Below are 112,832 nucleotides of genomic sequence, written 5' to 3' on the forward strand. Positions count from 1 at the left end.
TATTGGAAAAACTAGATCATAAAACACACGTTACCATAAAAAATTGTAAACTTAAAGCCGAAATATTTTTGTAAGAAATGTATAAAATAGGTTTCAAGTAAAGGTTTGGGTAGCACTTCATAAAAACTATCTGTTCTAGTTAACAAGGTCATTTATAAATGACTTATAAATGACTAGTTAAAGTCCTACTCCAATTATTTTTTTAACTATTTTCAAAGCCTTCCCAGTGGTCTTTTAATCATGAATATGCAGTTTTTGCCAAAATCAAAAAATACCTGTATCGTTTTCTAGGACATAGTTTCTGCAGAGCAGCAGGAATTCCGCAGTCTGTGTTGTAGGCGGGACCATTGAGTTGTGTGGGGAGTAGAACTCCGGTGATGCACCATAATTCCCTTGTTTACTCTTTCTCCAGATGGCTCACAGCCCTTCACAACCCAAGGCTAACATTAGTTGTGCCACAAAAATGGCGAGAAACATCATCACGTCAGTTAATTAAGTGGATGTGAGGCAATCAGCTGATCTTAGGGGGAGCAATACACTGCCCCGTAAAACCACGCCATTAACCACGGCAAGCATGTGTGTGTGTGTGGGAATGAGGGTTTAATTAAATATATGTATATATGTACTGTATATATATATTCTTTCCAGATGAACAGAAAAGTCAGTTGTTTCTCTCTCCACTTTCTTCAAACCTTTGCAGCAATTAAACTAATGAGCCATCAATAAACAAGCATGCCTGCATCAGAGCTGTGTTGTGCTCACAGACTAATGGATGACAAGACCAGAGTTCAGCTTTCCTCAAGGACTTTTCTTTCTTTTGCCGTTGACGTCTGCTCAGCAGCTGTAACATTGGTCACACTTGTTTAGTTGTGTATTGATTGATTTAATTACAAGACAGCAGCTTCACCCGTTAAGTCACGAGGATCTAGACTTAGATATAATTCTGGTCATTTAGGAAACACTTTGTTCAAAACAACTTAGAAATGTGGGTTATAACAAGCAAAAACACATTTTAGATTCAGCCCTGTCAGAACCAAGCCCCTTAGCCTCAGCAAATATTTGTTTTTATTTATTTAAGTTATAGCAACCCATAGAAAAAGTCATGTTTTTTTTATAATGAGTGTGAAGCAGCTAGCTTGTGGATACAATTGTTTCCAGAATATTCCAAGTCAAGAAGGAAGCTGGAAGGATAAGCTCCCTGATTGTGGCCCTCCCAGCTTGTTTTCTATGTCAAATATACAATTTATTACAAAGAATTTTTTCGTCTGATCCTCTTTCACAATAATTTGAAGACAGAAATACTTAGAAATACTAATCTTAGCTTACATTTCTTTTCATATATGTTTTCCACCATGAGAAAAATACCACAAGAACGTGTTAAAAACACCAAAATCATGACCTTAATCGGAGTGGGTCTCTAAAGATGTTTTTGTCTGGTCTGTGTAGAGATCTCTGTCAGTGTCAATGTCGTTTAGTGTGTCAGCAGGAAAAACTTTGGAGGGAGAACTGAAACTCAGAAATATGATGAAGGCTGAGAAGAGGAGGGAACATTCCCTGTGGAACATCAGGGAAGAGGCGATGAGAGCTACATTAATGCTTCAGCATCATCGTTTTCAAGTTGTCATTCAAGATCCCAGGAAATAGGTGAATTGGTAGTGAAGATAAAATCTAATGAAATTGATATTTGACGCTTTCTGTTTTCTAATTTACATACACACACCAAGTACAAGAAACATTCCTGTCTACAGAGTGGACAGATAAATTACATGAAGATTTTCCATGTGTGCTGCAGCTCATGGACAGTAAGTGTTTCCGGCAGACTTGTAACACTGATTCCATGTTTCTCTCCTCTTGTGCAGTTTAAAGATGGAGCTCATTTCAAAAAAGCTGCATGTCAGTCTTAAAGACGCAGAAAAAGACCTTGAAGAAACAAAATGTAAATGTAAGTTTTTGACACACATAGTCATCTATCATATTTCCTATTTCACTTTCGGTCACAAAGATATTTTTTATTTTTGGCATGAATCCCATCATGAGAGTGGATTTTTTCCCTGCCTCCTGCAGACTGATACTGTTTATGGTGGGTTTTTCGTTGGTCCAGAGTGGACTATAGGTGTGTATGGATGTTTGTCTGTGTGTGGCCCAGTGATAGCCTTACAGCCTGTCCAGAATGTTTTCAATCCTTTGCCTGATGACAGCTGGCTTCGGCTTCAGCTCCCCTGTGACTCTCTACAGGGTGAAGCACAACCTGGACAGAGTCAAATTTTAATTTTCTCTCTTCACGTTCTTATTTTTTTCATTGGAGAAGATGAAGTTTAAACCAAACACTGTGGGAAACAACACAGAAAAACAAAACTGGTTAAAAAAATTGTTTATGAGTATTTATGCTTTAATAACCAGATTGTTGGGTCGCCTTACTGACAGGTTTGAAGATGGATCATCCGAAAAGTCATTTGGAGACTCCATGTTGTTTACTTTAAATTGTCATGTATCGTCAGTCTTATGTCATGTCCTGGGTTGTGCACTTTTGGTCAATGTCTGTCACCTGTGTTTTCTCATGTTGCACTTCCTGTTGTATTTTGAAACACTAATACTGTGTCTGAATTCCCACCCTAACCCCTAATTACTAAAAAACTATATAGTGTGGCTATATGTAGCCGTGAATTTTAAAAGCAATTCGGACACCATGGTCTCTACTTTTTTTTCTATTTTTTACGACAGATATGACGTCATCGATTTCACAAAGTTAAAATCAAATTAAAATTAGCCTTTTGCGACGATTATTTATGAGTCCGCTGTCTTCTGAAGTTAAAAATGTTGATGGTTTATCAAAAAAATACATTTAAATACATTTTTTGGGGGGGAAAATGTTCCGACGAAATGCATTGTGGTTTATATTTCGACGATCTAGTGAGCATCAATGCACACTGGTTTTTCACAGAGACTTCTGGGAAATTTCCAGGGCATTGGATTTTGAAATTGTAGATTCGGACAGCACTACAAAATGGCAAACGCACTATATACTGCACTCTGTAGGGGTTAGGGTGGGAAGTCGGACATACCCTAACTCTCCTATCAGGCCTAGTGCCCTAGTGTGTTTCCCTACAGGTGTGAGTGTCTAATCTTCCCTGATTGTTTCCATATGTGATTCCCTCCCTCATGTCTTAAATAGTCTGAGTATTCCTTTTTCCTGTGCCATTGTGTTGGTTGTATCCTGTGCCACAGCTAATGCCTTTCTCTGTGATAAAAGCTCTAAAACTCTGCATCTGAGTCCAGCCCTGAGTTCTGTCCTGATAGAAATATGTCCATAATCCTTTTTCTGTTACATTGTTATCAAAATCTTCCTGCAAGTAGATTCAATTCTATAACTTCATTTGATTTCAAACCTTGTTTCTTTCCTTCCATGTGCTCTATACCTTTATTTGAAGTGATAAGAGTTTTATCTAAGTGGGCTTGAAGTCAATGAGGGGAGCCAGTTTAGCTCGTGCTGGTTTGCGGCGCCTTCCGTCCATGAAACCCGGGTTCAACTCCAGGCTGCTCCCTGTTCCCTTCTCTACCTCTGCCGGTTCCAAGCCCGGTTAGAGAAGGTTGCGTCAGGAAGGGCATCCGGCGTAAAACATTGCCAAGTTTACCATGCGACTTGTTCGCTGTGGCAACCCCTGATGGGAGAAGCCGAAAGTGGAAGAAGGGGGCTTGAAGTCAATGAACAAATACTTAAACTTAATCTTCAAGATAAAAATAAAACAGTTATAAAATACCTTTACAAAGACAACAAGATTTAAATGAAAGGCTAAAAAGGTCTACATGACAGGGTTTCAAGCACCCTGCAAGAAATGTTGTTTTTTTTGTATCCATTACAAGTCCTTTTAAATTTTTCCTAATTTCACAGTATTGAAGGTTTAATGCTTCGACTGGTTTGTTTTACTTTCTGTTTTTTTCCATCAATATTATTTTTTCTAGTTAAAAATGTTGACTCAAATTGTTGAACTGTTTTTTTTTTTTTTTTAACTTCTGAGTTTTCAGAAACTAAATCTGTATTTCATTATTCATCTTCCACTTTCGGCTTCTCCCATCAGGGGTCGCCACAGCGAACGAGTCGCATGGTAAATTTGGCAATGTTTTACGCCGGATGCCCTTCCTGACGCAACCTTCTCAAACCGGGCTTGGAACCGGCAGAGGTAGAGAAGGGAACAGGGAGGAGCCTGGAGTCGAACCCGGGTTTCACGGACCGCAAACCAGCACGAGCTAAACTGGCTCCAAATCTGTATTTCATTAAATAAATGTAATTTGAGTGGACGGAGAACACTGAAATTTTATTTAAACCGGTCAGCATTTTCATCAACTCCACCAAACTACTTTAAACTTTATAAAATTACAACAAAACAGTTACTATATTGTCAGTCTTTTTTGTGCATTTTTATTTTAGCGTTGATAGATTTTTACATTTGGCACCCCATAAACTGGAGCTAAACATAACACGGAGCTATCAGGGCATGATGCACTCACAAAGCTGGAGACATCCTGACCTTCCTGCAAACTTCAATGAGAACAACACCTGCATGACATTGCATACAATTAAAAGGTGACTGTGTGTGTAATTAGTTTATAACATTTTTAGTTAAAGTAGGTTCAAAAAAAAGAAACTAGAAGTATTGAAACAAAGTTAATAAAAAGACGGAAAAATGGTTTAAGCATTTCAACAGTTAGATACCGTTTGGATCCTTCTTTTTTATGCCTGTTCTGTACTGAAGACTAACCAAAGGGTCCTTCCAACTCTGAGGTCATGGTCCTCTGACAGAAAGGTGTGGATTTCCAGCTCCAGGTTGACACTGATTGGTATCACAGGAGGTTGGTCATGACTGCGCTCAGACGGGAGCAAAAGGTTGACAAGCTGACATAAGTGCACAGCATCCTCAGTGATGTGGAAGCTGTACCCGTCTGTCTTAGGGGGGAGAAGAAAGCTGAAACGCAGGGCTAAGCTGTTGATCTACCTGTGAGTGAAAGAATGAGGGCATATTCAAAATCCTCTTCCTGTGAAGGGTCACTGGGTTTCACACTCGGTAAGGAGACGAGGACCAAAAAAAACCAAAACAAACACATGTAAATAAATCATGTGTACAGACAAAAGCTGTGTGCTCTTTCCCGCACAAAGTTTTTCTTTTGTACCGGGAACGCAGTAGTGAAACTTTGAGCACTTCATCCATTCTTTAGAGTATGTCCACACACATTTCCCAAGCAGATCAGACTTAAAATAGTGAAGTGGAAATGCAGTTTATTTATAAAAAAGTGCGAGAAACAGGTGTTGATTGCTAATTTCATCCTAGTGAATATCCAGATCTGATGTTTTTTGAAAAAAAAAAAGATCATGCTTTGTCAATATGATGAAGGCTGAGAAGAGGAGGGAACATAGAAAGGAACCCTGTTGAACACCAGGGAAGTGGTGGTGTCATGCGTTCATTCATTCATTTATCATCTGCCGTTTTATCCTTTTCGGGGTCACGGGGCTGCCGGAGCCTATCCCGGCCACCTGTGGGCGAAAGCAGGGGACTCCTTGGACAGTTCGCCAGTCTGTCGCAGGGCCACAATCACACACCCATTCACACTCACACTCACACCTAGAGACAATTTAGAGTTGCCAATTGACCGTTGAAGCATGTTTTTGGACGGTGAGAGGAAGCCGGAGACCCCGGAGAGAACCCACGCATGTATAGGGAGAACATGCAAACTCCACACTGAAAGGTCCCACATTGATGTTCTGTTTCAGGTCCCCCAACCGGGACTTGAACTGGGGTTCTTCTTGCTGTGAGTCAAGAGCGCTAAAGTTCTGAAGACATTGAAAAGGATCTTTAAATTGTTGCAATCAGCTTCTAGTGGACGATGTTTCTGTTTGAAAGATGTCTTGATATAGACCATGTCATGGTGCCTCTGTTAGCCCCGCCCCTCTCTGCTCTGGAGGATTCCCAGCTGTCACCACTCACCTCATTAGCCCTACTGCCTTCTTAAGGAGATCCACAGCCAGTATTCGTCGCCAGTTCGTTGCTCCTCCATGGTGCTTGTCAGGTCACTCATGTTTTTGCCTTTGAATTTTTCTCGTCAAGTAACTTTGTTTTTAAGCCTCGCTTTCAGGATTGTTTCACCACGAGTGTTACCTGGGATTACCTCTGGACCTGTCCATACAAACCACGCTCCCCACGTCTACTGTTCATGCCTGCTCAGCCTTCACAGAAGCCCTCCAGCCACGCCACATCATCAGCTACTCACCTGCTGCCTCAGGCTGAAGATCCTCGTCCTTGGGAGCCATACTGCAAGAAAATAAACCAAATTACTTACCATAAATTTCTCCTGTTTTCCTTCCGGGTTCCAGCATCTGGGTCTTTCTCGAAGCCTCGAAAACCATGACAGACAATCCCCAAACAGTATTTGAACACGTCTGACAGGGGAAGACAAGGATTTCTGCTAAAACAGTTGCCATCAGATTTTGAAACAACACAACACGCTCCTGGGCAACTGGCTCCCTCAGTCTAGGACTTTAACTGTGAAAGGGGTTGGAACAATTAAAACAAAAGTTAAAGCTGATGGCAGTGTTGTTTTGTCTGTAGGCGTTACCTGCCAACTTTTCTATTGGTTTTATCTCCATAGCAACCATTGTAATTTTTCATCACCTGGGGGTAATGAATAGGTCTTTGTCATTTTTAGAAGAATTGGCAAAAGTAAACTTTTGGATTTCAGTGGCAAATCTGATTTTTTTTTTTGGTTGTTTTTTTTGTTTACCATGCCACATTCCTAATATATTCATATTCATTGTTTTGTTCAGCTTGAGCCAATGATTTATGTATTAACTGATAATAATGAGATTGCCACCTTTGCAAGTTTACCATGCTAACACCATGAAAAATCCAACATTTTTTCCCCAAGTAGCTTCCCAATGATGCTCAAGGGATTGGGGTACAATTAATCAAAATAAATAAAAAAAGCTTTTGACAGTTTCTCCTGCTGTGATGTCATCTTTTTTTTTTTTTCCTTGGGCGGTGGCGGGTCATTGGTGACTTTTTAGTATGTTGCTGGAATTAAATTTGGCATCAAAGCTGCAGTAAGAAATAATGGCAGAAACAATTTGGTCCTTGCAGTGCAGGACTACTGCGGGCCACAACAATTATAACCACAAACACTTAAAAATGTGCCATAAATAAGCAAATGCAGAGTTAGAGCCCCTTAAGTAAAAAGGTTTGCTAGTATCAAAATTACTATGATCAAAAGACATTGCTACACTCACAACAAATTTATTCTGAAGAAACCAAAAGTCTCAAAGACAAAAAGCCTCATCTGCCAAGAGAAAATGAAAAAAATTCCAGCCAAAGCTTACCTCCTCATCTGTCAAAGACATGGTGCCGCTGGGCGACAGCGGTGCCAACATAACTGGCATGGTTCCATCTATCGATCGTCTGCTTCCAAATGGAAGTAACAAAATAATACTGCAGCAATGTGCAGAGGAATTTAACTGAATCCAGAAAAAAAAACGTTTTATTAATTGTCCCAACACAAATTTTCATGGCTTTCAGGTAGGTGTCCTGCAGGCAGTTGTGATAGAAATGAGTCAAAGGTCAAAATCTGACTTTTCATAATAAATCTTCCAACACTCCATAAACGTAATTTCAATTTGGCATCCCCCCCCCCCCCCCCCCCCCCCCCGAGGACATTTTTTTTGTAAGGTTTGTTTCCTTTAGTTTGCTCCTCTTTCTTTGTTTTCAGTGGAATTTTCTTTACAAGATGTTTTTCTGTTTTCAGGTTTTTGTCGTTGTCTCACCTGGTTTCATTTGATCATCCCCCTCAGCTGTCTCCAGTAAATCATCCTCGGGGTGTTTCCGTGTCAGGTTTTCAGTTCAGCTTTTAACAGGTCATTTGAGGTTTGCATCCTTTTTGGTTTGTTCCTTGTAGGTTCACAGTTATGTTATATTTATGTTTATAAGTTTTGGAAAACACACCCAATTTCCTGTATTTTGGCTTATATATCCCTGTTTCTAGACATAAATTAATTGTGATGTCACTATATTCCAGACTGTTTTACCCCTTTAAGAGTTTTAGTGTTGACATTCGTTTTACTATCTTAATTCTTCAACCGTTTACACATTTAATGTAATCCCAGCGGATTCTAAAGTGCAGAAAGCAGCTTTGTGTTGATATGCAACAAGTTACAGTAGTGCGTATTTACGTAATTAACATATATTAGCTAATTCTGTCACTTTACTAATAAAGTACAAAATTAAACCAGACAGGGCATGAGAAGAGCAGTGGCAGCAGGACTGCACCGTGTTTGTTTCACACTGTCAGGTTTGCATCTGAGAAGAGATTTTTATAGATTGTTTTTTAAAAGTCCAACTTTGATCATCTTTTGATCTTTTTTCAAAGTGGACTTTTAAGTATGATTATGCAGTTTTTAGCCAAATTAAAACTAGTGTATCATTTTCTAGGACCTAGTTTCTGCAGAGCAGCAGTAGTTCAGCAGAAGTTCGCCTCTGAGTTGGGAGCAGGACTGTTGGAGTAAACCCGACCCTGCTCCCCATAATCCATCTGTTCACATTCTCTCCTGCCCCTCACAACCTCAACCTAACGTTACAGGTGCAACAAAAATGGTGAGCAATATTAGAGCTATCCACCCGTACAGTTTTGAGCCAGATGCCAGCTCAGACAAGGATAACAGACATTAACAAATGTATTTGTATGCAAGTGGATGAATCCGATGTGAGCAGAGCAGAGAGCTTGTGGCCGTCTGATTGTAGTTTTTAAATAACAAATATGAGCTTTTTCCAATGGCATTTTTGTGTCTGCTACTAAATAAAGAAATACTCCAAAAACAAACAGACTGGGTCTTTAAGGTTTCCTTTTTATCTTTCTTTATTGTGAAGAACTTTTCTACCCTGATGACGTTGGAAAGTGCTGTAGAAGTTCATTCATTAATCCCAAGATGATGGCTCCACCCCAAAAAAGAAACCCAAAACAAAAAGTAGTTTATTGGTCTAGTTGAACAATCAGAAGAGACTGGACATCAGCATGGGCGGGACATCATCCAAAACTGCATTAGCATGAGAAGGAGGAGGAGAGGAAGTTAAAGTAACAAGATCCATTTACAATTTATTACAGTTTCTATAAAATGTTTTGGTTCCATTTTGAACATTTTACCACAGGGGGCAATGCCATATTTAAAAAAACATTAACAATAGTTTTATTTAAGGTTAAATGTTTTAAACCCCCCAAAAAAATAAAAAATAATGTGGCATTTGACTTTCACTGAACATTCTGGAGAAAATCCACCAAACTTACTGCCCAACAAGACTTGAATTTCCTCACTAAAATGCAGCTTCCGAAGCCTTCAGATGTTATCGCTTTCTAAGACTAAAAGTCTCACTAGACGGGTGTTTGATTTGACACTAGATATACGATATGTGTGGGATAACAGAAGGGCAGCTGCTGGCGTACTGTAAATAAGCCTGAACTCCTATAATAGAAGTGGTTGACTTTATTAAGTCAGTCCTTGAGGGTATTCTGTTGTTTCATGCCCATCTGCTTCTGCTGGAAAGATTTTATCTTCCTAAGGATGATTTAAGAGCTATGTGTGCTTTACCACAGAGTTAAAACAACAACAAAATAACATTTGGTATATGGGAAACTGCCTTTTAGAAGAAAAACCTCTTCATACTCACACACTTTTCATGCTTTTCTGCAAGAGCAAAGCGGTCCAAACATGGAGAGGTTATCGAACATGTTGTGTGACAACATCAAAATATATTAAAAAAATATTGTTTCCTCTTTTAATCCATCCATCCTTATTCTGGGGTCACTGTTGCCCTGCGCATGGTGTACCCATTTGGCTCCAGCAGTCCAGTCTTTCTCGCTACGAATCAATGAGGACAGTTACTGCAAATTTCTTACTTAAACTCCTGGGCACTGGAGAGAAGAATCTGTCTAATAGTCGAACCTTAGATCCAGGAACAACAGTACAGTTTCCTTCCTGGTTGTGGAACAGTGGACCAGCTCTATACCCTCTATGGCAGTGGTTCTCAAATGGGGGTACGCGTACCCCTGGGGGTACGTGGAGGTACTGCAGGGGGTACGTGACGCTTTTCAAAATATCTATCTAAATCAGTGGGCTCATTCTAATAATAATCTTGAGAAAAATTATTTTGTAAAAAGTTCGATAAAATATAAATATGCGTTCATGCACTGAATTTTATATTCAGTAATTAGTTTCAATATCCTTTGAAATAAAACTGTGCCCCCCCCCCCCCCCCACACACACACACACACCAAGTTAGTTTGACCCACTGACGGCACGCACTCATCAACAACCTGTCGTGACCATAACACTGTAACTATGGAGGCGTGGTTAAAGCGCAGCAGCCATGCTGCTGAAAGTACAGATGGACAAGTGAAAAGGAAAACAAAACAAGAGGCGACGAAGTCCAGAAAGTACAATGAAGATTATGTTTTAATGGGATTTACGTCCACGAGCTCTGACCCACCCCAGGCACTGTGTTTTTTTTGCGGGGAAAAGTTAGCAAACGCTAGCATGAAGCCGGCACACCTCCAGCGGCATCTCACCACAACACATGGATGTCATGTTGGGAAGGCACCAGAGTTCTTCAGGAGAAAACTTTCTGAGTTCAAGTCATCCCAAGCCACAATGCGAAAAGTCTCCACTACATCAGCCAAAGCCCTGGAGGCTTCTTACGCGGTGTCTTTGCTTGTTGCTAAAGCCAAAAAATCCTTCACCGCTGCTGTGGTATTGGCCGAAACTATGCTGGACAAAAAATCAGCGGATACATTAAAAACGGTGCCTCTGTCCAATGACAGCGTTTACCGCAGAATAGATACCATGGGCACAGACATTATCGAACAAGTTGTGGGGAAACTTGGAGACTCATTTTCACTGCAGCTGGATGAATACACAGATGTGAGTGGACATGCGCAACTTGTTGCATTTGTGAGATACATCGACACGGACGACATCTGTGAACACATTCTATTCTGCAAAGAAATGGACGGGCGAACAACCGGAGAGGACATTTTTAATGTCGTTAACATGTTTTTCACCAGAAACGCCATCAGCTGGAAATCCTGCAGCAGCGTCTGCACAGATGCGGCTGCATCAATGACGGGCAGCGCGAAAGGCCGCATAGCACGGATTAAAAAAGAAAATCCCGACATCAAGTGGACGCACTGTGTGATACACAGGGAAGCGCTAGCGTCCAAGAAAATGAGCCCTGTATTGCACGATGTTTTGAACAACAGCATTAAAGTTATAAACTTTATCAGGTCAAGGCCACTCAATGCACGTTTGTTCCGCAGCCTCTGTGAAAATACGGGAGCTGAACACACAGAACTGCTCCTGCATCCTGAAGTACGCTGGCTGTCCCGTGGAAGAGTACTGAGCAGGCTGTTTGAGTTGCGAGCTGAAGTTCACACCTTCCTGACAGAGCACGGATCTCACCATGCCACCATGTTTGAGAACACGGACTGGCTTGCAAAGCTTTGCTATCTGGCAGATATATTCAGGAAACTGAATGAACTGAACATGTCCCTACAGGGCAAGGACACTAGCATCCTGAACCTGAATGACAAGGTGGGTGGTTTCCTGAAGAAAGCAGAGATGTGGAAAAGGGCATGTGATCAGGAGGATTTCACCTGCTTTCCTCAATTGGATGTGATGTGATGTTGGGACATTTGGCTAACTTGATCAGTGGTTTCCACTCCTACTTTCCTGACATGGATGATAAATCTGTGCAGCTGGATTGGTTGAGAAACCCATTTCTCTTGTCTGAAGCAAACAGAAGCAAGCTTCCTGTCACTCATCAGGAAAAGCTGATGGAAGTAGCATCTGACCGTGGCCTGCAGATGAAGTTTGGTGCATCCACTCTCACACAGTTTTGGCTGTGTGTGAGGCAGGAGCACCCTGAGCTGGGACAGAAAGCTTTGGAGCAGCTGCTACGCTTTGCATCCACATATTTATGTGAGGCCTCCTTCTCAGCAATGATTCTTATCAAAACGAAGCAAAGAAACAGACTGTGCCTGGAGAAGAGCTTGATCACTGCAGTTGCCTCCTTGCCACCAAGAATGACAAAGATCCTCAGTGAGGTGCAAGCTCATATTTCTCATTGAAATGTATTGAGTACATGTTTTTCCTGTTCATAAATCACTGCCTGTTACATGATGTTCAATTCAAGTCAAATGTTCAATGCAAAGTGATTCAAATGCAATCTTCTTTTTTTTTATCCTAAAAGAGTTAACGTTAATTATTATTTGTGGGCAAATCTTTATTTATTAAGTTAATTTATTTTGTAAACTAAATATTATTTATTTATAATTAAGTTATAGATTTATTTCTGTGAACAGATTTTTGTGATTCATGTATATTTTTTATTTTATTTATTATTAGCAGCATTTTGCACATTTGAGTTTTGACTGGTTTTATGCCTTCTGGTGGTCAACGTCTTCTGTTTTTCGTTTTTGTTTGTACATGCAATGTTTGCCATATGAATGTTTTTGTCAGGTTCACTGTTGTTTGGCTTGAATAAATCTGACTTTACAGCACTGTACCTCTTTTTTCTTCCAAAAATGTTTTGCCCGTGTCAGGGGGTACTTGACTAAAAATATATTTCTAAGGGGGTACACCACTGAAGAAAGTTTGAGAACCACTGCTCTAGGGTCCTGGAAGATTCATTGTCCATACTTGTAATGTGGTTTTGGAGACCGGAGCAGGTGCTTGGTTTTCATAGCCGGCAGTAAGTCAGACCTGTTGGACTTCTGCAGGGCTGTCCTTTATCACTGATTCTGTTCATGTCTTTATAGCCAGAATCTCTAGGCATGGCCAAGGGCCAGAGGGGGTCTGGTTTGGGGACCATAGGAATTTCTCTCTGCTCTTTGCAGAGGATGTTGTCCTGTTGGCTTCATCGAGCCAGGACCCCCAGGATGCATTGAGGCGGTTTGCAGCTGAGTGTGAAGTGGCTGAGATAAAGGCCAAATCTGAGGCCATGGTTCTTGATCGGAGAAAAAGGTAGTTTGCCCTTTCTGGGTGGGTGAAGTGCTGCTGCCTCCGGTGGAAGAGTCCAAGCATCTTGGGGTCTTGATCACAAGTGAGGGAAGATCACAACGTGCAATTGACAGGCGGATTGATGCGGCGTCGGCTGTTATGTGGTCGCTGTGCCGGTCCATTGTGGTGATTAGAAAGCTGAGCCAGAAAGCAAACCTCTAAATTTACCAGCTTATATTTATTCCAATACACACCTCTGTTCATGAGCGCTTGGTCACGACCGAAAGAATAAGGTCCTGAATACAAGTGGCCGACATGATCCTCCATAGGGTGTGGACCAGTTAAGGTGGCTCGGGCAGTTGGTCCTGATGCCTCCTGGATGCCTCCCTGCGGTGTGCCAGGCATGTCCCAGCGGGCTGAGGCCCCGGGGAAGACTAAGGACATGCTGGAGAGAATACACGTCTTGGCCAAATCATGTCAACAGGAAATAACACAAATAGTTATATTATTCATAAGTACTAAGCACTGTGGTTTTGATCACAGAGACAAACAAATCTGCTCCTTTTGTTGGCTTTTCAGGCTCTGAAGGTCAAGAAGCCACAGGTTGTTCCCACAGGTAAACAACAACTTATAACTTATATTTTAGTCAATCACAATCAAGCAATTGTGCTCACAGTTCTTAGGTATTATTGATTTTATTACAGGAGTTTACAGCCCGGTAGTAATTTGAACACGGGCCACATTTGGCCCACAGGCTGGACTTTGGACTTTTACAATCATAAAGAATACCATGTCAGTATCAAAAGTTCTAATTCTGTTGATTTAGAGGTCCACATGAACATCAACAGATTGGAGCTACATCATCAAAGTAGAAGTTATTGATTAGATCAGACCGTGGAACAAGTGAACAAAACAATGAAGCTCCGAAAACCGATCTTCGGCCGTTTTATGCACTACATTTCCCATGATGCATTGGGTTGTGAGAGTGACAGCGCAAAAGGAGATCTGTTGTTAAACGTCTTGAAACTAACGAACACACAAACTGTTTTTAAATCTTCTAACTTAACTTTTATTGCATCTTTTAGAAAAAAACAGCTGCAGTTTCCAGCTTTTTCTGTAACAATTATCTCAAAAATGCATGTGAGATTGTGCAGGGGCTGTAGATCAATACAGACTATGAGTTTCTCCTTTTTTTTAAATTTTTGGATGCTGGTGTGCCGCGGGATTTTTTTTAAGGTTAAAGTGTGCCGTGGCTCAGAAAAGGTTGAAAAACACTGGATTAGATTGTAGATCGGAAGAACAACAAACCCAACATGCAGAAAAAGACATTCAAAACTGAACGCATCCTAATGAAATACCGTGAAATACTTTATAACCAACAAATAACAAGTCATTTATTAAAGTGACATTTTTTGGAATTATCTAGAAAAATGTTGCTTTTCAATTGCATAGATGCATAGACATCGATGCTATTTTTATAGCAAGACTGTTTCTAAAGCCTGATGTGTATTTCTGTAGGAACAAAAAGATCCTAGAAAATGCAGACAGAGACTCTGCGTAACATTTATGTTTATGAGCCCACCATCATTCTTCACCAGTGGAGTGCAGCGGAGCAGCAAGGTCAAGTTTGTTACTCCCCAACAAAATTATTCATTTCATTAAAGGTCACATGGACAAACCAGAAGGCTGCTGGAAAATTGTTTTTAGATAGAAAGGATGAAAAAAATAAAAAAGCACCTTTTCTGGTTGGTTGAGATGCACGTAGCTATGAAGGAATGGAAGATGTGAAATTTTGAAACAAGAGCTGGAACTGCAAAATGAAGGCATACAAGTCGGGCAAGTAAAAAATAAAGGAACAGGTGAGTGACTTTAAACAGATAAAGACTCTTTCACCTCTTAACATCCAGGTGGAACAAATGTGAAGGAAACTGATAACTGAGCCAAACTTGTCGACAAGGGGTTCATATGCAGTCAGTGTGTAATGCTACGGTTACACCAGGCTCAGAAACGCAGGTTTGAGCAACTACTTTCAAAGAAAAGTCTATGTAAACGATGTAAACGTAAATGTGCATTTTGGGCACGTTCATGTGTCGCTACGCAGGTTTTTAAGTCAGTATTGGGGCTATACGTTCAAAATGCACCGCCACTGAACATGCGATAAAAGTTAAACCAGTTAAACTTTGACCAATCAGGGACTCGGATTTGGTACTGATGGATGAGTAGCGTCCTTTTTAAAACATGGAAGGATCAGTTGTTTGAATGTTGATCATTAAGGAGAAATTATTAATTGTGGTTTGTGCGTGGTTGGAATTATTTGACATCAAATCTTTAAAATAAATCGGTACGCCTCTACTGTCTTCAAATTAAATATTGTAATCACATAGACTTATATTTTGATCAACAGTTTGATCTTGAATGTGTCAAAACGTTACTGAGCGCACATGATTATTGCTGTAATAAAAGCTTTTTATTTGATGTATTATTTTGTTGAAAAACAATTTTTCCCCAGATGAAAACTGGTTTAGCTCTCAACACTGCTTTTGTTGAAAACTATTTCTTCTCAGCCAGAACTCTGTGTGTCCACTTTTGATTTCCACAACTGTCTGTTTTTTTAGTCTAATCTGATTTTACATCTCTGTCCGCTGGCTATGCCGGCACACCTGTCCTAAACATGACTGAGCATCCATTTGTGTCTCCGCTGTGTCATGTGTCCGTCTTCATCCTCTGGGCACCATTGCACATCTGCCTCGCTGTCGCTCTGCCTCCCTGTGAAGTCTGGGAGACTCACCTCAGCTGCGGACACGGACACCTGCCATCCAGAATCCTGCATGGCTCGGTTCTCCCTCCAGAAACATAACCATGTGGTACAAACAAGCTGAGCACACAATCAAGGCTGCAGCTCCTATTAGACAAACACCTGGTCATAACACTTTGAATACACAACAAAGGCATCCAGATGTTTTTGTTTTTTTTGTTGTGGCTTTCTGGAATTCAGATTGGTGATTCTAAATGGATATCAGAGGCAATACTGTAAAAGTGTCAGTGGTTATTGATTTCTGTGTGACATTACAATAAACCTCTGATTGGTCCAGGATACATCCAAAAAGGGATGAGCTGCTGCTCCTGCTTTGCACTTCTAAGACGGGTGTACAACTTGGATGAAAATACTGCTAATATAACGTCAATTCTCATAAGAACTCAAAATAAGGAAGTCACTTGTTATGCTACGTACGCACCAGTCATGTGTGGTACATTCAAGATCGTGCTAAACGTAGGTTCTTCAAAGCCCTTTTAGGATGTGGTCTTCACACAGGTGTGTCCCTGTCAAACATAAAAATACCTTTCAAATTATATTTCTTTTCTTCTTTTGAAAAAGGACTGCACTCTCAAAGACAGGATGCCTTTACATGCACAAAACACTTGTTTTTCTTACATATGCAATTTCAACAAATTTGAATGTATTTGATTTTTTAAATTGTGAATTTGTAGATTCATGAAAACCACCTTAATATTCCAGTTGCTCTTTTTTGTTTTTAGATCAAGATTTTTTTCGTGTATATTTCCCCGAATTTCACAACAATGCTGGAAGCATGTAAGAATTAGGTTTGAATATATAATTATGCATTTTTTATGTGTTCTTTTGGTTCTGTGGAATTATACATATACTTTTATGCAGATGCTTTTTATATATTCAACATGTGGTTTTCAACTAAGCTGATGGTCAATAATCACTCCAAAAAACCTTTTTTTAAAACACATTTAATTTCTATCCTATTAAAAGGAAGTCTTATGATGCCATTTGCTTTATCTGTACAAAAAATAAAATATTTGTTGAGACCAGAGAAGAATGGTCTGACTCAAATGAGAGACAGATATTCATGTCTCACTGTGAGTGTCATGGATACTCCTTAAGTCCCTCAAAGCCTTGTTTTTGTGTCACTGAAGTTTTGAAGATGTTTGAAAAAATCTAAAAAAAAGTCTCATTTCTCTTTCAGTTCCTTCAGTTTTCATGGGGTCTCAGACTTGCCTGCATGCTGTTTTGCAGCGTTTCAGCTTTGGTCTCTGTGAGCCAGAAAGGGCAGTGTCTCACTGGGACAGGACAGACTGTGACATACTTTTAGAAGTTTGTCAAAAAGCTTCTGTAGATTTAAATATATATTTTTTTTATTTGAAAAATCTTCCAATATTTATGCTCAGAGCGTCTCAAACCAATCTTAATGTGAGTCAGACAGTTTTCCACTAATCCTGAATGACTTTGTGAGGGGCCGCTGATCTGCATAAGGAAACAGTGAATGATTGATGACCAAAGCAAAAACAATATTTCACTCAACACGAATAACAAATTCAAATAAATACTCAAGTCATGCCAGTTAATATTTCATAAAAGAACAGTGTGTTGCAGTTTTGGGTTCGCAATGTGCGTAAATTATTACAGCAAAGTGTCTCAACAAAAGATGAAGACATTTGGGAAGACAAGCAATGCAAGCGTTTGTCACAGGCTCCTCTATACTAAATTTTAAAAAATGAATATTTTGCCTGGTCTTATGGTTTATGGCTTTAGTTGATCATAATTTCCTGTAAAAACTAAAATAAAAAAACATTTACGGTAAAAAGTAATCAGGTGACAGTGTTGGCTCACTTTAGGCCTCCACAGATGCTTTTAAATTAGATCAGTTTGGTCTGTGAGTTTTTTCTTGAGTTAAAGCTCATCTGAGCACCTGAAACGAGGTTCACTGCAGAAGGATGATGCAGAGAGTAGAAGTAAAGATCAACAAGTGATTCCAATAAAAAAAGAAGAAAAAGTTTGTAAAAGTTGTGAACTTCAGGTGTTGATGTTTCTGTAATATGATGGACGACCTGTCAACTGTTTTCTTCTTTTTGTTTATTTTAAAGCTCATTGCAAGAATTACCCCACACATGCAGTTGTTTTAGAACATACCGTATTAGATCTGTCCGGACCACTCTCATGACTGCAATGTGAAAGTGAACCAAAACAAATACCGGTTGTGATGCTTATGTTGCGTTTCACACCAAACGTGATTCGTGTGTCACATTGTAGCATTGCCACACCCAGTGGGGGAAAAAAAAATCTAAATGGCAATTAAAAAATTGATATGAACAAAGTCCACATCGGTTTGAAAAATGATTGCTCTAACACAAATAGAAGGGATTTTTTTGTTTATACAAAAACCATTAATAAGTCTGTGTTGGATTATGTAAATTCTGAAGGAAGTTGGGCAAAGTCACCAGCAAGGAAAGAAAAGAGAAACGTTTGGGGCGGCGACAGCTGTCAGAGGAAGATATAAGTAGGAAAGGCTGAGTGAGGCTATAAGGGACCCCAGGAAGAAATGAGTAAGGGTTAATGGCAGACGAAGTATGCATTATCACCTTTTAACGCACGCCGTAGAAGCCTGAACCATCCGAAGCGGAGGACGGTTGCTTACGCGAAGTGCGTTAAAAAGTGATAATGCACACTTCCAAGGCCATTAAACCGATTATACCATGGTCACTTACAAAAGAAATAAATATTAACCAGTTTTTAGTCCTTAATTATTGTTTTTGGCTACGTTCACACTGCAGGCTGAAACGACCCAATTCCGAATTTTTTGCCCCTAAGCGGCCCAATTCCGATCTTTTCATGACAGTCTGAATGACACAGATCCGATCTTTTCAATTGCGACCCAGGCCCCGTGGGTTTGCCGGCCTGATTCCGAATTGTAGCCGTTCTTTTCAATTGCGACCGCCGTCTGACCGGCCAGGCGACTTGATTCCGAACTGTACGTCATCGACACGCAACAAACGTCATCATTTTGCGTTAAAGTAGGCAGGAACGAGAACGTAAACATCAACCATGGTGGACGATGCTGCTGAGATCAGTCAGTGGAAGGGAAGCGAGATCCCCGATTGGATTAATATTTGGGCTGATCGCTCTTTTCAGGCCAAACTCAGGGGCTCTGATCGCAACTGGGCGGTTTTTGAAAAAAATTCCAGCTAAATGGCAGAGCGTGGTGTTGAACCTTTACCGCGATAACTTTTTTTTCTTTATCCCCTTTGACCGTGCTCAAGCGCGGGGGACCCGAGGCGATCCTCCTCCTCCTCCCTGTTCTGATCCTTAGATTCTCCAGAACGGGTTAATAAAGAGTCCATAGCATTTATTTTGGGGGAAACCTTCTTTTATTACCGTCCTCCGTAACACACAACATGAATGCGCGCACACACTGCCCCCCCCCCCCCCCCCTATTCTCTATCGCGGCACGCGCTTGCACACACGCGGGCGAGCGGCTCCAACACATACACATTTCCATTCCACAACAGTGTGTACAGACGATCCCTCCATTGCCTTCTTAAAATGAGAAGATTGTAATTGTGCTGCTCCTTCGTGAAAATAAATTTAATATTACAAAAAGAGCTCCGCTTTTGACAACACTGTTGTTGACATCCATTGTTAACGTTGGCTCCGCAAACAAGTGACGTCGTTCACCGTTGAGTATTCTTCTGGCTTCTGCGCATGCGGGTCTCGTTTGGGTCGTGTCACGGTCACACTGGAGATCACAAAAGTTCGGATTTACTTGGAAATGTGAACGGTCTAGCAAACAATTCGGATTTTTTCAAAAAATCCGAATTGAGCATTAAGCCCTGCAGTGTGAACGTAGCCTTTGTTTCCCGATTTGGATCGCTATGTGGTGCGACGCCTTGTCATGGTAACGTGACGTGGCGCCGCACCACCGCTGCAGTCAAGATTCGGCGATATAAAGCGATATATACTGTATATATGCTGATCGTCCTGAAGGGTTGAATAAAGCATCAGTTCAGAGAGAAGGTTCACCTCTTACCGCTTGTTTTTGTCCAGATGATGAAGCCAAAGGTTGTTTTATAGAAGCCGGCGCAGTGATACGGAAGATTTAAGATAGGTGACCGGAACTTCTTTTTGGGGGGTGCGGTTTTTACTGTGCGCTATCACTTTTTAATGCACACCCAGCAGCCAATCAGAATCGAGAACTCACCTGGACCATGGTATAAAAAAAGCCATTTGCCATTTGCTGTAGGAGCTGCAGCTAAATGATGGCCGACTTCAGCAGTACTTTCGTCTCTCTGTGACCCAGTTTGATCACTTGCTGTCCCACATTAGTTAGATAAGTTACAAATAAAAAACAAGAATAAAATTAGAAAAACCTTTTACTATTGTCTCCATACAAATAAGAAAAAAAAAATCGCTAGCTTGGGAGGACAACAATCAGATTCTCCTCCATGTTGGTTTTGGACTCTACACGCTGATTGCGTCGTCAACATGTCCCGGGAAAAAGCTGAGTCCCTGATTGGTTGACACAACACATCTTCTTCGCCAATGTTTTTCAATTCTGGAAGTGCGGCAATGCCAAAATTGCATTGCAATGCTCAAAATAGGGTTCTGCCAAACCGCCACGTGACTCAGAATGTGCCGCAGGTTCTGTAATCACGTCTGTCGTGCCCCTGATGCGCGAATCGTGTTCAATGTGAGCACAAGTTTAAACATTCCCTTTTCCTTCAAGCCAAATACACCAAACTCTCCAAACCTAAAAGCAACCCTCAGTACCGACAAAGCATTTTTAAATACCAACGCATATCAAGCATTATCTGTAGCTCTTCATTAACAGAGTTGGATACCTTCTACTGGATAATCCAGCATTTTTAAAGTTCAAATCATGCAAATTAGCAAGCTTTTTTTTCGATGAGTCATCAGATTCACTGCACATAAATGTGGTTTTGCACCAGGTTAGGATTTTAAAGTGTTTGTGCCAAGTTTACATTACCTGAACTAGTTATGTATATACTGAAAGAAGGTCACAGTGCTAAAGTGGTCACTATGGTAACCAGCTCTAAATTCACTTCAGTCTTATACAGCATAAAGATACACTGCATGTTATTGTGTCAATGTGGACCAGCATTTCTGCCAAATATCTACATTTTGGGGAAATCCTGAAGGTCAAATACAGTTCAAGCTCCTGTAGTCAAAGCAGACCCAATAAAAGCGACTCATTAAGATGCGTCTGACATCTGGCCATTCTTTATTACAAGACAGTCTCTCGGGGGCATGTTTAAAGCTGTGATATTAGCCCTGTTAGCCCGAGTAAGTGAGCTAAGAATTATTCATCATTAAGAAAAAGCATCACATGAAGGATTACTGTCATCTGCATGTGTGGAAAAGGCTCTGTTGTCTGAGGGGACCATTTTCTAATTAAAACACTTTGATGTTTTTCCTATTTTTTTGGGGGGGGGTTCAAAGAAGCAAAAAATGCTCACAATGTCAAGAATAAAATAATGCTTGAACATGATGAGGGGAGCAGGGTACAGCAAGAATGTTGAGAAGCTAGATTTCAATAGCGGGGGAATGTGGCCACTGGGCTGCATTTGTTTTCCACAGTAAATTTCAACATTTGTGTAACTGTTGTGTTTACTCCTCAGGAGCTGGAATGAGAAGCAATTCATGAAATTTGAAGTTCAATGGGAAAAGCTCTTTTGAATAGATGACTTTTCAACACATTTCTCATTTGTCTTTGTTCATTTCTTTATCATTTATGTCCCTTCACTCGTTGGGCCTCTTCACTGCATTATCTCTCCTTTAGAGACCCACTTCGATCATCTTTTGATCTATTTCAAAAGTGTTCCCAGTGGTCCTTTTAAAGATGATTTTGCCATTTTTAGCCAAATTCAATAAGCCTGCGTCGTTTTCCAGGACACAGTTTCTGCAGAGTGGCAATAGTTCATTAGACATTTTCCTCTGGGTTGAGGGCAGGCCTGTTGACACGGCGCAACCCCGCCCCCCTTCCCGCCCCTTTTACTGAGAGCTCATAGCAGGGACCATGTCTACATCACAAATAAACTCTTTTTCAATTCAAACTGCATTTTTATGTCTGATCCTGATTAGTTGAATAAAGAAATACTCAGGAATTTAAATGTAAGGAAACATTTAAAACAAAACAATTAGTTGCAGCAAAAAAAGATAAATAAAATATATTTTTTTAATGAATTTGTATATATTTTAAATAAAATGTGTATATATATGTACGGTATATATCCTCCCTCGTCAGAGAAATGCAAAAAGAACATGTCAAAAACACAATTTTTATCTAGGTGGTTCTTTAGAAACAGTACCAGTTTTTACATTTCAACAGCGGTTCCTTTTGTTCCTGAGTTTTCATCTCCCTGCTCTGTGTTGAAGTGGATTTAAACATATGCGCTCATTGACATTACAATCAATCTTTTCTTAGAAAATGTTTCATCATTTCTAAGAATCCAATTTAATTCAAAGCAGTTTCATCCTGATTCTATTTTTTTAGCTATAAAACGGCTTTTCTTTTTGTATTGTTAATGCATGACCAGTAGAGTTATTCATAACCTTCCCTCTTTGCTCACTTTAAACTCCTAGTTATGTATAAACTTTTCATTTTCAAAAATGGTTTTAGAATGGAAATGTCACAAATGAATCAATATTTAATGGAACTGTTAAATTAGAAATCAAATTAAATGAAATTGTGAGTTTGTGAAATCCTTAATTTAACAGATATTTTCAGCACCAGTTGCAACAGTATGTCCAGATAGAGTGCTCCTTTAGAATATATAGTTAGAATTTTATTGTTGCCTTGGTGTGTTCCTATTTATAAAATATCTATATAAAAATGAAACTGAAGGCATTCAATTCTTTTCCCCTTTGATTCCAATCTTTATCTTTTCTTCATTTATGTTTACATACATCAGAGCGCTCTAATCTACTCTTCCCCTCCAGCTTGCCTAAAGCTTTGTATTCCTCCTCCGACCCAGAAAAACCACCAACCTCCAGCTCATCCTCTTTTTCAACACCTGTTTCCCATTTATACTATTTGAGTTTGATGGACTCAATTTAACCCTTGTGCTATCTTAGATGACCCCACCCTTACTTTGACGTGTTCTCCCTACCATGACAAAGGTGGATAAAGGTGGAAAGATTTCATGTAATCCATGGACACCAGTGGAGATCACAAATCATTGAAGAAAAAAGGTTCAGCGCACTGTCTAGTGGGTCTAGATCAGTGTTTTTCAACCTTTTTTGAGCCACGGCACACTTTAACCTTGACAAAAATCCCGCGGCACACCAGCATCCCAAAAAAAAAAAAAAAAAGCAGAAACTCATAGTCTGTTTTGATCTACAGCCCCCCCCCCCCCCCCGGCAATCTGACGTGCATTTTTGTGATAATTGTGGCAGAAAAAGCAGGAAGTTGCAGATGTTTTTCTAAAAGATGTAATAAAAGTTAAGTTACATACAAACTGTATATTCGTTGTGTTTTCAAGACGCTGTCACTTTAAGCCAATGCATCATGGGAGATGTAGTGTGAAAACTGCGAGAAAACGGCAGAAAGACTCGCGTCTCTGAGCTTCATGGTTTTGTTCACTTGTTCCACGGTCTGATACCGGATTCTGTGGAAAGTTACACCGCTAAAGACGAGCTTTAGCTGGTGTTTTTGTCGGAACTGACTGAGTTATGAGCTAAATTGGAACAAGGAAGTGGAGACTTTAACCACTTCTGATTGGTCAGACTGATGACATGTGATTAAGCCTTCAAGAATGATTGGTGGTGTCGTGGAGACAGTAAAAGCTGCGGGACTTTTCCTTACACAGTTATAGCTGCAGCTATTTCGCGTTACCGTCATTCTTATCAAAATGTCTTTAATAGAATCAAATAAACACAACGAAAAAAGTATTTTATGATCGTTTATATTCCTAACTACTCAGTGTTTTATCAGGACCTGTTTGGATGAACAAAGAGCTGATTTCCTGGAGATGGTTAATGTTTTTAGATCAGTTAATGAGGGCAATTTTCCACGGCACACTTGACCATCTCCCACGGCACACTAGTGTGCCGCGGCACACTGGTTGAAAAACACTGGTCTAGATGACCCAACTCCCAATGGTAAAATGCCTAGGATAACACAAGGGTTAAGGCAATGGTGTTCCAGAATCCCTCACCTCAAAGTAGGAAAACAGTCCCTCATTTACCTGCATCAGAGAATTAGCCAGCATGTAGGAGGTGTTGCTTTAAAGAGAGGCAGTTTGCTTCCGTCCTAGTTACAGTTTGTCTCAGCATGACACCATTTGACCTTATGATGACCCCTCTGGAACATTTTTCATTGTGAAAAGTTCACTTGGTGGTTCAGGGATGACCTCACAGCTCTTTTTAAAAGAATGGCCTGTACCATTTTTTTCTTGAAGGTCATTGGCAGCTCCGTTCTTTGTTTTAATACCCAAATAAAATCAAAGCAGCAAAGAGCTAAAACTTTTAAAAAAGGAAGTCTCACTTTCTGAGAACCATATCTGCTGCAGTTTCATCCAAACAGAGAGAGAACTTTTTTATTCAATAAAGATGGAATTACTTTTTTCTGCAGTGCAGCTGCTTGTTAAGTCAGTTTTCAAGTTTAAAATATCTTATTTTTAATCTTAAAGATCTGAGATGCCATTGTGGGCAAAATGTTCAACTGCATTACTTGGGTCAACACTGATCATGTATTACTTCATCCATCTATCTTCCATTCTGTAGGGCTGCATATCTTTCACATGATTTAACATGGATGGTGTAGGATGTATTTCATAAGAGAGTAAGAATGCATTCATATAAGAATTTTTGTACTTTATGTGAACAAGGATTGATATTTTTGACCCCTCCCCTATTGTCTGCATCCAGCTGCAGACACACCACTTTAGCTCACATTATACCATGGTCCGGTTGAATACTCGATTCTGATTGGCTGCTGGGTGTGCATTAAAACCTATAACCGCACGGTGAAAAAAGAAGTTCCGGTCACCTAGCTTAAATGTTTTGTATCACTCCGGCTTCTTTAAAACAACCTTTTGCTTCATCATTTGGACAGAAACAAGCGGTAAGAGGTGAAGTTTCTCTCTGAACTGATGCTTTATTCAACCCATCTGGACGATCAGCTAATATATATCGCCGAATATTGACTGCAGCGGTGGTGCTGCGCGACCTTGGAAGTTTGCGTTATTACGTTATAAGTTGCGTTATAAGCAACCTTCCACGGCGTGCGTTAAAAAGTAATAACGCACACTTCGTCGGCCATTAACCCTTACTTATTGCACATCTGATGAACAAGTTAGACTCAGAGCCTGCATTTACAGCAGGGTTCAAACATATTGACAGTTGATCCACACAGGGGGACGTCCTAAGGGGCACAGTTAGACACTTAAGAGAAAAAAAAGGAGACGTTTGTATCACACGAGGCCATTCCGTTCTATCAGAGAGACGTTGGTTTAGTCCAGCATGCTGATAGTAAACTACTGACCTAAATGTTTATAATTATTGCTAGTCTTATAACTTGTTTTTTCTTAATTTTGCTAAACTCAATGAAATAAAAGATGCATCTCAATACGTGGTCCACCAGACAATACAAAAATATTCAACTAAGTTTGCGGGAATACGATATGATTTAGATATTTGGTATTTTAACTGTAAATGAAAATGTTTTGGATGAAGAGATTTTGAAAATATGACTGATTAATTTAATGTGAAACAGGAACTGAGCATGAAATAGTCCACAGTATTTAGTGGTTAGGTCCTGGGCTGGAAACATTTTGCATATTTGTGAAGACCTCAGACAAAGTGAAGCGACCCTAGAGCCCTGACGTTGATGGTGGTCTGAAATATCTGAAATGCGGATAAACAAATTTCAATGAATTTAAAGGCAGAAATTGGATCGTGATCGGCTGTGAAGAAAGTCAGGATGTTAGCTATTGGCTCAGAGCGAGAAAAATATATATTTCAATTTATTTTTTACAAAACATCCAAGTTTTCATGTTCAGAACACAGTGGATTCATAAGCAGTCATTGTAAAATGTTCATATTTATTAGGTTTTACTTTGGGAAATTGGCGACGTTAAATTTGCCATTTAGAAAAAACAGTGAGCAGGGTGTCTGAATTGTTTTAAAAATGCAAGGCACTACATAGCTCCGTACCATATTGTTTTTTTAGTAGTTAGTGAGGCAATTCGGACATGGCATAGAAAAACTGAAACATGACAAAACCACTGAGAGACATGATCTGACCCTGAAGAACTATAAAACGAACCACTTAAAAAGGCTGATGACGATAAATTAATTAATTAGGACAATTAACAGAAATGAAGACTGTTGAACCTAAACATGGTGTGACTGAATGGCAAACAACTAAAGGCTGTACAGAATCAAGACTGACAGACCAAAATAAACTGCGCACAAGAAAAAAGACACGCATGTGTATATATATATATATATATATATATATATATATATATATATATATATATATATATATATATATATATATATATATATATATATATATATATATATATATATATATATATATAATAAGTCAAATGATAATTTGTCAAAACTCAAATATGATTATAATATAAGTCAAATATATAAGTCAAAAGTAAAGGAATTCTGCTTTAAGTCCAAACAATTAAATGCAGAATGTAGAGTATAATAAATACATAACCATCAAAATAAAGAATCTAAATGTCACAGAAAAGATATGAGATAAATGCTATGTATACTTTGAGGGGGAAAAGGGCAGTTAAAATTATATGGTCTTTGTTTTCTCCTATTGTGTCACCTTTTTCTTTTTTAACATGCAAATAATAATAATAAGAATAATAGTAATTATAATAATAATACTATATTTTTTACTGTTCTTCCACGAATATTTTATACGCAAGATCGTGTGTGACTGTGTGTGGTTTAGGGTGTGTGTGTGGGGGGGGGGGGGGTTGTACTGCCCTCTTGCGTGATTTAAATTACAAAACCATCAAGTCAAAGTTTGTGTTCTTATATGAATAAACTGTTGCGTCTCTTCTGTTGACAGAGAGACTGGAAGCCTGCTGCGTCCTTCTGCGTGTCTTAATGCGGGTTTTCATCACGCAGCCTTTTCCGGGGTTAAAGTAAGGACGGGGTTAAAATTTTCAAAAGGTGCGCAAAACCACCGCGCGTCTGTACCAGAGGTCTCTCCGCCGTCGTGAGCATTTGAACCCGGTAGCGCGCTTCCAGAGGAGCTGATAATTGTGTTTCCATCAGCAGGAAGCAGCAGTGCTGTCCTTGCTCTGGGGATGAGGATGATGGGATGGTTTTTGGAGGAAGCCATTAAGCCCTCACAGTCCTGCGTTGGTGGATTCCACCTGTTTGGAATGGTTCTAATGCGCATAAGGCTGTTTTCGGCCTCTCCTCTCCTGGAAATGCCTTCCACACTTCCTTGTCCACGCCGCCTACGGAATATGTGAGAAATTCAACGCTTGTAGTTTAAAAATCAACCGGCTTGAATGATGAAAATCCTTTGAGATGAAAAGTGGCACTTTTGGGAATCATCTTATGGTCGCGCGTGGCTTTTGGCTCATCTCGCGCCCGAACTGCCTGTTGTCCGCGTCCGAGGAGAAACGCGCAACTTTAACGCGAGCTGGAGCCGTAGAGGGAGCGGGGGGAGCACTCGGGCCAAAGGCGGGGGGGCAGCAGGGGGACCGACGGAGCGGCTGGACAGGAGAATCGGCGCAGCTGTGGAGCGGGGAAGCTGATGAGGACGATGGTGGTGAATGGACCGGCACACCGAGCTGGCACCGAGCGCTCGCCGCTGCGTCTCCTGCTGTGCGCCCTCGTGCTGCTCCCGCCATGCGCCTTCTCGCACCCGCAGCCGTGCCAGGTGCTGAAGCGAATCGGCCACACGGTGCGGGTGGGGGCTCTGCACGTCCAGCCCCGCTTGCTGTCCACAACTGAGGACTGGGGCGCCCTGGCGCAGGAGTTGGGCAAGCAGGTGAAAACAAGCGCCGGAGCGTCTGGATATGGAAACCTCAGGACTAAAGTCCCCGCAAACACTCAGAGGAGTGCAAATAAGAGCAAAAGCCAGGCGCGACAGCGGGACTCGTCCAAGGAGGAGCGCGTTTTCGCACCCAGAGACTCGGTTCTGCTGGCGGTGGAGGCTCTGAACCGGGCCGGGTTGCTTCCTTTCAACCTGTCCCTGGAGCTGGTCATGGCTGTGGGCTCTGCGCTCGGGGAGCTCCCCGCGTTCTCCTACTCCTCTCTGGGCATTCCCGAGGACGAAGACCCACTGTCGTTTCTGGAGAGCGTGTGTCACACGGTGGTCGTGCAGGGAGTTTCTGCCATGATCGCCTTTCCGCGGAACCGGGAGGAGCTCATTAAGTTGGAATTCGTTTCGCTGTCGCTCCAGGTGCCGGTAGTCAGCCTTGTGCAGAGGGAGTTCACGCGCCACAGTAAGGTAAACAAATGTAGGGGGGAGAAACAAACACACTCAGAACTCAATCTGTCTGCAAAAATGCGTCATGCGTTAAACCATCTACGGAAGGAGAAACACTTCAGTTAAATATCTCTGATTTTTGTTTTGCTTGTGAGGCCAATTTTTATAAATGCATCATGATAATTCATGATCCGCGGATGGAGGGGACTTTTCTCCTCCAGTCTTCGGGGTGTATAGGTAACGTGCTCTGTTCCACTTTAGATCTCACTCTGGATGCTCTGTCCTCCTTTGTGCAACTGACTGTCATGAGTCTGGATTAAAATTTTCTGCAAACCGTCACTGTTCAAACATAAAACAAGCTGTTGCTTCCCAAAAGAACAGAATGCTCTGTCCGTGGTGCTGAAAGCTAAGGCGTTCAGGTTTTAAATTTCATGTTCAGTATAAAACTTGACTGGTGCTAAATAACGTGCATAGCTCTGCACTCGTACATAAATGATCTATTTCTAAAGAGGGTCCATTAAATAGAATATCCATTATGTCATGTTGTCTTGCATGATCTTGTACTACATCCAGGGTTTAATGTTTGATGTAGACACGAGACAAGGCCATATATGGGAAACAGAAAAGTCTGTTTCCTGAAAATATAAAAGCCTCAGCCTGCATTACTCAATTTTTGTAATCATGTCATTGAGGTTGACCCTGTTGCATAATTGTATCTAGATTTAAGGGCCAAACTCTTCAAAAATAAGTCATTTGATTTAGTTTTTGACTCTACATTGGGCATAAATACAAATTCATATATACTAGAGTTCTGTGTTTTCAGCTAAAGAATCCAACTGTATTTGGTTCTGTTTTGATGTGATTATAGATCTGGGAGGAGGAGTCTGTGTTCCTCTTGCATAATGTCAGCAATCATGTGCTCCAGTTCCAACCCTGTATCCATTTTAGGACCCCAAACAGTTACAGGAAAACAGAGAATGAAAGCCTATGGCCTACTGCAAGAGTCAAATTTTTCATGAAATGTTGCATTTAAACTTACACTGTAAAAACAATGGACAACTCAACCCCTACCCCCTCGCGTGTTACCAAACAGGAAGTACCCGCTGGTTTCAAGAAACCAAATTCAAATTGACTTGAACTGAGAAATACATAGTTATAACGCAGTCATTTTGTTTGTCAGAATGGCCATTTTTGTTCTGATACTTTCTTCTTAACACCTTCTTTCTTTATCGCAAGTTATTCAATGTGTTAACTGACCAATCAGATGCCTGAGTAAATGCATATGGGTCTGACGTCGAACGTCTGAGACATTTGATTGACAGATTTTGGGTAGTCAATGGCAGTAGACTTCATTCATGCCATTTGAAAATAAGAAAATTATGATAAATTATAGGAGGCCCGAGCTTGCTTCCTTTCCATTCCTCAGCGGCGCTCTGTCTGGGAGCGGAGCGAGCAAATGCTGCCGACCTGTCCAGGGTCTATCCCTCCTTCACCCAAGAGTAGCCGGGTCATGCTCCATCAATTCTGCAGCCCCAGCGGGTTAAGAAAATGGATGCAAACTGCAAACATCTCTATGTCGAGATGCCTCAAAAACCACCTTCTCCAATGCAAAAAGGTTTTTTGATAAATGCGAGCTTTTTTTTTAAATTGACGTGTTTCCATTAAGCGAATTCCTTATTGCATTTCCAATTTGCGCAATTTCATGGTCAGAGGGATTTGACCTAATTTCGCAAGCAGGTGTAACAAGGTAACGTCACACCTCGATTCGTCCAATTTTTTTTACAATCTGTGGTTTTGGACATGAAACTCAAAAACATTTATTTGGTTTTTTGTTATACTTGTGTTTTTAACCCTTTTACTACCCAACTAAAGCAAAATCAACAAAAATCTGTCTTTTTTTTTCAACTGCCTAATGCCTTGGGGGAGTGATTCACAGAACTATTGTTTAGTAAAAATATGTGTTCTAACGTTTGGTTGAGCAGGCAGTTAAAGGGTTAAGTTTTAAAAGCAACAGTGGTTCTTAACAAATAAAAATGCAACTGAGGACGGTGAGTATCTGGACATAAAAGGACAAACATGAGGTAATCATTTAAACACCACTCTTAAGGATCCACAGCAGAGTTCAATAAGGAAGGTGGTGTAAAGTATTTTTTTTTACAATGAAAGTATGCCGTATAAAGCAGAACACAACATTTAGGAAATAACAAAAAGTTATTTTTGACTCTGAGACAGTAAAGAGAGCAATATTTGGCTTTTGTTCTTGGGTTTGAGCAACATTTTAGTGAACATCAAATTTATGTTTCAGTTAAAATGATCCAACAAACAACTGCCAAACTAAAGCTTTACGAACAATTCCAACTCTGAGTCATTTCAAACACAATCATCCTCCTTTGTACCAACAAAAATTCAGCTCTGACATAGTTTATAATGACATTTATTTTACACTTGTTTTTTTTTTTTACTATGCAAGATAGAGACGTTATGGTTGGTCCCTTTTCAGGTCACGTAAGATTAAACATTGGTTCAAAATGACAGGGAAAAAAAATCCATCAAAAGATAAAGTCAGATCAGTTTGCAGCTGATCTGACTTCTTCATGTTCTTCATGTTCTTCAGCCTCTTCATGTCAAACGCAAAATGACTTAAAGTCAACATATGCTAACACGCGTCAGAACATCACCTGGAATAAATACTTTCAAAAAAAAGATTACAACTGACATGAAGAACAACAAGGATGTCCTGTAGAAGAAAAAAACATTGCAACCACACAAAAGACTTCTCCTTTTCTTTATATTAGTTTATTACCAGTACACAGTAAAAAGAAATCCTATTTTTTCGGAGGCATGTGCTGGTTACCTTCGCCCAGCCGTGCATAAGCACTGCTATCCCATTACTTTTTTCTCCATTTTGGTGCATTATTGTTGTGTGTTTATAAAAATAAAAACACAAACAAAACAATCTTGACTTGGCAGATCTTTTGTCCGATGGTTAAATCCAGAGGCAACCAAAAGATTTAAACTTGACGCAAACAACAGGAAAATGTTTTTACTTAATTTACCATGTGATGGATTCTATTGACTACTATTATGCTCAGCTGTATTCTTAGAGCAGGAAGTCATATTGGCATTTTGCAGGAATAATAAAAGGAATCCTGGATCCTATTGACATGTGTTAAAAGTTTCTCTTTCATGAATTTTAGGATTTTATTTATCTATATTTAATCTAGTTAGCATCATTAGAAAACGTTTTGTAACCCTTGTGCTATCCTAGGCACTTTAACATTGGGAGTTGGGTCATCTAGACCCACTAAACAGTGCGTTCAAACTTTTTTCTTCAATGATTTGTGATCTTCACTGGTGTCCATGGATTACATGAAATCTTTCCACCTTTATCCACCTTTGTCATGGTAGGGAGAACACGTCAATGTAAGGGTGGGGTCATCTAAGATAGCACAAGGGTTAAAGATCAAAGGCTGAATGACTTATTTTACATTCAGAGCCACAAACTACATTCTAAAGTAAAGGGAAGTCTGTTTAGCCTCCTTCAGTTTGGGCTTTTCTTAGCAGTTTCGATAAAAACATCCTGGTTTCTTTGGGGTCGTGGTCCTGTTGAATTTTTAAATCTGATCCTAAAATTTGCTATTCCAACCACTTGAAGCTTGAGTGTTGAGGTTTGATGCTGTTGGATTTCTGAGCTTTTACAGTTTGACAGAAGGACTCTTGTCTTGAAGGTGGTTAGCAGTTCATCAGCAGATTGGCAAGCAAGATGAACTGGCTAACCCTTGTTAAGGGAGTGAGGTCATCTAGACCAGTGTTTTTCAACCTTTTCTGAGCCACGGCACACTTTAACCTTGACAAAAATCCCGCGGCACACCAGCATCCAAAAAAAAAAAAAAAAGCAGAAATTCATGGTCTGTATTGATCGACAGTCCCCCCCACCCCCCCCCCCTCCCGCCCGCAATCTCACGTGCATTTTTGTGATAATTGTGGCCGGAAAAGCAGGAGGTTACGGCTGTTTTTTCTAAGAGATGAAATGAAAGTTAAATTAAGAAACTGTTTGTTTGTTGTGCTTTCAAGACGTTTCACAATTCTGCAACTCGTGCGCTGGGACACTGGCCCTTTAAGCCAATGCATCACGGGAGATGTAGTGTGAAAACTGCCGAAAAATTGCAGAAAGACTCGCGTCTCTGAGCTTCATTGTTTTGTTCACGTGTTCCACGGTCTGACACCGGACTCTGTGGAAAGCTACACCGCTAAAGACGAGCTTTAGCTGGTACTTTTGTTAGAACTGAGCGACTTTATCAGCAGAATTAAGAACAAGGAAGTGAAGACTTTAAGCACTTCTGATTGGTCAGACTGATGACATGTGATTAAGCCTTCAAGAATGATTGGCGGAGACAGTTAAAGGGGCGGGACTTTTCCGCAAACTGTCATATCTGCAGGTAAATCGCGGTACAGTCATTCTTATCAAAATGTCTTAAATAGAATTAAATAAACACAAAGAAAAAGTAATTTTAAGATCTTTTATATTCCTAACTACTCAGTGTTTTATCAGGGCCTGTTTGGATGAACACAGAGCTGATTTCCTGGAGATAAAAAATGTTCTTAGACCAGTTAATGAGGGCAATTTCCCACGGCACACATGACCATCTCCCACGGCACACTAGTGTGCCGCAGCACACTGGTTGAAAAACACTGATCTAGACATAATATATAAATACATTTATATATATAAGTCAGTGCGCTGAACTTTTTCTTCAATGATTTGTGATCTTCACTGGTGTCCATGGATTACATGAAATCTTTCCACCTTTATCCACCTTTGTCATGGTAGGGAGAACACGTCAAGGGTCATCTTGACCCCATATGATAGCACAAGGGTTAAAAAATCATCTCAACTTAAAATATTTTTTTTTCTTTTGGTTTAACATTTTAAAAACGTATTTTTTGTGCATTTAACCTCCTAACACTGGAGCTTTAGTTTTGGCAACTCTTCATCCATTTATGCAATTTACACAATTCCAGCAGATTCTGTGGAAGACAAAAGCAGCTTTGTGCTGATACATTGGTGAAAAGTCATTCAAAGCAAGACAGTTTACATGAACGCCAAATATTTGATCTCTATCTGATTTCTCAGATTTTTTATGTGACTATGAAAACAGAATACTATGTAATCTAATTAAAGCTATCATGTAAACAGGATAGGACATCTCCATTTCCAAGGGAATTGTCATTTCTTCTGCTTTATTTCACAATCAAAGCAGATTCTAAATTAACAAAGCTGATGCTCAGTCAGCTCCTCCACATTGGAAAGAATACACCCTGCAGCAGTTTTGTTGATGAAAGGAAGTTTGAAAGTTACGTCATAATGAGAGTAACCTATGTTTTTTGCAAAAACCAAAAACCTACGCAACACAAAGACCAGGATTTATAATTATTATATTCCTAGTCAATGTGTAGACATATGATTATTACAGTTTACTGATTTAAAAACTCTGACCATCTTTGATATTTGTAAAGGCATTCCCAGTGGTCTATTAATTATAATTATGCTGTTCTAAGCCCCACTCCCACAAAAAACAGTATTTTTCTAGGACAGTTTCTAGGATAGTTGTGGGTGTGACCATTGGCGTGGAGCAATATCCCCCTTCCCCTACCTGTTACTGGTTCCATGCTTACAGCCTTTCACACCCCCCAACCTAAAATACTGATGCAATAAAAATGGTAAGCAATATTGGCGCTATCCAAAGACATAATGACGAAGTCATCTTCAAATGGATGCTTCATAGTGGAGTGGAGCGGGGAAGCTTGTGGCCCTCCCAGCGTATTTTTGACATCACAGATCTGCTTTTTCTTAAATGGCAATTCTTTGTCTGCTCCTGATTCACATCAATTTCAAAAAAAAAAATATTCAGAAACTATTTTTAAGCCTAATTTTCTTTACATTTGTCCTCCATCATCATCAGAAAATTGCTATTACAACATGCTAAAAATGCCATAAACACAATTTGCATCGGAGTGGGTCTTTAAAAGATTTATGTCATGTCCTCATAACAGATGTTGTCAGAACACTTTCATATGCAATGAAAACACAGGATTGGCAACTTTGTTGTATTATTGTTCTAGATTCACTGTAGACTGAACGTCTGCAGGTTAGGAGTAGCTGAATCCCCAAAATGCAGAACACCCAGATGACAGCGAAGAACAAAGGTTTATTGAGTTTCTTACAGAAAGGGACACAGGCAGAAGACTAGGCTGGCAGGGATGTGACCAGATTCTCCACAAAGAAGCGTGGCTCCCAGCAGCTTTAAGGCGGCAGGACACTGCTGGGCAACAGGCTGGGGCAACAAAGTCTATTAGGGGTGGTTGGTTTCAGAATGAGCAGAGAAAGGCATCCTCCTTCGACAGTTCTCACCTTCCAGTTCACAGGCTTGGATAAAGCTCACAAGTTAAATATAGAACCAGAGTTTTCTCACCGGTTAGGGAGAAGAACAGACGGGGGGCAAACAGGGGCAATTCCAGGGCAGATCAGGGTCAAATCAGGAACAGGCACGTAGATCGGGATTCGAGCAATCAGGCTGGATGGAGAGCTGCACAGAGATGACTTTCTCGGAGAGAACTGTTGGTGAGAAGAGTACTATAGGACGGTGATGAGGGCGTTGCTGATGAAGAGCAGACTCTGAGAGGGGCTAAATCCTGACACTGAAGGTTTAACCCAATAATATCAGAGCTTTAGCTCCAGTGTTGACATTCTTTTGACTAACGAACTCTTTAACCATTTACACAATTGACATAATTCCAGCAGATTCTCCACTTCGGAATCATGCTGGAAATATGTTAATTGGTTAAACAGTTGAATGGTTACAATAGTTGAAAGTATGCAAACACACCTAAAGCTCTAATGTTAACACACGCCCTCCACGTGTTCTGTTCTTCTGTTCTGCACAGGAAACCTATCATCTAAAAACGTTGTTACAGTCAGGCAGAAAAATTACAAAACTCAGAAAATAATTGTTTACATCCAATACAGCTGTTTTGAACTAGTGCAAAAGTGATGCTGGTATACATTAGTTTATATAAACATTAAATAGCCTTAAAATTAATCATAAGGGCCAACGGGGAACACTGAAGCACCAATCCCAAACAGATAGACTGGTTGGATTACACACCTGTCGGATGTGAGAAAATGGCTGGATGCATAGAAGGTTTAGCGGACACTAGAAGTAACCCCATCGAGGATGCAGAGTGCTTATGAGCCTTTTCAGAAAATCGCTTTGCTGCTGTATGACTCAGTCTGGTTTCTTTAGAAAATCCCACCTGAAGTCTGACTGCAGCTTCTTCAAAAATGTCAAACCATGTTTAGAGCTTCAAGGGAATCTCTTGACTTTTTATTCTCTGAAATGATTCGAGTTTTGCCCAATTTAGTTCCAGTTTGGTTCAAATTAAGGTCAGACAAATAAAAAAAATAAAAAACAAGAATTAATCATTCATAGTGAAATATTGAAAAGGATTCTGTTTGCACCTGAAATATCAATAAACCAAAGGCTGGACTAATGCATTGGTGTAAGTGAGCCTCAGTTCTGCTCCTCAGTGCACTGAAAAGGCCACAATGATTGGGGAAATGAGAACAGAAACCTCCTTGGAGAATCTTGAAAATGAGCTATCATTGCACCTCAAGAGACTAACCTTTGGTGAATTCAAACCCAGAGCGCAGGTGGTTTCCAATGAGAAACAAGTCTGTGGTGCCAACGCTGGCTGCTGTCATTATTGGATCTGAGTGCAGCAAATGAATACAGACAGCAAAGCCTACAAAACCAGAAACTTAACAAGACTGACACAAACGGACAAGAACAGAAACACCCACAAATATAAAAAAAAAAAAAAAAAAGCGGACCCAACTAATAACATAGAAAGCTCCAGGAATCTCCACGATGTGTTCATTTCTCATTGGCTCTCAAACAAATTTCTGTCAGTTAAAGACCCAGCCTCCAACATCTGGGTCATAAACACTTTGTTTGCTGAGAATAAACACACGCTGAAGACGATAATGCAAAACTGGTAAATGCAGAGGCGAAGAAATGATATGACAGGGGTGTTTTCTTTCATGTCTTGATGAGTAGCTCATTTGAAGAGTAAGATGTTGGTTTAGTTATGGCTGCTGCTTCTCAGCAGACAGTTTCAGAATGAATGACTGCTCTGCCTGCGGGGCCTTCATGCAGCGTCTAAGTATCTATTCAATAATAACACTGGCAGTGGCAAAAAGAGGTCAGTAATATGAGAGGATGAGGGCCTGTGGTAACTCTATGAAGTTCTGCCAAAAGTGGAACAGATATAACGACAGGATGAAAACGGATTTTTTGCTTTCTTGATGCACCTCTTATACATTTGAAAACAAAATTTTACACATTTTTCTAAATTAAAGTCCTTTGTACATTTAGCTTTTATTCCAGTCTACATTAGTATTGTATTTACTGCAAAAATGGCACACTAAGTGAATGGTCTTTTTCTTTATTAACTATGCTCACAATAATTCTAGAAGTTGTTTAACACGCTACACGTTAGCCACATTAGAAGCGTTTGCTGCCTTAGTGTTTTAACAATACCTGTAACTCACAACCTTGTTTGAAATGCTTAAAAAGACCGACTATAACCACTATGACAAACATTACTGTGACTATGCTGACTTCCAACTATGTTAGTAACATGTAGAAAAAGAAAAAAACTCTCCAACACTGCTACACAATAGTTGACACTAACAATACCTGCAATAGGGCTGGGCGATATGGCCTAAAAATAAAATCTCTGATTTTATTTTTTTAAATTCGATTTCCGATTTTTTTCCCCGATTTTTTTTTTTTCTTCCCCCCTGCTGCCGTTTTTTTGCTTTTATGTAATCAAACCCAAGACAAATGTAACCGCCATTTCTGGGATGAATAAAAAATAAATGAACACTCTTGGAATCAAAGTTAAGTATAGGATTTTTCTTCTTCTCACTGCCTTTTGGACTTGTGTTGTTTATATCATTTTGTCTTGTCTGGTGTTATATAATTTTTGTCTTATTTTGTTATTCTACACTTGTTTTGACTTGTCCAAAATAAAAAGGTTACTTACTTAAAGTCCCAGCTGTGTTTTAAGGTTTTAAATGAATTAATAATTTAATAAAACCCTCCACGGAGAAGATGATGAAGCTGCAGTTGCACAGTTACACATTAGCCAAATTGACACATTGCGTATTAATAATATGAGTAAATCCCAACCTTGTTTCCAATGCTTTGAAAAAGGAATTATTTTGCTAAAACAAAAGTTACTGTGTCAGTTTCCCCTGACTGAAACTCCACACAGGAACTCAAACATACACACACACACACATCATGTACTCAGGGACCAAGCTAATGCTGGTTGGGTGGGTGCACACATTCAACCATTATAACATCTGAGCAAGTTCCCTGACAATGATGACACACACTGACATAAACTCTGTTAACTCCTTTATTATTTTGGGTGGTTTGTTTGGGTGCATTATGTGTATCTATTTTAGTAGGTTTTGCTGACTTGTGTCTTACCTTTTTCAGTTTCACTTCCTGGGTCAAAGGACACAACCTCTGGGTTTGGTAGGCTTTTGTAGGACCTTACCAAAATTCAACCATTAACCTCAACTGGAACCACCTGGCCCAGGGGAGGGGCAATGTCTTATAAAAGAGTGTGAATTTTGGTTCATGAGTGATGAGAGAAGAGTCTGTGTTTCAGAGCATGTGCTGACATTTCAACTGTTTACCTAATGTAAAAATAAAAACAGGCAATTTTTTCATTCACAAAAACCTAAAGATGGGAATAGAAGCCCCATGAAGCTTTCCTTGGGGTTCATGTAATTTTGCCGAAAAAATGAACCACCCATTCAGGGCTTTGAAACCACACAGAACAGCGGCATCTGGTGGCGGACTGGTCGTATATCATATGCTTCAACTTAGCTCCTTGTAACACTTCAATGTGGAAATGGTGATGACAAAACATAAAACAAAACATTGTTGTTAATGATGATTTAAAAAAAAAAAACAACGTAAAACAACACAACATGTGACGTTTTCTGCGAGAAGTGCTTGACACAGCAAAATACACATCACATGAAGAAAATAAAAGCAAAGCAAAAGAAAATTGTAAGATGGTGGTCTTGAACCCCAGACCTCTGAATACAGATCCCAAATTACTTTTCCACTGAGCCATCTCTGCTGATAATAGTTACTACACAACGTTCATAGTGAATTGTTTTATTAGGAGAAATCGAGTTGAAACGACCCTGAGCCACAGTATGTTTTTTTTTTACCAGGAACCATGGTTAAGTTCAATGAACTGACGCTGATTCCAATACAGGGGAAACAATAGAACTGGTCGGGAAACGTTCGGGATTATTTTAGTGTTTCTAGAGAATAGCGCGCCCAACTGTTCAAAACACAAGTGACATCTGAACCGTGGTTCGACCAAACAATACATTTGGCTTTTCAAATGTCATCAACCACGTGATCTGCGCTAGTTGTGCCGAACCACTCTGCTTCATGAAGGTGAAACACGCGCCTAAGTGTCCATGTCAAACGGGCCATCCCTACAAAAACCTCTTGAGTGGTTTTTTATTATTTTTTTGCCTTGAAACTTAGGGTCTCCCTCCGGACTGGGGCCTGACAGCTACCTACCATGTTGGGAACATGTAAAAAAAAAATTTTGAATAAAATAAAAAATTTGACACCGCTGCATGTTAGCCACATTAGTAATAGCTATAACCCCCATTTTGTTTGCAACAAGTAAAAAAGATCCTTGTATTTTGACAGAGTGCTATGTACCCCTCAAAATCCTTTCAACATTATTAAGCACAACCAGAATTAATCCATACAAAGGCTTTCCAGATTATAAGGTTTTGAATTGCACCTTGTAGTACAGAAAGTACGTAAAAATACAACAATATCACAAAAAAACCCACAAAATAATCTGAAAAAAGGAGCTACAATGCCTCAAAGTACGTGTTCAAACACAAAACAATGAAGCATGAGCAGAGCTGATTACTTCCAGTCCATCGAAAGCAGCGGATCGTCAAAGTTCTGCATGAGGGAAGTGCGACCAACTCCTTACAAATTATTTCCTACATACTTGCATGAGGAACAAAGAGATTGTTGCAGATTTATGGAGATTACAGTGCAGAGGAGCCGGGGTTGAGGATAAATCCTGCAGTGCTCCTGGGAGATGAGAGGAGGTGAGAGTCTCATGCCCTGTGGACTGCATTACAATTTTCCTTCACGATACAGGATTTCAAAACCTAAGGTAAAATATGTGATAATGCATTTTGTTAGTACTCCTATCCATCCACCTAAAAGGCGAAAATGAAGAATGTCTTTTTGCATACTTGGGCAGAGGGATTAATTGAAGGCATTTAATTAAGCAATAGATTAATTTAATGGACTTTTTGTGCAACGCTTGGGTAAAAGTTTTAGAGTCAATAAGGATGAGTTTCTCTAGGACTTTTCTTTTTTCTTGGGTTTTTGGAAACAAACAACGGCATGACTTGTTAATCGGCTGGATGACCTGCACAGTTTGTGCGGTAAAGTTTACTGAAGCAGATCAGCCGGCTCATCCTCTAACCCAGATCATTTGATCTAAATTATTACAGAAAAGACTGTGCCAGCTCTGAAAACGATCTGCTCTGATCTTGTGGTTTGCTGAAATCATTTGGATGCATCACACAGAGGTTGGATTTTAATAATATAGTCTGCAAATCAATTTAATGTGCTTCCCTGTTTTTGTTTGTTTTTTCTAGAAAATCAACCACTAAACCTTCAGAGTTTGAACTAATTGCTAAAAGTCCTTCAGGATTGCATGTGTTGTTGATATTCATTACAATCCACAGCAGAATTTTATGTGAACAAGGAAAACTTAATAACAAAACAAAACCACATGTAAGACCACATTTAAGGTTTACGATTTATTGCGATTTTTGCTGTCTTTTGCGATAAGCATATTGGATAGCTAAATATTGCGATAACGATAAATTTGTGGTATATTGTGCCTAGTTATTGGCCTAGTTTGCAGTTATCTTTGTAAGTCTGCTGAGAACATAACATCTTCTGCTCAAGAGCATTTTAATAAATGAAACTGTAATTAAAATATACTACACAGTTCAGATGTCACAAGCTGAAGTAGCTCTGCTACTAACAGAAAGCATGTCAGTTTTCATAAACTGACTGCAGATGCATAATGCATTACATTGTTCTAAACAAAACTCTCCCATTATGATTTGAGTATGTTTTGTTCTATTGACTCTGGTATGATGGACAGAACTTTTTCCAAAAGATGCTTGTTGAGACTTTAAAATTGAATTTAATTCAATGGATGCTGCTATAAAACTATGCATTATGACCACTATTAGTGTTTGAGTTTTTAGTCCAGAAGGTACATGTGTCAAACTTGTAGCTCCAAGGACCACACTCCTGCTTGTTTTCTTTTTGTCCTATTTAGAACAGGATTAGGAGTGTTCCAGCATAAATAAGCCCCTATGACAGGACTTAGAAAAGAAGCAGAACAGAGAAACTTACAATCCCACTCCCATCATTTTTTGATGTATTGTAAACATGTTCTTAGTGGTGTTTTAATTATTTTTAGCCAAAATTTTAAACAAACCTGCATAATTTTCTAGGAAAAAGTTGCAGAGCTGCAGTAGATCATTAGAAATTCGCCTCTGAGTTGTGGGCGGGACTGTTGGTTTGGACTACCCCCATTTGTGAGAGCTCTCTGTTTACATTCTCCCACTAGCTTATGGTCCTTCATACCCTCAACCTAACATAACCGGTGCAACAAAAATGGCGAGCAATATTGGAGCTGTCCAGCTGTACAGTTTTGAGACAGATGGGGAAAACGAAGAGGGATCCATTCATCTGCAAGATGCATCAGGATGAAGAAGAGCACGGTGCCTGTGGCTCATATTTCTACGTAACAAATACAATCTTTTTCAAAGAAAATTTTTGTCTGCTCCTGATTCACAATTTTAACAAAGAAATACTCAGAAATTCGATTTTGAGCCTAATCCTCTTAATGCATGTCCTCCATCATAAGAGAAATGCCACAAGAACATGCTAAAAACTCCAACTTGAGTTTGATTTTAAAAAGTATCAAAACCACATGGAAAGTACAGGAGTAAAGTGAATTTATTCTGCATATCTTTTTATGCCATTTCATGCATTCATGAATTGTATTCATAGTCTTATTGGTTGCAGTCGTGTCTCCCTTGTTGTCACAGATGTGATGGAGCCTGCAGAGTCTGTTCTTTGGTGGTCTCAATATGCTCTCAATAGATTTAGGATCTCCTCATCCTGATGGAGCTCCTCTTCATTTCACATATGGCTGGGAGAAGATACAGTTTTCGTAGTTCTACCATCTAACGATTGGTCTTCATTAGCTGGGTAACAAATCAAAGCAAAGAGAATACTAAAAGATGGTTGTAAAGCAAAACTGCAAGGCTGGTTCAGAAAGCTGCTCCTCTGTCTTAGGCTACGTTCACAACCCAGGCTGAAACGACCCAATTCCGATTTTTTTGCCCCTATGCGACCTGTATCTGATCTTTTCATGACAGTCTGAACGACACAGATCCGATCTTTATAAATCGGACCCAGGCCACCTGGGTATGTGGTCCTGAATCTGATACGTATCCGATCTTTTCAAATGCGACTGCCGTCTGACCGGCCAGGCCACATGAATCTGACCCGTACGTCATTGATACGCTACAAAAGTCATAAATCTGCAATGAAGTAGGCGGGAACGAGAACATAAACATCAACCATGGTGGACGATGCTGCTGAGACCAGTCAGTGGAAGGGAAGTGAGGTCTCCGATTGGATTAATATTTGGGGTGGTAGCTCTATTAAAGCCAAACTCCAGGGCTCTTATCGCAACCGGGCGTCTTTTGAAAACATTTCCAGTGAAATGGGCGAGCGTGGTGTTGAACCTTTCCTGCGATTACTTTTTTTCCCCCCTTTCCGACCGTGGTCAGAAGCGCGGGGGGCAGAGGGCGGATCGTTCTCCGGGGTTCACTTCCCTGTTCTGACCCTTAGATTCTCCAGAATGGGTTAACAAAGAGTCTATAGCAATTATTCTGGGGGAAGCCTTATTTTATTATCGTTCTCCTTCCTCCCTCCCTAACACACAACATGAATGCGCAATGCCCCCCCCTTTCTCCACCTCGCTGCACGCGCTCTTCTGCTCTCTCTTACACACATGCGTGAGAATTAGGCTGTTGTTGTTGTTGTTTTTTTAAGCTTGGTCAAAGTAGCATTTGTTTTAGCGGTATCAATCTGTATTTTACAAGTTGGAAACAGGATTGGAAGTTACAGGTATTGTCAATAAGCTAATGGGGCTAGCATGTAGTTGTCTCGGACTGTGTTTTTATTTTACGTGTTGATAACAAAGTTGGGAGATACCATTGTCATGTAGTCTCATAGTTCGATGTGCCTTATTTACATTTAAAAATTGACAATTCATTGATGCTGAACCTTGTTACAAAGATCAAAAATGTATAGATAAAATGATAGTGTATAAATCCAAAAACAAAGCAAAGACGAGCTCTAATAATACAACATAAAAATAGTACGTTAACTAAAAAACACGCAAACCTCCTCTAATCTATATACAGTACAAAGCATCACAAGTATGAACCAAAATCCTTTTAATGTTTGTTTCAAACGATTCAAAGCTAATAACCTTTTTGAACCCATCACGTTTAATTTAGAATTAAAACTATACTAATGGCAGGTCAGTTTCATTCTTGCGTCATTGTGAACAGCCTGTGTAATTGACAAACTCATAGTGTGATCACAGAAACCACTAACGGTTAAGAAAGAAAATCTGCATGATAGTTTCAGAGACAATGAGAGTAAACATATTTCTCTTTTAAAATATAAAAAAAATACATTCAACAAGAAAATAAGTTTTTTTTTTCAAACTGGTCCTTCTTTCTGTCCAAAGACAACACGACTGAATGCAGCATAGAAATTCACAAGTGGGATTTTTTTTTGTTTGTTTGTTTTTTTACTTTAATTTTAATGGAGTTTTATAATAAAGGCTTTCTAAAGGGTTTTCTTGGAGCAAAGCCACCAAACGTAGCAGAATAAGTAAAATATCTATTTAGGCTGGAACATGACCAGCAGCAGTTTTTCAGCATACAAAAAATGAGTCAAATTAGCCAGGAGATGTAATCCCACCCGTGTGATCATTTGAGACATTTTTCCTCTGAGGGTGGCGGAGCCCATTTACAACAGATGTCAAGAGTCCCATTCCCCACGTTCAGGGCAATTTCTAAGCACACTCACAGCCAAATGCAGAATCTGTTGCATTTGATCTTGTTCATTCCGTCTCTTATTGAAGTGCAGCAACATGGAATTTACCCAGACAAGCAAGCAAAAGATGAAACATTTGCTTTGTATTTATGAATTCTTTCAATCTGGCTTTGGCGTGAAGAGTGGGGGATCACAGGCTTCACTCGATACGAAATTAAAACCCAGATGATTTGTAACTTTATGAATCATCAATGACTGTGGGAATTCACTTTGATCTCAGGGTGGTCTCCAAAAATACAGTTTCTGGGTGTGTTTTCTCATTGGCCAGAGAATAGAAAAGTAGCATGAATATAACTCTTAAGATGTAAGTAATGATATTCATGGGAGCAGGAAAGAGGAGCTGAAATCCATTATATCTAGCAGACAGCTTTTTTTCAGTTGGAACAAATTGAAGTCTAAAATTGAAAGTAATTTTTCTCTTGAATTTACCAACCTTTTGCTACTTTTTCTTCCCTCTTCTGTCTTTCCCCTTGTGTCGTCTTCTACATATCACCTTCTGGTGCTACATCTTATGATTCTTTTTCACTGTCTGTCCTACCAAAATGCCATTACACCCTCAATGTACCTCGATCCAAACCTTAACCTCAAATGTTGTGTCATCCCACCATTCCTCTGTGAAATACAACTGATTCTTTGTCTCTATCATGTCTTGTCCATCATTATTTATTAATTATTTTTGTTTCATGTTATATTTCTCTCACTCTCCTTCCATCCCATCTTCCCCTTTGGCTCCGCAGAATCCTCTTCATTTCCAAATGGCGATGCAGACAGTAGAGGCTCCGCCCTCGCATCTCCTCTACCGCCTGCTGATGATGAATGGCTGGTGGGACATCAGTATTCTCCTGTGCCAGGAGTGGAACATCAGCGACTTCCTCTTCCTCATCAAGAATAACAGTCGCTTCCACCTGGGCACACTTGTCAACTTGACCGGCATGGCTCTGTCGGCGTCTTCATTCCCATCCTCGGTGGGAGCTTCAGCAGAAGCATCCTCCCCTCCTTATTTTTCCTCTGCTGCTTCATCTGCTTCATCCAGCACCTCGTCCAAAGCCGACCACCAGCAAGTGCTCATGCGGCAGCTGGAGGCCCTGAGGGAACCCTCGTCCATTAAAGGGGTAGTGATGTTTGGGTGTGACATCCGTGAGGTGAGGCGTTTGTGGGCGTTGGCCACTCGGATGACCCTTCCAGAGTTTCAGTGGATCTTGGGGGACAGCCAGAATGTGGCAGAACTGAGGACAGAGGGGTTACCTTTGGGGCTTTTGGCCCACGGGGTGATGGGATCACCTTCACTGGATCACTATGTTCGGGACTCTTTGGAGCTGGTGGCTCGTGCGGTGGGCAGTGCAGCCCTGGTGAACCCCGCCATGGCGCTCATTCCGGGAACTACCAACTGCATGGATGCACAACAGCTTAACGGCAGCTCAGGGGAATTCTTGGCAAGGTAGGAAATGATTATTCCAACTATGAAACCTGGTTTAGTAACAATGCAGTATTGCATGCAACAATTCCTTTTCTCCTTGATTTGGTTCAACCTTGACTTTTGGGTCACGGTTTTGTTTCAGTACAATACATGATTTGTGTATTACAAAACATTAGGAAAATCAAGTAACGCTGCAGAAAAACCAACATTTGTGTCTGACACTTTCAACATAAACACACTGGTATGCAGTACATACAGTCACCTTTAAACTGAGAATCATGGGATCCCTGGTACTCAATCATTATCATTATTGCAGGACTGCAGCAATGTTGAGATATGATGATCTAATGTGACAACATATAGTTTGTAACAAAAACAGGACAGCAAAGAACTCTTACTCAAGTTCCAGTCAAGTTTGATATATTTAAAAAGATTCTTCTTTAGATTCTGGTCCAAATTTTTGGTCATCGTTTTAAGTATGATGTTTCTTGAGTTTCCCTAATTTGTTCCTAAAGAGAATTTTAACACATTCTTGATGTTTTTAATCTAAAAATGGCTATCTATTCAAAAAAACCTAAGCCAAGTTCACAAAATGGCGGTTGACCTGTATGGGTGCTGTGGGTACTTACTTGGGTTGCCCGAATTCGTTGAGGGTCAGAGACAAGACCAGTTGCCTCTTATACCTTGGTCACATCTTCCTGTACTGGGAATTGACCTGTACGGGGCATTCTTGGTTGTCCAAATCCATGGAGGGTTGTAGTGAGTACGGACCACATTCCAAGGGGAGCGCAGGTGTGTATTGCAGTTCACTTGTGAATCGTACGTCCCCCTCAAGTGACGTCATGAAAATGGAATGTACGATTGTCATGCATGTGGTAAATGTATCATGCAGTATTTGTTTGGGTAATATAAGTTACGCACATTTATAACATACAGGTGATGTGTTGTTTAAGTGTTCACTAAGACCCGCCACATGCTCGAAGTAAAAATGTACATGAACATGTTTACCCTGCAGGCTCATCACGCAGACTACAACTTTGATATTTCCTGTGGGCCACCTGTCCGTCCCTTTTCCAGGTTTGCCCTAGAGACAACCATGACTAACGCTTATCTACTCTTATTGGTAAATACTGAACTTATTCTGAGTCTTGTGTAAGTTTGTCCATCCAAACACACACACACACTCCTTGGATTCTTCGGGAACCACTATGTGAAACCTTGCAGATCTCCTGCATGTTGGCATAGAAGAAAGAAAACAGATGTACACAGAAATTATTAAGGAGGTTTCACAGCATCTGCAACATGAAGGGTCCTATGGTTTTGTTGATACGTACAGAAATGGAATAAAATCTATTCGTTGGAGTTAACAAGACTTTTTCTAATGGTCTGAAGCTTTTTGTGTCACGGTTTTAGTTTCTTTGCTTTTGTGTTCTGGTTCTCTTTTGTTTCTGTCATGTTTTGAGTTCAGTTTCCTGTTTTATTTTGTAAGGTTTCCTGTTTTGTTGTTGTTTCGAGTTTTACTTTTGGTCCCCGTCTTCCCTCATTGTTTCCCCCTGTGTCTCGTCTGTTCTGTATGCATTTAAGTCCTGTCTTTCCCTTCCTCCTGGGCTGATCCTTACTATGCTGCTCCCCTGGCTCTGTGTAGCTTTGATGTTTCCCCCTTTTGAGTGTTGCGAGTTTCGAGTTTTTCTAGCCTGCTCAGCAGTGATTTTGGTTTTTAGTTTTTGTTATTAAAGATCTTGTTTCCCTGGAACCTCCTGCCTCCTCGTCTCTGCACCTGGGTACTCCCCCCAACCCCCACCGTAACATTTTGGGGCTCTCTAGACTTCTGTGTTGTCAATGTAAATTCCCTTTTAATGTTGGTGGTTGAAGATCAGGCAGACATGAACAACAAGCTGCCAAAATCAAAAAGGTTTGAGACATGTGAGCAGTGCTTGTTGCATCAAGGGATTACAAAAATTGGAAAGCTAAGCACTTTTTTCTGTTATCAGGCTAAAACACCTGACAGACTGAAAATTTTTAACATGATTTTAATAATGTTTTTAATCATTTCTTTCATAATTTTTGTATTATGGTAATCATTTTTGAACATTGTTAGGGTGAGTAGACTTTTTACTAAAACACTACGTGTTACTTTTAGTGACTGTATGATCACTCTTGAGAGTTTAAATTTCAAAATAAAAGACCTTCAACTCAGATTAGTGTGTAATACTCAGAAAATGAAGTTAATCTTAAAATGTTTTCATGAATTAAAAACAAAAACATTTTTACTATTTAAAGCCGGAAATTATACAATTAGAAAATGCATGCTCATTGGTTATTTATAATACATAATTCTCCAATCTGTAATTTTCAAAGGATGATATTGTTTATTGAAAGAACTCTACAGAATATTGATGCATACTTTTATTAGAAAGGCCTCTTTTAAATGTGTTCACCAAAACACTCAATCCATTTAAAACAGGATGGATAAAAACTAACCATTTAGAATGTTTTTTATGTGTTCCACCACATCTACACTTGTCAGTTTTGTCTTTTATTTTAAAGATGAGAAATTTTATTTTGTAAAAAATAAAATTAAAATAGCACTCATTTGCATGAGCAGATTGGATGCACTGACTGCGCATCAGATTCCTGGATTGTATAAAGAAAGTGTGGTGACAGTTCATCCTCTGAGTGTTTTACACATGAGCGGCTGCTCTTTGTAAAGCAGTTTTAATTCTATATGAACCCCGTCAATGACCCTGAGAACCCAGAGGATTTACCTGAAGAGGTTTAGTTTGCTGCTGGGGAAAACCTGCTCTAATCTCCCAGCTTTTGCACACAAGAGATTTGGAAAGTCAGAAATGCGCTTGGCTTAGAAGAATCTATGTTTACTGGACACCAATAAAACAACGTGCTTGGATCAACCAATGAGGAAAAAAAAATACAAATCTGTTTGTCCTAGAATTTATATCTTTTTTATACTTTTACTACATTTAAACTAAACCACAGTCTATTTTTATGTCTCTCCAGGCAGTTTTTTTTTATTAGGGACAAACTTAAAAAAAAGGTCTGCAAGTCATGCTTTTGATATTGTAAAACAAAAATAATAATTTGTTGTAAAGACTTGTTGGTCAGATAAACAGAATTGTTTTAACACCTATTGTTTTAATCCTGTTACGCCAACTAGAAGAATTGACAAAATTTATTTGGAATCAACATGTTTTTCCAATCCTTTAGTGAAATCCACCAAAAAGATGACAATATCATTTTTTCAGTGTGATTTAGTTAGTGTCATTTATGATATGCTGGGTGATTTGATACCTTTTTACTCACAGCAATGTTAGATTAAAATGCAAACATGAGTGTTCAAGAAAAAAAACACTTTATGCAATCTCAATTTGTTTTTATTTTTATTTGGTTTCCTTTAGCTGTCTCATAATCACAAAGGAGGGTAACTGTATCTTAATCTTTAGTGTCCTGTCCATTACATTTATTCTGGATTTTTTTTAGATTCCGCATGCTTGTCGTCCACGTAGGAGCAGGTGCTTTGTGAATGAGTTAACCTGGAGCTATGAATTGTCATCAGTGGTGTTGAAGCCAGAGAGCAGGAGACAGATGAGCGACTGAGGCAGCACTTGTTGCCAGCTTGAACGCTGAAGCCCTCTGGGAATCCGCTGCATGATTATTGTTATGGACTCATAGTTGGAACAGGCTTGCTGTTGTTTCGCTAAGCCATTTTATTAAACTGATGAATGTGAGGACTCCACAGAAAGACTGAACACTGTCTCCGAAATGACAGCTGCAGAGGAAATTCTATAAAAGGCAGTGGCATGGGGTAATTGATTAATAACCACAAGTTAATTAAAGATAATGGATGATGAAGACGGGGTTGTTTGACACATGAAAAAAAAAGAAGGGAACCGAAATAAATGGCTTACGGGAAAAAGGGATGGAGACACTCCTTTCGCTTGTAATGTGCAAACCACTTAGAAAGAATATCCATCTCTATCACCTTAATTGATCAAATCGCTGTAGACAGAGATTCCATCATCTAAAAGATGGACCTGACCGGCATAGTGTCGTGCTCTTGTTTACAGAGGGTTTCCAGGCTTTAGTTAATCATTCTGTCATCACCCTGTCTGTGCAGCTGCAAGATGGCACAAACAAATCCTGGAATGCTAAAGGTGATTTTTCAAAATATGCTTCAAGCTTTAGGGAAATAAACTAACCTCAGGACACAGATTAGCAACATCTAAAAGAAAAAGTACCATAAATATAACATTTAAAAGTTCAACTTAAAAAAGAAAAATCAAAAAACAAATGCATTTGTTAATGAGACAAGCAGATCTTGCTAGAAGTCTGAAATACACTAAAATTGAGAATAAAAATAGTTACAACGCAAGTGTTGAAAAGTCAGACTGTGAAATAAAATTTATACTTGTGCGTCCAAAAACAAGATCTAAAACTTAACGAAATGCTAAACTGTTTAATTTAAGTTAAACAAATTAAAATTCACGTAAAAACAAAACATCTTAGATAGGTCTTATAAAATAAACGTGAATCAAAATGGGCAGAAAACATATGGTTTAAAGACCTGCTCCAATGAAAATGGTGTTTATTGTGTTTTAAACATGTTATTGAGGTTTTTTCCTGATGATGGAGGACATTTATTTTCATCATTTATATTTATCGTTGTGAAGAAGGAGTAAACACAAAAGTGCTGTTTGAAAAAGAGCGTATTTGTGATGAGATACTGGGTAAGAAACAAGCTACCCACTTCGAGCTCTCAGCAATGAGGAGAGGAAGGGGGGCGGGGTTGCTATGCTCTTACTGTTCTGCACAGAAAATCCACTGGGCGTGTGACCAGCTCCATTCTGATGCATCCATTTGTCAGTAACGAGTGACGGAAAAGGGGGACAGGGTTGCTGTATGCCAAGAATTCTGCCCCCAACTCAGAAGTGAATTTTCTAATAAACTACTCCACTCTGCAGAAACTATGTCCTAAAAAAATTACAGGTTTTTTATTTTGATGCTTTGTCGTTGATGTTTTGGTTCTAAGAAGTGCCAAATCCTGTGTGTTTACTGAACTATAAATATAAATCTTTGTTCTATAGGCTTTATCACTATTTGTTTCCTTGAGGAAAAAAAATTAGGCCTCAAAAAAAAAAGGGGACCAGTCACATCATCTCTTGTTTTACCACACATGCTGAGCTCCAGGCCTCGGGGGCTGCTGTCCTGCTTGTTTTCCAATTGACCTTGTTCTTGTTTGTGGTTTTTCTTTCACAAAACTGCACCTGAATCAGGTAATTACTAGCAGGATATCTGAAAAACTAGCAGGTTGAAAGGCTTCTGGGCCTGGAGTTGAACACTTCTACCAATAGGCCAGAAGGAAAGTGCCAATAGCTAGTTATAGCTAACTAACAGTGTCAAAAGAAATAAAGGGACTAGCAGATTCAGAAAAAGATTTTTAAAAAAGGAAATGTTAGACCAAGAAATACAAAAGTATTCCCATTATCAAAGTGGGGTGAGAAATAAAAAAGGTCAGAGAGAGGACCAACTATATTTAGCTAAATCACAGTTGGTTATTGTGTCAAACATTTCCCTTTTTCTGTTCAGTTCTTTATTTGGTCAAGTTAGTCTCAGGCTAAGATTACACCGACCATGATTTGAGGAGTCCAGTTTCAATGTACAGAAACACGCTTTGAGCGTAAAGCATGGCGTTCCGGCATCAGCGCTTTTTGGACGGTATGATGTTTTAAGAGTTCAAACATCTGAACTTTGTGGAAGAATTTGCGTCGCGTCAACCAATCAGGAACTCAGATTTGGCCCCTGGAGTGTTGATGACAAGATCAGCGAGTGGAGTCCTAAATCAACATGGTGGAGAATCTGATTGTTCTCTTCCTGAACTTTATTATATATTTCTTATTCGAATGGAGACATTAAAGAAAATATAATTTTATTCTTATTTTTTCCTTCCTCAGACTAATGCAGGACAGCAAGCTGTCAAGCTGAGTCACAGAGAGAGGGAAATGCAGCTGAAAGCAGCTGTCATTCTGACGCAGCTCCTGCATCTAAATGACGTACTGGGAGAGTCTCTGAACATCCGAACGTCTCAGACATGGAGACATGATTTATAGAACAGAACTCTTCAAAATAAATAAACCTGATCCCTCCACATCATCTGTGTCTTCCATGCATCGTAAGTGAGATATAGTCAGTGCTTCTATTTAGTGATCAGGCTAAAAAGTGTTGATGTGTTGGCTGCACAGCTGCAGCAAAGTGAATGAGCCAGAGAGTTTTACTGTGTATGCCGTATAGACTCATCACAAAGGCATTATATAAAGTACATTCTGTTTCACACACTGTACATTTTCAGAATGAAACACATTAAAAGAAATGTCTCAGATCTGTCTTCAAGGGAAAATCTCAGTGAATGAACTGTCAGGAGAAAATATCAAAACTCTATGATGTTAGAAAAACCATTATTCCTACAGGATACAAGGGTGATGCTGGAGAGACTGTGAACAGAATAAACTCATGTAAGGAAGCACTTAGCTATTAATTTATTAATACTTTATTAACAGAAAACGTTCATTCTTTACATGTGTGTGTAAAAAAATCTGATGTTGATTTATTAAAAAAAAAGATCTGATTTATAGAAAAAAAAGGCAATTCTTAATTGTAAATACTGGGTCTTAGCTTAGTCAGTTCAGTTTATATACCAGGCAAATCTTACATCCATGGCACCAAATTTGCCATGGATTTAACATGGCATCCCATATTTCAGAAAAGCATATTTGCCATGAGAAAAATCTGAAATGGCGCCCATTTTTAAAAATGGTGACCATACACTTAATTGCTACATACATATTTGGTTTCTGTTTGTCTCAGTCTCGAAAACATGGCCTGTTCATGGGAAATGGCATTAGTTATATATAGGGATGGGTACCGCGCCCCGGTAATGAACGAGTCCCTCCCGGGGCAACATTTTTTAATACCGCAGTATCTGTAAGATCAGTGCTGTCGGTACTGGAGAATTCGCATTTCTTTGTGTCCCACAAGATATAAACCAGAGCTGTGACGGGGTGGGGTTTTTGATCAACACCCCCCAACACGCCGCGTCACGCACCTAAGAACGCACGCAGCTTGTAATGGAAATGAATAAATGAATACAATGGAAATTCCTCCAGAAGCCCTTGAAGTTTAAACACAGGACTCGCAGAAAAAGGAAGTTATTAGCAAAGATGAATGTGTTTATTATAGTTCAAATCACGCACCATATGCAGAACTTTCACACAAAAAAAAGAGGAACGTTCGGCTTTGTGAAATCTAACTGCATACTCCACCATGTTGCCCTGTGAAACTGTATTTTATTTTAGAGTGAAGAGTTTATTTAATTTGTTTTATATTTACATCATGACAGCAATATGTCAAAACATTGCTGTCTATTTTTCTTTAAATAACTTCTTTTTTCATGTATTTTACTTCTCAAGTTGAAAAAATGTATAAAGTAAAATGTTTTGTTAAAAAAACAATGTTGTTCCATAATGAGGAAAAAAAACACTTTACGTTCTTAATTTGGTATTTATTTATTTATTGTCCTCAAAAAGTATTGATAAGAGTATCATTAAAATACCGGATCGATAATCAGTACCAATAAGTATAGTAGTACCGTTAAAACCTTAACGATACCCATCCCTACTCGTACATCGCCTTACCTCCTTCTTAGACGATCTAAAGCGCTTTGCAGTCACAGTTCCATTCACCCATTCAAAAACTGATGGCGGCTCTGCTGCCAAACACTGGCACCAACCTATAACCACCAGGAACAATGTGGGATTCAGTATCTTGTATAAGGGCACTTCGACACAGGGGTGCGCAGAGTGGGAACCAGACCTGCACTCTTCCAATCAGAGGTTAACCTCTCTCTGCACCCAGTGCACAAATTGATGTCTTTTTACTTGATATGTCCTACAGAATACTCTTATATACAGTATAGAGTTTTGCAATCTTGGATTTTGTCATGGCAAATGTTATTTTCTGAAACAGGAGTCCAGCAGCTACAATTGAGCCAAATGCGATGCTTGTTTCACAAAATGCACAATTATTTCAATAACCAGTTCCACTAAGACTAGTGAGGAGCATGAGGCATTGCTGTCATTGTGACAGATGGTGGAAATGCCCACAGTTGACACAATCGAATTTGGTTGTTTGTGGCTATATCTTTATCATTGTCTTTATTTTTAGGGTAATAATTATCAAAGTAATGAAAATAGTGTTTATTTTCATTCAATTGTTAGCAATATCAAAGGGGAACTTTATGAATAGCATTAAAATCAGACCAAACAGGAAAAGCACTCATCTAAAGAACAATGTCTCTAATTTATTGTGAGTAGTGTGATTCAAATATCAATAAAATAGAAATATCAGCATGTGAGACCATGAACCAGTAAATTATCACGATTTCAAATATTGACATCGATTCACTTAAATTTCATTTATTTATCAATACCTTAGGTCTCAGTCGTCTTTCCAATGGCGTTCCAAAGCTCTGAACCAAGAAAGATCAAGCAGGGATCAGAGTCTGAATTGTTCATCCCAGATTGTTCCCCGTTTTTTGTTTTTTTTTCTCTCTTTACCACTGGGTTCCATTTACTGAGCACTCAGAGCTGTGCTTTTTGTCATTCAGTCATGTGGTCCTGTGGGAAAACTCTTTCAAGCCACGTCACTTAGTATTATGTTCAGCAACTGAACCTAAGGGGACATTTGAACATTTTGTACCTAGGTCACACAGCACTGATGAGCTTCTGTGGGAGCGGAGTGCTGGGGCCCAGAGTAATTTCTTGCAGGGTTTTGGATTGCAAGCTTTTAGAGTTTATACATGGATGCAAAAGAAGAATGAAAAAAATGAAATTCTATTTTATTGTTGTGTTGGCAGCACTTTGGGTAGCACATGTACCCAAGGTTGGATGATAAAGATGCAAAAGCAGATGTTTGAAGTCAGCCGGGGTCATTGTAAATGTGCAGCCTTATCTTGAGTGGCAGTTGGAAGGGTGAGCAGGCTGGCAGCTTCCGAATTGTAGAGTCTGAGCTGCGAGAAGCGGGCAGCCTGTGGTTGGCCGGGATATTTAGGGGATCAGACGGCGGTGAGGAACAGGTTGGAGGAATGACTCTGGAGCTGTGGGGCGGTGGAAGCAAGGCAGGGAGGATTGGCTGGCAAAAATTTGGGTTATTTTAGAACATAACCCTCGTAATAAATGACAAGAACACGATTGTGTGGTTGTAGTACCTTCATTGTCAACAAACTAATTAATAAAAAGGGGAATTGTCAAGACAAGTAGCTTCTCATTAAGCCCAGATGTTTCTGTTTTTGAGATGACTAAAATAATAGTTCCTTTCAATTAATGATTTCATTAAAATATAATGAATTTCTAACATTTCTCTACCAAAATCAATTCTGTTTGGTTCTGAAAAACAAAGTTCACAAAATCAACTGATCCTAGGCAAAAACTTACGTTGATAGAATAGTTCATTCTTATCGTAAAAGCTTCTTTTTTGGGGACAAAAAAACACACAATCTGCTTTAGAGGTGAAACCAAAGATTGCAGTTCATGAATAGATTTGACATTCTGTATGAAGTGAGCTGCACGGTAGTATAGTGGTTAGGTATCCAACCTCAAAACGAAAAGGCCCTGGTAGAAAAAAGCCCAGCTTCTGTGTGGAGTTTGCATGTTCTCTTTTTGCACATGTTTTTTTTTTCCAGAAACTTTGCCTTATTCCCACAGTCCAAAGGCCCACTTCACAGTTTAATTGGTGTGTCTAAATTCTCCCTAAGCGTAAATGTGTGCAACTGTTTGTGTGACCTGTCCAGGTTTTTACCCCCTACAGTCGCCCAACAGTAGCTGGGATAGGCTCCAGCAGCTTTGCGATTCCAAAAGGAATTAACCGGGTTGACAAATGGATGAATGAATCCTGTAAGGAGAGATTTATTCAAATCAAATCACCAACATTTTTAATTTGGTGCTTCTGGCTGTACAATAAAAAATTAACAGATTAGTAAATCCAATTGACCTAAGGGCTGTTTCATCAAGCACTACTGTGCGAACAAAAAGTAAAATCTGTCACAAAGAAACTTGTCGGTTGTACAGATTTTGGATAGTTGATGCAGACACCATCAAAAGGAATTTTGCATTGCTCCAATAGGCCCTGTAATGTATACCAAGAGACTTGCCTTGTAACTAAAACCCAATTTTTGCATGGTTGATCCTTTTTGGAAAATTGTAACTATAGAAGTGGGAGTAAATTTTTCTGCAATGATTCTTTTCTCTTAATGTAGGGTCTCTGTGACGTCTTCATGAATCGGGCCAGGAGTTTTTTTGGATCTTTTTTCACGTTCACACTTATCTCCTGCCTTTTTTTTTTCCATTCAGGCTTATTATTAATTTACAATTAGCCAAAGAAATATGTCCCGTTTTCTCATTCAGATCAACCTCAATGACTCTGGAAAATTGGACTTCAACTTTCCTGTCAATAGGATTATAATTTTGGAATTAAATGAGTAGATCTGGAAGGTAATTTCAAAGTCCATACATTCTTAAAGAAAAACAAATGACCCTCTTTATGGAAAACCGTTATGGGATGTGGGTCACTTGCCTGTAACCTGGTGACTGTCTATCCTTAACCCTTTTGCTATCCTAGGCACTTTAACGTTGGGAGTTGGGTCATCTAGACCCACTAGACAGTGCTCTGAACCTTTTTTCTTCAATGATTTGTGATCTTCACTGGTGTCCATGGATTACATGAAATCTTTCCACCTTTATCCACCTTTGTCATGGTAGGGAGAACACGTCAATGTAAGGGTGGGGTCATCTAAGATAGCACAAGGGTTATGTCTTGTTGTCCAAATGATTAAATATTGTGATGTTCTACATACTTGGTAACATTTTCACTATTATCTGGTAAAAATTATTCATCTATTGTAAGAATGGTGTTTTACCACCAACATCATGCTGTTTACAGTGAATTTAAGACACTAATCTTAGGGATTACTTGAGAATCTCTTTTGATTTCCCAAAAAATAGGGACTGACATTCTACTTCCACCCATCAGAACGCCAGGATTCAGAAAATAATGTGCAGGTTTTATTAACAGTCTTAACACAAGTGAGAGAGGTCGAGTCAGAAAAAGTAGATGTTGTAGGATTTAAATGCAAGAGACTAAAGGTCTAGACTACACAAAAACTTTATTCATTTGAAAAATAAGCTTTCATCCACAGCAGGTGAGGCTAAGAAATCAATTTGACTGGAAAACGGCCTGAGCGGCCAGAAACAAAAAACGTAGATGATGAGGCAAGATGGTTAAATTAGTGTTTTTGAACCTATTTTGAGCCGAGGTACACTTTTTCCTTAACAAAAATCCTGCAGCACACCAGCAACCAGAAATAAAGAAAAAGAGAAATTCTATAGTCTGTATTGATGTGCAGCCTCTCAATGATCTTACTTACATTTTTTGTAATAATTGAGGCACAAAAAAATTAAATTTGCAGCTGTTTTTCCTTAAAGTTTCGACATTTTTTAAAAACAATTTTGAACTAAATTAGTTGAAAATTGGGTAGTTGTTTTCCCTCCAGTTAATTAAAAAGCAATTTCTTGAAAACCTCAGAAAAACCAAATGAAATGGCATTCTTTCTAAACTATAATTTATTTTTAAATATTTATTTTATGTTTGCGCAAGAGCAACTGTAATTTTTGAACAAATATCCTAATAATCATAGTATGTTTGATAAATTTTAAACAAGAAAGACCAATTTTATCTTCATGTTTATAAGTTAGGTTCTAACCACATAAAAAAGTGAACATGCTGAAGTTTTATTAGTTTTTCTTTTGTCAAAATCAAACCAGTAACTTTAACAAAATAAGTTTTATTTATTTTTGGGTCATTAAATGGTTTCATTTTAGTTAAATATGTCTGTTGGCCATTTCATCATAATGCTGGGTTTTTTATGTTGTCATTACTAATATTTAAACTTAACTTCAAGTTTAAAAAAGTGACAGAAGTCTGAAATAACATTTGTCCTTTAATCCAGACATTATTTTCATCAAGAAACCTAACAGACTGTTAGTGCAGATGTTTGCGTAAGAGATGCAATCATGTTAGCCCAATGCATCATGGGAGTTGTAGTGAAAGTGGTGCTGATGCCGGAGAGACTTTCATCTCTGAGCTTCATCATTTGATTCATTTTTTACACGGTTCGACACTGGATCCAGTTACAATCCGTCCACCCCTGGCCACAGATCGCCCCCCCCTTGCTCCGTGCCCCTCATTTAAATCATTTGCAGTTTGCATCAAACTCGCGCCTCCGCCTTTGTTTTAACACGCGTCAAAGTCGCTGCTGGACACTACCCCAGAAATGGGTTTATAAATCTGATCCTGGCCCCTGGAATCAAGCAAGACACCCTTCAATCCTTGGAAAGACAGACTTAGATGAACAATTTCTAAACAGAAAAGCTGACTGAGAAGAGGGCAAAAAAAGAGCATCCTAGACTGCCCTAGTATAACAGAGAAGCAGGCAGGAAGAGGAGCATCCTGAAGAACACCTATGAGCAGACAGAAGCCTGTGGGCTGCAGCGGGATGTTGGAGCAGACAATGGGCTGCTCTCGCAGAACATCTTCTGCTGAGTCAAAAGTCTTTACAAGCCTGTCTTAGGATTGGAGTCAGCTGAGGACACAACTGACTGAAGCAGAAAAGCTTCATATAATTATTAAGCTATCAATATAACGGAAGTTGGCAAATCAAGCTGAAACATGAGGAAGCAAAAAAAGTGACAGGGGATCTTCCTCTGAGTAACTGAACACATAGACCTGAAAACACCCTGAGGTGTAAACAGTAACAGAGGAAGCTGTGACGATTGGAAACATGACAGGGACGATGAAGAAACACAGGACCAAATAAAATAGTAAACGTCCCGTTATATCAATAAACAACAAAGATGAATGAAAATAGTCTATTATATTAGCATTAGAACGTTGAAAATGCCAAAAAAGTGATCCTCCTCCTCAGACGGAAGCGTCACACAAACGTAGAGATCTTGTTTTTGGTGGAGGAAGAAGGATTAAAGTGGAAAGCTGCAGGGACACCGATGGCTTCATCGGGCTGGAGGGATCCTGCAAACCAACCATCAATAGATAAAACTTTAATAAATTGTAAATCAAACAAATGAGCTTCCAGATATTTGGAACGTTCAAGCTCATTTAGCTTACCTGTTCAATTAAGTTTAGTCGGTCTGCTCTGTTGCTGCGCGGCGTTCACCTGCTGCTCTGCATGCTCACTTCCACTTAATATCGGAAATTTACGAGTTTTTTTTCTCATAAATTTACGACTTAAAATCTTGTAAATTTACCAGTTTTTTCTCATAAATTTACCAGTTTTTATCTCCTAAATTTACGAGATAAAAACTCGTAATTTTACTTTTTTTTTTTGTTTTTGGTGGCCCTAATCCTCCATCGTAGTTCAACCCTTTGAATGTGTTTGAGTGATAAAACATCAGAGGAGCAGCTTGACCAAGAGAAAAAAAATGAGCACATGGTTTGATCAACCTTTTAAAATGTCAATTTTATGATGATTCATGATGCACAGGAAAAAAGCTAACCAAAAAGCCCCCCACAGTAAAAAACAAAACAAAAACCCACAGCTTGCACCGGTGCAATTCCAGATACCTCTCAACCGACGTGTCTGATCCCTGAGTGTCACAGTTTTCCCTCCATCAGTAGAAACCAACTGTGTGATTTGATGAGGGCTTTAACATTTATGCTAATCATTGTTTAAGGAAGGCAATAAAAAGCAACAAAAAGATCTGGTTAAAATAAAATTTTAGAGGAATTTTAGTATTTAAAATCTGAAAAAGAAAAGTACTTGCATTCATTTTGGAAATGCAGAAATACAATTAAACTAAAATGCTGTTACACAATAAAAACCTGAGAAACATTCAAGGCAAACTTTTCCCAACTAGAAGACAGACCTTTTAAATGCATTGACAAGAGACCTGGTGTGCCATTTCCATGACCTGCAAAGACAGAAAAGCATCTGACGAGTTCCTCCAATGAGGTATGTCATCCTATAGCTCAGTCATAAAATCAAATTTGGCAGGGCAAATATTTGTCACAGGAAACTTAAATGTTGCTTCTTTTCATGTTACGTTCCTAAAACAACAAAGATCACTTGTTTTTCTTCAGAATAAAAATGAAAACATGTCTTCCATTCATTTTAGTTAAGTAGTGATACCAGCAAGGATTTAAGCTCAGTGCTGTATGATTTTTGGGAAACTAAAATCTTTTTGTGGTGGCAGATGAGACCAGAACTGCAGGTGATTCACCCAGACAGCTCGAAATACCATCAAAACACTCATTTAAATGATTTTCCTTTTTTATGGGGTAGAAGTGAATCATGCCACATTGTGCAAATAATAAACTCTGTATTGAATTATTTTTAAATAGTGCTTCTCTATGTAGAAAAAGGTTTTAAAGCTCCCATAATCCAGACATCTATGGAAAGATCTTTTTTTTCCTGCTCAGTTGTTGAGATATTGTTCAAACTCCTCAATCTGTGTAGAAAGAGTTTTACCTGATTGATTTAAAATTCAAGATTTAAATTATTGCACACGAGGGGGGTCTGATTCACAAAATGTTTGCAGATGCAGTCCTGTGCAAACCTGATAAGAAGTGCAAAAACATGGATGCACCAAGGTTTACATCTGCCAAACGGGCAAAATAGTTCACGCAATGCATTTAGCACATTGTCTTCTCTGGAAACACTGCTCCAAAGGGTGCAGCTATGCTAGTAGCAGACAGGAAAGACTATAAAGGAAAACTTAAAGTTGTTTTCTTTTTCTTTAATATTACTTTATCCGAGACAGATTTTGTAGAAAAAAATGAGTTTTCAAAAAGCTGAAGCTTTCATCAAGCTCGTAGTGCTTGTTTTTCCTTCACTTTATGAGGCTTTAGTTACCCCAAAAACTTTTAGCGGGTGGCCCAGACAAGTGTGCACTTTTTTAGTTTGTGGTCCCCCTCCAAAAAACAAATGACAGAGTATTAGGGCAATACGGTGGCCGACAGGGCTCACACTACATACAAAAGAATCGACAAAACGGCATTACCTGAAGCACAATGAAATTACGCGCAACACAACGACATAAACTGCAGCAACAGCATAAACCGCAGCACAACGGAAATGAGGACTTTTTTTCCTACCGGCGGGAAAAAAAAGTCTGTTTCAAACTATTCGGTACGACTGAGTTTTAGGGCCACCAAAAAAAAAGATTTTAAACTGTAAATTTACGTTAGAAAAAAATCGTAACTTTACAACATTAAAGTGGAGGTGAGCAAACAGAGGAGCAAGTGAACACCGCACAGCAGCAGAGCAGACCGACCAAACATAGTTGAACATGTGATCTGAATGTTTATTGAAAACGTTCCAAATGTTTGGAAGCTCATTTGTTTGATTTATGATTTATCAATGTTTTATTTATTGATGGGTGGTTTGCAGGATCTCTGCAGACCAATGAAGCCGTCTGTATCCCTGCACGCAGCTGTCCACTTCAATCCTTTCTTCCTCCATTAAAGATAAGATCTCTATGTCTGTGTGATGCCTCTGTCTGAGGAAGCGCACTTTCTTTTTTTTTAGGTATTTTCAATGTTCTAATGCTAATATAACAGACTATTTTCATTCATCTTTATTGTTTTATGTTGAAACGGGATGTTTCATCTGGAGGAGGGGGGCGTAAGTATCACTGTTTACTTCCGCATTGATGTCCGGATGACAGGTTCATGACGTAAGGTGACAAATGAACTTCAGGGTGTGTGAATGAAAAGGAAAGTAAAGGCTGCAGCAGTCCTCTACACCCAAACGTGTCTCTGAGACCCTATTTTTACATATAAAACACCGCAGGGGCACGGATTGCTACATCAACGGGCTGCAGAGATCCTGCTCACCACCCGTCACTAAATAACACTTTAATAAATTGTAAATCAAACAAATGAGCTTCCAAAAATTTAAAACGTTATCAATGAACATTCAGCTCACCTTTTCAACAAATTTAGTCGGTCTGCTCTGCTGCTGTGCGGTCTTCACTTGCAGCACTTTTTTTTCTTGTAAATTTACGACTGAAAATCTCGTAATTTTACTTTTACTATTTTTTATTTTTGGTGGCCCTAAAACTCCGTCGTAGTCATCCAAACATGAGTTACTGTAAAGGAATATTTGTACCCACCAACTAACCTTCTAATCTGCATAAAACAATGACCACTATTCCAACAAATGTAGTTATTTTAACTTTTATTGACACTACTTTAAAATCATTAGCAGTTATCATCCTCTTTTTTCTGGCTAATATATGCACAGGTCAAAATAAAGTATGATGTTCAGCTTTAAAAAAGAAACACATCTGCTGCTTTAAGACATAAAAACATGGATATAATTGTAATTTTCTTGAACAAACAGATTTTCATATTCTGGGCTCAAAAAAGAATTACCCTTTCAAGGTTTTTAATGAGGGCTTTCTTCATTCATTATTCACTGTTGTTGTTGTTGTTGTTGTTTTTTCAAAAGAGACAAAAAGAATAGCTTTATTCCAGTCTGACAATCAATCAGAATGAATAAAAAAATATAAAAAACATTTAACTTTTGACTTGTATACATTTTTAAGCGAGCTTCAGTTCAGATCTAGTTTACGTGTTCATTCAGAATATTAACACATAGTTTCATAAAGGCTGGATGGACAGCATAACACCTAATGAGCCTGATGTTACTGAGGCCATAAAGCCTCTATAAAAGTTTCAAAAAAGAGCTGTCAGTCTCTAACATGGCTGTGGTCATATGGACAAACGTCATGGGAATAAACGCCTGATCAGAATAAAATGTGTCATGTATACACACCGTTCAGAATAATCTGCCTCGATCAGACTCATTCAGATCAAAATTTCCTTCCCATCGAGATAGGTGGGTTATGCCGATTGTATTTTCCGATTGTGGTGCGTGTAAAATGTTCATTCCGATTGGAGGTTACTACTGCTCTGGCTTTTACGACATGCATAGACGGTGCGGCGCTCCAGAGGAGGCTGTGGAGCACAAACAGGACCTGCTACGCTAGAGTGAAAAATGTCCCTAAGCAGAGCAGCTGGACTCGTAGATTTAACAACCAAAGATTTCAACTAACGGGTGATTTCTTCTGAGTTCGAACAGTTCTAATCTTTTTTTCCTCTCTTTTTTGTATGATCTAATTGAAATATAACGTAACAAAAAAATGGGTCTTGCACAAAGACTTGTGTTGGGGGTAACTGATAACCAAGTAACGGATTACTGTAATTTTATTACTTTTGTCAGTACCAAATGTTTTTCACTTTTTTTACTTCGATCAGTGGCATAGACCGCATGTATTGTAACTTAATTCTGTGTCATTTTCACACTGTTGTCTGAATTCTAATGACACCAGGTATTCTCTTGAACCACGTTCATACTTTGCATGAGGTCATTGCTTTAAAAATAAAGTTAAAGACAAGGGGATCTTGTTTGTGTAAACTGTTTTCCCTTGACAATTTGTACACAAGAGTAAAAAAGTAAAGTAAAGTAAAGTAATAAGTAGTGAATTACTTTTTCAAATAGGTAATGAATAAAGTAATTCAATTACAATTCCGATCTAATAACTAAGTAAAGTAATTAATTACTTTTTAGAAGTGATTTACCCAACTCTGAAAACTGCAATATCCGAAATGACAGGGGGCTTTATAGTTCAGAGTGCCTTATGGATTCATTCTGTTTGTGTTTACTAATGTGGATGGAATTTTGAGAAGCACACTGTGCTCTGTCTAAATGATTGGTTGTATTTACTCTACCCTACAAATGTGGCAGTGTTGGACTGTGTTTCTTTTATGTGTTACTAACAAGGCTGGGAGTTAGCGTAGGCAATGTAACATCAGTTTTAATGGTAGCTGTCTGTTTTTTCATGTTGTGAACAAGGTTGGTTAATGTGTAGCATTGTTGAACTTTGTTTTTTTATATGTTACTAACTGAGGTTTGATTTAGCAGTGTCAGCCTGTTTTTTTTCTTACATGTTCCAAACACAGTTGGAGGTTATAGGTATTGTATATACGCTAACCCAGCTAATACTTCTAACATGGCTAATATGTAGCGTGTTCCAAACAATTTCTAGAGTTACTGAGAACACAGTTAATAAAGTCTGACTGACAGACTTATCTCGGACTCTTTGGTCTCACTTAATGCGCCTCATCTATGACAAAAGTTTAAAAATAGACTTGTCTAAAGTAAGAACTCTGTCTCCCCCTCTGGTCACCGGCGGAAAACTGTCTCCAGAGTTCAAACCACACTACAGTTCCCAGCAACCCCAGCGCACACTTTTTGGATGGTGCACACCTGACTCATTCATTCATCAACCACAGCATATATATGAGCAATGGACTCTTCTGTCTCCTGACCCTGTTTACCTTCCACCTGCCCCGGCTCTCGCCTGGATCATGATTAACCCTGTAACTTCTCTGATTCTCTCATGCTCGCCTGCCTGACTGACCCTGATTTAGCTTTGTAGACTTTTAACTGAGCTAATAAACCTGCTGCATTTGGATCTGCTGTCTGGCTGTTCATATGACAAGACTATTCAAGTGCAGGAAATATGGTAAATTGTGTTCATTCATGAAAATATGAATCTAAATTGAATACATTTAAAGTGACACCTAGCCTAAATATTGTTGTTTCCAAAATCCTGTTTGTCATTTCAATAATACCTCTTCTCTCTGCTTCTGTTCTCTCATAAATGCACAAAGTAGCATTCCAGCATTGTCAGTTAGTAGAACACAAATTGAGATTCTTGCTTTTCAGAGCGGCAAAAATCAGTAGATTCAGCCTGAAATGCTCCCAAATGAGGAGTATAAGGGAAGTCATTCAGGATCAACAGCAGCTGCAAAAGAGTCCTTCAAAAATTTCTCGCAATTTTAAGCTTTTGTTTCACGGCCGCCTCCAGTCTCCTTCATGCATGACAGAAAATTTCCTCCTTGCTAAACCCTGCCGTCACTCTTCTAACTTTCTCCAATTTTCAGCAATTAAAGGCTCTAAAACCTTGCAGATGTTCTGTTAAACACATTAAGCATAGTCATCTGTGACCTTTGGCGAAAACATGACATTTTGTCTCCACCCTGGGACACTCCGCTGTCGCTGTTCAAAAAGCGTGTGGCTCCAGTAGATTGGAGGCAGGAAAAAGAGGCTCTGCAGGTAGCTTCACATCTACAAGCCGAAGTGAGGACACTGACCTTCAAGCAAAGTAGCTGAGTTGTCAAGTTGTCTTAAAGCTTGTTAAAGATGTAAGAGAGTTGCCGTGATGCTGGAGAGGAAAACTCTTCGAGGAGGTAACACGATGGAGATACTTTAGAAAAGGTCACATCAACTACATCATCACCTCCTGAGGGCATGCCGAGATGCTTCAACCTCCACAACCTGAGTGCCTGCATTCTATAGTGCATCCAAACACATTTTGGGTGGCGGGGGGGGGGGGGAGAGGAAGAAAATCTATCTATTTTCATGGCTGTGGCTGCAAGTGTAAGTTTTGCTCTGGTTTTTGACACTTTTAGAGGGAGGTCTGTGAGGCCACCACCTCACCATGATTGATTTTACAGTATTGAAGGTGGACTTTCAAAAAACAAATTGTGAAAAGTTTGGGTAAACGCATTGCTCTACAAAAAAATAAAACACACATTTTTAATGATTAAATCCTTCAAAAACCTTAAAATTGTTTTTCCTGCTCCTTCAGCTTGTGTTCATAGAAAATGTGATGGAAACTTGATAAGTGTACCTAAAATAAGGAAAATGTTCTCATACTCATAAAATTTCCCATCAATTTTATTTTGTTGATGCACAAACTACCGTAAATTCCGGACTACAAAGCGCACCCAATTACAAGCCGCACCCACCCATTTTTACGTGTTGAACTACTTTTAAACATACACAAGCCGCATCAGAGTACAAGCCGCGCATATGTTAGGCGATATTGTCATCCTGACAGATCACGGTCAGCACCCCAGAGTGAGTGCAGTTCATTAGCACGTTGTGGGTGTAGCCAGCTGTGCCTCAGGCTCATGTATTTGAGTGTATCGACATCTGTCAAACAGCATGGATCTGTATTCTGTTCACAAGTTCCTCAGTTATGGTGTTTTTATTTCATTCTTTTTTTTTTTTTTTACTTATTGACAATCTAGGTATCATACATAAAATTACAAACAGTAACCATATAATCAACATTACATCACTCAGTTATGATGAGGAAATTTACATCCGCGATTCCACATTTCCCATGAGTCTTAGGGGCTAAAGGCGGGGCCAACGCCCGGCTCGCCACACTGTTGTATGTGTTTAAGAATGAGCAAGTATCAGCAGTGCATGGAGGGGTGAACGGGTACAGCTCTCCTTCTGCTTGTGTCGCGGCAGCGTTATGGGAGTAACAGGACTGGTTAAAAAACACACCGGTAAAATACAGCAGCGGCGACTGAAAAGCGCGCGCCTCAGCGCGATACGCGCGCCTCAGTGCGGCGCGTGCGTCAGAATTCAAAGCCTCTGCGCTCCGCTCCCGCCCCGCGCGCTCCTTGTCTCCCCTTCCTATCTACTCCGACACCTCTGGCCAGGGCGGCTTCAAGGAGGAGCACTTCGTCCCCATTGCGCCGGTGGACCGAGCAAATCGTGTCTGTCCAAAGCAATCGGACTTAATACTGTACGTTTTGTGTATGAGGGGCGGATGCGTTGTTACGTGTGGGAGCCATCAGACTGTCATCGGCCCCGCAGCTCTATAAGAGCAGCAGGAGGAGAAGATGTCTCCAACTCACACGGAGGCTGTGAGCTTATCAAAGCAAAATTCCGCTTTTACGGTTTCCTTAGAAACCGTAAATGGAGTGTAAATTCACTCCATGCGCTGTTCTCTCCGTCACGCAGCAAACCGGTTTTTCCAAACCCGTTGGTGATGGTGGATTTTTTCACGCTGCTTTTAACGATTGCTTTTAACTTGAAAGCTTCATCATATTGTAGCGGCGATCACGTGCACGTTGGGTCTAATGGCCCCAAAGGATTCTGGGATGCGGCCGGGCATGCGTGTTTCGTTTTGTTGAACCATGACTGAAGTGTCTAAGACCTAAAGTCAAGTCCATGCTGTTTGGCTGCCAAGAGGTGTGTTGAAAAGAAATGCCTTGTGCTTGGAGTTGGATAGAGAGTTCAAACTATTCACTGAGTTCGAAAGTACGTACACGGCGGCCGCCAATTAAATCCATAAATTAGCCGCGTCACTGAATAAGCCGCAAGGCTGTGAGCGCAGGAAAAAAGTAGCGGCTTGTAGTCCGGAAATTACGGTACTTAATAGAACATGTACATTCTGTGTTCTAAGGATTTCTAACTGCTGCTAAAATAATGAACAACAAAGTCATGATGGTAAAAAAAGTGTGTGTAAAATTACATTTTTTTTCTTTCTTTTTTTTTTGGTTTGGATCATTTTTTAAAAGAGTTAGTCTATAAATTTGTGTGGATTGTTTGGTTAATTTCATGACCTTGTATGACCTTGTTTACTTTAGTATTGCATGTTTAAAAGCAGATTGTTTGCCAGGAAACATCACTTTGTAACAATACAGTTGTTCCCTCCTTTTTTGTGGGATTTATGTTGTAAAATGACCCACAATGGGTGTAGTTGTTATCTTTATTTTTACAATATAGATGTTTTAGGGCTGTTAAATTCATCACTACACACTTTATACACTTTGAACACAGACAGACATTAACATTTTCACATTTGTCTGTCTCAAAGTTCAAATCTTCAAAGAAAAATAATCCCAGTATCAGAAAGAAACCAAAAAGTCTTATTTGTGGGCTGAAAACATTTTGTACCATTGTGTACCATTGTACGATTGTGATGTCATCGATCGAAAAGGACTTGCTTCCGGTTCCAACGAAATGAAGTCAAATCAGTCGTCATTTGGAGTTGAAAATAGCCAGTAAGAGTAATTGATCCAAGTTGGTCTGAGTCAACATTTCTATGGCAACTACACTCACCAATCAGGAGTGAGCTTGTCGGAAGGTCACACCCCTTCCACTGGAAAACGGGCATGAGAGAATCTGGATCGGTTGGAACTTTTAATGTGAGACCACATACTTTTATTAAGTCATCTGATTGATCCGTTTATAACTTCTACCATGGAAAAAAAATTGGATTAGCAACAACGTGTTAAAAGAAACAGTATCAGAGCAAAAATGGTTATTCTGACATATTCAATAACTGAGTAACAGCTGTTTATTACTCTCAATGAGTTATATCGCTAGAGGAGACACGCCCGTTTGAGAAGCCTGGCCAACGGTGGCGGAGCGCGACGCCATCTTGGTGAGGTCGACGGTGCCCACGTGACAATGCTTTCTATAGCCTTTAGTGGCATCTAGGTAGCTTTTATATAATTTATATATGTTTAGAATTTATATATATATATATATATATATATATATATATATATATATATATATATATATATATATATATATATATATATATATATATATATATATATATAAATATGTCCAAGATGCATGAGTACATCAAGCTCAAGGCCCCAACTGACAGTGTGCTCAGTGAATGTCTCAGGCAATGGAGAGCAGAGGATACAGTGCTGGAGGACAGATCCTCATGGGAGGACAAACCCCTGCATGGGATATACCACCAGACCATAACTGAAATGGCTGATATCAAGAAGTCCTACCAATGGCTAGAAAGGGCTGGCCTACAGGACAGCACTGAAGCACTCATCCTGGCTGCTCAGGAACAAGCGCTGAGCACCAGAGCGATAGAGACTCTTTTCAGGGCAGCAGTGTCACAATTGTAGGATATGTCATTTTATTTTTTATGAAAAAGTTAATGGGGGGGGGTTAATGGCCAATTGTTGCTTTTTTACATGTAATCAGCTGGTTCTATTATCATTTTACTGAGGACAGTGGACTTCTGCTATTGGATGTTTTTTTAACCATTCAGTCCAGGCATGCTGCTGCAGCATTTTCTTTGACTTTCATTCACTGACAAAGGACAAGGCATGCTGGTGGTTCCTTTCATTTGAATAATAACAGCCATTCATCTGTTTCAGTGTGCTTGTGAACTTCTCATCCTTACCCCACTCTAATTGGTTAACTTTGGATCTACAGATAGTCTGTGTTTGAACTGTGTAGAATCGCACCAGGGACCGCTTACAAGCAAACTGAGATGAGCTGTCAAAATCTGAGCTGTCAAATCTGACAAAATCACAGACCTATTACAGGAAAAGTGTCACTTTACTTTTGTATTCTGGTTCTCTTTTGTTTCTGTCATGTTTTGAGATCAGTTCCTGTTTTATTTTGTAAGGTTTCCTGTTTTGTTGTTGTCTCGAGTTTAGCTTTTGGTCCCGATCTGTCCTGAGTGTTTCCACCTGTGTCTCGTCTGTTCTGTATGTTTTAAGTCCTGTCCTTCCCTTCCTCCTGTGCTGCTCCATAGGTTAATGTTCCCCTGTTCCCAGTGTGTCTTATATTTTGAGTTTCAAGCTTGCCTGCCTGCTGCAGTGGTTTAGTTTTGTTTTTTGGACTCTTGTCATTAAAGCCCCTGTTTCCCTGAAACCTGCCATCTGTCCCTCCTCCTGTCCTCTTTAGATAACTTTAAGACTTGTTAATTAAAACACATGAGACGGATGTTTGAGTGAAGAGATCTATCCTTGTTACAAACACAGCACTGACAAACGGCCGGTTTGTGGAATGGTAGTGTAAACAAGATCATGAGAATAAAATAACCGGACAGAAAATCGTAGATTTTTCATAAATGGAAAATAAAGAAAAGAAAATAGGAGCCGGGGCGGAGAGGAGGTAGTCGCCCCCCCAGCAAAAAGTTTGTTCCCCAATTTTTTAGTCAATATCATTATTGACAAGAAATAATCAACAAAATCTTTTAAAGCACTTAAAAAAAAATCAACATTTTGAAATGAAATCTTGCTTTACCCCTGTGTTTTGTGTGTGACGTGGATTCTGGGCTTTAACTTTACTCTTGTCAATTGTCTTCAACTCCCCCATCTCTGCCACTGCATTGAGGAGGTCTTTGAAAACACTTTCCAGACTGTAAAAATGTACTTTTTGGAGTAAATTCTGATTTTCAAGTGAAGCGTAAGTCAGAGGCATTACAGAAATAGTGCTTTAATAAGTAGGAATTTCACTAACAGCTCATATAGTATCTTGCCAACCTAGAGTGTAAATGCTAGAAATTCTTCCTTTTAATCTGACATAAAGTTTCAAAAAACATTTTTTAAAAAGATGTAATATTTTTTTTACAGCAGTTAAATGAAGGTCAACATAAATATAAAGGAGTTTAATTTGTTAAAAATGAATTATTTAAAAATGGCATCTGTTTGATCTTTTTTTCTGTTTGCTCCCGTCTCCCATCTGATTTGCTTGTTTTTTGTCCCGACAGATTTCTGGCCAACACAACATTTGAAGGCCAGAGTGGTTTTATATCCAGAGAGAGTCAGGCCCAGATTCTCATCTCAGAGGCTCATCACTACATCTGGTCTCTCCAGCTGGACCCCCTTGGCCAACCAACCTGGACCCGCTTGGGACGTTGGCGAAGAGGGAGAGTCCTGATGGACCAGGGGGGCTGGCAAAGTCACCCTGGGTCGAGAATCGGAGGAGACTGGCGGCGGTATGCAAAGTTGCACATGCGGGTGGTGACGCTGGTGGAGCATCCGTTTGTGTTCACCCGCGAGGTGGATGGGGACGGATTGTGCCCAGCGGGGCAGTTGTGCCTGGACCCGCTAACCAATGAATCCTCAGTTTTAGAAGGCCTTTTCCAGAACCTCGGACGACGGAATGGATCTGTCCCCACGCACTTGAAGAAATGCTGTTATGGATACTGTATAGACCTGCTGGAGAAACTGGGAGAGGACATGGGCTTCACTTTCGACCTCTACATTGTGGGCGATGGGAAATACGGAGGATTCAAAAATGGTCGCTGGACGGGTTTGGTTGGCGATCTGCTAAGTGGTGCCGCCCATCTCGCAGTGACGTCCTTTAGCATCAATTCAGCCAGGAGCCAAGTCATTGACTTCACCTCCCCCTTCTTCTCCACCAGCCTGGGAATTCTGGTCAGTCATGCTGCCTTCAGTCTTATTTTCTTTCCCTTCTCAGTTTTGTCACTCGTTGGCCTGGTCCCCTTTGATGTTTTTCACTGACCTCCCCTCAGCTCGCTCTGCTTGGTATGCTGCTGGTCACTATCAATATGTCAGAGTTTTATTACTGCAAGCTTTGGCTTATTGGACTCTAATGCAATCTCCAATGTGTGGCCGGTCCAGCAGGTGTGCAGCCTTGTAAGTTGACTTTGTCATTCCAGTTGCTGTAGTTTGTACCCCCAGCTAAAGGAGGCAGTGAAGGTAGTCGTCACTCACCCCTTTTTCTTTGAAGAAAAGTCCCACAAGTATATTCTGCTTGTTCTTATACCAACTCTTTGTCTGTGAAGCTCTCACCGAATGTGGAGTGTCTACTTTGAATGCTAAGTCCCCGTACAGACGCAGTCATAGGTCCTGCGGTGCATTTTGCACTTCAGGCACGATGCGGTCTGGCAGCAGGACATTTTAGGCATTCCACCACAATGTTTCCAAAGTTCAAAAACCTGAACTTTGGCAATCATTTTGCATGAACCAATCAGGAACTTAGCTTTGATGACATCCAAAAACAACATAGAGGAGAACCTTATCATCGCCATTTGTTCTCCTGAACTTTATGATATTTTTTTTCTCATTTGCATCAATAATAAAAGCATCCTCAATTTTTTTCTTTTATTTTAATTTTTTATTTCCTTGAATTAATGCAGGACAGCAAGTTGTGGGTCACAGAGAGACAGAGTGCTGCTGAAAGCGTCTGTGATTCTGATGCAGTTCCTGCAACAGATGGTGAACTTCATCGTACTGGAAGAGTCTCTGAAAGGTCTCATAAAGACATGATAACTTTTGTAGAGTTCTCCAAAATAAATAAACCTGACCTCTCAACCTCATTTGAATCGTCCATCCATTGACTGGATGAAATATACTGATATACAGTCAATGCTTCCCTGTAGCGATGAGGCTAAAAACATTTGACTGTAGCTCCTCCCACACGGCTCTAGATTGTCACATTTACTAACACAATTATGGATAAGCATCCAGCTGTGTATTTGATGTGCGTCAAAAGAGAGGCAGAAGATGCTCATTTGACACACAAATTGCAATTGGTGTAAATGTAGCATACTACATCCCAAAGTCGTGTTTGGAGGTGATTTCCTCCTGGTCTTTCACACTCAGTATTATATTTGTCGTGTTTCCAACCCTGCGTGTCCTTCAGGTTCGTACCCGCGACACGGCTGCACCCATCGGCGCGTTCATGTGGCCCCTCCACTGGTCCATGTGGCTGGGCATTTTCGTGTCCCTCCACGTCACCGCCATCTTCCTCACCCTGTACGAGTGGCACAGCCCCTTTGGGATGACCCCGCGCGGGCGCAACCGCAACAGAGTCTTCTCTTTTTCCTCGGCGCTCAACGTGTGCTACGCCATCCTCTTTGGACGAACCGTCGCCATCAAGCCCCCAAAGTGCTGGACCGGCCGCCTGCTGATGAACCTCTGGGCCATCTTCTGTCTGTTCTGTTTGTCCACGTACACTGCTAACCTGGCGGCTGTCATGGTCGGGGAGAAAACCTATGAGCAACTGTCAGGAATACACGACCCAAAGGTAAATAAAAGCACTCTTGTTTCCTCATTTGCAACATGGCCCCCCATCTCACATGTTTGCTTGTGCTTTTGTGCAGAGATTGAATAATTACTCACCACTGTAAGGCTAATTGGGGTCAGGTTGGTAATTATTCTTGTCGATACTCTGAATTCAAAGAATGCCCGAGTAATGGGTTGTGACTGAAGAGGAAGTGCAGAGTTGAAGGCTGGAGCGCTGCCCTTCACAATCTATGAGTTGAAGTTCTATAGAGCAAGGCAGTAAAGGGTCAGTCAAAGCGTTTACGTGTGAGAGGGTGAAAGACCTTATACAGAGATGAGAAAAAAATGATGTATGCAATCATTGTGGCAAATGACACAATATGTATGTGTAGATTTAAATCAAAGAGACAATTAAGAACTCAAAATGACATCATTATGGCAGTTTTTCCCATGACCGCACCTCTTTTGCAGTTGCACCATCCCTCTCAGGGATTTCGCTTTGCCACAGTGAGAGAAAGCAGTGCAGAAGACTATGTCAAGAAGAGTTTCCCTGAAATGCACGAGTACATGAGAAGATATAACGTTCCAGCAACTCCGGACGGCATCCACAACCTTAAGTAAGACAACAAACAGGTCACACACACTCTGTTGATAACACAGAAATGTTCATTTCAGGCCATTAAAACTTGTTTTAGAATAACTCGGTTTCTGTAATCGATTCTAGAAATGTGATTTTCTATTTTATTTTAAAAATGTCAATTGGACTTTACAAAAAGGAATACTACTGGTTCAAGTGAAGCTGCTTTTCTCAGAAAAAGGGAGAAAAATATTTATACTTATGGCTGTCACTCTCCTCCACTACCCAGTCTGTTTGCATGCAGCTCCTACCTTCCTCTTTACTCTACCACCGCTGTCACCCAAAGCTGCTTCAGCATTCAGCCAGCATCCTGGAGAAGCAGCGCAGAAAGTAGTGAGAAAAGCCACCTGGAAGGCTCCAGCGAAGCAAAACAAGAAAAAAAAAGGGAACAAGTTTTATTCATTTTTTCACCTTTTTGTTGTTTTTAGTTGGTTAGAAAAACAAATTGATTGTTGAGATCAAGGTCACCTTAAGAAAGGTTATTATCTTTGAGAATTCTATACAAGGAATAAAATACTCTGTTTTTTTATGTTTTTAACAGCTTCCTGTGGCATTTTTCTGATGATGGAGGACATACATAAAAAATATCAAACTATTTCTTTATTTAAATTATTTAAACTATTTCATTATTTAAATCGTTGTGAATCAGGAGCAGACAAAAGATTGCAGTTTGAAAAAGATCGTATTTGTGATGTTGCCACAATATGATTATTATTAACAGATGAATGCATCGAAAAGTAATTACCAGCAGCAGCTGTTTTTCAAATTTCTGTTGATCCGTCTTGCACATAAAGTCTAAAATATACTTGGACACACAACAAACTTCCACATGTAACCGCTTAGAAATATTTGAAACTCTCACAGATGGTTGATAGATTGGATGTTTGTGAGGTTTGTAAAGAAGCAGTGATGCATGACAACAAAAAATAATGTTTTAAGGAAGTATTGTATTGGAAGTGAAAGTTGATTAACCCACGTCTAAATTATTGCATATTAGCCAAAATCCTACATCCTTTGGTCTCTACTTTTCTTTCCTGGTTGGTCATTAGCAACAGTCACAGTGCATTTTTTATAGTTCACATAGATTAGATTTTACAATGACAAAGTCCTGCATATTGTTGCTGACTCAGCCTTAGACTCTTTGGTTCATCAAAGAACACATCTTGTTGTAATAGTTAAAAAGTTTTTTATCTTTAGGTCAATTAATGTTGATTTTATATTTTTCAAAGGTTGAATAATTTCCATCCCTTGAATTAACTGAATGCAGAGTTTAAAAAAAGCCAAATTGCAGATAACAATTATAGAATATAGCTTTGAGCCCTGCAAACAATACCTGTGTTTCCCATGAAAGCATGCAATTAACAGAATAATGGCACAGACCCGCGTTTTCAAATGCGCTTGAGTTGATTTAACGAAGATTTTGCTTAGGTAACCATAAACCCAAACCAAATTTTGATGGAGCAACAAAAGCTGTATTTTAGATTAACATGAATGCTAGTGTGCCACTTTTATTTTGAAAAGCTTCAAAAGAAAAGTGCTTCTCTTTTTGATGGGTTTATTGACAAATGTTCAATTCAAACCATTTTGTTGAGATGGGTGGAGCAAACCTGAAAGGCTTTACTGTTAGTTTTTAGAATCGTTAAGAATTTTGTTTTTTTTCTTGTTAATAAAGTTGCATAGACAGACTAGATTCTTGGCCTACATTTGGCTGTCCAATGTGTTGCATTCATGATCCTCACCTGTAAACCTTACCTGCAGCCGCTCAGTTTGCATGGAGAAAAAAGAATGAGTCATAAATGGAATCTTTGATATGAGTGTCCCAGAAAAGGAGGTTATTTAAACACAGAGTCATGACTTCTCACAGATAAATCCAGTCAAATGTTTGTTTTTTTTCCCATCTACTTTGACGAATAATTATTGATTGATTGTGGAAATTAGGCAGTCATCAATTATACATTAAATGACCACAATTTACATGAGACAAAGGCTTAAAACTACAGTCTGTTCAACCTGTAGAAATGAAAGGTGTGACTCTGTGAGGTCCAGACTCTGGAACGCCGTCCTTGATCAAAAGCAAAACACACAATCAAGCTGGCAAAAAAGTCTTTGCAGCGTTCATATTCCAGTAGGTTTTAACTTTCAACAAAAGCCTTTTAGAATTGATTTGCAAAAGCCACACTGAGAGTGTTGTGACTTAATATCTTCCCTTTATACAAGTGACTTGTAAGGAATACAAATAAATTGGTGAAGCGTGTTGACAGGCAGTGCTTTTAGAGGCGCCTCGCCAACCAAAGAATTAGAGGAATCCAGACAAGGCCAAATGGAAAGAGATGTACGGTTCAAATGAGGTGGCGGCTGGGAGAAAACAGTTGAATCATTTACATGTCATTTCTAAAGATGAGTTGCTTTTTCCGTAAAGTCAAAAAGCAGCGATCAGCATTGTATAGCGCGCAGGCATTACCAGTCCTCACCCTCGCTGGGCCCCATCACCTCCTACTGACCCGCCCTCACTGGCTGAGCGGCTGCTCCACTCTTCCCTTCGGTCCTTGCTAGCCTGATTTGAGCTGCATGTGAAAAATGCTTTAAAAAAAAAAGACATTTTTTTTTTTTTCAAATGGCGTTTTTTCTGGTGGTTTTATCTTCATAGCAACCTTTTTTCTTTTTCTTTTTGAACATTATTTCTTGGGGGAGGGTCATTCACCAAGCCCAAAATTCATTTTCATCGGGTACTAGCTGTGTATACATTTTGGTGAGTTTTTGAGTTTGTGGTAAAAAATTCACTAAAAGGTGGAGCAAGAAGGAAGTATTGCAGAAAGAATTTTGTCTTTGCTGCCAGTGACAGATATAAAAGATTAAAAATAAGCTTAGCTAATTGTCTGCTTTTTTCTCAGCTCTTATTGCTATTGGATCATTATGTGGTATTTAATCATTTTGAATGTATTGGAACACACACATGATTGTTGTTGACATCACAAAGCGAACATTTATCAATTACTGACATAACCATACACCTCTTAATCAGCAACAGATTGATATTATATGCTTTTATTTGGCAATTACAGGGCAGACCCACAGAAACTGGACGCCTTCATCATGGACAAAGCCCTGCTGGACTATGAGGTCTCCATAGATGCAGACTGCAAAACTCTGACAGTTGGGAAACCCTTTGCAATTGAAGGTAGGCCTGCTGGATTCATCTAATTTAATGCAAAGCCGTTTATGAAAAAAAACACAACAGAACTTTTCTCAAGGTGAGTTCAAGGGATCGCAAGACAAAAGATCAAAACAGTGTCAAATATATTTCAGCTGTTTTGCCAAAGACATATATATATATATATATATATATATATATATATATATATATATACACACTTCCTTTTTTTCAAAGAACTTTCTCAAAGGAAAATATTTCAAAATTTCATGGTGTGATGAAACACCAACTCCACCCTGAGTCTTAACTGTGAGCTTTAAGCCAGATTTCTATTTAATTTATACGGAGCACTGGAAATGCCACAAAAAAAAAAAATTCAATAAATTTGTCTGCACAAATTATTATTTTTTGGCCACAAATTAGCATTTTATTGCACACAAATTTGTACCTTGTGCGCACAAAATGCTAAATTAAGAAAAAAATTTAATATTATTTTTCTGTCATGTTCTGGGGTCCATAACTTTACCCCTTTTGACATGAAAAAAAGTCTAAATGAAAGATAGATATATTACATATACATATTTTCTTGCCATCCCAAAATTTTCAGTTTTAGAAATACTTATCGACAAGTTGTTCAACATATTTATTGTAGCTTAAATGTAGTTCTACTTGTATGTGAAGTAGAACTACATTCAAGTTGGCATCAGTCTGTGCACAAACTGCTTTTGAATTGTAACTACATAGCCTCTCTGCCTGAATGGTGATGGGCGCCTCAGCACAGCCCTAAATTTGACACTATCAATCACTCAACATTTGCTCTGCAGTTAATCTTTGGGCTTTCAAAAGCTTACATTCGCCACTGTCCACAGTTAATCTCTTGTCCATTTAGCAAACCTCTTCCTCCCACTGTGAGAATGTTCCCTTGGCGGTTGCTTCCATTACAGGCCACCACAGTCCTGGATTCCAGTGCTGTTTGTTAATTACTTAATGCACTCTTAAGCCTCCAGGATGTAATACAAATCAATCGGTGTAGGCAAGGTACTTTTGTAATTGGCTATTCCAGAATTTGTCACATTTTTCTGGCACGTTTGGTCATCTGGAGGTGTTTTACATTTCTTAAAAACAAAAAAAAATCAAAATTGCAAGGACGTTTAGCAGACAGGCTGTTTTCTATCAATCACGCTCTGTTTTGTGTTCACTTACAGGTTACGGCATTGGCCTCCCTCAGAACTCCCCGCTCACCTCCAACTTCTCAGAGTTGGTCAGTCAGTACAAGTCAGACGGCTTCATGGACATGCTGCATGACAAATGGTACAAGGTTGTGCCCTGTGGGAAGCGGAGCTTTGCTGTGACGGAGGTGGGTGGTGGCGTCAAGAAACTGCAGAAAATCGGATTGCTTTTTGTTTGCAGAAATGAGCTGTCATTCCAGTCAACCCCGGAAAATACCGGATTTTACCTTTGATTTTCTTTAAACTGAGGATTGGGATTTGAAAACTGCTTCCTGGTGAAACTCTTTCCTTGAACTCCTCAACCATTTTGTAGAAAAATTGCTGTTTTCTGATACTGAGTCTGCCTTCTGACCCCCACACTGCGAAACAAGCAGTGTCCCTGTAACTGCAGTCCTAGCAATCTGAGTCCTATTGTCTGTGCTGTTCTGCTGTTACCTAGCAATTGGCTTTTCTGGTCGCCATCACTGATTTGTTATTTCAGAGCCTTGAAAAATGGCATCTTGCTCAGAATAAACAGAAAAAGTGCTGGTTGTTCTTTATTGCATTTTATTTTACATTTGTGTTAACATCGTCAGATTTTTAAGGAGTTTTTTTTTAAACTTAATCTAAAGTTTATGAACTTTATATGTACAGCAGACATGGATTTTGCTGCAGTTATGTTCAGAAAATAAGATCATTTTATCTTAAACAAATATACTAAACAATATTAATATTGGGAAACATTTAAACCTCTTTGTGAACATTCTTGAGCTTTTCTCTCAGGTCCACCTACACCAGTAGAGGAAGACAATCCATAATTTCATCCTCTGTATATCTCTTAACATTAATTATAACCTCAGTATTTCTGTCGATAGCAGGTTATACTGCACGAGGTGGTTCATCTCTCTGGCAGAAGTTTTAAGAGAATCAATACCAATAAAGACACATTGAACTATCTAGCAATAAAATTGCCTCGTGTAACATTATGTAGAACTAAATTGTCATTGAATGGATTAAAATTATGAGTTTAACAAGCTTTGCAAAGGTTATGTGTTTAAGAGAAACTTAAGTTCTGCTTTTTATTGAGCTCTTTGACAATGATGCTAAAGTGCATGGTGTCCACAAAGTCTTCCTGTGCATGTAACTAATGCAGTTCTCCCACTTCAGAATTTTAGCTTTTTTATATTACTGCAGGATGTTATGTCATGTTTCTGCTTATAGTCCAATCACTTAGATGCTTAGGTTTTGTGAACTATTCCAAATTTAGCAAAATACGCATTCCTAAAAGAAACGTCATGGCTGCAGAAAGAACAAATATTTTACTTTAATGAATTTATTGGCTAATAAAGAAAACTAGGACATAATAATCTCATTTATTTTATTTTGCAGTTCTAAAGGAACTTCTTTTTTATTATATAGGGCTTCTCGTTTGAAGAGAATCCCATTTGCAGCTTAAATTTAAGTGTGTTTTTTATTATTGGGAACATTTTGATTTTGATAAATGTCTTCCCATTTTTCCCCCTCTTTAAAGAATTTGTTATTTTCTGAGTTTTTTCAAATAGAAATGCAACTTTTTGTGTTGAATCTAAATGAACCATGTCTTACATTTAATTTAAAAAAAAAGCTATGAGGTGATTAACAAGAAAAGAAGAAGCACAGAGGAACAGAATTTGCTCCATTTTTTCACTTCTACCTGGTTCAACCTTTGCAGGTGCAAACTGACAGATCCGGTATTTGTATTTAATGTTTCTGTCAAGACATTTTTTTTCCAACACTAACATCTGGAAGAACCAAATTATCCAACATGCAGATGTCGATACCCATCAGTCACCTCAGGGCCTCTGACAGATGACCAAAAAAGGCATTGATTGCATTATTATTATGGAAACTGGAAAGGGACTGAAAACATTCAACAGCAAAGAAAGCTGTTAGTTCAGTGTTACAATGTCGGAAGCTTTAACAATTGGCAAATGAATGGATTTGAGTCAGTTTTTGCTTAAAACCAGAATCAAAACATCTCTGCAGTAGTTGTCAGCAACCGAAAAGGTTGTTGAGTCCATGCCTCAGGCTAAACCAGCTGACATGTGCCATGTGACTGTTGTTCTGTCGTTTCATTTTAATGTAACCCTCCTCTCATATTCTGCTTCGTCTGTCCCGATCTCACTCTGTCATCGCAGACGCTCCAGATGGGCATAAAGCATTTCTCTGGTCTGTTCGTGATGCTATGTGTGGGTGTGGCCTTATCTCTTCTGACCACATTAGCGGAACACATCGTGTACAAGCTGGTGATCCCGAGGGTTAAGGAGCCTCGTTCTAAATACTGGTTGCACACAAGTCAGGTGAGGATTGGAAAAAATACCTTTTGACCAGAATAATTAAGTGAATTGTGAATAACATTATAAAAGATAACCTGGAGATGCATTTTACTGATAATCTAGCACAACATTTGAAACCTAATGTTAATGTATTCAGTCTGTTACAATTTCTTTACACAATGGAACTAGATGTATTTTTAAAAATTAGCGTTTTACTTGTTTTGTTGCAATTGGAAAATGACTCTTTCCCTAACTCTATTGTATGGTAGCAGATGTTTCTGTGTTTTGTTTGTCTCCTTCCTTGTCACTCATTGTTGCAGTTTTTAGTTTAAGAACTGATGGGTATTATAACAGATGTTCCAGTGTTGTCTGTCATTTTTCTGTCCTCTCAGACCCCAACAGATCAAAGTCAGTGGTCTCTTTGATTGAGTGTGGTTCTGCTGGAAGTTTCTTCCTTTAAATCAATGGTTCCAATTACTTGATGTCACGCCCCCCCTTTAAAAAAAGCTGTTCCTACACAAACCCCTGGATAAAATTGTGACAAATTATGAAAACTTGACTTTACTGAAACGATATGCGCATAAATAGAGATTTTTGCCAGATTTGTCAGGAACTTAGTCCAAGTCGCCCTACTTTAAAAGATAAGAGGTTTCTGTTGTTCTTCTTTTCTCCTCCTGTTACCTGTACAGGAGGGGTAACAATAACCCTGAGAACAGTGTGGAACTGGCCAATGACCTGAAGAGAGCTGGGACAAAAGTAACAATGATTAGTGTAGCAACAGACAACTTTGTCATGCATTCAAACCCTGAAATGCTCCAAAAGTCCCCCTGATTAATCCAGAACATGTCCAGACCCAAAAATGGAATGGAATTATTTGGTATAAAGATGATTCACTGAGCCAGTTTAGCTCGTGCTGGTTTGCGGCGCCTTCCGTCCGTGAAACCCGGGTTCGACTCCGGGCTGCTCCCTGTTCCCTTCTCTACCTCTGCCGGTTCCAAGCCCGGTTTGAGAAGGTTGCGTCAGGAAGGGCATCCGGCGTAAAACATTGCCAAATTTACCATGCGACTCGTTCGCTGTGGCGACCCCTGATGGGAGAAGCCGAAAGTGGAAGAAGACTGTTGGGAGATGAAAGAATGCTGAGTTACACCCCATGATACCATACACACTGCGAATCATAAGGGGGGGGCATTATGCTTTGTGGCTGCTATCTTGCAAAATAGTGAGAGTATTTAAGAGACATGGTTGGCTGGATCTTCCACATCACTCAAGCAGCAAAGAAAAGGTTACGTAAAAAGCATGTCAGGATTCTGGAATGGTCTAGTCAGTCTCTGAATCTCAAGCCAATACAGAATCTGTTGAAAGTTTGTGTTGGCCAGCAACAGTACCAAAATAGTTTAGCTCTTGAGAAGATCTGCATGGAAGAATGGACCAAAATGGACCAAAACAGCAGCTAAAGATTTACAATAGAACAAGAAATGTTGGATCTGTCATTGCCAACCAGGGTTACATTAGCATTAGGATAAACTTGTGTTATTATCCAAATATAATTTTTCTGCACCATTAACAAATAAAATCTTTAAAAAAAAATTCGTACAGTGGGATAAACTGAATTATTATTTTTACATTCTGTGACATTATTAAAGTTTACTGTACCCATGATGAACATTACAGACCTTTCTCATCTTTTTAAGGGAAATACTTGCAGAATTGGTGACTGACATGCACTTCTTCCCCTCACTGTATTCCCTAGTCTGCACTCAACATTTAGTTCTGTTTCAGGCGCTTAAAGTTAAAATTCTAAAAGCAACAAATTCAAAACTGCACATTGGCACTATAATGTACTTTAGAGCACATTTAGCACAGCAGCAGTAGAATCTGCAGTGACCAGAGCAGAGATCTGATTCAGTCAGGCAGCATAACACCTCCCAGTTATAAATATGAGATCCCCCTTTTTCATTTTCTTTTAAAATCTTTAAAAATCCCAGACGGAGGTGCATGCTGTCACATTTTCTGACCATGATTCGTTGTTTTAGGACACATACCTTGATAAAAATAATGGATTAGAAATCCTCAAAAAATGTTATCGCATTAATTTCCATTGGAACATTTTAAATGAAAATAGATTTTCTAGACTTACTGCGTCTGCATCTTCCACTTAATGCTCACCCCTTACACTCCTCCGTAAACGGGGGTTTGCACCCCACAGTTTGAAAAGACTGCTTTAAAGGGAAACCCCCCTTGTTGCAAATTGCTTGCTCAAAATATTAGATTACAGGAAATCTTTGATGTGATCCGTTGATCACTTATAGTCTGCCATTAAAATACAGTTAAGATTTCCTTGGAATGATGATTAATGAAGTGAATATAACCTCATTTAAACAATCTGTACTAAATGCATAAGAAAAATTGTAATTAACTCTGCTTGGTTTGGCTTTTTTTTCTTGTCTTCTGCTTTGAGGGGTTGAGAGATCATTGATTGTAAATTGGTGGTGTAAGAAAAAACCTGAATGGAATTTGTATCTTCAAAAATTACATTTTCATGTTGGAATAACTCTAAAAGGAAAACCGAATTGTAGTTTTGTTGATTGGGTGCCATCTAAAGGCTAATGTTGTTTTCTTAGCCATAGCTAAAGCTGCTAAATCCTAGTGAGCTAACATTGTTGTAAGCTCACTGCTAACCTTTAAACAACTATTATTATCCACGTTGGAATTGTTGGTAGCAGTGAAAATCACTGTTGTTTATACTGAAACTTAAATGATCAGATTACTTCAGAGAATGTTGGTCTTTGAAATGTTTAAGTTTCCAGCAAAGCTTAAAAAACTTAAAATTAGCATTTTTTATAGCAGTGTTGATTTTTCTGTTGCTGTTAACCACAAACAGCAATGACAAAAAGTGAATAAATCCTTATATGTTACCAACTGCAAAACAAATATGCTGCTTGTTTTCCAGAGATTACACCGAGCCCTCAACTCCGTCTTCGCTGATGACAAACTACCAACAGTTTCCAAGCCTGAAAAAAGGTAATGTGTTTATTACAGACTTAATTAGGCTGGGTTAAGCTTCACTCTGATTTTTTTTAAAAATACACAGCAAAAAGAAAGACTGTTTTTGTAAAGTCACAATTACTGTTGTCGTCTTACAATCCTATGCTTTGAAAATGGCGTCCTGAAGCTCACGGAAAAAACAAGAATACTGATTTTAATGAAGAGAGATGTCATGCTGAACTTTGGAATGTAGTTTTAAATCAAATATGGGGCGTATAATCTGACATTCATGCACTCAAAAAATGCACTGGAGCAATTTTGAGAAGAAGCCAGTTTGGCAAACTCGAAAGCCCCATTGGCCAATTTCTGAATTGAGAAAATGTGACATCAATTAACATCGGAATGGCAGTTAAGAGAACGCTGTTTAATAAGAAATTAAATAGAGTGTTCATTCTGTTGGAAGGCAATTATCTGTGAGGGGAAATTGATGAAATAATGTCATGCTGACATCACACAGTATTGTTAGGAACAGTGAATGGGAGATGCAGTACGTCCAGAAGACTTCTTCTAGTTTCTTTTTAAACGTCGCCAGAATGACCCCACGTCCAGATTTATGGCATCAATCTTTACGGCTACACTGAAGCGTGACACTTAGCCACTTTTCTCGACGACCAGCTCTTTATCTTACACATTCTGCGACCTATAATATTAAGTGGGCGAAGCAATTCAGTTAAACGCATAAAATACAGTTTTCTACTTACATCTAATGCAGCCAACTCTGGGATACTGAGGTGAGGCCTTTAAAAATCGGAATAAATACACGCAATGATTATGGAGACCAGTTTATGTGAGGAATGTCAGTGGTAATGAGGACAGACTGCCTGCTCCTGGATAATTACACACATTCAATCAGTCTCCTTTGCATCATTCCCGCATGCTGTCCAGGAGTCAGAAATGATCACCACTGTATCGTCAGTGTGTTGCAGAAACTTGACTTGCTGTTTCCAACGTCTACTTAGCAGGCACTGCGCTGACATTCCATCATCTTCACATTCGGCATACTAGATCTCCTCCTGGCCTTTATGGATCCGTGTCACTAAGAAAGCACGCAATAAGCCAGAGGATATCAGTATCAACCCCCCACTCTTACAGTACATTACAGTCGACATTCACCCAAATGAGGTACATGGATTAACATTAAACTGGCTGTGATTACTACTCAAGACAGAACCCTTAGTGTTTTACTTCCTAACATTAACAGGGATATGGACAAAAGTTAAAAGTCAAAAGTCTGGGGAATTCAGATCAGCGTGTGTGATCCCATTAAATTTTCTTTTGTTGCCAATTAAAATAGTCTGATCTGATTGTGTTCAACCAAACTGCAACAAAACTCATGTCAAACCGCACGCCTTTTCTGCTCTGCTTATAACAGCTGTGATAAGAGTCACTTTCATATTAGGACTACTGGATTTTCTGCAGTATAGGGGTTAAAAAATGCACCGTCAATGAATGGTCTATTCTCAAACTTATGTCATCAGTAGGGTGCGCTGAACTATGACTGCGCTAACCGCGCTAACTCCCGGCCTTAATAGTAACACATAAAAAAACATGGTCTGACACCCCTTCACGTTAGCTGCGTTAAGATATTAACAGTAACACTTAACTTTGTATGCAGCTTGTAGAAACAGACTGGTACCCGTCAAATAACCATTACTGTGACGACGCTTACTCCCAAACTTATCAGTGACACGGAACATTAAAACACAGTCCAACACCGCTACACGTGGAGCTTTTTGTGGAGAAGGATGGACTCAAAAAGTAAGGCCAAACATGGTTTTCAATTATTGTTTTTTACATGGGTGTAAGTGGAAAAAAATGTAAGAATTTGAAAACTAAATTTTAGGCCTAAAAGAATTACCGTAAATTCCGGACTACAAAGCGCACCCGATTACAAGCCGCACCCACCCATATTCTCGTGTTTGACTGCTTTTATACATACACAAGCCGCATCAGAGTACAAGCCGCGTCAGAGTACAAGCCGCGCATGTGATAGCCGAAATTGTCATCCTGACAGATCACGCCCAGCATCCCAGAGTGAGTGCAGTTCATTAGCACATTGTGGGTGGTGCCACCTTTGCCTCTGGGTCACGTATTTGAGTGTATCGACATCTGACAAACAGCATGGACCTATATTCTGTTCACAAGTCCCTCAGTTATGGTGTTTTTATTTCATTTTTTTTTTTTACTTATTGACAATCTAGGTATCTAACATAAAATTACAAACAGTAACCATATAATCAACATTACATCCCTCAGTTATAATGAGGAAATTTACATCCGCGATTCCACATTTCCCATGAGTCTTAGGGGCTAAAGGCGGGGCCAACGCCCGGCTCGCCATTCTGTTGTACGTGTTTAAGAATTAGTAGTAGCAGCAGTGCATGGAGGGGTGAACGGGAAAAGCTCTCCTTCCGCTTGTGTCGCGGCAGCGTTATGGGAGTAACAGGACTGGTTAGAAAACACAACGGTAAAATACAGCAGCGGCGACTGAAAAGCGCGCGCCTCGGCGCGATACGCGCGCCTCAGTGCGGCGCGTGCGTCAGAATTCAGAAGCCTCTGCACTCCGCGGACGCCTCTGCGCTCCCGCCCCGCGCGCTCCTTGTCTCCCCTTCCTATCTACTCCGACACCTCTGGCCAGCGCGGCTTCAAGGAGGAGCACTTCGTCCCCGTTGCGCCGGTGGATGGAGCAAATCGTTTCTGTGCAGAGCAATCGGACTTAAAACTGTACGTTTTGTGTATGAGGGGCGGGTGCGTTGTTACGTGTGGGAGCCATCAGACTGCCATCGGCCCCGCAGCTCAATCAGCAGGAGAAGATGTCTCCAGCTCACACGGAGGCTGTGAGTTTTTCAAAGCAAAATTCCGCTTTTACGGTTTCCTTAGAAACCGTAAATGGAGTGTACATTCACTCCATGCGCTGTTCTCTCCGTCACGCAGCAAACCGGCTTTTCCAAACCCGTTGGTGACGGTGGACTTTTTTACGCTGCTTTTAACGATTGCTTTTAACTTGAAAGCTTCATCATAATGTAGCGGCGATCACGTGCACGTTGGGTCTAATGGCCCCAAAGGATTCTGGGATGCGGCCGGGCATGCGTGTTTCGTTTTGTTTAACCATGACTGAAGTGTCTAAGACCTGAAGTCAAGTCCATGCTGTTTGGCTGCCAAGAGGTGTGTTGAAAAAAATGCCTCGTGCTTGGTGTTAGATAGAGAATTCAAACTATTCACTGAGTTCGAAAATACGTACATGGCGGCCGCCAATTAAATCCATAAAATAGCCGTGTCACTGAAAAAGCCGCAGGGCTGTAAGCGCAGGAAAAAAGTAGCGGCTTGTAGTCCGGAAATTACGGTATTTGTATGATCGTTTTCACAGACAACATTTAATAACACTGATTAAAGCACCAGAATTTGAAGTTGGAAAAATACCAGAAATAGTAACTGAGGGTTAAAATGAAATGTGTGCTGAACACATCTGTATACTTTACTTTGTTCAGAGTAAATATGAATAATTTATACATAAGATCATTCTATCCATGTCTTATATTATATTAAAGAAAAATTCTCTGTAGGACAAAGATGTTCTTGTGTGTATCTAATATGCTGTTACCTGCTGTTGGATGAATGGTGAAATATTCCGTTCTTCTATTGTAAATCTGACTCCAGAGGAGTCAGTGCCTCACCAACCATCAACCTCACCGCACGTCACTGGTATTTACAATAAAACCCAACCTTGTTTACAGCAGAAACAAAGTGCCGTTGTTTTTACAAAAAAACCTAAGGCATTAAAGTGTGCCTTATACTGCAGAACATACGGTAAATGCATGGAAGAAAGAAGAAAATAAATGTATACTTATCGCAGGTGAAGCTTACCTGCATTTCTAAAAACTAATTAATGTGAACATTCATGTGGGGAATGGAACTCAGACACTAAATGAGTCACTTGAGAAAGGATTCAGGTCTCCCAGAGGTTTAAACACACAAACCGACATGGACAGAAAGAGTGTCACTAAACACAACAGGAAGGAGCAAGCAGTGGATTCAAACAATCAGTTTCTTACTTTAAATAAAAGAAAAAGTTATTTCTCAATCTATGGTGATAAAACCAACCAATCTGCCTAAGAACAAAAAATCCATGATGGTTAGAAATCCTGTTCAAGGTCTGCTTTGCTTCGTTAGAGGACAGCCTCTCCGTCCACCATGCTGTCAGTCGGTCGATAATGACATCTGCACTGACAGATGGGTTGGGAAATAATTGCCTTTATCAGTGAAATATTGCCAAGTCCATTATGTGAATCTAGTTTTTAAAAAAAGGCTTTAAGTTAATGTGAATAGACGGACAATAAAACTTTTTTGTGATTGTTAACACGAGACAGTGAAGTCATTTATTATTATTCTTGGAATCAGTCAAAGTAAGGTTAATTTCCACATTAGACTTGTTTAAAATAAGACATAAATAAGGAATTCTGGTGTAAATGGAAAAGTTTTAGTTTGTAAACTCCATATTGGTTATAATGACTTGTATTGGCACCGGAACACTTAGTCATCTGATTGTTTTGCAATTCCTTCACACAGCTATGAGGTGCCGTGTAGGACATTATTCAGAATTAGCATTCACATACACATGTGAAATCTCTCACACACACTAGTGAAATGCTTGTATACATACAACTGAAAATGTATTCATTCACATACACATGTGAAATCTCTCACATACACATGTGAAATGCTCTCACACACACTACTGAAATCCTCTCACACACACTACTGAAATCCTCTCACACACACTACTGAAATCCTCTCACACACACTACTGAAATCCTCTCACACACACTACTGAAAATGCTCTCACATACACATGTGAAAATCCTCTCACATACACATGTGAAAATCCTCTCACATACACATGTGAAAATCCTCTCACATACACATGTGAAAATCCTCTCACATACACATGTGAAAATCCTCTCACATACACATGTGAAAATCCTCTCACATACACATGTAAAAATGCTCTCACATACACTATCCAAAATGCTCTCACACACACTACTGAAATTTTCGACAGAAACGGAAGGCATTTCAGTAGAAACGGAAGTTGGCTGATTATCGCAAGATAATCATTCGTCTGAATCATTCGAAAATGGCAGCCGGTTGCGCAAGGAAAACCACCGAAACGTGTAAGTATATTAAAAAATATCCAGTATCTGTTGTAAAATATATTTGTAAATACTTAGGATGATGTGTTTAATATGTTATATTCCTCAATCAACAACCTAGATTGTTTTGAAGCTCATCAATTTCAGTAATGCTAAAGCTAACGCTAACGCGAATTAGCGCCGAAGGCTAAAAACAAACGCTAGATATTACATCAAAAAGCAGTGACTTCTAACCGTAGTCACAAGTTATTAACACATGTTTTAAATGTGTTCATATATGTAGGGACAGACGAGGATGAGGAAAATCCGATCCATTTGCGGATGGAGAAAGATAGCCTGTTTGTTTTCAAGCTAGCTCGTGCCAGATGGGTAGAGACATATGATCAGATTTGACTTCATTTTAATAAACGGTTAATCGTTGTCGTACTGGGTTAAAGGTTTATGTTAAAGACCCAGAAGAGAGAGGGGGAAAGGGCTAGAAGGGAGGAACAGCGACAGGAGAGTCTGTTAAGTTTACTTGAGTTGAAATTATTGTTCTAAAATGTAATGCAGCCATTGTTTTTCCAATTTGTTTAATAAATCTATGAACAAAAATGAATAATTTACATGTATTATTTAAATCTGAGCTATTTTTAACAATCTTAAAAGGATTTTCATATAAATATCAGATGTACATATTTAGAATTTCGTTTTATATGTTAATATTTATTTTTATACATGTTAACAATAATCCTGGTCTTCTAGAGTCATGTGTGTCACAGTTGGAGCTGAAAGGAAAGCAAATATTTGTCCTTGCAGACAGACGTGACTCTGCTCGTCCTGCATGTTCCTGGTGTTGTCCTGCTGTGGCTCAACATCTGTGGCTAAGCAGTCGCCTTTGCTGATGCACAAAATGTGCAGAATTGAGCTGCAGGCAATGATTTTCATTGCAAAGGTTGGTTTTACTTTCAGTGCCCCCAGAAATATTGCTCTCCTCCTCATCTTTATCATGCCAAATGCTCTCTTCACAACAGAGCGTGTTCTGGAGTGGTTCTGGTTGTAACTGCCTCAATGGCATTCCTCATGGGTTCCCTGTAGGGTGTCAGCAGCATGATGGGATGTGCAATGCAGGGATACCCACCATCACCCAAAAGGATCCTTCAGGTGGGTTTGTTTGATTTACATAAATTGGGCTTTTACGTAGAACCTGTGAATCATGGATTGATCCTGGATTCTCAACAAAAATATCTATAAATTTGGCATTAGAGTCACATACAGCATGCATTTTAATGGAATAAAAAAGCTTCCTGTTAAAATAACAAGCTGCATTTTCTTTTAGGGCCTTTATTCTTATGTGGCAGCCATCAATGCTCCTTGTGACCCTTTGGAAGGAGAAAGACCAAGCGAGTTGCTAAAATCCAGAGGCGACTTATGGTAGTTCATTCCCACTGGGAAGCTGGGTGACCCTGCTCATCAGCTGGAGGATGCGGTCTGCCGTCCTGTGGACAACATCGCTCACGGTGGACCGTGTCATGTCAAAGACTCTGGCTACCACACTGTAAGATGTGCCACATGCCAGCCAGAAAAGAAACACCAGGACGTCAGTCTCCTGTGACCCCCCAGAGTGTGAGGAACCCGAAGCTGATGCTTCAGGACCATCGACCCAGATGCTCGATGGTCCTGCGGGTCAACCGAAAATCCAGTCTTGTGTCGGACTGACCGTCAGCGTAAAGGGCCAGGACAGACACCTTTGTGTTGGTAAAGCAGTAGAGACGTGGAAGACCCTGGAAAATGCAACATTAATTATTTCATTGAGGAAATTAAATCACATTTTTTTAATGTTTCTATTTATTTTGATGTCTTACATTTTAGATTATGAAGTATTTATTAATTCTGGAAAATCTCGTGGTTTTTATTTGGCTGGGTTTTTGGATTTTCATTTAAACTTTTAAAAATGAAATTTTTTGTTTTTTTTTTGTTTAAAACAAGTGATATGGTTTGACTCTGAATAAAAAATTCTAAACTTTGAACTCACAAGTGTTTCATGTAATTGGACTACACAACTCACTTGAAAAAGAATGTTAAACTCTTACCCAGCAGACTGTGTAACCTTGAGCATGATTAGTAACAAAGTTTAAGTTAAAGTTTAGGTTAAACTAAAAAAAAAGCTTTAAGTTTAACTCACAAGTTATTCTGTCTGGTCAGGGCATCCAGAGGAAATCTTCTGAGATGTCTGCTTCTCCTTGCCGTCCTGTGATGCTGCATATCTGCTCGTTTTCAGTTTGATCTCACGAAAAACGGTTGAATTATTGCCAGGAACACGGACAGATTCATTTTCAAAGCCATTTTCAGTAAGGTGTAAGAAAACTACAGAAAAAAATGCCTCCTTGCAAGAGCCCGTTAATCGTTCAGTGGCACAAAAACAAAATAAATATTGGCATGAAAAAATAACTTGGGGGTTTATTTATGAACAAATACATTAAATCAACACCAAAGTGTTTGTAATTTAATTATTTATAAATCAGTCACGTTTTCCATGATCAGAACACAGCAGATTCATAAATAGTCTCTGTAAAATGTTCATATTAATTATGTTTTTACTCTGACAAATAAGTGTCATTCTCTGCGTTAAATAGGAGTAGTTCGCCTCCAGACCAGGTGGTGGCAGTAATGCGCCACTTTGTTTCCGTGTCAAGCGCGTTATGAACAACACCCAAAAGAAAAAAGTACTGAGCACGGGTGTCTGAATTGCTTTTAAATTCAGAGAACTATATAGAACTATATAGTTCTGCACTATATAGGGTTTTAGTAGTTAGGGATCAGGGCAGGAATTCGGACACAGGTTCATTTCCACTGAAATGCCTTCAGTCGAGCAACTTCGTTTCTAACAATAAAGTAAAAAAAAAAAAACGTTGTTTCTACTGAAATGCCTTCCGTTTTTATTGAAATTTTCACATGTGTATGTGAGAGGATTTTGGATAGTGTGTGTGAGAGCATTTTCACATGTGTATGTGAGAGCATTTTCAGTAGTGTGTGTGAGAGCATTTTCAGTAGTGTGTGTGAGAGCATTTTCAGTAGTGTGTGTGAGAGCATTTTCAGTAGTGTGTGTGAGAGCATTTTCACATGTGTATGTGAGAGTATTTTCAGTAGTGTGTGTGAGAGCATTTTCAGTAGTGTGTGTGAGAGCATTTTCAGTTGTGTGTGTGAGAGCATTTTCAGTAGTGTGTGTGAGAGCATTTCACATGTGTATGTGAGAGATTTCACATGTGTATGTGAGAGATTTCACATGTGTATGTGAATGAATACATTTTCAGTTGTATGTATACAAGCATTTCAAGAGTGTGTGTGAGAGATTTCACATGTGTATGTGAATGCTAATTCTGAATAATGTCCTACACGGCACCTCATATACAGCTGATGGTTTCCGTTCGCTAACGGAAAACCAAGAAACTTCTGTCACCAGTGAATAAACGTTTGTAGTTTTGAGCATAACAAACTTTGATCTAGTTAGTTCAGGGGTCGGCAACCTGAGACTCCGGAGCCGCATGTGGCTCTTTCATCCTTGTTCTGCGGTTCTCTATGGTTTTGTAAAATAACTATCGTGTTCTAAGATTGTTGTGGTGCCTTTAACACCCTCTGGTAGAAGGGGGCGTGTCTGCAGCTGTGAACGCCGACCAAAGTCCGTTATGGGATGGAAAGTTCTTCTAAAAAGACAAGTCAGTGGGGATCTGGTAGGGGGCATATGTGCGCCCAAAAGAAAGTTTTTTTTTTTTCCCAGGCTACAACTACGACGGAGTTTTAGGGCCACCAAAAAAAAAAAAAAAAAAAAATTACGAGAATTTATCTTGTAAATTTAGGAGATAAAAAGTCGTAAATTTACGAGTTTTTATCTCAGAAATTTACGACTTAAAAAAAAGTCATAGATTAACAAGGAGAAAACACCGAAGTTGTCCGTTTATCGGAGCATCGCTTGAAGATGAAATATGTGGAGCCTTCTGTGAGGCTTTATTTCCGTATTATTATGGGTTTAAAACAAAGAGATTCTGAACCTTTTGATGACTCAAAATCAGATTATTGTTAGTGTAGTCGGCGTTCCGGGGTTCAGTGTCAGTAAAGCTGAGTTTCATATGTAAAATAAGGAGCTCAGAGACACGTTTGGGTGTAGTGGACTGCTGCAGCCTTTATTCTCCTTTTCATTCACATAACCTGAAGTTCATTTGTTACCTTACGTCATGAACCTGTCATCCGAAGACCAATGGGGAAGTAAACAGTGTTACATACGCCCACTCCTCCAGATGAAGCGTCCCGTTTCAGCATAAAACAATAAAGAGGAAATAAAATAGTCTGTTATATTAGCATTAGAACGTTGAAAATGCCAAAAAAGTACTCCTCCTCAGACGGAAGCGTCACACAGACGTAGAGATACTGTCTTTGGTGGAGGAAGAAAGGATTCAAGTGGACAGCTGCCTGCAGGGATACTGACGGCTTCATCAGGCTGCAGAGATCCTGCAAACCACCCATCAATAATAATATCATAAATAAATAAATAATAAATGATAAATCATAAATCAAACAAATGAGCTTCCAGACATTTGCAACGTTATCAATAAACATTCAGATCACCTGTTCAACTAAGTTTAGTCGGTCTGCTCTGCTGCTGCGCGGCGTTCACTTGCTTCTCTGCATGCTTACCTCCACTTTAATCTCGTAAATTTACGAGTATTTTCTCATAAATTTACGACTTAAAATCTTGTAAATTTACGAGTTTTTATCTCCTAAATTTACGAAATAAAAACTCGTAAATTTCCTTTTTTTTTTTTTTTTTTTTGGTAGCCCTAATACTCCGTCGTATACAACCACCCATTTCCGCGTAAAATTAATTAAATTTGAGTTAGGGCTGTCTGTGTAGAACACGCTTGGGGAGGAGGGGGGGGGGGGGGGTGTGTTTGCAGCTCCAAGTTGTTTTCCCCCACGTGTAGAGGATGTGAACAGGTAAAAAGGTGCAGGCAGGGCTTGGACTCTGCACCAAAGACATAAAAGTCTTTTCAAGGTTGTGGACAATGGACAAAAGATCAAAGTAAACATCACGCTTATAAAGAAAAAAAAAAATTAAATAATCATTTATTTTTTTGGCATCACGGGATCGCTCACCGTGATGTCATCGTCTTCCGGGGGATGAAAGTCTAAAATTTCATTTTGTGCACTTTTGTGCATATTTTTGACTCTTCAAAGGCGCAGAAATCTTTCTAAACTGAACACAATCTGGTCCTTGCAGTCAGTGACTGCTGCTGCAGGCCATAATTAATAAGAAAGAAATATGTAAAAAAAAGGTTATCAAACATAAGGACAACAAGTTTGGCAAAAACAAAAACTGTAAATTCCTAAGGTATGCGTCCACAGCTAAATTAGGTTCATACAACTAATTTAGCATCATCTAAAAGGAAAAACACAGAACAACATGTTTTATTTAATTGGTATTTTAAGTCAGGCATGACACATCATGATATTTAGTGACTTTTTGGACAAAACCGATGAGCGCCTGCATTATAGAAGCGTATCGCATCTAATTGAGAAACAAAAAAACCCCGGATGATCTTTGTTCTAATTTCTTCATTTCTAAGAAAAAAAAATTCTTTAATGTACAAAACAGACACAGATCAAGTCTACAATATGACACAAACACTTCTTGCTTTACAACTTTTAAACTGCAGTTTATTCTAACCTTCTGAAGTTTAGTGGTTAGTGCCCGGCCTTGTTTGGACTGATTTGCTTTTGTAGTTCTTAGACAAGAACTACTTTTTGCCTTTAATAAAACAAACAAAACAAAAAAAAACCTTTTTTTTTAAATTAAATGAGATACACTTCCATAGATTGACATTTTTTCTAGTAACTTGGTGACAATTTTAAATCATGTATTGTTTTGTTTTTGCTCCTGCTAACATTTGTTTTCTGTCCAAATTGCAAAACTCCTGAATCAAAACTGATATACGATTTAAATGATAAAAAAATAAAAAAGTAAACTTCAAACTTTTTTAAATAGACAAATCTAAGTAAATGAAAATCAAGAAACTAAATGCTGGAAGTCTTTTTTTAACAGTTTTAGCTTCAGTGTTGACATTCTTTCACTACCGTAAACCTTTAATTGTTTAAGCCATAAACATAATTCCAGCTGATTCCAAAGCAGAGAAAAGCAGCCATGTGCTGATATAAATCTAGTGAAGTCTTTACGCAAACAATGTAAATCATATGATTCTATAAAGGACAAAAAAACGATAATGCGTCACCTATCAGTACAAAGTCCATGTGAAAACTCACATTTCTCCGTGTCAGAATCAGCTGATTCACATTGATCGCATAAACGGTGGAGAAGTTATAGTATATCAAAGAGTGTGTGGTTATGAGTCACTGGCGACATCTCCAGTATTCAAGGGCTACGCCATTTAGGAAAATAATCTTAGTGACCACAACTGCTGTGATGGATTCTAGTGTTATGGGATAAAATGTGGGATAAAATCTAAATATTGTAAGAGCAAAATAAATTATGGCAACAATACACACTCTTTTATTAAATTAAGTTTTTTTTTAAATGTATTAGTCTCAATTTTCATTTTACCCTATGAGGAATTACCTGCTTCAGTGATGCCATTACAGATTCAGTGAGAAACATATTTTCCTCTTCCGTTTGTCTGGATAAGAAAATATGCATGTTTAGTATTCGACTGCCCCTGTGGCATCTTCCTATCTAAAACCATCTTCCTCTCAAAAAATAACTGATAACAAACACTTCTGGAAATCTCTTCTAAAATGGTTGAAAAATGGGGGAGCGGCGCAAAGCCTTTGGCCTTCACGGATCTGATAAATCTTATCTTTCTCTCAGAATACACTCTCTGTTTTAGCGCGGCTGCACTCTAAGCACGGACGCCTCTTGTCAAAAGGTGCTTGTATCATTTTAAGATGATTTTCTTTTGATGTTCTTACATTCGGATGTGTCTTCGCTTGGCTTTAAGTCTCTTTTGATGTCAGAGAAATCTAATTAGAGTCTTCCTGTCACTTTTATCACCATCAAATGCAGCTCAGCTTTGGAGATTTTCAGGAGTAAAGCCTTAATTCCACCTGATGTTCCGGTACAGATTTCAGAGAACAATGCTTTTGTTTGCAAGTCACCTAATAACAATATTAAATTCCTCAACTAATTAACAAAAAATGATCTGCTGACTTATGATTACTCACAAATCTTAGGTTTTATAACCAAAAAAACCTTCAAAAAGAATAAATTGGTTTATTTTTTATTTTGTTGAGCCACGTTTTCTATTCCATCTTTCAGATGACTCAAAAGCTTTGTTACAATTTTATTTGGTCAAAGATTTCAAGCACGTGTTTGAATATTATCATCTATGCTGCTAAGTTAAGATAATTTTTTCCAACACATTGACAGACACGTCCACTCAGTATTTTCACTGCCGTATATGTACAAATTAGAGAATGAATGATGCCAGAAATGCACAGTAAAATAGAGAGACCTCTGGGTAATCTGTCTCCCTTTTTATTATGTCTCCTACATTTTTGTGAAAACTGGACATTTATTAAATACTTCAAAGATGTTCCAACTTTGCTGGAAAAATCAATGTCGGTTCTGGTGATCAACAGTCTACAGGCATCGCAGGTTGATTCTCTGTCACTCCTTTTCAGTAAAAGATATTAAAGAGATGATTGAAGCACTCACACACACAGTTGAGGTCTGGTCTGTTCCTACTGAAATAGCCGTGGGCCTCAGGGGAAAAGATGCTGCGTCCATTGTTTGATATGTTTTTCCAGATTTTCGATTTAGATCCTACATGATCCATACTAGAAGGTGATCCCATGAGCACGGATGCTCACCGACAACAGCCTGGAAACGGACATGGAGAGGGAATGGCCACACCCCCTATACGCATCACACAACGTACATAGGACCAATAACAGCATGTCTTTGTGCAGCTTAATTTACAAATCCCTTTCACATGGCAATGTCCAGTCATTTGTACTGATAGAGAGGATTTTAAGCTTTCAAACTGTTTTGATAATCAGAATCTATGTTCTCTCCGGGGTCTCGGCTTCCTCCCACCGTCCAAAAACATGCTTCATAGGTCAATTGGTACTTCTAAATTATCCCTAGGTGTGAGTGTGAGAGTGAATGGGTGTGGGATTGTGGCCCTGCGACAGACTGGCGACCTGCCCAGGGTGTACCCAGCCTTTGCCCACAAGTGGCTGGGATAGGCTCCGGCAGCCCCATGACCACCAAAGGGAAAAACGGTAAAGAAAAAAAAATGAATAAAAGAATCCATGTATAGAGATAAAATACTTTTTTTAGAGATCAAATTTATTGCTCCTTAAGAGATGGAGGATCAAATGATCTGAAAACTCTTTGCAATTTTTCATGTATGGCTAGTCTGAGATAAGATTTTCGGAAGAAGTTACTATTTCTGGTGAGGGTACAGATACAGGTAGAGAGTTTAATGAAAACGCTTATCAGTCTTTATGTTTTTTGTAGCTCCTTAAATTTCATTTTTTCTGCTAGCAATTTAAAGAGTTAACAAATATTTCAATTTCAAGACTAAAGTTTTTCAATATTTTAAAGTTATATTCAGTTTTAAATCCCGTAAGCTTTTAAACTAAATGTAAATCTTGATTCCATTTCTTTTGTTTCAGAAATTCATTTCCACTGCTAATCACAGTCCTGATAGTGACCATTTCATATGGCGTCCCTCAGGGTTCAATTTTCTGACTTCTGATTTTTTATGCTTTAACAATATTGTTGGAAGTCTTTCGACCACAGTAACTCTTCAGCTGTTTTCGTAATTGACGTCCGTCGTCAGCAGATTCTGAAGCGCAGAAAAGCAATTTTGGCCATGTATGCAAAACCATCTAATTCTGTCACGGAGAATAGCGGGTTTACAGGTATGCAACACAAGTGTTGTGAATCAGCTTATTTAGGTTGATCAAAAAACTGTTGAAGAGTTACGGTAGGCCAAAGAGCGTGTGCTAATTAGGTTTTGACAGCGACATTACCAAAGTTAAGGGTTTAACAAGCCAAATCTAAGGCCAACTAGCAAATACCAACTAATGCAGTTTCTTCAATGGCTACTTGGGCTGGGATTTCAAAGGGAGCAATTTCCCATTGACTCCCATGATAAAGAGCCTTCCCATCCATTCATCCATCCATCCATCTTCCTCCGCTTATCTGGAACCGGGTCGCGGGGGCAGCACTCTAAGGAAAGATGCCCAGACTTCTCTCGGCCACTTCCTCCAGCTCATCTGGGGGGACTCCGAGGCGTTCCCAGGCCAGCCGAGAGACGTAGACTCTCCAGTGTGTCCTGGGTCTTCCCTGGGGCCTCTGCCCAGTGGGACATGCCCGTTACACTTCCCCAGGGAGGCGCCCAGGAGGCATCCGGACAGGATGCCCGAGCCACCTCAACTGGCTCTTTTCGATGTGGAGAAGAAGCGGTTCTACTCCGAGCTCTCCGCGGGTGACCGAGCTTCTCACCCTATCTCTAAGGGAGCACCCAGCCACCCTACGTAGGAAGCTCATTTCAGCCGCTTGTATTCGGGACCTCGTTCTTTCGGTCATAGCCCAGAGCTCAGGACCATAGTTGAGTACTGGAACGAAAATTAGTAAATTGAGACCTTTGCTTTTCGACTCAGCTCTCTCTTCACCACAACGGACCGATACAGCTACTGCATAACTACGGACGCCGCTCCAATCCGCCTGTCAATCTCACGCTCCGGTCTTCCCTAACTTGTGAACAAGACCCCAAGATATTTAAAGTCCTCCACCTGGGGCAGGGACACTCCACCCACCGAGAGATGGCAAACTACCTTTCTCCGGTCAAGGACCATGCCCTCAGATTTAGCGGTGCTGAACCTCTTCCCAACCGCTTCACACTCGGCCACAAACCGCCCCAATGCACGCTGGATGTCCCGGCTTAAGGAAGCCAATACGACAACATCATCTAGTGGCGACAGTGGCTCAGGTGGTTGAGCGGGTCGTCCAATGACCGAAGGGTTGCCGGTTTGATCCCCGCTCCCACCAGCCAAAAATGTTGTTGTGTCCTTGGGCAAGACACTTCATCCTCCTTGCCTCCAGTGTGGCTCCACTGGTGTGTGAATGTGCATGAATGGTCCCGGTGATGGTCAGAGGTGCCGTAGGCGCGAAATGGCAGCCACACCTCTGTCAGTCTGCCCCAGGGCAGCTGTGGCTACAGCTGTAGCTTACCGTCACCAAGTATGAATGAGGAGTGAATGAATAATGGACACACTGTAAGCGCTTTGAGTGTCTTGAAAAGCGCAGATAAATCCAATCTATTATTATTATTATTATCTGCAAAGAGCAGAGAGGAAATCCTGTGGTCCCCAAACCAGACCCGCTCCGGCTTCTGGCTGGGCCTAGAAATTCTGTTCATAAAAACTATGAACAGAACCGGTGGTAAAGGGCAGCCCTGCCAGAGTCCAACATGCACCGGGAACAGCTCTGACTTACTGCCAGCTATGTGCACAAAACTCTTGCTACGGTCATACAAACACCCGACAGCCCTCAGTAAGGCTCCCCGCACCCCATACTACCAGAGCACCCTCCACAGGGTACCATGGGGGATGCGGTCGAACGCTTTCTTCAAATCCACAAAACACATATGGACTGGATGGGCGAACTCCCACAATCCCTCCAGCACCCTAGACAGGGTGTAGAGCTGGCCCACTGTTCCACGACCAGGACGGAACTGTGAGCCTTCCCTCACACCAGAAATAAATGTATGCACAACCTGTGTACTTACGTTTTTCCTTTTAATATTGTTTTATTTTCTATTCATGGTACTTGTAAGTTGCTGTTTAAAATTTTAGCTGTTGTGATTTGGTTGGATCTACACATTATCCTAAGCATGTTGTTAGGATTGACAGGTGATTGAACCAAAAAAACTCTTTATTATCATGACTTTTTCTGGTCCAACAGCCAATTTGTAGAATATTGGTTAGGTGGACCGGGTTATCTCCTGTCAATATGGCCGAACCATTTAACCCTTGTGCTATCCTAGGCACTTTACCATTGGGAGTTGGGTCATATAGACCCCACTAGACAGTGTGCTGAACCTTTTTTCTTCAATGATTTGTGATCTTCACTATGGTGTCCATGGATTACAGGAAATCTTTCCACCTTTATCCACCTTTGTCATGGTAAGAAGAACACTTCAAAGTAAGAGTGGGGTCATAGGATAGCACAAGGGTTAAGGCATCATTTTAATCCTAAACTGAAAAAAATTACTACCGGTAATACGTCAAAATAAATTACGTCAAATATTATTGGTTCTGTGATAAAACTCCCCAAATAAATTTTCAGTGCAGCTGATTTAAATTGGTCTAAAGAGGGTTGGACTTCCATGCTGGAATTTATATCGAAATATATAAAAAAATTCATTCATTTTCTAATTCGTTTTTCCCTTTCGGGGTCACGGGGCTGCCGGAGCCTATCCCAGACACTTTTGGGCCTAGGCAGGGGACATCCTGTACATTGTATATTCTTTAATGTTTTCTCTACTCAAGGTGATGCTAATTGAAGTGGAGTCCTGGTTTTAATGGTACTTACGGTGTGAAAGGGCTGATTCTCAATTTGATTTAAAAAGCTTCCGCTCGAAAAAAAACCCACAAATGTCTTTCATTTGCAAAACTGACAAAACTAAAATTGTTTTAAACGGTCTATTCATAACAACTTTTTCCCTTTAAAAAATCAAAATATAATTTAAAGGCATCACAAGAGACTTCCTTTAAATCCCGGATGGCAGCTTGACACAAGTCCATTCAAATATAGCCGATGCAGACTTATTTTGTTTTGGTATCTAATAGAAAAGATGTAAATTAAACAAAATGATCAATAAGCTGGTCACAAAGGTCCAGTGTGAGTCTTGGCGTTCTCTGCTCGAGCAGACACTTTAATGTACCACACAGGAGAACCAGACCCATTTCTCCGAGGCTGTTTGCTTTAGAATTCATATTTGCCCTCCGTGCTCCGTGGTGCTGCCGTGTTGCAGTACATGAATCATAATACCGAGTGATAAAGGAGCCGAACAAAAGGAAGTGGAAATGTAAAATGGACCCGATCATCAGTTTGTGTCCTCAATACTCCCCGGAGCAACAAAAGAAAAGAGCAGACGGAAAGGAAGGCAGGATTTTTTTAAGAGAAGTGACGAGATGTAGAAATGAACATAACATCGCAAACGAAGGTAGTTTTTCTTTTTACACTTAACCTTAAGAATGAAACCGAAACAAGAATTGTTTTAGGGAGTTTATTGCTTTGGTAGTTAAATATTGTTCTTTAGAGGCATAAAAATAAAGGATACATTCAGAACTTTACTTTTACAAGTAAATAAAAGAGCAGATTTAGATACATTTTGTAGAATATAAACAGCTGTTTTCAATAAATTGTCTCTGTTGTGTGCTTCTTTGCAAATCAAATCAAATCAAACTTGAGTTCAATCAAACTGGAGTTACAACTAAAATGTAAAAGGAATCATATAAAAATTAAAGTCTGCGGCTGTTCCACAATAATGAAGCGCTTGTTTGCCGTCATTTTAAACAGCCACATTTGTGGGCCTCAAACACGTTGACAAGGATTAGATAATACAAGTTTATAGAAACAAACATTGTGTTTCCTGAAACAAATAGAAGGGGAAGAACCTCAGAGAGCCTTAAGAGCTGAGCTCCTTCTTCTGCTGGTTCTACTGCTCTGGGATTTCATTTCTCAGCCAGGGTTTGTCATAGATCAGCCGTTCTGAAGGTTGTTGCTGAGAAACTGCAGATCTGTAAATGACAACATACGACAGTGAAGAATAGAAAAAGTTGTCTTGACGTGAGGTTATGCTGAGCTCAGCTGATTGCTTGGGGATGGTTTCAGAACTCACTTCTCCAAGACGCTGACCTTTGTGTGTAACACTCACCACTTAAAGCTTTTAGTCACATGCACCCGTGCAGGTCTGCTGTGGGGCTTTGGGTTGTTCGGGCCCATGGAAGGTTGTAAACAGGAGCGGCTGCATCTTAAAGGGTTTTGTGGCCACCTTAAGGGACGTCATGAAAATGGAACATATGTATTGTGAAGTATTTGTTAGGATAATGTAAGTTAGGGGGGGTCGTAAAGAATACTACCAACGTATTCCCTGCGTGTCGTAAAAGGCGACTAAAAGGGACGGAGCGAGAGGACTGGGAATCCTCTCCCCTGTAACTACATTCCTAATTACGGACAGGGCAGAGTTGGGAAGGGGAGATTACCTCCCCAAACCCTTAAGATTGGGTCGTTGAATGTGCGGGGGTGTAGTACAGACGGAAGCAAAAGAGATCTGATTGGAAGGATGTTTCGAAGGAGGGGAATGAGCGTGTTAGCACTGAGTGAGACAAAGATGAAAGGGAAGGGTGAGTGTGTGTTTGGAAGTGTGAGTGGGAGAATGTCTGGTGTAGAGAGCGGGAGAGCAAGAGAAGGTGTGGCTTTGCTGGTGAGCTGTGAGGTGAAACGATGTGTGGTTGAATGGAAGGAGGTTTCACCAAGACTAATATGGGTGAAAGCGAAATTTCGGAAGGAGCTGTGGGTGTTCGTGAGTGCATATGGTCCTGGCAGTGAGAGGAATGAAGAGGAGAGAGTGACCTTCTGGAATGACTTGGATGAGTGCTTGCAAGGATTTGGAGCAAATGTGAATGTAGTGCTGATGGGAGATCTGAATGCTAGAGTGGGTGATGAGAAAATTGAGGGTGTTGTTGGCGTGCATGGTGTTCCTGGAAAGGATGATAATGGTGAGAGACTGATAGGAATGTGCACTGAAAGAGAGATGGTGATTGGGAATACATGGTTCAGAAAGAAAGAGATCCATAAGTATACGTGGGTGAGGCAGAGTGGTGGAAGAGTGATTGACAAAGCACTGATGGATTATGTGGTGGTTTCAAAGGTTGCATGTAGTAGATTGCTGGATGTAAGTGTGAGGAGGGGAGAGTGTGGAGGTATGTCTGATCACTTTTTGGTGGAAGGAAGGTTGCGTGTGGGTATGCCATGGGTGAGATCGAGAAAAAGTGGGGAGGCAAGAAAAGTTCTGAGAGTGAGTGTTTTGAAGAACAGAGAGAAAATGTGTGAGTATCAGAAGGAATTAGGTGGCAAGTGGAATATGGTGAAGGAGCAAATGGTTGTTGGAGTGGAGGAAGAATGGCAACAGTTCAAAAGTGCAGTGGTTGGAAGTGCAGAGGAAGTGTGTGGTGTGAGACGTGTTGGGGGTGGTCTAAGAAAGGGAAGTGAATGGTGGTGCGAGGATGTAAGGTTGGCTGTAGTTGAGAAGAGATGTGCGTACGAAGTATGGCTGCAGAGAAAGGACAGGGAGTCATATGAGTGTTATAAGGAGAAGAAAAGGGATGCTAAGAGAGCTGTGCGTGAGGCAAGAGCGGCTGCGGACGAAAGGTGGGGCAGACAGTTGACTGATAATTTTCGAGAGAACAAGAAAATGTTTTGGAAGGAGGTGAAGAGGGTGCGAAAGGGAGTGTCGGGGAGGGAGGAGAAAGTGAAAACAGAGGATGGAAGGATGTTGAATGAGGGGAATGCAGTAAGAAAAAGATGGGCAGAGTATTTCGAGAGGCTGCTGAATGTGGAGGAAGATCGGGATGCTGTGATTGGGATGGATGGAAGGGAAAGTAGACTGAATGTATTAGAAGAGTTGAATGAAGCGTTGATTACAGGAGGGGAAGTTGTGCAAGCTGTGGGAAAGTTGAAAGTAGGAAAGGCTGCAGGTGTGGATGGGTGTGCTGTGGAATGCCTGAAGTGTGGTGGAGCGATCGTGATTGAGTGGTTAGTGAGATTGTTGAATGTGTGTTTTGCAAATGGGCAGGTGCCGCTTGATTGGATGAGTGCGTGTGTGGTTCCCCTGTACAAGGGTAAGGGTGATAAGTATGAATGTGGTAGTTTTAGGGGTATTAGTCTGTTGAGTGTTGTAGGCAAAGTATATGGGAGAGTGCTGATTAATAGGGTAGTGGAGGGAACTGAGTGTATGATTGGTGAAGAGCAGTGTGGTTTCAGGAGAGGTAGAGGGTGTGTGGATCAGGTGTTTGTTGTGAGACAGGTGTGTGAAAAGTTTTTGGCTAAGGGGAGAGAGGTGTTTTGGGCATTCATGGATTTAGAGAAGGCGTATGATAGGATTGATAGAGAGGCGTTGTGGGTGGTATTGAGTATGTATGGTATTGATGGTAGATTGTTGGAAGGTGTGAAGAGTTTTTATAGACACAGTAGAGCATGTGTGAGAGTGGGAAATAGCATGAGTGAGTGGTTGCCTGTGAGGGTTGGTCTGCGTCAGGGATGCGTGATGTCTCCGTGGTTGTTTAACGTGTATATGGATGGTGTGGTAAAAGAGGTGAATGAAAGGGTGTCGGGTACGGGTGTGAGCATGATAAATACTGACGGCAGCGAATGGAGTGTGAATCAGCTGCTGTTTGCAGATGATACTGCACTAGTGGCTGACTCAGAAGAGAACTTGGGACGTCTGGTTGAGGAGTTTGGAAGGGTGTGCGACAGAAGGAAGTTGAGAGTGAATGTGGAAAAGAGTAAGGTGATGAGGTGTACGAGGTTAAAAGGTGAACGTAGATTGAATGTGGCATTAAATGGGGAGTTGTTGGAAGAGGTAGAGTGTTTTCAGTATTTGGGGTCGTGTGTCTGTGTGGATGGTGGAATAGGGGGAGAGGTAGAGTTTAGAATTAATGAAGTACGAAAGATATGGGGGGGAATGAAGAGAGTGTTTGAATGTAGGTCACTGGGAAAGGATGCAAAAAGGAGATTGTATGAGGGTGTGGTGGTGCCTGCAGCGTTATATGGGGCTGAAACATGGAGTCTGAAAGTGGCGGAAAAGAGGAAGCTGAATGTAGTTGAGATGAGATGTTTGAGGAGTATGTGTGGTGTGACGCGTATGGATCGTGTGAGAAATGAAGTTATCCGAGAGAGAACTGGTGTGATGCGAGAGTTGGCTTATAGAGCAGAGCAAAAGGCACTGGGATGGTTTGGACATGTTGAAAGAATGGAAAGGGAGCGATTGGTGAAAAAGGTATATGAATCTGATGTGAGTGGAGTGAGAATGAGAGGAAGACCGCGAATGGGATGGACAGAGGGTGTAAGAAGAGCGTTGAATGCAAGAGGGATGACTGTGGTGCAGGGGAGAGAGGCTGCTCAGGACAGGGATGGGTGGAGAGAGTTTGTGTATGGATGAATGGATGGGTGTGGTGGAGGTCTGGTCTTGGGATGAAGCGGCAAGGGGAAACCAGCCTTGGCTGAGGCCCTGCAGTGGAGGTGCCCACACTGGGCTGTGCAGCTGACCCTGGTGCAGTGTGGTGTGGCTTAGACCAGATCTCAGACCAGTCGCACGCACATACGCACACACGCACTCACGCACTGAAGGAGGAGGGTTTGGGGAAGAGACAGAGGGAGCTAAAATTGTGTGCCTTGTCTAGGCTACCCCACCTTGGTGGGACACAGCCTTGGTAAATAATAATAATAATAAAGTTAGATACACTTATGATGTACGGGTGATGCTGTTGTACAATGCTCTAAACTTGTTGTCGGTGAAGAGGGCACCCCCGGGTCCTCACCAACCGAGTGCAAATGCTGCCCGTGCGGGACGTGCACGTGATACGTATGTGCCCGTAAGACACTCACACAAACTACACTCTAATTGAATCGGTTAGCTCAAAAAGGGCCCAAGTCCACAATTTTTCAAAACAGAGATATTATTTGTTCTATGGTCTTCAAGGGAAAAGCTATCTGATTATGTGCAAAAAAGTCCCAAGTCCATTGTAATGTATTGACTATGCTTGACATTTAAAATGCATTAAGTGCCAAATTCCTGGACTTGTGCCTCTCTTGCATGGGTTTTACTTTATCCCATAGATGGCAGCACTAGTTATCCAATATGGCAGTGTCCTTGTTTACTTCAAGAAGGGCCCAAGTCCACAGACTTTAGTTTGCTAGTCCTCTGAAATTATAAAAGTGAGGTTCTTCATATTATAGCATTTGTAAGCTATGAACTGATGCTAAATCTGGGTAAAATTTTAATCATTTGGTGTAGCCTCCCTTTAAGCTATGCAATTAAATCATTTCCTGGAAACTAACAGATTCAATTGTCTGATGTTCTCATTTCTGACAACTAGGCTGTGTGCACTTGAACAGCACTAATGGGCTCCTTGAACAGTTTGTTTGGGGGGGGGGGCTTTACCCCTTACTTACCCTTGTGTGTTGTATAAGTGCTTACTACGACGTGTCACTCACAGCATGCCTGTAGAAAAAATGTGCATGAACATGTTCGCTCTACGGGCTCATTGGTCCACGACTTTGATGCTTCGTGCGGACCACCTTTGTGCCCCGTACAGGTTTGCCCATTTTTCACCTGCAGACAGCCCCGTATCCACCCCTGAGGGCAGTCGTGACTGTCTAAGCCAGGCCCAGGCCCAATTCAAGGGGTGTCTGTAATAAAAAAACAAAACAAACACTGGTGCAGCTTCACCAATAAATATACTGTAGTGGCTTGACTGGGTGGACCTTGTGAAAACCAAATAAAGACCAAATAAAAGCAGTGTGGCCAATTAATATCCTTAATTTCCTCCCCTCCTTTTCAATTTAGCTTCTATTGATTTTATTTTAGATAGTTTTGCATTTTTTCTGTCATTTAAGCTTTTTTAACAGGAAAGAAAAATGTCAAAACCAACCCCAACGTGAGGTCGATTTCACTCTTTAAGTTTTTATTCATATTTATATTTTTTAAAAGAAGTACAAGATGAAAGTGTAAAAATGTGAAGTTTTTTTATTTTTTTTGCAAATTTGCCAAAGTATGACAAGAGTTGACATAATAAACACTAAAGATTGAAACGTATTCTTTTAGAGTGTATGTTATAAATGCAGTTAAAAGTTAATATTTATTTGCATGTAGGAACATTTTACTGCATTTAATCCACAGAATCATGTTCACACACATCTCTATTATTTTAGTTCAGGTATAAATTTGCAAACTAACAACACAGTTTAATATCCATTTAATTCCATTAAACATCAGAGTTATTAGGGAAACGTCATTTTTGTGTCTGCATGGATGGTGCAGTCTGAGGGTTAGACATGGTCTCAGACTTTTTCAGAGGATTTACCTGCAACTTGCGCAGTAAGATAATACAAGATTGTTGTTGGCATTTTAGAAGTTCCTCTTGACATTTCCGATTTCCTCTGGCTTCTCCCCAGGTGCAACGAGGGAAACAACCAGTCGTGGAATCCCACAGAGTCCGCCCACTGCAACAGGCGGCGTTTTCTTCCACAGGACATCCAGAAGGACATGGAATGTCCATCTTCCCAGGATCTTCCGCCTCCACCTCCCCCGTCTCCGCTCCCCCACCCTAACACCCTTTCTCTGCTGGAGAAGCCCCCCCCCATAGTGACCACCACCAATGGTCGCTCTGACCTGCTCGGGCGAGGGGTGAGTCCTAGTTTGGGCTCGGTTCAGGTCGGATCGGTGCACGGGTTGATACAATGTCGGGGTTTAGGAGGGGACTCTAGTTCAGGTCCAGGTGTGGGCCGGAACTCGCTGGTTCAGGAACTATCGGAGCTGGAAGGTCAAATCACTGCCATAAAGCAGCAGCTGCAGTCGGCCATGCGAAGGAAGAGGGAGTTGGAACAGTACCAGTCAGAAAACCAGCAACCGGACCAGACTGCACCGGGTCAGCTTCCAACGCAGGCCTTCAGCCAGCCCCACCAGCAGACTAACAAACACAAAAACACCCTCCCAGACTTCTGAAGCTCTCCTCCTCTGTTTTGTCCAGAGAACCCTTCTTAGACTAAAGGATTAGTTTCCTAAAACCTCCAGGTTCTGGATACCGATCCTCGATTCTGGAGCTGGAACATACGCAGGTTTCTTGTAACAAGATCCTTTTTTTTTTAGGCTCAGGAGTTCCCCGGAATGCTGGAACAAAAGGTTCTCGCTTGGACATTTTCTGACTTTTGAAAGGTGAAGCATGATTGTATGAGAATCGCAAGTCGGGGGGGGTCAAAGAGGGACCCAGAGCCAAATCTGTTCTTAGAGTTCCCTGTGTCGTTCCACCCAGTCCTGATCCATTTCATGTCTCCACCGCCTCCCTGAAACTTTCCGTTTCTGCTTCCATACAATCTCTGGTGCTTTTTTCTTTAAGTCTCATCTCTGTCTCCATGGTGATGAGCTTAATCATAGGTGTGATGATGGTGTTGAAGTTGAGTTTGTTGAGGCTTGCGGAGAACTTCCGACCTGTGCTTGAACCCGGCCAGGCAAGTGTGGATGTGAGTGAAACCTCTCCCAGACGCTGGCGATTGCTTCATATTACCACCGCTGACCCCATGCTTCTGCCCCCAACCCCCCAGCGCTTCTGACCATTTCTGTCTGATAAGTCTCCTTGATGGGGCTGATGCTGCAAGATTTTAATGAAAAAGATGGTGTACAAAGAGCTTTCCCCCCAGAGATACCTGGATGAAGAAGAGCCGCTTTACATCCGCCACCGGATTACATACGCCAACTTCTGAGTCACCGTAAAATGTTCAGTGATGCACCCCCACTTCACACAAGAGTCTACTTTGCAATCAGGAGAGGGGTCGGCAGGCGAAACAGAGTTCAGACAAAACAGAAATAGAAGGAATATTCAAACACAGACCATTGGTCTTCCTCCAACACAAAAGAATCGGAACACACCAGTGCACTTTTTTTGTGATGATCTTTTCTGGTTTGGTTGTTCTGTTAATAAACATGTACCTCTCTTCTTTGCACCTCTTTTTTGTTGTTTTTTTAAAGTCTAGAACATAGTTCTCCACGTATCTTTGAAGGATTTTCAGCACAGCATGTATCGCACCATACGACACACCGCATTAAAAGGCGCACCACCAATGGATTGTCTGTTATCTAAAATTACATCGAAAAGACACTGAACAGTAAGGTGCATTAAGCCAGACAAAAGAGTCAGAGGAGTCCATCAGTCAGACTCTATTAACTAACAATAACATGTTATCCACTGTAGAAGTGGTAGCCACATTAAGTGTTAGCTGCATTAGCATATTACAATAGCTGTAACTAAACCTTCTTTGTAACACATGAAATAAAAACCAAAAAAAACAGACTGACACAAAACAAATACACCTGTGACTATGCTGACTTTCAGCCATGTTAGTAACACATTAAAAAAAACCGCAATCCATCACTGCTAACTGTTAGCAGCGTTAGCGTATGTTAGCATACTCAGAATACCAGTGACTCCGACCTTTAATGCAACACGTAAAAAGAAAAAGACTTTTCTTTAAAACAAACATGAGTTTCAATGTTAACGCCATCTGAGGTCTGACTGGGCGTCAGGCGCGCTTTGACATTTTCAGTGACTCGATCAAAAATCCAATATGGCCTCTCAATGCAAGGCTTTTTGTCCTGAACTTCCATCCACTTTCTAAACCGACTGAGACTGCCGGTGTAGGCACCATAACCATCCGGCCTGCAATTACCGTTCGGGGTCCTTTCAACTGAGGATAACGTCACACTACGGTAGCCCCACTTGGAAAAACTACGTAGCGTGGAGATCTGCTTGGGCTCTATATATTTTCATTTCACGTTTCCTTTTGTAATATAAAGTTTTTTTCCCTCATAAGTTGTGTCTGACATTATTCTTTGTGATGTTTAGAGAGAGTTCTTGCCACATCCCACTTTGTAAAAAGATCTATGGTTGTTAGAATAAACCAGCTGCTCCACACAAGTGAACCGTGTCTCTGAGCAGAGCAGCTGGAGTCTCGTACCTTTGTGTTTGCAGGCAGGGAAGGTGCTTTGTTACAGTGTGCGGTCCAGAGAAGGGTTCTGAATGCTGTCCGTTCGGCTGCAAATACACTTAATAATAATCATAACAATAAAAAATAAATAATAAAAGCTCATTTAGAAGATAATCTCGCTCCATGTTGGAGTTTAGAACAGACTACATAATATCTTCTTCCATGGTAGTACAGTAAACCCTTGTTTTTCGCGGGGGATACGTTCCAAAAAGAACCCGTGATAGGCAAAATCCGTGAAGTAGAAACCTCTATTTTTTTTTTTACAATAATAATCCTATTAAACAAATAAAAGTACTTAAGAAACGTTTTTTTCAACAAATAACTTCTGTACTGTCAAATAATAATTTGAATCATCAATATGAAGGCTTCAAATCGCGGAGATTAGCCCCGCCCACCGCCACCCGAGTATTGGACTAAACGGGAGAAAATTTAAAAAACAATTATGAAAAAACCACAAAGTACAATTGGACAAATAGTGACTAAGGTGTAGTTCACTGCTCTACAGACTGAGCCGCTGCATCCTGACTCCGCTCTGCAGTGTTTTCTTCTATTGAAGCCCGCAGTGCAGCTGTGTTTGTTCAGGACAAGAACATAGTGATTGACAGTTGTTGTCGCTCTTTTTTCTATGGGTTTTAGAGAAACTCCAAATTGCAAGATGGTTTGCACGTACGTAATGTACATATTAAACTGCAACGTTATTGACGCACAGGAAGAAGCGGAGTGACTTTTCAGCCAATCAAAATGCAGAACACAATGCACGATGCAAATCCGTGAAGTATCGAAACCGTGAAAAGTAAACCGCGTTATAGCGAGGGATCACTGTATCCTAATTTGTCCAGACCAATCACTATCTGATACCTCATCGGACCAACGGACAGCCAATCACAAAATGTGACATCAGCACTAGTCCCAGGACTAGACCCAGGTTGCAGGCCGAATGGTTATGGTACCTACACCGGGTTGCCGAAGGCTGTCCCAGTATTGCTGGGTGAAGGCTGGCAGAGGGAGAGGTTTGGCTGTGCCGTCATAGCGGCCGTGATCACCCCAGCTGATCCTCCAGTTTTATTTTGATTTTTCCCTCTAGAGCAGGGGTGGGCAATTCCAGGCCTCGAGGGCCGGTGTGTCTGCATGATTTCCAGATACTCTTGCCCTACTCATGGCTGATTACCTGGTTCAGGTGTGTCCAGCCAATCAGAACATGCCAGAGCAGGGTATGCTGGAAAACATGCAGGACTGCGGCCCTCAGTGCCCACCTCTGCTCTAGAGCAAGGGGTTCTCAGAGTATGGCCCAGGGGTCAATAGCGGCCCTGCGGGAAGATTTTTTTGTGGCTGTCAATAAAAGAGAGCCAGAGCAGGTTCCTTTGAGGAAAAATGTTGCGTTGGCGAGGAGAAAAGGCGCTTTCAAGCTAAGTGGACAAATGGTTACTTTGTCGTACCTCAAGAGCTGGATAAAGTCATGTGCCTTATTTGTAAGCATGTAAATGCAATGCTCAAAGAATTCAATAAAAATCGTCACTATGTTACAAATGATAAAAACTATGACAAATATACCGAAACAATAAGCTCCAACAACTACAACGAGGCTATGCTGCACACCAGATGTTTACAACAATGGCTAAATCCAGTGAAGCTGTGACAGAAGCTAACTACGTTGTGGTTTTGGAAATGGCCCGGCGTAGCAACTCTTTAAGTGACGGGGAGTTTGTAAAAACAATGTACCGTATGCTGAAAGTAGCTGACATTATTTGTTCAGAGCAAAAGAAAAAGTTTGCAGAAATAAGTCTGTCAAAAGATGCATTTACAAGACGAGTAGAAGATCTGCGGGCAGCAACCCCCGACCACAACTGGGAAAACATCTGGAGGACCTGGTTAATTGTACAAATGACATTTGGTCATTAAAGTTATTAAAAACAGCTTTTTCTGTTTATCCATTTTTCCATTTATCCGTTTTGGCCCCCACTCTAATGTTGAGTTCCTAATTTGGCCCTCCGCTACAAAAAGTTTGAGAACTCCTGCTCTAGGGTTAATACTCAGACTGGGCCACGGTCAGACTCAGGTAACGTTTGAAACATCCGTCAAGAACTCGCTCAACAATGTTTCCCATGATGTGGCCACAAATAAAGGCCAGAAAACGTTGGCGCTTGCTCTGCGGCCGGGGACTAAGGCGTCAAGCAGTAATTTTGGGTATTACGATAACAACCAAACATTTTGACAGAGTGCCGTGCGCCTCTCAAAACTGCTTTGACTTCAGTAATCACAATCAGAGGTAATCTATATATGAAGCACTCCAGAATATTAACCGCACTGTTGTTCTTGGAAAATAATTTGAATTTTTAAGTGCGCCTTATAGTGCAAAAAATATGGTATCGACTGACCGGTTTTGGCAGATCAGAACCCTGAAGAAGTAAATAGACCTTTATTTCAAAAAAAAAATGTCTTCAATTCTGTCTTGCAAGGAACAATTTTATCAAGAAAAAGTTTTTAATAGTATAAAAAAATGTTAGTTTGAGAAAACATGTCTAGGTGACTAGAATATTTTTCTTAAAATACAAATTCTGGGTAAGACAATTTTTCGTAGCCCATGGGCAGATTTTTCTGCTTATTTAGAGAAAATCTGCCCATGGGGTAAGAAAATCTTATTTTTCTTTTTAGGGGCCTGTTTTGCAGTATAGATAAGAGTATGTTATAGTAAAAGAGCAGTTCAGGTAAAACTAGGACTAAAATCTAAAAATCTGCCTTAAGGCTCATGCTCTGCTTTTCTACATCGGTTATTAAAAATCCTCTGCAATTATTTATCTGCACAGATCTCATTAGATTGTTATGAAACAGCCTGCAGTCATGGAAACTCGCGCTGCTCAAAAACAAATATTTAGCAAGCACTCTTCCTGACCCACAAAAGGGACAGTTTGCACAGGAAAGAACAGTCTGTGAAGATGGTTTTTGAACATGTTCTGCACAACAGCACACACACACACACACTCACACACACACACTGCTCCTATCTGTTTAGCCAGTGGATCTGCAGGGTAAGCGCAGGCTGTCACAGCTGAAATGAATACCTGACGGAGCAAAAGAGAAAGTGCACAGCCTGAGCCGTCAGCTTTCTTTGTATCCTCGCGCATGTTTGCCTTGCTTAAGCGGCGGCATAAACATCACTGAAGTCGATACAGCAGAAACGGGATGAAGCAACGCGCAGGAATTCAATACCAAGTTGCTTTTAGCAGATCCCTGCACATTCTAATCACTTTCCCGGGGTGCACGTGTGGCGTGAGGGAGGAATGGCTGCAATATAAGATATGACCCTCTGTGAATAATGACTCATTAAGTCGAAAAAACGCTTACATGGCGGGTTTTGATTGAATTCTGCTGATTTTCTGCAAGAAATTAGCCAAAACATTTAAAAAGGCTTTATCCCAGAAACAGGAGTCGAAATTGTCTTCAAATTAATTTTACACCACAATCAAGTAGACTTAAAAAAAAGAAAGAAGGTTTTTCTATGCACAGAAAGTGAGGTGTTTGTTGTTGTTTTTGAATGGGCAGCCATTTTTGAATTTTTATCAGAAAATTGCAAACATTAAGAATGCCACAGTTCTTGGTTTAGAACCAAACTATATATTAAACCCTTCAACCGAATGGTGGGGAAAGTGAATGCAATGTTCACGGGTGCCCGTTCAAACGGCCGCTTCCAATGAAAAGTCTATAAGCAAACGGATGTAAATGTAAATTTGGGGCTTCAGCGATCAAAACGCCTGCGTTCACAGGTTGCTGCGCTAATTTCTACGACTGTTTTTTTTTCTGGGCTCTTGGCACAAAAAACATTTACGTTGAACTCACGCTCAAAATTAATCCAGTTCGACCAATCAGGGACTTTGATTTGGTGGCGGCGGATGGACGGCATCCTTTTTTAATTCAAAGAAATGACAACTGTTTGAAAATTGAGGAGAAACTATTCATTCCAGTTAGTAGTGTCCAGCCATTATTCTATGACACCATATTCTTTCATATATCAGAATAGAGCCTTGAAAGTACCAAGCCTGTTCCAGCTGTAGGGGGCAGACATGTGCTAGTATCGAGCAGCAACAGTCCAGTGTGAACACCATGGGCTAAACACCGTTTAAGAATGTTCAGCACATTCCTAAAGTAGCATAATGCAAACATTTGCATATGTGAATGGGGGAAAGGGACAAACAAAAGTTCTGAATTTAATAAATTCAATAGAGTTTTATTCTATTACACCAGGCTTTGTATAAGCCTACTGAAAGCTTTTTTTCAACGGTAATTGTTTATTAGGAAATGAAAAAAAATGTATTTTTTCAGTTCTTTTGTTTCTGTACTTTGATTTCACATTTTCAGGCCTTACAGACTTTTTCCTGTGTCATTCTGCAAGCTTTTTTTTTGTTCTGCACCATGATCAGCTGTTGATCTTGTCAATCAATCTACTCAGTGTTGTATCTCTTTTACAGGATGCGTTCAGTTTGCCACAATTACATAAATCTTTGATTAGGAGCAGATCTTTGTTTTTTATTCTCTAATAGACTTATTTTCTAAGAAGGTTTGAACTGTGTTTAACCCTTGTGCTATCCTAAGCACTTTAACGTTGGGAGTTGGGTCATCTAGACCCACTAGACAGTGCTCTGAACCTTTTTTCTTCAATGATTGTGATCTTCACTGGTGCCCATGGATTACATGAAATC

General features: G+C 40.0%; 1 protein-coding gene and 2 long non-coding RNA genes across 5 annotated transcripts; 2 read left to right on the forward strand and 1 right to left on the reverse strand.

The window, feature by feature from the left end:
• Positions 1-25,769: 25,769 nt before the first annotated feature.
• grin3a (glutamate receptor, ionotropic, N-methyl-D-aspartate 3A) lies at positions 25,770-107,097 on the forward strand. Its single transcript, XM_011481947.4, has 10 exons — positions 25,770-28,293; positions 44,375-45,075; positions 69,543-70,212; positions 71,444-71,827; positions 72,277-72,422; positions 75,505-75,620; positions 76,799-76,950; positions 78,979-79,140; positions 82,067-82,137; positions 105,553-107,097. The coding sequence occupies exons 1-10, from the start codon at positions 27,595-27,597 to the stop codon at positions 106,100-106,102; spliced, it is 3,651 nt and encodes a 1,216-aa protein (XP_011480249.2). The 5' UTR covers positions 25,770-27,594; the 3' UTR covers positions 106,103-107,097.
• On the reverse strand, positions 71,632-72,398 carry LOC144996545 (uncharacterized). Of its 2 annotated transcripts, none has more exons than XR_013659467.1 (3): positions 72,266-72,398; positions 71,923-72,069; positions 71,632-71,771 (listed from the first exon to the last, which is right to left on the reverse strand). It is a non-coding gene; the product is annotated as an uncharacterized LOC144996545 (long non-coding RNA). The 2 variants fall into 2 exon arrangements; XR_013659468.1 differs by having other exon boundaries at positions 71,671-71,803.
• On the forward strand, positions 87,088-89,320 carry LOC144996544 (uncharacterized). 2 transcript variants are annotated; one of them, XR_013659466.1, is made up of 4 exons: positions 87,088-87,332; positions 88,056-88,245; positions 88,325-88,454; positions 88,630-89,320. It is a non-coding gene; the product is annotated as an uncharacterized LOC144996544 (long non-coding RNA). The 2 variants fall into 2 exon arrangements; XR_013659465.1 differs by having other exon boundaries at positions 87,100-87,332; positions 88,110-88,245.
• Positions 107,098-112,832: the final 5,735 nt, after the last annotated feature.

Source organism: Oryzias latipes, chromosome 12 (assembly GCF_053564925.1).
Source record: "Oryzias latipes strain Hd-rR chromosome 12, Olatipes_Hd-rR_3.1".
Taxonomy (NCBI): Eukaryota; Metazoa; Chordata; class Actinopteri; order Beloniformes; family Adrianichthyidae; genus Oryzias; species Oryzias latipes.

Coding starts and splice junctions, on each gene's coding strand:
- grin3a (XM_011481947.4), top strand. CDS start 27,595: ATGAGGACGATGGTGGTGAATGGACCGGCACACCGAGCTGGCACCGAG. Junction 71,828..72,276: donor CAGGAATACACGACCCAAAG/GTAAATAAAAGC, acceptor CCTCTTTTGCAG/TTGCACCATCCCTCTCAGGG. Junction 82,138..105,552: donor GTTTCCAAGCCTGAAAAAAG/GTAATGTGTTTA, acceptor GCTTCTCCCCAG/GTGCAACGAGGGAAACAACC.